The sequence below is a fragment of the Ahaetulla prasina genome, chromosome 7, assembly GCF_028640845.1.
Source record: "Ahaetulla prasina isolate Xishuangbanna chromosome 7, ASM2864084v1, whole genome shotgun sequence".
Classification (NCBI taxonomy): Eukaryota; Metazoa; Chordata; class Lepidosauria; order Squamata; family Colubridae; genus Ahaetulla; species Ahaetulla prasina.
The window spans coordinates 2,450,558-2,561,202 of NC_080545.1; the positions used below are offsets into that span (position 1 = coordinate 2,450,558).

The following is a 110,645-nucleotide window of genomic DNA, read 5'->3' on the forward strand; positions in this document are numbered from 1 at the left end:
GGACTAGAAGACCTCCAAGGTCCCTTCCAACTCTGTTTCGTTTCTGTTCTGTTGTTCTGTTCTGTTCTGTTCTATTCGGTTCCGTTCCGTTCCATTCCATTCTTTACTTTACTTTCTAATTCTCTTCTCTTCTCTTCTCTTCTCTTCTCTTCTCTTCTCTTCTACTCTACTCTACTCTACTCTACTCTACTCTACTCTACTCTACTCTACTCTACTCTACTCTACTCTTTCCCAATTTCATTTTATTCTGTTCTGTTCTGTTCTGTTCTATTCTATTCTATCCTATCCTATCCTATCCTATCCTATCCTATCCTATCCTATTCTATTCTATTCTATTCTATTCTATTCTATTCTATTCTATTCTATTCTACTCTACTCTACTCTACTCTATTCTATTCTATTCTACTCTACTCTTTCCTAATTTCATTCTATTCTGTTCTGTTCTGTTCTGTTCTGTTTTGTTTTGTTTTGTTTTGTTTTGTTTTGTTCTGTTCTGTTCTATTCTATTCTATTCTATTCTATTCTATTCTATTCTATTCTATTCTACTCTACTCTACTCTACTCTACTCTACTCTACTCTACTCTTTCCTAATTTCATTCTATTCTATTCTGTTCTGTTCTGTTTTGTTCTATTCTATTTTATTCTATTCCATTCCATTCCATTCCATTCCACTCTACCCTACTCTATTCTGCATTCTATTCTATTCTATTCTGTTCTGTTCTATTCTATTCTATTCTATTCTATTCTATTCTATTCTATTCTATTCTATTCTATTCTATTCTATATTTTCTACTCTATTCTATCCTATCCTATTCTATTCTAAAAAAGGAATCAGCTTTCGTGAGCTGTGACTTTAAGTCCTTATCAGTGTGAGCAGAACATTGAGTCTCTCCCCCCCCCCCCGAGAAACCCCAGGGACATTTTGTCACAGCAGCCCAGAAAGAACAAAGGTCTGTTGAAACCACAAACTCCCCATTCCCTCCCTCTAATCGTCCCTCAGTCAGGAACACAGCGGCTCCTTGTTTCCCGTCCTATCTCCGAATTCCATCACTTGCCAACAGGGGACAGGGGATTGTTGAACCGTCAGTTTAACTCACCTGTGAACCGAAAAAAATTTCCTTTTTTTTCTCACCTTATTTCTTCTTGGGACACTTCTCCCTTGCTGTTCTGACCTAGGCTTCCCGAGAGCACGAAGCCGACTCCTCGTCCCGATAAAACCTCTTTTATTTAGGTTAAAGGGAAATTCCCCTCCAGCAAAGCCCCAGCACACAGTTTTTCAAGATGATTGCACAACTACAGACCTTTATCAGGCTCGGAGAACAGCCAGGCTGATATCTTCCAAACGCCAATCTGTAGCAGCAAATACTTGGCAAAAAGTCAGGAACAGATCTTCACCCTCATGAATTGAACTAATTGTCTCCTGCAAACTCCCCTCCCCTTTCGCTCCTCTTTATTCCCTATGGGAGGAGTCATTCACTGTCCACCTGTGGCTTTACTCCTGAGTTGACCCTTGTTCCTTAGCTGTTTCCTTCTCCTGGCAGCTCTGCACAGGTGCACACTGGGATCCAGCTGTTCTTCTGCCTCACTGATGTCCGACTCCATAGGCACCTGACAACTGTCAGATGGCCCTGGCCCAGTGGTGTGTTGCCCCCGGTTCGGACTAGTTCTTGAGAACCGGTAGTAAAACCGAGAGGAGGCTCTGCCCACTGACCCTGACGTCATCAGGAAACTTCTGCACAGGCGCGGAAGCAAGCGTATGCGCACGATCCCGCTGCAAACTGGTAGTAAAGATAAGTAGAAGCCACTCCTGCCCCTGGCTCCATCTCTGCCTCTGACGCAGAGCTCTCGTCAGAGCCTTCTCCAGATTCCAGGACTGGCCCGTGTTCCTCCCCAACCTCCTCACTGTCCGAATCTGTTGCCAGATCTGATGGCCGCTGGCGGGCCACAACACTTGCTTTGGGGGGGCCATCTGGAATGGGAGGACGGTTATCCTCAACCGACGAGCACAATGGAACCCCACATTTCTCTTCTTCAGCGAGAGGTTTGTTAAGTGAGCTTTGACCCTCATTTTACCAACTTTCTTACCACGGCTCTTAAGTTTTTGTTTTTTTGTTTTATTTGCATTTATACCCCGCCCTTCTCCGAAGACTCAGGGCGGCTTACATTGTGTTAGCAATAGTCTTCATCCTATTTGTATATTACATACAAAGTCAACTTTTATTGCCCCCCCAACAATCTGGGTCCTCATTTTACCTACCTTATAAAGGATGGAAGGCTGAGTCAACCTTGGGCCTGGTGGGACTCGAACCTGCAATAATTGCAAGCAGCTGTGTTAATAACAGACTGCATTAGCAGTCTGAGCCACAGAAGTGACTTACCGCAGACGTTAAGACGGGCACACGGTCGTTAAGTGAACCTGGCTTCCCATTCTGACTCTGCTCATGAGAAGGTCGCCAAAGGGGATTGCATGACCCCCCCCCCCAGGGACCCCGAGACAGCCATCAATCACCAAATGTCTGAATTTTGATCGCATAACCATGGGGATGTTGCAAAGGTCATAACTGTGACAAACGGTCATAAATCGCTTTTTCAGTCCTGTTGTAACTTTGCACGGTCACTAAGTGAACTGTTGTAAGTCGAGGACGGCCTATTGCAGTCCCCCCCCCCCCAAAAGTCAAAATGGCAGCAGTCCCTATTCAAATGGAGCCCTGTTTCTTTTATCACGTTGACTTTTTTGACCATCCTGGGAGAGAGGTCTGGAAAAGAATACAGCACAGACATTAAAGCAGCTGTTCTGGATATCTTATGTGCTGGACACAACAGAAATGAAGAGTGACATTTATTCATTTTTTTTCATCCAATTGGACAATGGGTTTTCTCCAAGCCCTTGGAAATGCCAATCTGCTAAATAGGACAGTGATAAATTGGTCAGCAAAGGAAGAGACGATTGAAGGTGGACCAGAAAACCAGCCAGGCTGCCAAACTCAAGATAAATGTTGTTTTAATTATGCAGACCTTTTTTTAAAAAAAACAAAAACCTGAATAGCTTGGAAGACATGATACATTTTAGAACTGTAATCGGATTCGGTTGATCTCAAATGGCCTGGCTAGGAGTCACCCATCTTTAATTTCTTTTATCCATTGTTTTCTCACCCTTAAAAACAAATATGTTAAGGAAGAAAAGTTTGGGAGAAATAAGCCGTGGGACTCTTTTATGAATCTGTGCTTGGAAACACCGTGCACGGGAGAGAAAACATTGTGTTACCGCGTCCAGTTTTTGACTGTGAGAAGAAGACCTTGCTCCATCACTGGAGCTTTCAAGAAGAGATCGAATAGCCAAGGTAGGGGTCTCCTGCCGGAACAATGGGTTGGACTAGAATAGGGGTCTCCAACCTTGGTTCCTTTAAGACTTGTGGACTTCAACTCCCAGAGTCCCTCAGCCAGCAAAGCTTAAAGGTCTTAAAGGGACCAAGGTTGGAGACCCCTGGACTAGAAGACCTCCAAGGCCTCTTCCAATTCTGTAATTCTGTTTATTCTATTATCTGGCTTAATCTCGTCTATTTGTGGCTTGTAGGCCTACCCGTTTTCAAAGTTACTTCTGCATTTCCACTGGGAAATCTACCTATCTCCTTACTTTTTGGGCTCGGGTGTACAGCTGGAGGGGGAAATTTGGAAGAGGGGATGAGAACATAGCTGGGTTTTCAAGGATGGGTAAGCCGACGGGTGTCCCAAACAAGAAAAAACGACCCCGCATTAGTTATAATAATAAGATCTCCAGTGCAGAAAGTCCTGAGATGGTTTATCTGCTGTTCTTTGAGCAGCTCTGAATGAAGAGGGCATTTTCCCGGAACAAATATTGGCTTCTTTTGGACCTGAACGTGTCATCAAGCCATTTGGCACCATCCATCTAAGGAGGCTTCGACAGGTTTTGTGCAGAGAGGTCTTGTCCCTTGGTCACACCTGCTGCAAAAGCATCTCTACTCCTTCTCTGTGACCCCCACCCCCTTCCAATTCTTCAGGAACTCACACCAAACAACCCAGAATATTTGCACAACACACAGAGTGTGTGTTGACACTTAGTACCTTCCTTCTGAGTCCTGCCCAGCGTGGTCAGGAGTCGCCAACGGCGGTGCCAACTTTTTCCAGCCGCCTGGTTTAAAGGCAAGGTCTCCCGTTTCTGTGCTCAGTCTCGCTCCCAAAGTCGAGGCGACCTTCCCTTATCGTGCGGCTGAGAAACGGCGAAATATGAACTGGAGGCACATGTTGTTTCTCTCCGGCTTCACGGCCGTTTTGCTTCTGATTGGTACGTATGGCCGGCGGACCTAAGAAAAAGGCCTTGAGATTTATTCAGACGTAGGCGACTGCCTGTCTTTTTGCAAAAACCTTATAGAATTTGGATTCCATCGGACTGCAACCACTGAGAATAAATAAATAAATAAATAAAAATAAATAATGTGTGTGTGTGTATGTATGTATATGTGTGTGGATAGATAGATAGATAGATAGATAGATAGATAGATAGATAGATAGATAGATAGATAGATAGATAGATAGATAGATAGATAGATAGACAGACAGACAAACAAACAGACAGTGTTAAATTTATATTTACTGACAAAGAAATAAAGGGAGACTAGTATAGATCTATGTCTACCCAAATATGGGAGGGAGCATAACTGCTTCCCTTTCGCCTTTCAGCCCCAATCCAGGAGCCCTCACAGGCAGTGGCTTACCCGACAAACTATTGCTTCGATAAGAAAAAAACCCACTTAATCTTTCCCCTGGTACAGCTGACAAAGCCAGGAGGACAACCTGTGGCTTAGAGGTTAATACAGCTGCCTGATATGCAAGCAAACCCAGGTTCGAATCCCAGAAGGGTATGGCTAGCTGATGAGAACTAAATAGCTTGAAATAGATCTCTGCTAGCCTCCCTTTATTTCTTTGTCAGTAAATATAAATTTAATCCAAAATAGTTTGTCGTGAAACTGACTGCCTGTGAGGGCTCCTGGAAGAGAGAGAGAGATGATAGATAGAGAGAAGGAGAGAGAGAGAGAAAGAGAAACAGAGAGAGAGGAAAGACAGAGAGAAAGAGTTAGTTAATTAGACAGACATAGATAGACAGATGATATAGATAAACAGATGCTAAATGTTAGATGCTAGAAATAGATAGAGAAAGAGAGCGAGAGAAAGAGAAAGAAAGAGTTAGTTAATTAGACAGACAGACAGATAGATGATTTAGATAAACAAATGCTAGATGCTAGAGATAGATAGATAGATAGATAGATAGATAATTTATTTAATTGTATTTTTCCTTATAACATTAAGACTCCAGAGGGCTTAGGGATATTCCATTTCTGGTTGATTATATTCCAGTGGACAAAATTTGAAATCCGCTGAGTGTCTCCTATTCTGCCTGAACAAACCCATCAAATGCTCCAACCACAGTACACAACAAAGAAGCAAAGCAAGCCCTTTCTTCTTTCCATCAGAAGAGATTAGTCAACCGTTTGTCTGTCGTGGTCCAGAATCTCCTGCCTGAGCAGGGGGTTGGAGTAGAAAACCTCCGAGGCCCCTTTCGACTCTCTTATTCTGTTCATTCTGTTAATATTTGCGATCCGTTTTCCTGAGGGACGCCCTTTCTTTTAAACTCTTCTGTAAAGTTCAAGATCCAGGGCTCCTTCGATCGGATAATGCTGCGGAAGATAGAATGGAATGGAATAGAATAACAGAGTTGGAAGGGTCCTTAGAGGTCTTCTAGTCCAACCGCCTGCTTAAGCAGGAAACCCTACACCACTTCAGACAAATGGTTATCCAACCTCTTCTCAAAATCTTCCAGTGTTGGAGAATTCACCACTTCTGGAGACAAGTTGTTCCACTGGTTAATTGTTCTCACTGTCAGGAAATTTCTCCTTAGTTCTAGGTTGCTTCTCTCCCTGATGAGCCTATATTTTAGGAAAGCCTGGAAGAGGCCCTGATTTTAAACATGGACCTGGGAAGGACCTTTCAAGATCCTACTTCTTTTCACAGCAACAAACAGTTTACGCTCCGTTCTTTTTTATTTACCTAGTTCTAGATGGCAGGCGTAGCATCGTGAAGGCCACCAGGGGAGGCTCCAGCGAAGAAAGTAAGTGAAGAGAAATTCTCTTTTGGAGGGGAGGAAAGGAAAAGAGAAAAAGTTAGGAGCCAAAAACAAAGAAACAAAGAAGAAAAGAGGAAGGACGTTAACCTTCTTTAGCATTAGGTCCAGCTCTACTTTCCTACCAGTGGTCAGATTCACGTCTTCCTCTAGTTCCAGATCTGAAGAAAAAGCTCTTTGTGCAGAGATTGGATGCTTCAAACTTTTTAAAGACGCACAGGAAAAGATTTGCAAGCTCCAGCTCTGAGGAATTTGACGGTGAGACGGTCTGCGGGATCTTAATGGAAAAATGGCCGGATTCAGTTTTTTAAAAAAAGAGATAGATAGATAGATAGATAGATAGATAGATAGATAGATAGATAGATAGATAGATAGATAGATAGAGATAGATAGATAGATGATAGATAGATATAGATAGAAGATAGATAGATAGAGATAGATGATAGATAGATAGATAGATAGATAGATAGATAGATAGATAGAAATAGATAGATAGATGATAGATGATAGATAGATAGATAGATAGAGATAGATGATAGATAGATAGATAGATAGATAGATAGATAGATAGATAGATAGATAGATACATAGATAGATAGATAGATAGATAGATAGATAGATAGATAGATAGATAGATAGATAGAGATAGATGATAGATAGGGTAGATAGATAGATGTAGATAGAGATAGATGATAGAGATAGATAGATAGATAGATAGATAGATAGATAGATAGATAGATGATAGATGATAGATAGATATAGATAGATAGATGATAGATAGATAGATGATAGATAGATACTGTAGATAGATGATAGATGAGAGATGATAGATAGATAGATAGAGATAGATCAGGGGTGAAATGCTATCTGTTCAGACCAGTTCACTTGAACCGGTAGTAACAGTAGCTACCAGTTTGCCTGAACTGGTAGTTAAAAAATGTTACCTGTTTGGATGAACCGGTATTTCCGATGATCAACTGCGCCGATCAGCTGTGAAAAGAAATCCTGCTTTCTAGCGAATCTAAATCATGTGGCACAGCTCTTCCTCCCCCCCTCACTGTTCTACTTTCCTTGGAAAAGGTTTCTTAAGCCTCCTCCTTAAGTGCTGCGCAGTAGCACTTGTGGTGTTCATGCGCGTTCAGTGCCCATTTGGTGTGCACTGCGCATGCACAGACAGCGAACCAGTAGCAGACGTTGGAGCATTTCATCACTGAGATAAATAGATGATAGATGATAGATAGATAGATAGATATGTAGTTCGATCGATCGATCTCTGATGCATTATTAAATTGTATTATCGATTTTGAAAAATTGTTTTTTTTAAATTTGCATTTATATCCCGCCCTTCTCCGAAGACTCAGGGCGGCTTACACTATGTTAGCAATAGTCTTCATCCTATTTGTATATTTATATACAAAGTCAACTTCTATTGGCCCCAACAATCTGGGTACTCATTTTACCTACCTTATAAAGGATGGAAGGCTGAGTCAACCTTGGGCCTGGTGGGGCTTGAACCTGCAGTAATTGCAAGCAGCTGCTGTTAATAACAGGCTGCATTAGTTTGTTGAGCCACAGAGGTTCTTTGTTGTTCAGTGATCTTGAGGGATTCCAGAGTTTAATCGACTTTTCTTTTGACTAAGTTGAATATTAGGGAAACCTTGGATCCAGGGGTGACAGTTACAAGTGTGTAAACTGAGCTACGGGTACGCCTCAACTTGCAACAGTTTGCTTAGTGAAATTTCGAGTTACAACGGCCCTGAAAAAAGCGAATTAGGGACATTTGTTTTACACGGACCACTGCACCATCTCCAAGGTCACATGTTTAAAACAGATGCTCGGCAACTGACTCGTATTTGCGACGGTTGCAGTGCAGGGGTGAAATGTAAAATTTGTTACTACTGGTTCTGTGGGCGTGGCTTGGTGGAGGGGTAATATAACTGGGTGGGCGTGGCCAACTTTTTTTTTACTTTTAAAAGCATTTTTTCTACAAACTCTTCGGCTGAAGAAGTTGTAAAAAAAATGCTTTTAAAAGGCTCTGATGATCCCAGCTGAATTGCCTGATCGTCAGTGGCTTTTCTTTTCTTTTAAAAGCACTTTTTCCCCTTTAAAATAAAAGAAAAGCCTCTGACGATCAGGCAACGTCACGAGCTTAAAACTCACTTATTCATCTGCGCTGGACTGGGTTAGTTTTAAATTTATGGGTTTTTAATGGGTTTTTATCCTAAATTTTTTAATCTTGGCCAATTTAATAAGTTTTTTAATTGTATTTTAATTGTATTTATACTGTATCATTGTGTATTTTTACCTGGCTGTGAACCGCCCTGAGTCCTTCGGGAGAAGGGCGGTATAAAAAATTTAAATAATATTAATAATATTAATAATAATAATATTAATAATAATAATAATAATAATAATAATAATAATAATAATAATAATAATAATAATAATAATAATAATAATAATAACACGATCAGCCTTTTAAAAGCATTTTTTCTACCTTCTACTTTCGGCCGAAGAGGTTGTAGAAAAAATGCTTTTAAAGGGTTCTGACTATCACAGCTGAGCCGCACGATCATCAGAGGCTTTTTTTTTTTTACTTTTAAAAGCATTTTTTCTGCCAAAGAAAAAATGCTTTTAAAAGTAAAAAAACCAAACCTCTGATGATCGCGTGGCTCAGGTGGGGCGGTGGGGAGGGGGGGGCAGGGATTTTTGCTACCGGTTCTCTGAACCACCCGCCGCCATTGCTACCGGATTGGGCAATCCGGTCTGAACCGGGAGCATTTCACCCCTGTTGCAGTGTCCCAGGTTCGGGTGAACCCCCTTTGGCGGTCTTCTGACAAAGTCAATGGGAAGCCGGATTCGTTTAACGACAATATTGCTCACTGAACAACTACATGGATTCACTTAACAACGGTGGGAAGGAGTGGCGGTGGGCCCTGAGCCCCTGATCTTCTATGATCCTTCTCACCCTTTTTCATTCCAAGCTCAGGGGTCCCAAATGCTTCAGTTTCTGTTTTGGGGGCAGCAGCTCCAAGCCCTTAAAACAGGGTTTTTCTCAAGCTTTGAACCCAAAGTTCAAACCTGGGTCATTTATTTTTTGCTTACTAAATTAGCTGCAGTTCTCTGGACACAAAGTGAGCCCGTTCACTCACCAGCCTTACCTTTGGAGGGTTGGGAGATTGAAAGATGAAAGAAATTACTGCAGATCAAATAATTCTCCTTCCTTCCTTCCTTCATTTCCTTCCATCCTTCGTTCCTCCATCCCTCTCTCATTTCCTCCTTCCTTCCTTCCTTCCCTCTCCTTCCTTTCTCCCTTGCTCACTAATTCCCTCAATTTTCCTTCCTTCTTTTCCTCCGCTCCTTCCTCCCTCATTCCCTCCTTCCTTCCTTCCTTTCCTCCGTTCCTCCCTCCCTCATTTCCTCCCTTCCTTCCCTCTCCTTCCTTTCTTCCTTGCTCACTAATTCCCTCCTTCCTTCCTTCCTCCTTCCCTCATTTCCTCCTTCCTTCCTTCCTTCCCTCTGTTCCTCCTCCCTCATTCCCTCATTCCTTCCTTTCCTCCGTTCCTCCCTCCCTCATTTCCTTCCTTCCTTCCTTCCCTCTCCTTCCTTTCTTCCTTGCTCACTAATTCCCTCCATTTCCTTCCTTCCTTCCTCCTTCCCTCCTTCCTTCCTTCCTTTCCTCCGTTCCTCCCTCCCTCATTTCCTTCCTTCCTTCCTTCCCTCTCCTTCCTTTCTTCCTTGCTCACTAATTCCCTCCATTTCCTTCCTTCCTTCCTCCTTCCCTCATTTCCTCCTTCCTTCCTTCCTTCACTCTGTTCCTCCTCCCTCATTTCCTCCCTTCCTTCCTTCCCCATTTCCTTTCCTCTCTGTTTTCTTCCTTCTCTCTCTCCTTTCATACACACACATACACATTTTCCTTCCTTCCTTCCTTCCTTCCTTCCTTCCTTCCTTCCTTCCTTCCTTTCCTCTCCTTTCTCCTGAAGGTTCCTTACACTGAGGTGTTCCCTCTACCTTGATGAACGTATCTTTTCTTTTATGTACACTGAGAGCATCTGCACCAAGACAAATTCCTTGTGTGTCCAATCACACTTGGCCAATAAAATTCTATTCTATTCTATTCTATTCTATTCTATTCTATTCTATTCTATTCTATTCTATTCTATTCTATTCTATTCTATTCTATTTTCCTGGGAAGTCGCTGTTAGGGTTGCCTCAGCTAATATGTACAATTTTGAGGCATCAGTTCCTTTGGGCCCCGTGGCCCCGTGGGGGAAGCGATCCTGGGTTCTGGGTTCAGGAAAACCAAGAGAGACGCAGTGCGTAGCTATGAAGCGCAAACGGTTAATGGAGGAAGAAACGAGAGGCGCCTCCTGACTCCCCCCCACTAACCTTAAGCCCCTTTCCCAACAGACAGGACCCGCTCCGAGAAACTGGGACCCGAATACGAAAACACCACTGAGGAAGACCACGATGGTAAGGACAGACAGACGCAGAACACATCTGGAGCAGTTTCCAGTCTTACCTCTAGAACTGCAAGATTTTGAGAAGCACCATTCAGTGACTGGCCGTCCTTGAATTAACGGTTATTAAAACGATCAGAAGTTGTGATGGCGCTGAAAAAAAAAAGGGTCTTACGAGTGGTCCTCGTTTTATGACGGTCAACAGCATCCCCACAATCATATGAACCAAATTTGGACACGCGTGTACTTAACAATGGTTGCAGGGGTCACGTGATCATCGTTTGTTGACCTCCCCAGGTGGTTTCCAACAAGCAAAGTCAAGGGGGGAAAGTGGGATTCACTTAATGACTGCATGATTCGCTTTACGACCGTGGCAAAAAAAAATCCTAAAATTGGGTGCATTTAACAACCATATCTCTTGGCAACCAATTTTGGTCGTGAGTCGAGCCCTATCTGTAAAGGAGACCCATTACATTGTTTTTCATCTTCTAATCCATTTTCTGGTGTTTCCACATACAGTTTTCAGGGACTACACTGGCTGGGGATGATGGGAGAGTATCAGGTGATGAGGCGTTTAACTTAAATATCTGACAAATGCAGGCAGTCCCCGACTTACGACCACAAATTGAGCCCAACCTTTCTGTTGCTAAGTGAGACATTTATTAAGTGAATTCTGCTCCATTGTATGACCTTTCTTGCCACGGTTATTAAGCATATCACCTGCCGGCTGTTAAGCTAGTCACACGGATATTAAGTGAACCTGGCTTTTCCATCGACTTTGCTTGTCAGAAGGTCGCCATCCAAGCGGATCACGTGATTCCAGTATACGGCAATCGTCGTAAATATGAATCAGAGGTCCAGCATTTGAACTGGGATCACATCACCCTGAGGGAAGCTGCAATGGATGGCCGTTCAGTGTTGAAAAACGGTCGTAGGTCACATTTTTCAGTGCCGATGGAATTCCGGTCACTAACTAAACGAAATCAAGGATTGCAGAAGTCTAAATTTTAATCTGGGGTGTGTGTGTGTGTGTGTGTGTGTGTGATCGGAGGATGGGAACGAAAGACTTCTGTGCGATTGAAGGGATGACGAGAAAGAAATCTCTCCTTCTTTCGTTCTTTTTTTGCCTGCAAATTTGAAAAGTCTCCATTTCAGGCGAGAGGGTTTTCTTTCCAAATTTCTGTACGGTCCTTAAAACGTGAGCCTGCACACAAGAGACACAACAAGCACCTTCTTGTCTGCAGGTTGACAATTGTCTGCCTGTGAAAAGAACACAACTCAGCCTTGAATTTCATCCACAAACTTGGAAGGTTTTACAGACTTATACAGTTTCCCCCCCACCCGCAAGCCATCACTTGGCTAAACAACTCATTCCCACCACACTGTCCAACTATTTAATCAGGCTGTATTACTATTCTTCTCCTCATCCTCCCTATTACCTCTCTCCTTTCTACTTATGACTATAACCTTGTTGCTAGTATCCTGAGGATTGATATTGTTTTATTTAGTTTCTTAGTATGATTTGATTGCTTATATAGGATCCTATGACTATCACTCAGTGCTGCATCTTAGAATTCTTCATGAATGTATTTTTTATGTACACTGAGAGCTTCTAAACCGAAGACAAATCCCTTGTGTCCAATCATGTAGGGCCAATAAAGAATTTTTCCTTCCTTCCTTCCTTCTTTCTTTCTTTCTTTTTCTCTTCCCTTCTCTTCCTCCTCCTTTTCTTCTTCCTCTCCTCCTCCTCCTCTTCTACTCTTCTTCTTCTGCTCCTCCTCCTCCTCCTCTTCTTCCTCTCCTCTCCTCCTCCTCCTCTTCTTCCTCCTCCTCTTCTTCTTCTGCTCCTCCTCCTCCTCTTCTTCCTCTCCTCCTCTGCCTCTTCTTCCTCTCCTACTCCTCCTCTTCTCCTCTTCCTCCTCCTCCTCTCCTCCTCTTCTTCCTCTCCTCCTCTTCTTCCTCCTCCTCTTCTTCCTCCTCCTCTCTTCCTCTCCTCCTCTGCCTCTTCTTCCTCTCCTACTCCTCCTCTTCTCCTCTTCCTCTCCTCCTCTTCTCCTCCTCTTCCTCTTCTCCTCCTCTTCTTCCTCTTCTCCTCTTCATCCTCTTCTCCTCCTCCTCCTCCTCTTCTTCTTCCTCTCCTACTCCTTCTCTTCTCCTCTTCTCCCTCTTCTTCTTCTCCTCTCCTCCTCCTCTTCCTCTTCTTCTTCTTCTAGAAAGGAAAGAGAGTGGATATCTTGAGGCACCTATTAAATACGGGCTAATTAGCATGATACCACTTTTAATTTAGCCCTGCTGAAGTGGAGTCATCGCTCCAAAATAAGATTAAATTCAACAATCGTTTTGTTTTTATTCCTCGCGTTTCCCCCTAAATCAGCTTGTTTTATTTCTCCTGGATCCATTGAGTTCTTGATAAGACAAAATTCAACAAGTGTTTGCATAAGAACCTGCAGTTGTTCAGTGAGTCACCCGGCCATTAAGTGAATCTGGCTTCCCCATGGACTTGGCTCGTCAAAAGGTCACGAAAGTGAATCACGTGACCCCCCAGGGATGCTACGACCGCCATAAATGCGAGTCCGTGGCCAAAACAGCTCTAAGTGTTGTTGTAACTTTGAACACTCCAGCAAACTGTCATAAGTCAAGGACTAGTTGTACATCACAACATTATCAGGATCCTCTCAGGACACGGGTAGGAATTCCAAAAAGCAACAATGACTGGATAATTTCCTATTTCTTTTCTTTCTTTCTTTCTTTTAACTTTTTGCTATCCATTCTTTCGGTGCTTGAAAATAATGGAGCTTTACTGATAAAATCTGCTTGGCTTCCTCACTAGGAAAACAGGTTCTTCTTAAAATTCTTTTAAGCTGGTATCACAATGGATTCTTTGCAAAAAAAACAACAACCAACAACACACAAAAATTCCGACAGGGAGAACAATTAACCAGTGGAACGACTTGCCTCCAAAAATTATGGGTGGTCCAACACTGAAGGTTTTCAAGAAGAGACCGGACAGCCATTTGTCTGAAATGACCTAGGGCAGGGGTCTCCAACCTTGGCAACTTGAAGACTTGTGGACTTCAACTCCCAGAATTCCTCAGCCAGCTTTGCTGGCTGAGGTATTCTGGGAGTTGAAGTCCACAAGTCTTCAAGTTACCAAGGTTGGAGACCCCTGGTCTAGGGTTTCCTGCTTGAGCAGGGTGGGGGTTGGTCTAGAAGACCTCCGAGGTCCCTTCCAACTCGATTCTGAGACTTTGGAAAGACAAAGTTCCCAGCTTAAAACGAGATCATCCAAACAGGCCCTTCCAAACTTGGTGGTGGTGCGGGAGGGAAATGCAAATTCAAAGTAATTCAATTAAAACACATATTCTAATTGCAACCTATTCGTCACTGTTTACATAGCAGAAGAGGTAGAAACAGATAGGTGGGTTGTCAGATGGATATTCGTACCGATATTTACCGTTGAACGCTTAATTCGTTTTTTTCCCCCCCATTCTACAGAACGGCACGAGAATAATGAAAGACGTGGGCCCAGGTATGACTTTGAGGATTATTATTATTCTTAGCATGCGGTGGAAGAATTGCCGGCAGAGAGGAACCCAAATCTGTTGAATCGACCAACTAGAATTATTTGCCATTCTGTCGTGTGCCTACGTCAATCATGCGTTTCCTATTATCCGTGATTTGGCTTATAACTGCCTCTTGCTTTCTAACACAAATATGTAGAAAATCCTGAACATGGATCAAGTCTTACCTTCAGGCAGGACCACACCTCTTTAAGAGAGAGAGAGTGTGTGTGTCTGATTGTGTGTACCTATATGCTCACTTTGTGCATGCGCCTGCTTTCCACACATGCGCCCGGCTTTGCTCGCGCACGCACCTCCTGCGCATACACCTGGCCTCAAAAATGTGCCTAAATGAGGGTCGCATAGAACAGGGGTGGGTCCCACGATTTCTGCTACCAGTTCAGGCGAATACCACTCTGATTAAGACTGTATAATTCAGTTGCCAAAAAATGCTCCCATTGGAAGGCTCACAAACGTTCCATCCATCTACAGCTCTTGAAAGCAGCTGCATCTTTGCCCAGGATGTGGAAGTGCCCTCTGTCCTTACTGGGTAAAAAAGTGGCTGCTTTAAAGAGTTACAAGATGCAGCTATCGTCATGTTCCCGTGTGGTTCAAAAAGTACCTTTTCCAAATTGTTTCTAAAGGTCTGCAGACTGCCGATAATGCATGTTTCCATTCACAGAAAACTCGTTAAGTACGATGCCCAAATAATCATTAGTTTTTGCTAGGGATGCTTGTATAGCCATCATTTTCTGATCTCTCTCTCAAATGAATCTTAAGGATATAGCTAAAAGTTATTGTTTATTAGCCTGTAACGATTTCTCTGTTTATGAAATGTATTTTAGCTTCTGGCATTCTCTTTCTAACAGTTGTTAATATTGGAAAATATCAACATTTTGAAAAAGCCTAACGCTGGTGTGGTTTTGCAGCTGACATTGTGTGGCCAAAGTTAGATGAATGTTTTGAAAAAATAAAATGGTAGTTTAAAACAACTCTAGATTCAAGTTGTCTGGGTTATTTGCTTTACGTAATGAAAAGGACCACTGACGCGGTGGCTCAGTGGCTAAGATGTGGAGTTTGTTGATCGAAAGGTCGGCAGTTCGAATCCCTAATGCCGCTTAACGGGGTGAACTCCCATGACTTGTCCCAGCTTCTGCCAACCTAGCAGTTCGAAAACAGGTAAAAAAATGCAAGTAGAAAAATAGGGACCACCCTATGTGCCTTTGGCACTGAGTCATGCTGGCCACATGACCACGGAGACGTCTTCGGACAGCGTTGCTTTGAAATGGAGATGAGCACCGCCCCCTAGAGTCGGGAACGACTAGCACATATGTGCAAGAGGAACCTTGACCTTTAATGAAAAGGAAATGAGGATGAAGGCTCCAAAACTTTTCCTTTCCTCCCTTCCCTTCCTTTTCTTTTCCCTTCCTTATTTCCTTCCTTTCCTTTCCCTCTCCTCTTTCATTCCTTCCTAGATAGGACTCACAACATGCTCTTTCTGTTGGATCTTCTGGGGTGAGCAGGTGTGATTTGGGGTGTGGCAGTCCCTGAGTATCCCCGCCCCACGCCTCAAAGGAAGGTTACTGCAAAATCCCCATTCCCTCCCCATTCCAGGGGAAGGATACCGTAAAATCTCCATTTTAACAGATGTTAAGTTACTGGATTAAAACAGAATTTAAAAAGTGAAGCTCGTACAACACAGGCTCTCTAGGTTTTATTAAAATCACAAGCGTCTTCTTTCAAACACTTGGGTACATATATCAAGGTTGCTAAGGTAAAATCCAACAGTCACACAGGTGTGCTGTTAATAATCCAACATTAAAGCAAGGAGGATTTTAAAAACATCCGATTTCAAGGGATGATGAAACCTTAACCTTCAGACCAGGAGTGCTCAACCTTGAAAAGTCCTATGGACTTCAATTACCAGAATTCCCTCAGCCAGCCATGAATTCTGGGAAGTTAAAAATCTACAAGTCTTAAAATTGCCAAGGTTGCACACCTCTGCTTTAGGCAAAGACCTAGCTGGAGAAGAATTTCTTCAGATACAACCGAACCTCAGAAAACAAGAGTTCAATATTTTTTCAGCCTTATCCTAAAACTGCCAAAATCTCAAGAGAAAGTTCCAAAGAAACAGACTTCATGGTTCCGTTTTAAATATGCCATGAACGAAATACGCATTTCTTCCCGAATCCAATGAAGGGCGAGGATTAGCCACATTCCTTCCAAACTTCAAAGAAACAGAAAAAAGTTATTCGGCTCGGACTGTCGCTCACAGAAGGAAGCTGGCTGTGTGAAAACGCTTCCGCTGGAAGGGAGCTCTGAAGTTCTCCAGATGGGAAATTCAATAGCCAAAGGCAGGATCCATCCGCCATTATTTCATGCTGTTGAGAAACTGGGCGTGTTCTTCTCCTCTTGGCAGAAGAGTTTCTGCCCCAATTTTGGGGCCTTTTTTCTCCTAGGAAAGGAAATGTCCCGTTAGCTGTCATTACTGCCTGTCAAAATAAGCTTCAATCCATTAGCCCAGAGGTCAGCAATCACCCCTCTGCTGTGGCTCCGTCACTCAAAATATGCGTCACAACCTCCTCAGGGTGCCGTCCGCCAAGCAATGCCGGCTGGCGGCCCCCAGGGGAAGGGCCTTCTCTGTTGGAGCACCTACGCTCTGGAACGACCTTCCCCCCGGTTTGCGCCAAATATCTGACCTTCGGACCTTTCGCCGGGAATTAAAAACTCACTTATTTATTCAAGCGGGACTGGACTGACTGATTTTTTAAATCCCAAATTTTAAAGTTTTAATCCTTTGTAATTTTATATGGGGTATTTTAGGTTAGGTCAATCTGACGGTTTTAATTCGGCCACTATTGAATAGGTATTTTAAATTGATATTTTAACTTTGTATACTTGCTGTTTTTATTTTTGGCTGTACACCGCCCTGAGTCCTTCGGGAGAAGGGCGGTATAAAAATTTAAATAAATAAATAAATAAATAAACATGTGACACCCGCCGGCATGTAATTTATTGAGCTTTTCAACCCCCTGTAGGCCAACCATGGATAAATCCAAGAAAAGTTTCAGAAGAAAACAGAACATTTAATTCAACTATAGATGCTAGTTTTGTGGCCGCTCAAGAAATAATTAGGCACGGGAAAGGTTTTGTGGCTCCCGGTCTTTTCTTTTCTGTGGGAAACGGGTCCAAATGGCTCTTTGAGTGTTTAAGGTTGCCGACCCCTGCATTAGCCCATCATTAACTGTAGATACAGTGATGGTGTCACACAGGTCTTCTCAGGAGAAGCTAGCTCCTGACAACAATCCCACCCAAATGCAATTCCAATTCCAAATATTTTTCATAACATCTCCCTGAAGTTTCTTCCTTGGAATTTCCAGGCCATAAACTTCAGACTTTTAATGTCTGGATTTTCCTGAGAACATAAAATAATTTTCAAAGCTAAGGCTTCTTATACAAGAGGATATTTGTGGCCCAGGGATGAACTGTGGGGGTCTTTGATGCTCTCTGAACTTGATGGTTTTCTTGCAGGTGTTTTATTACCAAACTAGGTAACATCATCAGTGCTAGAAGGGAGGGAGGAGGAGGAAAAGGATGATGACAACGACTGTGGGGTCCCTGGTGCTCCCTGAGCTTGGTGGTTTCCTTGCAGACATTTCATGACCCAACTAGCTAATATCATCAATATTAGAAGGGAGAGGGGTGTGTGGAGAGGAGGAGGAGGACCATAGAGGCCTTGGTGCTCTCTGAGCTTGGTTGTTTTCTTGCAGATGTTTCATGACCCAACTAGGGAACATCATCAGTGCTAGAAAGGACCAAACCCCACCCGTTCTAGCACTGACAATACCACCGAGTTTGGTAATGAAACGTCTGCAAGAAAACCACCAAGCTCAGAGAGGTTACTAAGGACCCCATATACGACTTCCTTTCTAATCCAATTTTTGGTAGCAAACCTTTGGCCGAGTCTTACCTTCAGCATTCCGTCACGTTCCCATTTAAAGAGGCCACAATTACTGAAACAGGAAGAAGGCAGAAAAAAAAAGAAAAAGAAAATCATGATTCATTTCGTGCCATCATCATCATCATCATCATCATCATCATAATAATAATAATAGGACAAAGCCAAGATCGTTCATAGAAAATCTGGTGCTAAAAATGATGCCTTGGTTTGGTTTTTTTCCTATCAAGCTTTAGTTTAAGAGACTGGACAAGGGGCACCTCAATCTTCCATCAAGGATAACCTCTACCTTGATGGAAAATATTCCACCAAGAATAAGCTATTTTTCAGGGCTTGCAAACAAAAGTGTTCTGACCTAGGCTTCCTTAATTAGCATGAAACCAAACCTCATTTACTTAAATGACTCTGCATTTCTTTCATTCACAGTCAACAAGGCTTTGGCGAACAGTCTTTCAGAGGAATGTTTATCAACACCCACCCGTATCTCACTTGGAATGCTGCCAGAGAATCAATTTTCCAAACGCAGGGCAAGGCCAAACTTGGCACAGAGCCTGTTAAGAGTCACGAACAGAACTTCCCAATCTGGAATCGACTGAATGAACTAATTTCTTCCTGCAAAAGCCCACGTCCCGTTCGCTCCTCTTTTAGGTCCTGTGGGAGGGGCCAATTATCTCCAAGGTGTGGCCTTACTCCTGAGTCGACCCTGCTTTCTTAATTGTTCCTGTCTTCTGGCAGCTCTGCGCATGCGGACACTAGGAACAGGCTCCAGCTGTTCCTCTGCCTCGCTGCTATCTAGCTCCCTCTCTGCCTCCGACGCAGAGCCCTCGTCCGAGCTTTCCCCAGCCCCCAGGACTGGCTCAAGTTCCTCCCCAACCTCCTCACTGTCCGACCATGTTGCCAGCTCTGCTGGCTGCCGGCAGGCCACAACAAAAAGGAAGACACACACACCCCTCCACTTCACATACCTGCAGTGTTTTTTGGGGAGCTTGTCCAGGGAAATGGCTCTGTTCCCACAAGCACACTTGAAAAATCTTTTCACCCCGTTGTGCCAGTGGTAAGCGTGACCTTCCGCCACGCACGAATCCAGCAGTTTGAAGTAGGTGTAGTTGCACTTCACGGGTGAAAAAGAGAAAAAAGAAGAGACGCAGTTTGAGAAAAAAAGCAATAGAAGTGTGTGACAACTGTGGCGAGATTATTGTATGCAGTAAGATGGAAGAATAACGAAATGCCTAGAATAGAGGATTGGATTAGAAAAATGTATGGGGTTTGCAGAAACAGCCAAGCTAACCAGTTTGGCCAAGGAAAAAATAATGAACTCTTCTAAAAGACTGGAACAATTATATAGGGACTGTTTGTTGAAAAGGACGGATGATTTATGAGTCTGGGAATTAAAAAGGGTCAAAGAAGAAGAGGGAAGAATAAAAGGATAATTACTCAATAGAAGAAAGGTGGAAGTCATAATCCTTCCTCCGTTCCTCTTTTTTCCCTTCCTCCTTTCTTCTTTTTCTTTCTCTCTCTTTCTCTCCTTCCTTCCTTTCTCCTTTTCTCTTTCTTTCTTTCTCTCTCTCTCCCTCCTTCCTTCCCCACTTGGCTTACCGTTTTACACGTTGCCACCCGACATTTCACTTCTCGGATGCTCCTCATCTTCTCTTCCATTTGTTCTTTTTTCACCAAGGGCTCGAAGTACCGTTCCTGCATCTCAGCCTCAAACTGTGATATGGGAATGAGAAAGAGAGATTGAACTGGAGATTATGGCATAGGGCCGGGCTATTTACGGGACCGTCTGCTGCCACCGATTGCCTCCCACCGACCCGTGCGCTCTCACAGAGAGGGACTCCTCAGGGTGCCGTCAGCTAGGCAGTGCAGTTTGGCGACACCCAGGGGAAGGGCCTTCTCTGTGGGGGCTCCCACCCTCTGGAACGAACTACCCCCCGGACTTCGTCAGCTTTCGGACCTCCGAACCTTTCGTCGCGAGCTTAAAACTCATCTATTCATCTGCGCAGGACTGGACTAGATTTTAGATTTTAAATTTAAATTGGTTTTAATGGGTTTTATTATGTATACTGTTATTTTTAATTATTTGGCTATTTGGAATAAGTTTTTTAATGGATGTTTTGTTGTGTATTTATATGTATTTTTATCTGCCTGTAAACCGCCCTGAGTCCCTAGGGAGATAGGGCGGTATATAAATACGAAAAATAAATAATAAATAAATAAATAAATAAAGTTTTCATCTTGCCACGTAAAATAACTGGCGTAAATAACATGAGTTATGCTGAAGACAAATTTCCTTCCTTCCTTCCTCTCAGAATGTTTACAGTGTGACTGCTAGTTTGAGACAACCCAGGAGCAAAATACAGTACACAGAAGTTTTGTCTTTCAAACAGTGATTTATCTACAAGTTATATATAGTATATATACATACATGTGCTAAGCAAAGCCAGGCAATCAACCAATCTTCAATTATAACATGAAGCATACATGTTTAGAGAAAATACATGGAGGATTACAATGGAGAAAGGAAAGAGAGACGCCCTCACATGGTCACCCCTATATAGACAGCCTCTTAAAGTGATAACCCTGCTGACTCATTCTCATTGCATTATCTCGGTTTACAGCCTTACAGCAGCTGGTCAGCTATTAAATCATCATTACCTTAATGCTTCCTTCCTTCCCCATTTCACTGTTTAGGGTACAAAAATTAAAACTACCCCACCACATCTGAACTATATCCCCTTAGTTAAAACAGGAAACTCCCCAAACAAAATGCCGGCATCAGACTTCACCTAACATCCTAGCTCAAATGACTTGGGGGGAATAGTTATTTTTATTATTTTTTACAAACAAGGGGTTGCTAAAGAACCTGAATAAGGAGGTATACTTAGAAACCATAAGTAACGATTAGTAAAACCTTCATCTAAGCGTTTAAGATGCACGTAGCAGAAAAACAAAGTTTTTCTTTGTTTTACAGACTTGCGAAGGTTTTAAATTTGAGGATTGCTTGCAGGTCTGCACAGATGTAAAAAATCATTAGAAAGTTACTTTTGCTTCAGCATTATGGCATTGTTGAGGCAGTTGCTAAACGAGGACCTGTATTTAAACCCTGGAATACAATCCCTGTCTCAGAACCAGGTCATAAACACACAAACCTGTGTGCAAATTTCCTTGAGATATGCCAAGTTTGGATAGAAAGTCCTGTCTGCCAAAACTGGGAAAATGTTTGGCTTTACATACTTTAGTGGTTTTTTTTCACCCATTATAGGTAGGACTCTCACTTCCTACTTTATCTGCAACCCAGGGCTTCAGGATAGCTTTAACCAGCACCTCAAGTTCTACTGTAAAATTCATTCAAATTGGATCATCAGGGTTTTTGTGTTTTTTTAAAAAAAAAGAGTTAGAGTTGTACCCTTCCAAATTGCACAATTCAGTCCATCCTCGCTTAGCAACATTTCACAGTTACGGCAGTGACGAAAAAAACCCCCAAACTTTTACGATCCAATCTTCCAAATTTAAAAGGGCTTTGATGACCGTTTACGGCTTTCGCAAGTAAAAGAAAAAGTAAAACTTAAAACACATCTATTCATCTGCGCAGGACTGGATTAGATTTTAAATTTATATTGGTTTTAATGGGTTTTATTATTTATATTGTTCTTTTAAAAATTTGGCTATGTAGAATAAGTTTTTTAATTGATATTTTATCTTGTATTTATATGTACCTTTTTATTTGCCTGTGAACCGCCCTGAGTCCCTAGGGAGATAGGGCGGTATACAAATGTGATAAATAAATAAATAAATAAATAAATAAATAAATAAATAAGTCTGTTAAGCACAAAAGGCAAAAAGACGCCAAGACCGTAAGCGCAGCCACGGTTTGGCTTCGTCAATTCCTTGACCGATTCTTGGCCGCCCTCCAAACGGTTTTACGTAGGATAGGCTCACCTCCTTAAGGACGCCGTTGTGTTTGGAGCGAGCGTTTCGGATCTCCTGAAACTCCTCCGATTCCAGGTATTCAAGCTGCTGGCGCCGTTTCTTTTCCACGGGCTCTAAGGCTCCCCCCTCTGCGGAAATACACACACACACAAACACACAAAAATTCAGACTTCTGCAGTGTAGCTTTTCACACTTACGACCGCTGCAGTGATCACAGCCACGCGATCAGAATTCAGATGCTTGTCAACTGACTCACATTTATGACGGTCATGCTGTCCTGTGTGTGTGTGTCAGTTGACAAGTGTCTGAATTCTGATCGCGTGGCTGTGATCAGAATGTGATCCCCTTTTGCGACCTTCTGACAAGCAAAGACAACGGGGACGCCAGATTCACTTAACAACCGTGTGACTCACTTTAACAACTGCAACGATTCACTTAACGTCCGCGGCGAGAAAGGTCACAAAAATGGAGCAAGATTCACTTAACCATCATCAGATTGAGAGTTTTCCGCACCTTCTGAATCAGCGATATTTTGCTCCACTCTTTCAAAAATGCCCGGAACGTCAAAATCTGATCGTTTCCGTTTGACGCTGTTGGGATCTACTTTGGAAAGGATCTGGCCTTTGGCGCGCAGTTTCTTTATCGCTGCCATCTGAAAGAAAGCATTAGAAACGCAGTCAACCATTTCAATTAAATCTCGTATGAAAAGCCAGCACGACAGCAGGAAGTTACATCCCGAACACTGATGGAACAAGGGCATCATTTCTAAAAAATTACACATGTCCAACACTCATAGATTTTTTCCCCCCACAAGTTAAATCTGCGAGATCATAGCGATTTAAATCAGGGGTCCCCAACCTTGGCAACTTTAAGCCTGGTGGATTTCAACTCCCAGTATTCTGGGAGTTGAAGTCCACCAGACTTAAAGTTCCCAGGGTTGGAGACCCCTGATTTAAATTACCCAAAGTGTGCCACATATCTTACGTTTTCTCCCTCTGAACAAAAGAAAAAAGAAAAACGAGAAAAAAGGTTTTTATACCATTTAGCATCCAATTCTCCATCCGTGTTTCCAGTAGAAATTTAAGGGGGGATTCTAGAAGGAACCCCCATTAATACGTAATCCGTCATGCAAAATGAATTTTGCAGAAAGTTTATCAAAATGGCTAAAAAAATGTTAGCAGGTGGCGCTGGGAATCAAGATTTTAAAAGGCCTAACCTACAAACCAATTCATCCTTCACTGCAATAATTAAAATTAAGGAAAGAATAGAAGTATTGATTTTTTTTAGATTATTTAAGATTTTAAGAGAGTTGAAATATTATTTTATGTACACCGAGAGCGTATGCACCAAACACAAATCCCTTGTGTGTCCAATCACACTTGGACAATAAAGAATTCTATTCTATTCTTTTCTATTCTATTCATTTAAATTAAAAAAAGATTGTTATATATATTCCATTTCTCCTTCTCTACTTGAAATAAATTGGAGGTCACTTTTGTCATATATTTGATGGATTATTTGGCCGCTGTTGGCAGCTGTCATTCTTCTCCTCCATTTTCCCTTTCTGGTAGCTTGTACTTTAATGTTTGTTTTCGAAACGAAATAAAGACATTTATATATACATAAGGTAAAGGTAAAGGTTCCCCTCGCACATATGTGCTAGTCGTTCCCGACTTTAGGGGGCAGTGCTGATCTCCGTTTCAAAGCCAAAGAGCCAGCGCTGTCCGAAGATGTCTCCGTGGTCATGTGGCCGGCATGACTCAACGCCAAAGGCGCACGAAATGCTGTATATACATACCTCTTATATATACATACATATATAAAAAGAAACTGTTTTATTTTATATCCTGCCTTTTTGCACGTAATGGATTTCGAGTCGGGGGTCTCGGTTACCTTTTTGGCTTCTGCCAAGCGGCTCAGTTTGGGGGCCGGAGGGGGGCAATCATCAAAGAACAGAACTTCGTCCCCTTCAGAGAGACCTGAACCAAGTCTAGGGGTCTGGGGGCTGGACAGTTGTGCAGCTTTAGGGAACTCAGATGCTGGTGTTGGGGACTGCAGCACAGCCTGACCCACAGAAGGGGCTGAGGCCTTTTTAACAGCAGGGTCCTGAAGAAATCTGCAACGAAGAGGTGAAAATAAAAATTATAGTCTTGGGTGAAGGAGATAACCACCAAGGAGCATCTGCTCCAATGTCTGTTTTTAGCATTACTCGGGAAGTGATAGCGGTTGGTTTGTTGATGATAGTTCCCAAATCCTGGATCAGATCCTTAGTCGTCGTCCCCCCTCCCCCAATGCCATCACTCTGCCAAACAACTCATTCCCACAACACTCTCAAACTACCTAGTAAGGTTGTGTTTCTATTCTCCTTCCCATCTTTCCTATCTCCTTATTTTCTTATGGCTAGAACTTTGTTGCTTGTACTTTACGATTTATATCAGGGGTCTCCAACCTTGGTCCCTTTAAGACTTGTGGACTTCAACTCTGGGAGTTGAAGTCCACAAGTCTTAAAGGGACCAAGGTTGGAGACCCGATTTATATTGTTTTATTTAGTATCCCAGTACGATTTATGCTGATTGCTTATTTAGCATCCTAGGACTAACACTAAGCATTGTATCTTATGATTTATGACGAATGTATTTTTATGATGACAACAAACATGATTGATCACTTGTTGCTTGTATGTACAGAGAGCTTATGCACGGGAGACAAATTCCTTGTGTGTCTAATCACACTTGGCCAAATAAAGTATTATTCTGTTGTTCTATTCTATTCCTATATTCTAATCTATTCTGTTCTATATTCTATCCTGTTCTATTCTATTCTTACTCTATTCTTCATTCCAATAATTATTCTATTCTATTCTACTGTGTTTTCCCGAAAATAAGACCCTGACTTATATTTTTTTAAACCCTGAAATAAGCGTTTGGCCTTATTGCCATGCGCTCAAAAGCCCGATTGGGCTTATTATCAGGGGATGTCTTATTTTGGGGAAAACTTTTGGGGGATTTTCTGCTTCAATTAATTTCTTATTTTCTGAGTCTTTTTTGTTTTGCTTTTTTGCAAATTATTTTAACAAAACGAAAATACAACACCCAGCCAGCATTTTTCTTTCAACATCAACCTAGTTTTCTATGCAGGGGTCCTCAACTCATGACTGGCTGCTTAACAACCATTCAAAGTTATGACAGACTATAGGGAGGCTATTTACCGTTCGGATTCAGAGATCCGACCGTTGCCTCCTCTGGGGTCACATGACCAAACTTGGGTCACTCAGCAACCAGGGTTGCACCGATGCCTGTTTGCCAGTCACATGGCTACATTTTACGTTGGTTTTGCTCAAAACCAGCACTTATATACTATTGGTTAATGCTTAACGACCATGGCGTTCACTTAACAACCGCTAAAAAAACATATTGTAAAATCAGGATTGTAAAATTTCATGTGTGACCCATTTTATGATCTTCGTGGCTTACGACCAGGACAAGTGGGCTCCATTATGGTCGTAAGATGAGAACTACCTGTACATTAAAAAAAAAAATTAAGACAACAAGTTTGATAGAAGTTTCTGGTAAGCTTCCCTTATATGTAATTTTCTAAGCAACTACACATAATAAATCCTTCTGGTTTTGCATGGACGAGAATGGCTGATGCAACCAGCCTTTGTTAACAAAATCCATATTGCATTTTTTCCCCTGCTTAGGTAAGGCAGCCTTGAAACCTATCAACCCAAAGAAAATGGATCAATATCCAAGATCTGCCTGTTTGTCAGGAAGTTCATCGGATGACGACATAATTAGGAAGATTTGGGATTGCGTTGAAATGAACAGGTTAACTTTAAAAATTAAAGATAAAGAAGGCTCGAAATATTATAGCACATGCAATAAATTTTATGAATGCAGAGAGACAAGGAGTAGAAATGAGAGGGAAGTTTATGAAGGTTAATAATTGTTAGTGTGGACAACAAAGATGTATAAAACCAACTTAACATTGCATATATTAACTGCGGCATGATTAGCATTTGCTCAAAAATGGAAGCGTAAAGAAATACCCTCAGAAGAAGTAATAAGCAAAATTTACAACTATGCAGAGATGGACAGACTTCTGAAGTAACTGAAAGACAAAAGGGAATCAAGGTACTAGGAGGTCTGGAGTAAATTCTACGACTGGCTTGATAGGAGGAAGAATGCCAAAAATAAGAGATAATGAATGTCTGGAAATGTATATATCAACGTATGTTGTACTTGTGAGGGTATAATAGGTTTATTAAATATGTATATAGTTGTAGGGGTAGTAGTAATATAGTATATACTTGCTATATAAGGAATTAGGAGATATGTAAATTTGTATATAGTCTGAGGAATATATGATTTAGTAACTAGAATTTGATGTAAATGTTAGAAACCAGAGATGCAGAGCAATGTCCATTGTTTTTGTTTGTTTTTAAAACCAATAAAATTAAAAAGATATATAAAACTATGGATATATGGAAACATTTGTAAAAAAGCCGATGTAAGTAGAAATTTAGTTGAATTTTTCTTTTATTTTCTCCCTTTTTTAAGTTGTATTACTGTAATTACTCTTAACATAGTACAGTTAGAGTTATTAGCTTGTATGTTAAGATTCGCCGTTGATTTCTCTCTGGCTCTGCCTTATTTGCACTGTTATCCTCTGTCTTTTCAATAAAAGAAAAGAAAAAAAGAAAAAGGAAGTTCAGCTCAAGTGGTGGCAAAAATGGGAGAACTAAAAATCCATTTAGAAATGAATTAGAAATGAAAAAAACCAGCAGATCTTTCCTCAAAAAAGGCTGCATAAAACGTGTGAATCGATGGAGCGCTGAGCCTGATGAAATTACTTCGATCTCAACCAGCCGGAAAAGAAACAAAACATTTTTAAATTTACGTCAGAATCGTTGATGCGGCCCCTGTGAAAACAATGGCTGAGGGCTTGTTCAGTAAAGCTCAGTAGCTGTGTATATATAAAGTCTGTGAAAAGAACATTCCGGTACGTTCTGGAATATTGTGTTCTTTTTCTGGAATGTGCCACAACTTCTCGTTCTGGAAAAAACACAATGGCCCTGGAATGCTGCGGCAGACCATTCAGAAACAAAATGTTTTATTATCACCTCAGGGAGAATGGCATATATTGTCCAAATGTGATTTTTTTTTTTAAAGCTCCATTGGACATAGCTATTATCTCCCAAAAAAACCCATTAGAGTGGCTCAGTGGGTAAGACGCTGAGCTTGTCGATCGAAAGGTCGGCAGTTCAGCGGTTCGAATCCCTAGTGCTGTGTAATGGGTGAGCTCCCGTTATTTGTCCCAGCTTCTGCCAACCTAGCATTTCGAAAGCAGGTAAAAAGTGCAAGTAGAAAAATAGGGACCACTTTTGGTGGGAAGGAAACAGCGTTCCGTGCGCCTTTGGCGTTGAGTCATGCAGGTCACATAACCACAGAGACGTCTTCGGACAGCACTGGCTCTTCGGCTTTGAAACGGAGATGAGCACCGCCCCCTAGAGTCGGGAACGACTAGCACATATGTGCGTGGGGAACCTTTACCTTTAATATTTCATAAAGTAGTTCAAAATTGCTCAAACTTCTCCAGTTTGATATCTTTCCGTGGCTATCCACCACTGCGGTTGTTAAGGGAATCATTCAGTCATTAAGTGAATATGGTTCCCCTATTTTTAAAGGCTGGAAAGGTCACGAATGGGGATCATGTGACCTAGCAACCATCATAAATCCACGCCAGTTGCTTGAATTCTGATCACGCGATCATGGGGATGCTGCCATGGTTGTAAATTCACATTTCTCAGTGCTGTTGCAACGTTGAACAGTCGCCACTAAACGAATGGTTGTAAGTCAAGGACTACCTGGATAGTCTAAAAAAACAAATAGGACCATCAAGCCATGTCTTCCTACAGAACAAAACGGAAAGGTGGTGTTACCTTCTCTGAATTTCATCAGATCTTCGCTTTCGGGCCGCCAACATTTGCTGTTTCTGTAGCTTCAGCAGAGCTGAAGGAGAGATGGAGTGGATAGCCGAGGTTGGCTTCCCTGTAGATCCTGAGAGAGAAAGAAAGAAAGAAAGAAAGAAAGAAAGAAAGAAAGAAAGAAAGAAAGAAAGAAAGAAAGAAAAGAAGGAAAGAAGGAAGGAAGGAAGGAAGAAGAAAGAAAATGAGAGAGAAAAGAAAGAGAGAGAATTAAGAGTGGAAAGAGAAGAAAGAAAGAAAGAAGAGAGAGAAAGAAAAAGAGAGAGAAAAGAAAGAGAGAGAATTAAGAGCGAAAGAGAGGAAAGAGAAGAAAGAAGAGAGAAAAAGAAAGAGAGAAAAGAGAGAAAAGAGAGAAGAAAGAAAAAAAGAAGAGAGAAAAAACTGAAGATGCGACATCTGAAAGCTGCTTTTTCAAAAGTCAACTGGTCTTTGACTTTCCTTGAAGACGTTTTGTTTCTCATCCAAGAAGATTTAGAGGAGAGGAGGGGAAATGGGGGGGGGCGGTGTGGAGGAGGAGAAGAAAGCAGAAAGCAAAAAGAACGAAAAATACAAGAAATACAAAGAGGAGGAGAAGAAGGAGAAGGAGCCGCTTCTTCTTGGATGAGAACTGTAATGTCTCCAAAGAAAACCAAGAAAGAACGGTGTCCTTTTTAAAAAAAGCCCCTTTGAGACAACCCTGACCTGGATGACTGAGAATCTCCATCAACGTGACAGCTCTTCTCAACCCACAAACTAGCATCCACCCCATATTCTTTCCCAACGTACCTGATGCCCGGCTTCCGTTGAAGTGTTTATTGAGGTTCCGGGCTCCAGCTGAGGGCAGCGCCAAGAGCTCCTTGAATTCTTCTGAACAAGGTGGCTTTGCCAGGCCTGAAACAGAACCACAGATGAGATGGAGGGAGCTCTTCAACTTCAGTTTCGGCTCGTCCTCGACTTACAAACACCGTTCAAAGTCACGAGGGCACTGTAAAATGCGACTGAGGCCCTTTTCCAAAATTTTAAGGCTGTGGCAGCAACCCTTGTGGTCACCTGGTCCAAATTTGGACCTTTGGCAACTGGCATGTACTGTTGTGACTTGCCCGCTCTCACCGCAGCCGAGGCCTTCTTATCTGCTTCCGAACGCTGAGGAATGTCCTAGTATGCCTCCCGGCCCCAGCCCTGGCTCCATGCCCAGACAGGCTGAGGAGGAGGAAGCACCTCCCGGACCCAGCCCTGGCTCCATGCCCAGGCAAACGGAGCAACTAGACCCCTCCCCCTCCCCCACAGCATGTGAGCCTGAGGGAGGTCAATTACCAACAGCTGCCGACTGGAGTGACCCTCGCTTCAGAAGACTGGATAGGCGGAGGCAACAGAAGGAAGGGAGGGGCAGGCCTGGATAAGTGCTGAGTCATGGAGCCACACCCCATGGCCTATATAAAGGACCTGCTTTCTGGCATTCTCTGAGTCAGGCAAAGTCGAACATATCTTGCTGAAGTCACTTTCTGGTCTCCTGCCTGCCCTGAGGACTTTGCTAGGACTTTGGCAGAGCTGCAGAGGCACGCCTGATTCGGATTTCCCTGACCCGGCCGTCAGCGGAGGAGTAGGACACGACATGTACTTTATGACAGTTGCAGTGTCCCTGGGTCACGTGATCTTCCTCTTTTTTTAAAAAATAATAATTTTGTATTGATTTTTTAATTCCCCCCCCTATACACACACATAGTTTATGAACAAGAGTACTGGCCAACTCATCTTATACAATTTAGCATATTCAAATGCATTTTACTTAGTTACAAGTTTTGCCAGAATATTCTTTTTTTCATATTTTTATCCATAGCCTAATATTTCCTTGCTCATTTCCATAAGTCACATCTTCTTTCGCCCTCAAGTTCTAATTTCCCCATTTTAATTAATATTCGTTCTTTTTTATTCTTTTTTGACTCGTTTCAGTTTTTATCCTAATATATTCAAATATGTTCGGGGTTGTCTTTCTTCCATTTCACCTTCTCCTTCTCACTCCTATTCCTCCCTTCTTTTATCCTCCCTACTTTCTTCTCTCCTCTCCTGCTCCTTCTCTACTTCCCCTTCCTTTCTCCCCCTCCTCCCTACTTCCTCCATATCTGACCTTCTCTCCTATTCTTATTTCCCCTACCTTTCCTCCTCTCCTCTTCCCTTTCTTCTTTCTCTCTCCCTCCTTCTCCCTTTCCATCTCTCTCCATCCTCTTATCTCTAGGTCACGTGATCCTCTTTTGTGATCTTCGGATGAGCAAAATCTCTGGGGATGCCAGATTTGCTTAACAACCCTGGCAAGGAAGGTCGTAAAACGGGGCAAAGCTCCGTTAACAACTGTCTTGCTTAACAACGGAAATTTTGGCCTCAACTGTGGTCGTATAAATCAAGGACTACCTCTTTGGGAAAGAACCGGTCTGAAAGAGCCAGGCCTATCCAACACGGCTCGCTTCAGAGGACGGAAGGAGAAGTTACCCAATTTTTCTTTGGTTTCCTGCAGAATCGCATCCACGCCCCTCACAACCAGATTTGTCAAAGTCGTTTGGACTTTCTTTTTGGGAACGGCAGCTGCGGCCCTGAAGGGGAGACACAAGAACACAACTCAAGGGCTGGAAATCAATCCCACACGTGTCTGTTTAAAAACATTATAATTTAATTCTGATTTTATGGAGGGAAAAGTTCTAGGTTGGGTCTTTGATTAGTTTCCACTCTGTTGTGGTCCGCCAGCAGCCTGCGGAGCTGGCAACTGAGTCGGACAGCGATGAGACTGAGGAAGAGTGTGGGCCAGTCCTGGAGGCTGGGGAAGGCCCGGATGAGGGCTCTGCGTTGGAGGCTGAGGTGGGGCCAGGGCCATCGGGGAGTGAGGTATGGACTCGAGCCTCTGGAGGCTGACAGTAGTGAGGCAGAGGAACAGGAGGAGCCTGTTCCTAATGCACGCGTGAGAAGATCTGCCAGAAGGCAATAGTAGCTCAAGCAAAGAGGACGACTGCAATAGCAGCTCAAGCAAAGAGGACGAAGAGGAGTAAGGCCAAGAGATTATTGGTCCCTCCCATAAGGCTTAAAAGACCAGCAATGGCATTTGGGCTCTTTGCCGGAAAACAATGTTGATAGTTTCGTCTTCTTGCATTTATTTCTTATCGGCATCTTTTGCTTTTGAACTTTTGCCAAGAAAGGCCTTTGGCAGTTTGCCTAATTAGACCAAGGTTGGTGATAAGACTGAAGAATTGTGTTGGAAAGAATTTGCTTTGATTTAGTTTGGATGACGCTGAGAATGAGGTAATTCTCAGCTGTTCTAATAAAGTTTTTATACTGACTGAGTTTACTACTATCTACTTGGGCCTGGGTAACAACACACCCAGCTAATCTAATCTTTATGGCAGCCTCTTAAATATTGTAACCCTGCTATCATGTTATCCTTTGTCCTTTTCATGTCTAATTTAATGAAAAGAAGGACTAGGGTGACAGGATAGCAGTCCTCCAATATTTGAGGGGCTGCCCCAAAGAAGAGGGGAGTCAAGCTCTTCTCCAAAGCACCTGAAGACAGGAGAAGTAGTAATGGATGGAAACTAATCAAGGAGAGAAGCAACCTGGAACTAAGGAGGAATTTCCTGATTAATGAGAACATTAATCAACCGAATTACTTCTCTCCAGAAGTTGTGGGTGCTCCATCACTCGAGTTCTTTAAGAAGGGAGTGGACAGCCATTTGTCTCAAATGGTACAGGTCTCCTGCCTGAGCAAGGGGTTGGACTAGAAGACCTCCAAGGTCCCTTCCAATGCTGTAATTCTGTATTCTGACATGATAGCTGTCTGTCAGTATTTGAGGGGCTGCCTCAAAGAAGAGGGAGTCAAGCTATTCTCCAAAGCACCTGAGGGCAGGACAAGAAGCAATGGGTGGAAACTAATCAAAGAAGCAACCTAGAACTAAGAATAAACTTCCTGACAATGAGAACAATTAACCAGTGGAACAGCTTGACACCAGAAGTTGTGAATGCTCCAACACGAAGTTTTTAAAATGTTGGATGACCATTTGTCTGAAGTGGTGTAGGGTTTCCTGCCTAAGCAGAGGGTTGGACTAGAAGACCTCCAAAGTCCCTCCCAACTCTGTTATTCTATTCTATTCTGATAGCAGCCTTCCAATATCTCAGGGGCTGCCCCCAAAGAAGAGGGAGTCAAGCTATTCTCCAAAGCCCTTGAAGGCAGGACAAGAAGCAACGGATGGAAACTAACCAAGGAGAGAAGCAACCTGGGATTAAGGAGACATTTCCTGACAATGAGAACAATTAACCAGTGGAATGGAAGTTGCCTTCAGAAGTTAGGGGTGTTCCCATCACTGGAGGCTTTTAAGAAGAGATTTGACAGCCACCTATCTGAAATGGTATGGGATCTCCAGCCTGAGCAGGGGGTTGGACTAGAAGACCTCCAAGGTCCCTTCCAACTCTGTTAATCTAATTAAACCAAACTCCGGGGCCCAGATCACCCTTAAAAAGCGCAGAGAAGCATTTTCATACACGGAGGCAGCGTAAGCCGCCGAGGAAACCCCTCCATAGTAGAAACCGTCTTGGCACAGCTTCTCTTTCAAGCCGAGGTTCCGCTTGGCTGTCCGTTTCGGTGCCCGGGTGGTGGAGAAAGCGGACTGCAGGTCTGCCCTCTTCGAGCTCCGCTTTCGATACTCGGATTGTATGTGATACTGACAATACTCACACTCGCTCTAAAAACCGGAGACACAAATGAGTCCGTGAAACTGAGACGCTGATCAAAAATAATATATATTTTTTTAAAAAAATATAAATTAATAATGTAAATAATAAATAGATAAACTCCATTTGCACCTAGCAGGGATTCCCCTTAGAGGTCGAACACGTCTTTTAAAGTGGGCAGAGGAAATGTATTTATTTAGTATTAATTTATACCCCGTTTTTACAGACAGTTCTCAACTTACAGCCGTTTGTTCAGTGACCGTTTGAATTTCTGATGATGTTGAAAACAGGGACTTATGACCGCTTTTCACACTCACAACTGCATCCCTGCAGTCACGTGACCAAAATTCAGATGTTTGGCCACCGACTCATATTTACGACGGTCGCAGTGTCTCCCGGGGTCATGTGATCCCCTTTTGCGATCTTCTGACAAGCAAAGCCAATGGGGGAGCCAGATTCGCTTAACAAGCAGCTGACTAACTTTTCAGTTGCAGCGGTTCACTTAGCAACCGTGGGAAGAAAGCTCGTAAAATGGGGCAGAAGTCACTTAACAACCGTCTCGCTGAGCAACAGAAAGCTTGGGCTCAATGTGTGGTCGTAAGTCGAGGAATCCCTCTGTTATTTTTAAGAATAAAATTTGTAGTGGAGGGAGAGTTCTTGGCCAACCATTGTGGTTATCATTTGCCTTTAAATGTTTCCATGATCCTGGTATACTCATATGCAAATACGAACAAGATATGAAAAAGATGCTAAATTATATGAATTACGGGACCGCCTGCTGCTACCAAATACCTCTCACCGACCCGTGCGCTCTCACAGAGAGGGACTCCTCAGGGTGCCGTCAGCTAGGCAGTGCCGTCTGGCGACGCCCAGGGGAAGGGCCTTCTCTGTGGGGGCTCCCACCCTCTGGAACGAACTCCCCCCAGGACTTCGTCAACTTCTGGACCTCCGAACCTTCCACCGCGAGCTTAAAACACATCTATTCATCTGCGCAGGACTGGACTAGATTTTAAATTTATATTGGTTTTAATGGGTTTTATTATTTATATTGTTCTTTTTAATAAATTTGGCTATGTAGAATAAGTTTTTTAAATTGTTATTTTATTCTGTATTTATATGTACCTTTTTATCTGCCTGTGAACCGCCCTGAGTCCCTAGGGAGATAGGGCGGTATATAAATGTGATAAATAAATTAAAAAAAAAAAATGATTATTATTTTGAAATGACAGAACTGGATAGGATACTTACAGGAACAGATGATAAAATAATTAAAAAAAAATATACAATTACTTAGTATTGATCTAGAAGAACAAGTAAAAGAAACAATGATAGCTTGGGCAAAAATTTTTGGATATTCAGTTGAGTTAGATAAATGGCAACAATTATGGGAAAGGATTTACAAATTAACAGTGACCACAGCATATAAAGAAAATCAATATGCAGTAAAATGTTTTACAGATGGCACATGCCACCTGAAAAACTGGCAAAAATGTTTAAAGATAAATGAGCTAAATGCTGGAAATGTCATCAGATACCAGGATCGTATTATCATATGTGGTGGACATGTCCAAAAGCAAAAAACTATTGGATTAAAATTAAAATATGGTTAGAAGAAATGATACAACATATAGATTTAAAACCTGAACTGTTCCTAGTGGGTATCCTACCAGAGCAATTTAGTAAAGAAAATATATACATTTGATTAAACACATAATAACTGCAGCGAGGATAGTATTTGCACAAAGATGGAAAGCAGAGAAAATCCCGACAGAGGGAGAAGTAATTAAGAAAATATTGGATTGTGCAGAACTGAAGAGATTGACTTTGACAAAGAGAGAGAGAGAGAGAGGAATCTGAATATTTTAAGATACGGGAACAATTTTACCATTGGTTAGAGAAGAAATATATAGGGAGAGCAATGTTGTAATGAAACACAGGAAGAAGAAAGAGGTGAGAGAAGATTGATAAATGTGTTAATAGAAAAGTAAGAAATGGGGGAGAAATGTTACAATAAATGAAATGATGACATTATGAAATGATTAACATTGGAGAACAAGACACAAAAGATTCACTCAGATGAAGCACTGAACGATTATGTGTTGTATGTTTGTTTGTTTATAAAAAAAAGTTTTCATAATCCCGCCCCCCCCAACTGTAATTTGCAGGTAATATCTACCTGTACAAAAACCTGAGAGCCCAAATACCCTTTTTACCTGATTAACTATCTGAGTGCAGGGTTCTCCATTTTTCTTCCTCGCTTTGCAAGTTCCCAAGTCCATGGCTTCCCCCAAAATCAGGATCTTTTGAGGATGATCGACAGACAGAGACACCTGAGAAGAAAGAGGGAGGCAGCTTTCGGCTTTCAGGAAGCTGAACGGATTTACATCCAATATCGTTACAGATTAAGGGCCCTTATCAAGCAAATATTTTCTCAGCAGTTTTAATCGCATTTTCATGGCGGGAGGAAGGCAAATATTGTGGCTTAGTTCCTTGGGAAAAGCAGCTTTGATTTTCTTACACAAAAGGCCTTGTAGCTGCCCAACGAGGAAGATTTAATTCCACGAAAATGATTCTGGACTGACTGATGTTCAAACAGCTGCTGAGATGTTTCTCCTACTCTTTTTGTTGGATCTGAGCTGGGTTGGTCACTGGGACCAGAGGTTTGTCTTCTGAGCTTTGGGACTCGCGCTGAAGCTCATCTTCAGGGAACTTCTCTCTAGCAGAGCGCAACTAACAAGGACACATTCAATTTTGCAGCTAACTAAGATTGTTGGATGGGCAGAGACAAAAACAGCCGGGGAAATGATTGAAGCCTGGGAAAAAGGCCCCTCATCAGTCAACAGGGGTGCTGATTTACCACCAGCTTATCAAGTACTTAGAAGGTGAGAGCTTGGCAACATGAAGAGACAACAGCCAACAATTTAATAGTCGGCCATCAACACCCCAATCGACAACAAAAAAGCACCATATAAATACCACACACAGAGCAGCAAACACTCCGCTGGAGAGAAGTTCCTTGAAGATGGGCTCCAGAAGTCCAAAAGACAAAACCTCTGGTCCTGGTGACCGACCCAGATTGGACACGTAGATTTCCCTTCATTCAACTTTGTTTTTGTTCTGCAGACAACTCCAAACACTCAAGTTGTGTCCGGATCACAATCTGTTCTGGGCATGGCAGAGTTTGTGAGTGGAAGGGCCCTCTCAAGGAGGTCCTCTCCTGGGAGACACCCCAATTGCTCCTCGACACTGTTCAGAGAACTTTCTTCTGGCTTTCAAACCAGGGGACCTTCAAGGATGATAGCTAACAGGAGAGAGTTTTCTCCTATTTCACTTCAGGACTGGTTCCCGAGTGAAGAACCCCTCAGAAACGTAGGAGAAGCTCACAGATTTCTCCTTTTCTTCTCCCACCAAGAAAATCCATCCCCACCTTACACTACAGAAAATGGTTATGAGGTGTTTGTTGAGGCAAAGATCTAGAGGCCTTCCGGCCCAACCTTTATCCGTACCTCCTCTGATCCTTCCTTGGGTTTCATCGGGTTAGCGTTGAGGAGGCCTACAACCATGCCTTGATCTGTCTTCCAGTGCTCTTTGTGAACGTCGCCAAACAGGAAGAGGGAGATGGACCTGCTGAAGTCACGCAGGTCGTTCAGGTGCCAAATGCTGAACGTTTTACCCTGAAAGAGAAGCAAGAGGAAAAAAAAGCGCCTTCTTGCATTAATTTGCAATAATCGGTTTACGTGGTTAATTGGTGGCACAGTTAGAATGCAGTAATTGCAGGCTGACTCTGCCCACTGCCAACATTTCGATCTTGACTGGCGCAAGGTTGACTCAGCCTTCCATCTCTCTGAGGTCGGTAAAACGAGGACCCCGTTTGTCGGTGGGCAAAATGCCGACTCTGTAAACCGCTTAGAGAGGGCAGTAAAGCATTGTGAAGCGGTACATAAGTGCTATTGCAATATCTTCCTTCCTCTCTCTCTCTCCCCTTTCCTTCGTTCTTTCTCCCTTTCCTCTTTTTTCTTCCTCTGAGCTGTGGTGGCGCAGTGGTGAGAATGCAGGATTGCAGGCTAAACTCTGCCCACTGCCAGCAGTTCGATCCTGACCAACTCAAGGTTGAGCCTTCTTTCTTCCTTCCTTCCTTCCTTCCATCCATCCATGGTGGTGCAGTGGTTAGAATGCAGGATTGCAGGCTAACTCTGCCCACTGCCAGCAGTTTGATCCTGGCCAACACAAAGTTGACCCTTCCTTCCTTCCATCCATCTATCCATCCATGGTGGTGCAGTGGTTACAATGCAGGATTGCAGGCTAACTCGATCCTGAGTGGCTCAAGGTTGACTCAGCCTTCCGTCTTTCTGAGGTTGGTAAAAGGAGGATCCCGATTGTTGGGGGGGGGGGGGGGGAAAGGCTGACTTTTAAATCACTTAGAGAGGGCCGTAAAAACACCATGAAGCGGTTTATAAGTCGAAGTGTTATTGCTATTGCTAAATTATTATTGTTAGATATTTGGTTAATTGCTAAGCTTTGGACCATTCACCTCCTACATATGGATATAAGACTGTGCATGTCCTCGACTTACAACAGTTCATTTAGTGACCGTTCAGAGTTACAACGGCACTGAAAAAAAGAGAACGATGACCATTTTCCAGACTTACGACCGTTGCATCATCCCTATGCTCACGTGATTTTACATTCGGATGCTTGACAACCGGTTCATATTTATGACGATTGCAGTATCCTGTGTGTGTGTGAGTGAGAGAGAGAGAGAGAGAGAGACGTGATCCCCCTTCTGATAAGCAAAGTCAATGGGGAAGCCCGATTCACTTATCAACGGTGTTGCTAACTTAACCACTGCAGGGTGCCAAAGAAGACAAAGGTTTGTGATAAGGCCGAAGGACTTTGTTTTGGACTTAATTTGGATGAAGCTGAGAATGAAGTAGTTCTCAGCTGTTCTAATAAAATATGTTTGTTTAGGACTGATTGTGTCTGGTAATAACTAACCCTAACCCTAACCCCTCCCTGTCAAAGACCTTGGAGTTTTCATATCAAATGACCTAAATGCCAAAGCCCACTGAAACTACATAGCAAAAAAAGCTCTAAGAGTTGTAAACCTAATCTTATGTAGCTTCTTTTCCAAAAACTCTACACTACTAACCAGAGCATACAAAACATTTGCCAGACCTATTCTTGAATACAGCTCATCTGTCTGGAACCCATACCACATCTCTGACATTAATACTATCGAACGTGTCCAGAAATATTTTACTAGAAGAGTTCTTCACTCCTCCGAAAACAACAAAATACCTTATACCACCAGGCTTGAAATCCTGGGATTAGAAAACTTAGAACTCCGCCGACTCCGACATGATCTGTGTTTAACACACAGAATCATCTATTGTAATGTCCTTCCTGTAAAATACTACTTCAGCTTCAATCGCAACAATACAAGAGCAAACAATAGATTCAAACTTAATGTCAACCGCTTCAAACTTGATTGCAGAAAATATGACTTTTGTAACAGAGTTGTTAACTCTTGGAACTCATTACCTGACTCTATAGTCTCTACTCAAAACCCCAAAATCTTCAACCAAAAACTGTCTACTATTGACCTCACCCCATTCCTAAGAGGACTATAAGGGGCGTGCATAAGAGCACAAAAGTGCCTACCGTTCCTGTCCTATTGTTCCCTTCATTATAGTATTATATGCATACTTTTACTTATACTTTTACTTATATATACTTTTTCTCTCATGATGGGTTATTTGTTTATGTTGATGATTGTATATACTGTTGTGACAAAATGAAATAAAACAAAACAAAACAAAACTACTTGGGCCTAGGTCACAACATCTTCCCCCTCGGAGCTCTAAGGTTGCCTGGATGCTGACCCTGGTTCCCACGCCGCCTCTTCCTCTTCTTCCTCCTCCTCCTCCTCCTCCTCCTTCTCCGATTTGTCTGCGGGAGGGGCCAGCAGCCGACAGGCCACAACACAATACAGCAAGTGAGAAATTCATAGGAATGTATGGCTTGGTTCTCTGGCCATCCAGGGATGGAGACGGTCAGCAGAAGGCCGAAGAGACCCGAGCAAACATTCAAGCACTTACATTGTTGGTGCTTTGAGGAGTCATTTTCTTTATTATGACGCCAAAGGTGACCCAATCCACCTCTTCAAGATTTGACGATCGGAGTTTGTCTTGTACTTGAGACAGCCTAATCAGCTTCCGCCCGGTCATTTTCCTCTCCATCTCGGCCGAAGAGACGCGAGGTTTTCTGCAAATAAATCAGAAATCTCCATCAGAGGAGGGACGCCTTAACCGTCCGTCGTTCGTCACAACCAGGAGGCTGAGCGACCAGAAAAGGAAGGGGTTTCTAACATTCACGTTGGCGCAGTGGTTAGAGTGCAGTACTGCAGGCTACTTCTGCGGACTGCCGGCTGCCCGCAATTTGGCAATTCAAATCTCACCAGGCTCAAGGTTGACTCAGCCTTCTTAGTTATCCAAGACTGGTTCATTCTGTCTTGAGCTAGAGAATTTTGGAAGACATGAGGTTGGTGCAAACTAATTGTGTGAAAGGCTGGTCAGAACCTTTTGTGAGATCTTTTTTTTTGTGGGGCGTGCTTAAGAGTCCTATTGTTTCCTTTCGTTATATCCAGTTAATATAGTTATTACATACTTATATATATATATATATGCTTATATATTACATAGTTATTTTCATGCTTATATATACTGTTGTGACAAAATAAATAAATAAATAAAATAAAATCTTTTTAGTCACAGGGAAAAACAACCCCATTATATGTACTCAAGATCACTTAGAATGCAATATTGCAGGCTATCTCTGCCCACTGCCAGCAGTTCGATCCTAACCAGCTCCAGGTTGACTCAACCTTCCATCCTTCCGAGGTGGGTAAAATGAGGACCCAGATTGTTGGGGGCAAGAGGCTGACTCTATAAACCGCTTAGAGAGGGCTGTAAAGCACTGTGAAGTGGTATATAATAAGTCTAAGTGCTATTGCTATTTATCAAAAATACTCAGCCTAAAAAGTCTTGAGTAACAAATTTGGCTTGAGAACTCCTTAAAATAAAGAATTATTTTTTTTAAAAGCCCAGACAAAGTCCTTAAGATTGAAAACATCATGGCTTGAAAAGTCTTAGCGAGGTTTTCAGGTGCTTCTCATGAGTAGTTAGTCCTTGATTTACAACCATTTGTTTTTGTGACAGTTCCAAGTTTCAATGGGACTAAAAACACTGAGTTATGATCGTTTTTCATATTTAACAACGGTTGCAGCATCCCCTTAATAATCCAATAATCAAAATTCAGAGGCTTGGTAACTGACTCATATTTATGACGGTGGTGGGGTCACAAAATCCCCCTTTTGTGACTTTTGACAAGCAAAATCAGCGGGGAATCCAGATTCACTTAACAACCGGGTTACTAACTTAACAACGGCAATGATTCACTTAACGGCAATGGCAAGGAAGGGCATAAAATGGGGCGGAATTCACCTAATAACTACCTCGCTTAGCAACAGATATTTTGGGCTCAATTGTGGCTGTAAGTCGAGGACTACCTGTCATACAGCCAGAATAAAACTATGCCCTTGATGTCGATGACAGAACTGTTCTTAGCAAGAAATGTATATAATTACCCTTGTGATCCACATACCATTTAAAAATAATAATTATGAAGTTATTTCAGATAAGTTTGCTCACCTTAATTTCAAACCAGAGTAGATTTCCACGGACACATTTTGATTTTTGACCTCGGAATTTTTTATTATTGGGATTTTCTTACTGGAATCCGCAGCAGGTCTGTTTCCAACCACAGATTTGAGTGGCTGAGAGAAAAGACCAGACGTAGCTTGTGAAGTGCGGTTCTTATTCACTAAGGAGCAGAAGACAAAAAATACCCCATTATTTATTTTATTTATTTTATTTTGTCACAACAATATATGTAGGTATCATACAAAAAGATTATATAGTAAATAAACACATACATGGGTAAATATAAGGAGGTATAAGCATCTATATATATATATATGAAGAAGAAAAGAAAAACAATAGGACAGGAACGGTAGGCACGTTTGTGTGCTTATGCACGCCCCTTATGGTCCTCTTAGGAATGTGGTGAGGTCAATAGTAGAAAGTTTTTGGATAAAACTTTTAGGATTATGGGAAGAGACCACAGAGTCGGGTAAAGTATTCCAAGCACTGATGATTCTGTTACAGAAGTCATATTTTCTGCAATCTAGATTAAAGCGGTTGACATTAAGTTTAAATCTATTGGTTGCTCTTGTATTATTGCAGTTAAAGCTGAAGTAGTCTTTAACAGGAAGGACATTACAATAGATGATTCTGTGAGTTAAACTTAGGTCTTGTCGAAGGCGACGGAGTTCCAAGTTTTCTAAGCCTAGGATTTCAAGTCTGGTGGGATAGGGTATTTTATTGTTTTCAGAGGAATGGAGAACTCTTCTTGTAAAATATTTCTGGACACGTTCAATTGTATTGATGTTAGAGATGTGGTGAGGGTTCCAAACAGGCAAGCTGTATTCTAGAATTGGTCTAGCAAATGTTTTATATGCTCTGGTTAGTAGTGTGGTGTTTTTGGAAAAGAAGCTACGCAAAATTATCCCAGAAGAAAACTAAAAAAACAACATGGAGGAAAAAGACTTAAAAATGGAAGCTTTTTTTCTCAAACTTCTCTGTTCAACAATAAGTGGCTAATTATTCCCAGGGGAATAAAATTGCAAATCAGCTATCATCAATTCTGCCTGCAGGTGTTGTTGTAGTAGGTTTTTTTTAAAGAAAATGTTTAAAAAAACAACAACAGAAGGTGCTGACAGCCCCAAAACACAGATAAATATTTTTCCCCACATGAATAAATCATTCTGATTTACTTTGTTCTTTTCAGCAACAGAGAACATGCTAAAAAAAAACCTGTGTTCTTCTCCAAGGTCTCATTTATGATGACACCTTACATTCCAGATGCAGAATATAATCTGCACAAGCCTATTTTGCATTTTACTATATCAACTCCCAAGCCGTGAAGGCACTGCCTTAAAAACACGTCTTCACCATTTCAAAGATATGAAAGAAGCAGATTTTATAAGAGTAACAGAGTTGGAAGGGACCTTGGAGGTCTTCCAGTCCAACCCGCTGCTCAAGCAGGAGACCCTACATCCTCCCACACAAATGGCTGTCCAGTCTCTTCTTGAAAGCCTCCAGAGATGGAGAAGGAAGGAAGGAAGGAAGGAAGGAAGGAAGGAAGGAAGGAAGGATAACAGAGTTGGAAGGGACCTTGGAGGTCTTCCAGTCCAACCCGTTGCTCAAGCAGGAGACCCTACATCCTCCCACACAAATGGCTGTCCAGTCTCTTCTTAAAAGCCTCCAGAGATGAAGCACCAACAACTTCTGGAGGCAAACTGTTCCACTGGTTAATTGTCCTGTCAGGAAATTTCTTAGTTCTAAGTTGCTTCTCTCCTTGATTAGTTTCCATTCATTGTTTCTTGTCCTGCCTTCAGGTGCTTTGGAGAATAGCTTGACTCCCTCTTCTTTGGGGCAGCCCCTCAAATATTGGAACAGTGCTATCACGACACCCCGAGTCCTTCTTTTGACCATACTAGACATACCCAGTTCCTGCAATCGTTCTTTTACAACACTCTGCCAGAAATCAAGCAGAAGGAATAGCTTAATATACCTGCAATCATAGATTTTGATTTCTGGAACTGGCTTTTCGGCAGTGCTAAAGCAGGACCGTTCAGCTGGGCTGAAAAAGACGGGCAAGGTTTTTGAACCTTGGAAGGACTCCGTTCCCTTATGACACCAGCGGTTGATTTCCCTGATCAAAGAAATCAAAAGAATGTATTAAAGTGTTATGCTTTCAACTAGAAGGTATCACAAACAGCCTCAATGCATTTACGGTGGTGCTTTGGTATTCATCGTTAATTGGTTCCGGAAGGCAGGATGAGTACGAAAAACGACGAGAACCAAACTAATTTTTCCACGAGGAATAACGTTGTGCGTCACAAGCCAGCTGACACTAACACAGCGGTTCTCAACCTGTGGGTCGGGACCTCGTTGGGGGGTCAAATGACGATTTGCCAGGGGGCCGCCTAAGACCATCGGAAATACGGGAAGTATACTTGCGAGTCGAAGAATCGCGCTCCAATGGTTGACTCCACAAGCCAGCTGCAGGCTCTTCAAATCGCTAGCCGAATTCGGCTTCAGGCGCGATGAATTAAAAAAGAGAGAACTCTTTGCTCTGATGTCTCCCTCTCAAGCCAGCTGCAATCACTCCCAATCGCTAGCCTAATCTGGCTTCAGGCGCGATAAACTTAATAGGGGAGGAGTCTCCGCTTTAATGCCTCGGTCCTCAAGGCAATCGCAAGCAGTTCAGATCGCTAGCCAAGACGGCTTCAGGCGCCATAAATTCAAAACGAAAATAATTTTACGGTTGGGGTCGCCACATCGTGGGGAATTGTATTAAAGGGGTCGCAGCACTATAAAGGTTGAGAACCACTGCGCTAACAAGTTCTAGTTTGTGCGGTGAGTGCTAAACAAATGATGAGTACCAGGACCACATTTTCGTATCAAAATGCAGCGAGTATCAAACTGGATGATTTTCAAAGCAGTTGAGTACCAAGGTACAACTGCACAGGAAGTCCTCAACTTACAACATTTTGCTTAGTGACCGTTCAACGTTACAACGGCACTGAAAAAAGTGACTCAGGACAATTTTTTCACACTTATGGCCGTTGCAATATCCTGGGTGATCTCCTTTTGCGACCTTCTGACCAGCAAAGTCGATGGGGAAGTCAGATTCACTTAACAACCTTATGTCGCTAACTTATCAACTGCTTAGCAATGGTGGCAAGAAAGGTCGTAAAATGGGGCAAGACTCACTTAAGGACTATCTCACTTAGCAACAGAAATTTTGGGCTCAATTGTGGCCGTAAGTCGAGGAGTACCGGCATAGGACAAAAGGCTTGGGTAAATATTTACGCTTAGTGTATCTCTTCCTTTGATACTTTAAGCTCAATCATATTTCAGATTTTGATGTCAAGGTTATCAGAGCTGATATTCAGCCGGTTTGTACTGATTTGGGCGAACCGGTAGCGGCGACTGCCCAGCCCCGGTGGAATGCCGTCCTATTTAGCCACGTTTTTGAGGCCAGGCACATGCGCAGAAGGCACGCATGCGAGCAAAAGGCCGGGCGCTTGCATGGAAGGCATGCGTGTGGCACGAGTGCGCACGGGGTGAAGCAGCAGTAAGAATATGTGAAACCCACCGCTGAAGATTATGCCTTTGTTTTGCTTTAATATGACACAAGATCCCGTCTCTGGCAAAGACTAGAAACAGATTTAGAAAATGAAAAGTTCAAGTGTAATTATCCAGTCTTGGAAATTGCACCATAAATCCAAACAAATTAATTTAAATGGTTGATGAGTCAATGAGTAGTATACTTAAGCACCTTTCTCTCTCTGATATATTATATAACTCCTTTGATGCTAGATTTGAATCAAGAACATTTATTAATCTGTGCCGAGTGTGACTATTGTAGAAATGACTTCTCCTCATTTCCTCATTATGATCCGAATCAGAATCACAACATTGTTTACACAAATGTATCGCTATTCTTTCTGATTATTACTTCTGACTGTATATACTTCTGCATATTACTTCTAACCAGTGGTGGGATTCAGCTGGTTCGCACCTATTTGGGAGAACCGGTTGTTAACTTTCTAAGCAATTTGGGAACCGGTTGTTGGAAGAAATCTTATTTTGTTTATTTTCTCCACTTTATAGGGCTAATCCTGTAAGGAATTGAAACATTCTGGTGTTGTTTCTAGCCTAATCTTTATTGCCCTGCTTACAGAAACTGCTTCTCTGGTTAACCCTTATTACATTGTAACAGCTAAGGTGAATTGCCCATCGACGTGAGTGATGTTGAGTTGGCCACGCCCACATGGCCACATGACCACCGAGCCACACCTACCCAGCTGGTCATTAGGGCAGAGAACTAGTTGTTAAATTATTTGAATCTCACCACTGCTTCTGACTGCCCGGAATCAGTTATGGGACCCCTCCAAATTTTAAAACCTTTCTTGCGGTAGTTAAGCAAACATGATGGGTGTAAAGAGAACATTGTGGCTGTTAGGCAAATCTATTGTCTGCTATGGACGTTTTTTTTGTTGTTTTTTTTGCCAGAAACCTGAAGTAAACATCAGTTTCTGGTGAGACCATGGGATGCTCCAAGTAACTGTAAGTACGGGCCAGTCATCAGCACTCAAAATATATTGAATATGAAAATTACATACAACGTCAAAATATCGCTAGCATTTTAACCATTCTATTGAACGCCGGCGTTCGTATAACCTTAGCAAATTGCTCAGGGTTACAATGAACGTCCATGGGATAAAATGCAAATTTGTATGTTGGAGAGAAGAATTGTCCAAAAAAGGGGGAAAAACACAATTACCAGATGTTTTCTTGCAGGGATCGGAATCAGCGGGTTTTGCTATCGCCGTCCTTCCCAACTGCTCCTGCAATTTTTTCATCTGCTCTTGCAGTTTTCTCAACTCATCTGTGAGGCGAAAAGAAGACAGACAAATATCATTGGAAGCCCAAGGTTAGGTAAATTAAAAATTAGGGAAACCCCACCCCATAAACCAATAATTAATGTGCCAGGATACATCTGAACCGTTTTGAATCTGCAGTTTTGACTCCATTTCTTTAAACCGTTATATTTTGACCCAGCTCCCCAAACACAACAAACCCCCTATAGTTAAATCAATGATTCCTTTATTAGAAGCGCCAGCAGCCCCAGCAAAAAGTTCCTCTCTTACCGCAAGCTAACAAGTCCTGCCGGCCGGTAGAGGAATAGTTCTGTCACACCTATTCATCTCCGACCCCTGCCTTTGATCCCCAGAGCTAGGGTGGGGCTTTGCTAGCAGCGCTGGCTCTTCTGTCCCAAGGACCGGCCCATAGATTTCCACTGCTCTCCTCTCCTTTGCCTTCTGCGCATCCGCGTATCAGGCACTGAACCCAGATTTTCCTCCTCTTCCTCATCAGCCACCTCCAGACCTGGGGGCTGTTGACGCTCCATCTCAGGGCTGACAGGTGACCCTCTGTCTCTCTCTGTGCCAACTCCATTCCCTCTTCCTCCTCGGAGCTCTCAGGTTGCCTTTATGCTGACCCTGACTCCCACGCCTCCTCCTCCTCCTCCTCCTTTGAACGGCCGGCAGCCAACAGGCCACAACGTGTTAAAGATTTTTGAGACAAAACCCCCAGGTTAGATAACTTTTAACCATCAGAAATGCAAGAATTATCAAGAGACCTTGAAGATCTTCCTTGGAAGGTTCTTTCACTGGATCAGGAGCTACAGGAAGGGCCGTCTTCTGAACGTTTTCTTCTTTCTTCTCTTCCTCCAACAGGTCAGTCACATCCCCAAACAGCTCAGCCACGTTTTCCTGGCTAGCTGTGGACCCCTCCTCTTCCTCTTCCACCTCCTCGGTGTAAGACTCGTCGTCTTCTGCCTCAAAGAGCAAATCATACTCATCCTGATGGTCAGCTGCTCTTTCCTTCTCTACCGAATCTTCTTCTGCTTCATTCTCCTCTAAGAGGGAAGCTAACAGGTCTAAGTCATCGTCCCCTGGAAGGAAATGGATAACGGCCCAGTTAGCAATGATCCAAGGGAGCAGCCTTTACAAACGCTTCCGCCTCCAGCTGTTTAGACCAAGCGAAACGTAAATATAATTCGACATTTAATTATATCCCTGAGAGACGAGTTTCCCATTTTCCCCTCTTGTTCAAAATCAATGCCAATTTGCTCTTTAAATATTAACGGAGGGATGCCAGCTCAATTTAAAGCTGTCCTGGAACAGATTTAACAGAGTTGGAAGGGACCTTGGAGGTCTTCTAGTCCTATCCGCTGCTTAGGCAGGAAACCCTATGCCAGCTAAATCATGTACTCTTCTATATGGATAAATGATGAGCCATTTCAGCTACAGTCGATAACTAAGCCCATGATCCTGCAGAATCCTGCACAGTGCTAAATGGGATATGATAAATTAAAAAAAAAAAAGAATTCAGTACTCACCGTCCATTCTTTCAGCAAGACCAGGAAAGACTTAAGAAAATAATTCTTGTTTTCTGGGAACATAAAAGCAACAGGAAAAACTAATAAATATAGGACTACCATACAAGTAAAGGGTGAGGAAGAAGAACATAAAAATTTATTTGAAGCTGCTAAGAGAAACCATGTATAAAACTGAGTGTTTTGAAGTAGAAAAGGCGCTGGAGGAGAATTTTAGGTCCAAACAGCTGGGGGTTAAGCTTAGCCAAACCTTTATTTTAAACTGCAATATATAAATAACTCAAGGAATTGAAAATTGCCATTGAGGATTTTTTTTTGTTTTTTGATAAGTCGGGGAGAATTTCAGGTGAGGTCAAATGGGAACAGACAATTAGCAAGGCATAATTGATAATTAACAAAACATAACAGATAATTAAATGTATTTATATTTATGCTTTTATACCATGTAAGATGCCCAGTAGTCATTTTGGATAGTGAGATGTCTGACATATAAATTTAACAAACAAATAAATACAGTCTGGATGTGTAACTAAAGCCAGAGAGAAAGAGAAAATGCAGAGGTGGCAAAAGGTGGGAGGGGAGACTTCAACTCCCAGAATTCCCCAGCCAGCACAGCTGGCTGGGGAATTCTGGGAGTTGAATTCCCCCTCCATCTTTAAAGTTAAGGTTGAGAATCATTGCAATAAGCCAAAATAACACTTTGATCCACTCTATGGGCGCAAAACTCTACCCTTGCTTTTAAACCAACACCAATAACGAGATTTTAAATTTAAAATTTAAAATTAGCCATTTTTTTCCCTTTCCTTGCGCAACTCCCATTCCTGGGATTTAAACTCTTTTTTTTTTTTTTAAATTGTACTCTTTTCCCAAGTTTGTTGAGGGGCAAAGGCTGAGCACAACTTCCCCATTGCAAGGGAAGTTGCAAAAAGCACACTTTTGCACATTGCAACTCGACTTTCCGGATCAGCTGCTTGGAATTTGAGTGCAAAATCCTTGCAATGTAATTGCTTTTCCGCCCTCTTTTGCACCGGGGACCCCTCCAAACCTCTCTTTGCCCGACGCATGGGCTGCAAGTCCCTTTTTGCAGCCTGTTTCCTCGCTGTTTTGGCGAAGCTGCGACTTTCTTACCTGGATTGCAAACTTTTTCCCTTCCGCCCAAGAAGAAACAGCGCAGAAAACCCGCCAAAAGTTTCAATTCCGACCCGCCCCCGAGGCGTCTGCACGCAATTCCGGGCATTAAACCAGGGATTTCTTTGTTAGTATCTCTATGTTACTCCATTGGAAAGGCTAGAAAGCGCGAGGCCGAAGCGGTTCCGGCGTTCATGACTGCGCGTGCGCGACAGGATGTGATTGGTGCGCTCTGCGGCCCAGCGGGCCAAAAGAGATAAGAAAATTAAGAGTCGCTCCTGTGATCCGCATGCGCAGTTGCTAGAAGCGAGAATGTAGGGATTTTTAAAACGTGGTTTATCACCCAAGTGCAACTAGCAGGGCAGAGGCTTAGTTTAGACACGTGAAGACGTGGAGCTTGCACGTCTTCACGTGTCACCATCACCAATCTCTTTCCACTTATGACTGTATGACTGTAATTTTTTTGGTGGCAATCCTTATGATTTATATTGATATACTGACCATCAATTGTGTTGTAAATGTTGTACCTTGATGAACGTATCTTTTCTTTTATGTATACTGAGAGCATCTGCACCAAGACAAATTCCTTGTGTGTCCAATCACACTTGGCCAATAAAATTCTATTCTATTCTATTCTATTCTTTGCGTCGCCTAACCTGATTTCCTCCCCACCCTTGCCTAATAGCTTAATGCATTGTGCAAGCAACCCACTGGATTTACAGTTCACCCCAGGGTTAACTGGGTTAATGTATGACCCAGGTTAAGCATGTTGTGTGAATGTAGCCAATGCATCCTTCTTCAATAAAGATTTCTTCAAATTTCTGGGTTCTATCATATCGCAAGATCTCAAATGGACAGCTAACATCAAAAACATCATTAAAAAAGGACAACAAAGAATTTTCTTTCTGCGCCAACTCAGGAAGCTCAAACTGCCCAAGGAGCTGCTGATCCAATTCTACAGAGGAATTATTGAGTCTGTCATTTGCACCTCTATAACTGTCTGGTTCGGTTCTGCAACCCAACAAGAAAAACACAGACTTCAGAGGATAATTAGAACTGCAGAAAAAATAATTGCTACCAACTTGCCTTCCATTGAGGACCTGTATACTGCACGAATCAAGAAGAGGGCCGTGAAAATATTTGCAGATCCCTCGCATCCTGGACATAAACTGTTTCAACTCCTACCCTCAAAACGACGCTATAGAGCACTGCACACCAGAACAACTAGACACAAGAACAGTTTTTTCCCGAAGGCCATCACTCTGCTAAACAAATAATTCCCTCAACACTGTCAGACTATTTACTGAATCTGCACTACTATTAATCGTTTCATAGTTCCCATCACCCATCTCTTTCCACTTATGACTGTATGACTATAACTTGTTGCTGGCAATCCTTATGATTTATATTGATATATTGATCATCAATTGTGTTGTAAATGTTGTACCTTGATGAACGTATCTTTTCTTTTATGTACACTGAGAGCATATGCACCAAGACAAATTCCTTGTGTGTCCAATCACACTTGGCCAATAAAAAATTCTATTCTATTCTATTTAAAATGCAGTTACGGTATTAGTGTAGTGTACGCATATGTACTTTTGTGCAAAAGCCACGATTCTTAAAATTTAGGAAAACTGTGATATAGGCTGTTAAGTCTGTGCTGTATTAGGAAACAGGTTCTTGCTGAAAAAGCAATTCTGCATATCTCCAGGCTTGAGTGAAGACAGGATAAAGACACCAGAGCTATATATTGGCTTTTAATATTTTAAGATTTTATTACAATGTTTGTAAACCGCCAAAAATCACCTTGAAGTGAGATGGGCAGCAAACAAATCTAACACATTTCTTTGCAATTAAGAACCATACCAAGGTATCAATAAAGAAGAATATTTGTAGGTCAGGGTTGAACTGACGGGTCCTTAGTGCTCTCTGAGCTTGCTTGTTTTCTTATGTTATCATTACCCTAACTAGGTAACATCATCAGTGCTAGTAATGTGTTCTGTCTGCAGTCCTTACGAGCACTGATGATCTTCCCTAGTTGGGTCATGAAACGTCTGCAAGAAAACAAGCATGCTCAGAGAGTACCAAGGACCCCTCAAACCAAGATAATGTAGTGATGAAGGTTCTGAACAGATCAGGATCTAAATATGGAAGCTCACTGGATATATTTGGGGCAGTTCCCTTCTCACAGCCCAACCTGCCTCACAAGGTTGTTGTTGCAAAAAAAAAGTTTTGTTGTTTTGCATTTCTGGAGGGAAAGTCCCTCATTCCTTGTAATGTGGCTACAAATTTCCTTGGCAAAGTATGGGCTTCATTTTATTTTTCCTTGTTGATAGCTTTTTTTCCTGTATGAGTATGAATCTGATGGAGACAACCCGTTAATCCACATTTCTATTATCCAAATATTGTAAACTGTTTAAATCCATGTGGCACACAGCAATTGCAATGGAGTTCTGTAATCTCTAGGAGCGTCTTGACTGCTTGCTAAGTAGAGAGGACAGAAACAGGTAAAAACCAAACCATTTACATTTAGGAATCCTTTGCTCATTAAGATGATGAATTTTTCCCTGGTACCAAGTTGTGTAGGACTGATAAGGATAAAAATAAACACTTTCATTTAGATTCAAGTTTAGTCGAATCTTGAACTATGTTACTATGACTATGGGAAAATAATTATAGGCACGATGTTGTCTTTTATAATTGGTTTGCCAAGATGTCTGTTTTTATGGTTGGTTCATAGTGATGTACGCTGTTCAAAATTATGTAAAAAAAGGCAATTTCTCCAAAGCCAGGGTGTGCCCATTTTGTAAGCTGCTTCCGGACAAGCTTTCATTTGCAAATAAAAGTTTTAATCCTTTCCACCTATCTCGTATGGTTATTGGGCCCGCATAACGGATAAACTAAGAGGAGCTTTTTGGGAAACCAGATCGGATTAAGAAATCGCTGAAGTGTTTAAAAGATCTTGTCCAGTTACACCCAAAGAAAACTCTTGAAAACACTATTTTAAAAAGATATTCAGATCCTCTAGCATCTTCAGTAAACTTTAAAGCAAAATATTTCAGAACATGGCTTTATTGTTTTCTTTCATGAATACAATTCATATATCACTTGTGCCATTAAGTCTTTTTTTTTCAAGTATAACATCCAGACGATTCTTTAAACAGAAATTTCAAATATAAGGACCAAGGAAGTATTTATTGGGCAGTTAATTAATTTAAACTTCATTTAGTTTAAACAAGGCCGCTCACTCACTGTAAAAACTAAGGTGAATGAGTGTGACCGACACACATATTGTCCTTCAATGGTTTCCTAGCTTTCTTGTAAACTTTGTATTAGTAAGGTACTTACGGAACAATAAGAGGTACAAAATTAAGCTTTAAAATAAACATTTAAAGTATGTTATTTAATTACACCACTAGTGACTCCTGCACTGTTTCATCAGTTAAGTAATTCGTGATCTGTTTTGATCCACGCTGAAATAATCACAATTTAAGCAGGAATTGAATGAATCAAAAGAACAAGCAAAAATCAGCATTCCTATTATTGCTCTCGCTCTCTTTTATCATTTACAGATATGCCATGAATAGCAGCAGACTGTTTTAGAGGAGAATCACATACATCTGTGTGAATGTTTTCTCAATTGGCAATCAACACACTTTTATTTTACCTGTTGGTCAATGTCAATGTATTTCATCATGTGATTCACCTCTGTCTTTCAGTACCACACGGAGGGCCACACAAAAATTTTGAGGGTGAAAAGTTTAAATCCTCCGAAGTCCTCTTCTCATTTCATTCAGAATCACTTGAGTTTTAGTGGATGCGATCCGACTATAAAATGAATCGTTCCAGTCAAAACAGCTACAGAAAGGGTTCTACTTCAAAATCTTTCTTAAACCCTTTTAAAATATGCGATTAAATGTAAATATGCAGCTTTTGAAGCTGCCTTTGTAAGACTTCCAGTCTGCAGTCTTCCTACTGAACAAGCTGTGTTAAATGACCTCCACATTGTCATCTTTTGAAATTATGCAGCTGACATGTTTAGCTTCAGCTAGCTGGAAACTGATTGTACGGATGTACGTTATAGTTTTTGTAAGGTCAGTTTTGAATGCCTAACTACATCCTAAGCCGTTAAGGTCTCAAATGTTTTCTAAACCAAGGTGCATATTGACATATAGATTTTCCTTTTTTTACAAAGTGCAGGTGTCTGAGCATTTGTGAGAACATTGTTTAGATGATACAGTCCATAACATGAATTTGAAGCGTATCTATATCCGGAAGAATTATACCACATTTTGGACAAGAATGTATAGGAATATCTCTTGGCTGCTGTTGCTGATTCTGGTCTTCAGCTCCTGCAGGTACAGTTTTGTTTTGAAAAAAGAAATAAACATGAACATAAACATAAACATATACACATACATACATACATACATACATACATACATACATACATACATATATATATATACATATATATATATATGAATTATACTTTGAATAATAGATGCATTATACATACATATAGTCCTCGACTTACAACCACAATGGAGCCCCAAGTTTCTGTTATTAAGTGAGACACTTGTTAAGTGAATTTTGTCCCATGTTACGACTTTCTCTCGACACATTTGTTAAGCGAATCACAGCAGTGGTTAAGTTAGCCAAACGGTTGTTAAGTGAATCGGGCTTTCCCATTGACTTGGCTCGTCACAAAAAGGAACGACGTGATCATGGCAACCGTCATAGAGGTAAGTCAGTTGCCAAGCATCCGAATGTAAATCACGTAGGGATATTGCAATGGTCATTAAGTGTGAAAAATGGTTCTCAATCACTTTTTTCTGTGCCGTTTTAATTTTGAATGGTCACTAAATGAACTGTTGTATGTCGAGGACTAGCTGTATATAATTCAATTCAATTTTCCTTTTATTTTCCCCCCCCGGGTTCTATCATCCCGTTTCAGCACCAAGCTCAGACAGCACCAAGGACGCCACAGTCCTTCTCCTATCCACAAACCCAACTCCCTTCTAGCTCTGATGATGTTCCCTAGTTGGGTCCTGAAACGTCTGCACGAAAGCCACCAAGCTCAGAGGCCTCAAAGGACCCAACAGCTCAGCCCTGAGCTACGAACATCCACTTCTATTGGTAAAACTATTTCTGCTCTCAAAACGGAAAGTTCTCATCAACCCACTCTGGATTTGTGATCTAAAGAAAGACTCCATTTTGTCCAAATTTTGTCCTACCTTCCTGAGCGGACTCACCTTGATCTGATGGCAGCCTGGTTCCGTGCCGGGTTTGCATTTCTGCCAAGGAGCACCTGAGGGGGCAAGGGGAGTACATCTTAAGGGCCAATTCTCCATTTCCATGAGAGGAATTTTTCATTTTTTTTAATTTATTAAAAATATCTGAGGGCACCACAATGGATAGACTAACGACAATTTTAGAACAAGAACTCGAATTGATTAAATAGCAACCAATACTACAATGCCATGCTCCGATAGACAGACAGACAGACAGACAGACAGACAGACAGACAGACAGACAGACAGACAGACAGACAGACATATAGATTTAAAATTCTGGATGGATGGATAGAGGATAGATAGATAGATAAGATAGATAGATAGATAGACAGACAGACAGACAGATCATGATGATCTATGATCTATCAACCAAACCAACTGTTGTGATCCAGGCCCAAGTAGCTAGTAGGAAACTCAGTCAGAGTAAAAACAAACAAACTTTATTAGAACGGCTAAGAATTACTTCATTCTCAGCGTAGTTCAACTAAATTAAAGCAAATTCCTCCCAACACAAATTCCTCAGTCCTATCACCAACCTTGGTCCAATTAGGCAAGCTGCCAAAGGCCTTTCTTGGCAAAAGTTCAGAAGACACCGATACGAAACAAATGCAACAAGACAAAGCTATCAACATTGTTTTCCAGCAAAGAGCTCAAACACCGTTGCTGGTCCTTTAAGACTTATGGGAGGGGCCAATCATCTCCTGGCCCTACTCCTTAGTTGTCCTCTTTGCTTGAGCTGATCTTGCCTTCTGGCAGCTCTTCTCATGTGTGCATTAGGACCAGGCTCCTCCTATTCCTCTGCCTCACTACTGTCAGCCTCTGGAGGCTCCGGAGTCCGCACATCACTCCCAGATGGCCCTGGCCTTATCTCTGCCTCCGACGCAGAGCCCTCATCCAGGCCTTCCCCAGCCTCCACGACTGGCCCATGTTCTTCTTCAGCCTCATCGCTGTCTGTTGCCAGCTCCGCAGGCTGCTGGCGGACCACAACACCAACATAAACCAAGTTCACTGGATATTGTGGCTGATGCTTGGGGCAACTTTTAAGGCAGGGATCTCCAAACTAGGCCAATTTTAAGACTGGTCCTACCTCAGTAGGACCTACTGAGTTCAACTCATGGCTGGTTGAAGAATTCTAGGAATTGAAGTCGTTCAATTCCTAGAATTCTTCAACCAGCCATGAGTTGAACTTAGAGGTGGTATTCAGTCGGTTCAGACCGGTTCGTCCGAACTGTTAGTGGAAATCGTGGGTGGGCCCATCCACCTACCCATCTCGGCTCTATGCCATCCTACTGAGGTAGGTTTTTAAGGCCGGGCGCATGTGTGGAAATCATGTGCGCCAGCAAAGCGGATGCGTGAACAGATGCATGTGCACACATTTGCAAACCAGTAGAGAAAGGAAGTGAGTACCACCCTGGTTGAAGTCCGTAAGTCTTAGCTGCCAAGTTTGGAGACCCCAGTATTAAGGTTTGATGGAAGGTCCTTGGAACCTCAAGAGAAATGTCCTTCCATGACAGAGAACGTGTTCTTGGATCCTGTTAGATGACACCGTTTCACAGAAGGGATACCTGCCCTTCTAGAAAGACTTGGAGATAAGCAGTCATAGATGTAACCCAACCCTCTTCCAGGAAGGACTTTATGGGAGGCCACCAGCCTTTTGAGTTGAACCCAGAAGTCAACTGGGAGAAAACATGCCATACAAAGCAGTGGTATTAACGAAGGTATCATGCGGTGGACCCAACATTGCTCATGTCACTGCCTTCTGGACCTACTGAAGTTTTCAAACTCTCCTCAAGGGCAGGCCCTTGTTGAGTGTGTTACAGTAGTTCAATTAAATGAACAAGGTGACAAGAACCTTGATGGAGAATGGTTTTGTTTGAGTCTTTCTTTGCTACACATGGGGAGGGGAAAGTCCTTCATTGGTTGCTCACCTGCCAAGATCTCCACGTTCTTGATTTTCAGCCACGAAGTACGCCAACTGTGTGGCTAGTTGTTCTTTTTCCTCATGGATCTTCTCTCTTGCCGCTCTTTCTGCGTGGAAATCGGAGCAGTAGACCTCCACCTGCTCAGGAAAACGATGGTCTCACTTCAAACAGTCCCAACATTTTCATCCTGAAGTCTAATCCTCGCCCCTTGCTCACCCTTAAGAACCCTGGTGGTGCAGTGGTTAGAGTGCAGTATTGCAGGCTAACTCTGCCCGATGCCAGCAGTTCGATCCTGACCGGCTCGAGGTTGACTCAGCCTTCCGAGGTGGGTAAAATGAGGATCCAGATTGTTGGGGGCCATAGGCTGACTCTGTCAACCACTTAGAGAGGGCTGTAAAATCACTGTGAAGCGGTATAAAAGTCTAAGTGCTATTGCTATTCCTTCCTTCCTTCCTTCCTTCCTTCCTTCCTTCCTTCCTTCCTTCCTTCCTTCCTTCCTTCCTTCCTTCCTTCTTCTTCCTTCCTACTTTCCTTTCTTATTTCCTTTTTCAACCTTCCTGGTGGCACAGTGGCTAGAATGTAGTATTGCAAGGTAACTCTGCTCACTGCCAGGGAGTTCGATCCCAACTGGCTCAGGGTTGACTCAGTCTTCCATTCTTCCGAGGTGGGTAAAATGAGGACCCAGATTGTTGGGGGCAAGAGGCTGACTCTGTAAACCGCTTAGAGAGGGCTATAAAAACACTGTGAAGCGGTATATAAGTCTAAGTGCTATTGCTATCTAACCAGGCTGGCAGCTTCTGGATGACTTGGTTTGGGCTGGGAAGTTAAGGGCAGATTGGATGGGAGACCACCACAAAATTTAGCCTTGACTGGGAAATTGAAAAACATCCCAGAATGAGGTATTGCAAACCACTTCCATGCCCCCGCCCCCAAAAAAGAAAAAAAGATAGGTGGACGTATCCATAAAGTCATCAGGAGTTGAGATTAAGGAAGATCTCACCTACTTTTTCAGGTGACAGGACCTGACTGGACTTCACAACTAAGCAGAGCCGGTCCCGATCAGGATGGAGGACCACCAGGGAATCTCAAGCTACAGACCAGACCCGGGAAGTTACACCCTGTTCAACTATACCTGAGCTCGCAGGACAGCCACCGTCTCAAGCTCTTCTTCTTGCTTCACAAGCGTTTGCTTCATTTTGTCGATCTGCAACTGTTTGGCAGCCAGCGCCTTTTCGGCAAGATCCAGTTTGTGAGTTAATTCGTCTAATGTCGCCTGGTTGGCCCTTTGCCCCTGCAGGAAGATGAATCAGGAGGTCACCGGTTGGAATTCTTGCCCCTGCAGTAGGATGTCACCTGCTGGATTCCAGGGGCCCACTCACCAAGTCGATTTTGGGGGGAAAAATGGCTAAGCAGAATTGGACCCGGTTCCTGCTTGGATGGGAGACAGGAAATGTAGTGTAGGCTGGGAAGTTGAAAAAAATCCCATATGGAAGGAGGAGGAGGAGGAGATAGAAAAAAGAGCAGGTGGAGAAAGAGAAGATAGGAGAAGGAGACAAAAGGAGGAGGACATAGAAGAAGGTGGAGATAGGAGGAGGAGGTAGAAAACAGGGAAGGAGAAGGAAGAGGAGATAAGAGGAGGAGGATGGGAAGGAAGAGATAGAATGAGGAGGGGAGGTGGAGGAGGAAGATGGAGGAGATAGAAAAAGAATAGAAGATAGAAGACGGAGAAGGAAGAGAAGACAGAAGGCAGAGGAGAAGGAGACAGAAGGAGGAGGCGATAGAAGGACGTGGAGATAGGAGGAGGAGGAGGTAGAAAAAAGGAAGGAGGAGATAAGAGGAGTAGGAGCAGGAGAAATTGGAGGAGGAGGAAGGAGAAGGAGGAGAAGGATGGAGGAGATGAAAAAAGAGCAGGAGGAGATAGAAGATGGAGGAGAAGGAAGAGAAGAAAGAAGAAGGACACACAAGAAGGACACAGAAGAAGGTGGAGATAAGAGGAGGAGGTAGAAAACAGGGAAGGAGAAGGAAGAGGAGATAAGGAGGAGGAGGAGGATGGGAAGGAAGAGATAGAATGAGGAGGGGAGGTGGAGGAGGAAGATGGAGGAGATAGAAAAAGAATAGGAGGAGGAAGAAGAGGAGGAGGAGAAGGAAGAAAAGACAGAAGGAAGAGGATAAGGAGACAGAAGGAGGAGGCGATAGAAGAATGTGGAGATAGAAGGAGGAGGAGGAGGTAGAGAAAAGAAAGGAGATAAGAGGAGCAGGAGGAGGAGAAGAAGAAAGATGGAGGAGATGAACGAAGAGCAGGAGAAGATAGAAGATGGAGGAGGAGAAGGAAGAGAAGAAAGGAGGAGGAGACAGAAGGAGAAAAAAAGAAGAGATAGTAGTAGTAGGTGAAGGAGAAGGAAGAGATAGAAGGAGGAGGAGATAGAAAGAAGAGGAGGAGAAGGCAGAGGAGATAGGAGGAAGGAAGGAAGAGGAGGAAACCCAGCGTAGGTTTAAGGAGAAACCATCCACGATGGCTTCCCATCCTTAGCCCAACCCCGCTGTTCTCAGTGGGGCTCAATATTCACAGCCGTTTCACAGCCGCCCCAAGATTAGCGCTTTCTAATCTCTGTCCGGGTCGCAAGCGGGGGGAGCCCAGGATGTTCTCCAACAAGGCCCCTCCATCCCTTTTTTCCTACGGTCCTCCTGGCCGAGAGCGAAACTCACCTCTTTGGTTCTTAATTCTTCAACCGTTTGCAAAGCCTCGGTCAGGTCCTTGACCAGCTTGCCATAGGCATCCTGGAGGTTATGAAATTTGGCTCTGGTGGAGGATGAGGAAGACAAAATATAAGCGCCAACAGAGGGTCTCTTCCCCCTTTCCCAGAAAGCCAAAATAAATCTCAGAGGAACCAAAGAACCGATATCACTAAACCAGGGGTCTCCAACCTTGGTAACTTTAAGCCTGGAGGACTTCAACTCCCAGAATACCCCAGCCAGGGGTCTCCAACCTTGGTAACTTTAAGCCTGGAGGACTTCAACTCCCAGAATACCCCAGCCAGGGGTCTTCAACCTTGGTAACTTTAAGCCTGGAGGACTTCAACTCCCAGAATACCCCAGCCAGGGGTCTCCAACCTTGGTAACTTTAAGCCTGGAGGACTTCAACTCCCAGAATACCCCAGCCAGGGGTCTTCAACCTTGGTAACTTTAAGCCTGGAGCACTTCAACTCCCAGAATACCCCAGCCAGGGGTCTCCAACTTTGGTAACTTTAAGCCTGGAGCACTTCAACTCCCAGAATACCCCAGCCAGGGGTCTCCAACCTTGGTAACTTTAAGCCTGGAGGACTTCAACTCCCAGAATACCCCAGCCAGGGGTCTCCAACCTTGGTAACTTTAAGCCTGGAGCACTTCAACTCCCAGAATACCCCAGCCAGGGGTCTCCAACCTTGGTAACTTTAAGCCTGGAGGACTTCAACTCCCAGAATACCCCAGCCAGGGGTCTTCAACCTTGGTAACTTTAAGCCTGGAGGACTTCAACTCCCAGAATACCCCAGCCAGGGGTCTTCAACCTTGGTAACTTTAAGCCTGGAGCACTTCAACTCCCAGAATACCCCAGCCAGGGGTCTCCAACTTTGGTAACTTTAAGCCTGGAGCACTTCAACTCCCAGAATACCCCAGCCAGGGGTCTCCAACCTTGGTAACTTTAAGCCTGGAGCACTTCAACTCCCAGAATACCCCAGCCAGGGGTCTCCAACCTTGGTAACTTTCAGCCTGGAGGACTTCAACTCCCAGAATACCCCAGCCAGGGGTCTCCAACCTTGGTAACTTTCAGCCTGGAGGACTTCAACTCCCAGAATACCCCAGCCAGGGGTCTCCAACCTTGGTAACTTTCAGCCTGGAGGACTTCAACTCCCAGAATACCCCAGCCAGGGGTCTCCAACCTTGGTAACTTTAAGCCTGGAGGACTTCAACTCCCAGAATACCCCAGCCAGGGGTCTCCAACCTTGGTAACTTTAAGCCTGGAGGACTTCAACTCCCAGAATACCCCAGCCAGGGGTCTCCAACCTTGGTAACTTTAAGCCTGGAGCATTTCAACTCCCAGAATACCCCAGCCAGGGGTCTCCAACCTTGGTAACTTTAAGCCTGGAGGACTTCAACTCCCAGAATACCCCAGCCAGGGGTCTCCAACCTTGGTAACTTTCAGCCTGGAGGACTTCAACTCCCAGAATACCCCAGCCAGGGGTCTCCAACCTTGGTAACTTTAAGCCTGGAGCATTTCAACTCCCAGAATACCCCAGCCAGGGGTCTCCAACCTTGGTAACTTTAAGCCTGGAGCACTTCAACTCCCAGAATACCCCAGCCAGGGGTCTCCAACCTTGGTAATTTTAAGCCTGGAGCACTTCAACTCCCAGAATACCCCAGCCAGGGGTCTCCAACCTTGGTAACTTTAAGCCTGGAGCACTTCAACTCCCAGAATACCCCAGCCAGCAAAGCTGGCTGGGGAATTCTGGGAGTTGAAGTCCACCAGGCTTAAAGTTGCCAAGGTTGGAGACCCCTGCTCTAAATCACCCCAGACTTGAGATGGGTTTAGCCCATCCTGGGGAAGAGAATGAATATAGATTCGGAACATAACTACAAAGACAGAATATGGGAAGAAGCCACCGGAGGGCAACAAAAGAGATTTTTATTGTAAAATTCAGCCTGGTTAATGCCAAATCGAGGGACCGGGGTAGCTCAGTGGCTAAGACGCTGAGCTTGTTAGGTCGGCAGTTCAGCGGTTCGAATCCCTAGTGCTGCCGTGTAACGGGGTGAGCTCCCGTGATTTGTCCCAGCTTCTGCCAACCTAGCATTTTCGAAAGCAGGTAAAAAGATGCAAGTAGAAAAAATAGGGACCACCTTTGGTGGGAAGGGAACAGCGTTCCGTGCGCCTTTGGCGTTGAGTCATGCCGGCCACATGACCACGGAGACGTCTTGGGACAGCGTTGGCTCTTCGGCTTTGAAACAGAGATGAGCACCGCCCCCTAGAGTCGGGAACGACTAGCACATATGTGCGAGGGGAACCTTTTTACCTTTCAGGCCAAATCTGCAGTGCAGCTATAACCAGCTTTCCATCTGGAAACGCTGCTAGGCAATTTACCCAGGAGGTAAGGAAATAAGAAATCAAACATTTGCTGTGACTCTACCAAATATGCTTTTTTAAAAAACAACAACTCCAAAAGGCAACTGGACTTCCTTGGTATTTTTCCTTGAAATCTTTTTTGCTTTTCATCCAAGAAGCTTCTATAAATATAAATCCTTCCTTTTTCCACCATTCGGTCAAGAACTGAAGAAGCTTCTTGGAGGAGAAGCGAAATGTCTCCAAGGGAAAAACAAAAATCTAGTTGCCTTTTGCAAAAAAAACACTTTGGGGATAAGCACAACTGGATGACCTGAGAATATCTATCGACATCTGTTGTCCCTCTCACACGGCGTCTACGGAGATTCTTAATCATCCAGGTCACGGTTGCCCCAAAGGTCCTTTTTGCGAAAGGCAAGTGGACTTTTGTTTCTCCTTGAAGACGTTTTGCTTCTCCTCCAAGAAGCTTCTTCGCTTCTTGACCGAATGGGTGGAAAAAGGAAGGATTTATATTGATACAGGATGTATGACTGCAAGGAATATAAATCCTTCTTTTCTCCACCATTCAGTCAGAACCGAAGAAGCTTCTCGCATGAGAAGTGACATGTCCTTTGGGATGCGGAGACCCAGTCCCCTGCTCTCTGTTCCCAAGGCGACACTCACTTCTCATCGTTGGTTTTAGCCTGTTCCAGCTTAATTTCTGACTGCATGCTCTCCACCTGCAACTCCAGTTTCTTAATGGTGTACAACAATTGTTGCTTCTCATCCAAGTCTGCAACACTGGAAGGGAGTTCCTTTTCAAGACTCTGACACCTGGGGAACGGAGACATCGTAAGGGAAGAAAGAGGGTTAAAAATCTGAAGGAACCGGCAGCATCTTTTCAGACAGAACGCTGTGGTGGCGCAGTGGTCAGACTGCAGTACTGCAGACAAATTCTGCCAACTGCCAGCAGTTCGATCCTGATCGGCTCAAGGATGACTCAGCCTTCCTTCCTTCCTTCCTTCCTTCCTTCCTTCCTTCCTTCCTTCCTTCCTTCCTTCTTTCCTTCCCTCCATCCCTCCCTTCCTCCCTCCTATTCCTTTTCTCATTCTTCTTCTTGGTGGCACAGAGGTCAGAATGCAGTATTGCAGGCAAATTCTGCCAACTGCCAGCAGTTCGATCGTGACCGGCTCAAGAATGACTCAGCATTCCTTCCTCCTTCCTTCCTTCCTTCCTTCCTTCCTTCCTTCCTTCCTTCCTTCCTTCCTTCCCTCCCTCCCTCCCTCCCTCCCTCCCTCCCTCCTATTCCTTTTCTCATTCTTCTTCTTGGTGGCACAGAGGTCAGAATGCAGTATTGCAGGCAAATTCTGCCAACTGCCAGCAGTTCAATCCTGACCGGCTCAAGGATGACTCAGCATTCCAGCATTCCTTCCTTCCCTCCCTCCCTCTCTCCCTCCCTCATTTCTCTTTCTTATTGTCCTTCCTGGTGGCACAGTGGTCAGAATGCAGTATTGCAGGCAAATTCTGCCAACTGCCAGCAGTTCAATCCTGACCGGCTCAAGGATGACTCAGCATTCCTTCCTTCCTTCCTTCCTTCCTTCCTTCCTTCTTTCCTTCCTTCCCTCCCTCCCTCCTATTCCTTTTCTCATTCTTCTTCTTCTTGGTGGCACAGAGGTCAGAATGCAGTATTGCAGGCAAATTCTGCCAACTGCCAGCAGTTCGATCCTGACCGGCTCAAGGATGACTCAGCATTCCTTCCTTCCTTCCTTCCTTCCCTCCCTCCCTCCTATTCCTTTTCTCATTCTTCTTCCTGGTGGCACAGTGGTCAGAATGCAGTATTGCAGGATGACTATGCCGACTGCCAGCAGTTTGATTCTGATCGGCTCAAGGCTGGGTCAGCATTCCTTCCTTCCACCTTCTCTCTCTCCCTCCCTCCCTCCCTCATTCCCTTTCTCATGGTGCAGAGATCAGAATGCAGTATTGCAGGCAAATTCTGCCGACTGCCAGCAATTCGATCCTGACCGGCTCAAGGATGACTCAGCCTTCCTTCCTTCCTTCCTTCCTTCTTTCCTTCCTTCCCTCCCTCCCTCCTATTCCTTTTCTCATTCTTCTTCTTCTTGGTGGCAGAGAGGTCAGAATGCAGTATTGCAGGCAAATTCTGCCAACTGCCAGCAGTTCGATCCTGACCGGCTCAAGGATGACTCAGCATTCCTTCCTTCCTTCCTTCCCTCCCTCCCTCCCTCCCTCCTATTCCTTTTCTCATTCTTCTTCTTGGTGGCACAGTGGTCAGAATGCAGTATTGCAGGCAAATTCTGCCAACTGCCAGCAGTTCTATCCTGACCGGCTCAAGGATGACTCAGCATTCCTTCCTTCCTTCCTATTCCCTTTCTCATTCTTCTTCCTGGTGGCAAAGTGGTCAGAATGCAGTATTGCAGGCTGACTATGCCGACTGCCAGCAGTTTGATTCTGATCGGCTCAAGGCTGGGTCAGCATTCCTTCCTTCCTCCCTCCCTCCCTTTCTCATGGCGCAGTGATCAGAATGCAGTGTTGCAGGCTAAACTCTGTCGACTGCCAGGAGTTCGATCCTGACTGGCTCAAGGTTGACTCAGCTGTCCGTCCTTCCAAGGTCCGTAAAGCGAGGACCCAGATTGTTGGGGGCAAGACGCAAATAATGCTTCCACATTGTAAATCACCCAGAGAGGGCTGTAAAGCACTATGAGCCAGTTTATGGATAGTCCTCGACTTACAACAGGTCATTTAGTGACCCTTTAAAGTTACAACGGGACTGAAAAAAGTGAGTTATGACCATTTTTCACACTTACGACCGTTGCAGCATCCCCTGTGGTCATTTGATCAATATTTGGACGCTTGGCAACTGACTCAGCTATATGACGGTCGCAGTGTCCCAGGGCTCACGTGATTTTTGCGACCTTCTGCTGAGCACAGCCAATGGGGGAGCCAGATTCACTTAACAACCGGGTTACTAACTTAAGAACTGCAGCGATTCACTTAACAACGGTGCCAAGAAAGGTCGTAAAAGGGGGCAAAACTCACTTAACAGACGTCTCATTGAACAACAGAAATGTTGGGCTCCATTGTGGTCATAACTCGAGGACTATCTGTACCTGACTTTGAGGAGGTGCAACTGTCTTTAAGGATGGGCTGAGGTAACTCCGAATCACCATTAAACCAACCGTCGTAAGTCAAGGACTTCTTGTATGGCCAAGAAATACTACCTGGATTGTTCACGTTTTCTCCCGGAGTCGAGTTCGATTTAAAAAAAAAAAAAAAAAGGGATTTGACAGCATTCGATGCTTACTTTTCGTGCAGCTTTTTCTGAATTACTTCGGCTTCTTGTAACTTGGTGTGGGTCTCCTGGAGCTCTCTGAAGAGGGCAGAGACCTGCAGGTTCAGCACCTCCACTTCGCTGCCCACCTAAAAGAGCGGATTTGTCAACCGAAAAACCGAACGTGTCTTGCTGCAAACACGACGAGGCGCGAAAAGAATGTGGCTAACCGCACACACAGAAGTCAAACAGGTACCTGACTCTAAACGAATCGCCCACTCAGAATAATAAAAATAAAAACCCTCTGTTGTGACTCCAGCCCCCGAACCTGGCCCCATGCCCGAAAGTGACTCCGAGAGTGAGGGGGAAGGGCCGGTAAGGCTTACTTTGGGAGCACCGATTCCTTTGGCTCGGCTCCAGGATCCAGAACCAGACCAGTCGGAGGACGTAATGAGGCTGTCATCCCCTGATTCCTCCCTTCCCCAGGCTACGCCTTCAGACTCAGCTGATAATAATAATCAAGCTTGGATTGACCCGCACTTCAGAAGATTAGAGAGGCGGCGTCATCAAAAGGAAGGGTGGGGCAGGAGCCCCACCCCACAGGATATATAAGGAGCTTTGGGACTGCTCTCACTTCACAGGAAGCAAAAGTTTAGCTGAACCGTTTCAAAAAGAGCTGAAAGTCTTGCTACGTGAGTCATTTGTTTGAACTTTGGCAAGCAGCTGTGATTTCTCTGCCAGGACTGATAAGAGCCGTGAATCCACTGGCTGAAGGCCAGCTCGTGGGTCTGAAATGGGGAAGGAGACAGAACACCCTTGTTGTGCCCTTGAGGCACACTACAAGAATAGCACACACACACGCTGCTCCTACAAAACCAGCGTGTGCTGCCTGGCTGATTCTGCAAAACACACCATTGTTGGTCACTTGAAGGAGAGTTTTCTGTTTAAATTGTGGACAGCAAAGAAGGGGGTTATTTGCAACTAAGTTTAAAATGCACGCCATTTTTAAGTGGTGTGTGTAACACCATCAGTGCTAGAAGGGGTGTGTGTGTGTGTGGAGAGGAGGGGGAGAAGGGGAAGGAGAGAGGACCATGGGGATCCTTGGTGCTTTTTGAACTTGGTGGTTTCTTGCGGACATTTCAGGACCTAACTAGGTAACACCATCAGTGCTAGAAGGGAGAGGTGTGTGTGTGGAGAGGAGGAAGAGGAGGAAAAGGAGGAGGGGGGAGGAGGAGGACTGTGGGGTCCTTGATGTCTCTGAACTTGGTGGCTTCCTTGCAGACATTTCATGACCCAACTAGCTAATATCATCAATGCTAGAAGGGAAAGGGTTGTGTGGATAGGAGGAGGAGGAGGAGGAGGAGGAAAAAGAAAACCACCAAGTTCAGAAAGAGTACTAAGGACCCCATATATGACTTCCTTTCTAATCCAATTTTTGGTAGAAAACCTTTAGCAGGGGAGAGATAGAACAAGGGAGAGGGGGTGAAGATGAAGACCAAGGCCCACCCCCTCCTCATCCTAGGCGGTGCAAAGAGGAACGGAGAAGAGAGCAACGTGGGTTGCGTGGCTTACGAGGGAAGAAAGGGACCCGACCCTCTTTACAAGGCACAGGTGCTGCTGGAGTTTAAAAGGAAAGACAAATGGGAGGAACAAACGCTGACTTTTTCTGGTGTTTCTTTGAATCCTGTCATCCTCCCAACTGGATTGATTTATTGCCATGCTACTTTACTTGTGGAATTCCTTTATTTTGCTTGCCCTGCCGGATTAATTACCTGGTCTTGCCTTGTTGGATTTATAGATGGAAGTTTTCTGCTTAACACTGTTTGGGCCTGAAGTATTGCCAGCCAAAGACTATGACAGGTTGGTGGAAGAGTTCTCTCTCCAGGCCGGAGAATTGAAAGGGACATTTGGGGGCACAGTTGGTGATAATAAAGGGACTCATATATTGGTTCTCTGGCTATGTTGCCTTTATGTCACACCACAAGTCATCACATTTTCTTGGAGGAATTCATCTGCCTCAGAGTTTTGCTTGCTATGGGACGATTACTTGGAACCCTGACACCATGCGTCACAATGGAACACTTTGTGATGTACAAGGCCTAAGATTTACAGTTCTACAGAGGAATTATTGAGTCTGTCATTTGCACCTCTATAACTGTCTGGTTCGGTTCTGCAACCCAACAAGAAAGACACGGACTTCAGAGGATCATGAGAACTGCAGAAAAAATAATGGCTACCAACCTGCCTTCCATTGAGGACCTGTATACTGCACGAATCAAGAAGAGGGCCGTGAAAATATTTACAGATCCCTCACATCCAGGACATAAACTGTTTCAACTCCTACCCTCAAAACGACGCTATAGAGCCCTGCACACCAGAACAACTAGACACAAGGACAGTTTTTTCCCGAAGGCCATCACTCTGCTAAACAAATAATTCCATCAACACTGTCAGACTATTGACTAAATCTGCACTACTATTAATCTTCTCATCGTTCCCATCACCAATCTCTTTCCACTTATGACTGTATGACTGTAACTTTATTGCTGGCAATCCTTATGATTTATATTGATATATTGACCATCAATTGTGTTGTAAATGTTGTACCTTGATGAAGGTATCTTTTCTTTTATGTACACTGAGAGTATATGCACCAAGACAAATTCCTTGTGTGTCCAATCACACTTGGCCAATAAAAATTCTATTCTATTCTATTCTATTCTATTCTATTCTATTCTATTCTATTCTATTCTATTCTATTCTATTCTATTTGATGCAAAAGTGCAATCGGGTACAAGCGATGGAAGGAAGTTCATTTAAGTAACTTTTTGAGTTTCGGAGGAACGAAACAATAAAATCCCTACTGGGTTTCGGGTACTGACTGTGAATCAGTGAGTAGTTGGCAACGTTAGTGTTTTCTGAGTTTGGGTGATTTCTCGCACTTGTTTTACTGCCCATCTAGACAAGATCTTGACAAAGTACGTAAGGTAAGATTTGCAAGAAAACAGCCAAGCTCAAAGAGCACCGAGAATTCTTCATTGCTGCCACTGTCCTCCTCTTCCTCTCCTTCTCCTCTCTTCTAGCCCTGATGATGTTCCCTAGTTGGGTATTGAAATATCTGCAAGAAAATAACCAAGCTCAGAGGGCACCAAGGACCCTACAGTCCTCCTCCTTCTCCTCCTCCTCCTCTTCTTCCTCCTCCTCCTCCTCTTCACACACCCCTCCCTTCTAGCACTGATGATGTTCCCTAGTTGGGTATTGAAACATCTGCAAGAAAATCACCAAGCTCAGGGAGCACCAAGGACTCCGCAATTCAACCCTGAGCTATTTTCTTCTATTGGTAAATGAGTAGTACTTACACTTTCACTTCTCTCTTCTTTCTTGTCGGCTTCTTGTTCTGTTTGAGTGCCTTTGTCATTTGTTTTCTTTTTCAAACTCAACAGCCTGTGGAAAGCAAGGTTTCCGATGAAACATTGGTCTAGAATGTCTTATCAAAGCACATTTAGCTTGAATAATTTTTTGACAATTTGAAGGACGTGCAAATGGATGTACGTGCAAACAGATGTACAAGCTTATACTTTTGAACCTGTTTTGCTAGCTATTGCTACAACAGATTTGTCGGCATTTAAGGGGGGATAGTATTCATTTTATCCTTTGTTTTTTAAATTCACATCTTTTCAATGTTTGTATTTAGTTCTGTTTTTTATTTTTTATTCAGTTGTCGAGTATGTATTAGATAATATATCTAATATATCATATATATAAGCATGAATTGAATACATAAAATGAATACAATTAAAGGGACAGGGACGGTAGGCACGCTGGTGCACTTATGGATGCCCCTTACAGACCTCTCAGGAATGGGGTGAGGTCAACAGTAGACAGTCTTAGGTTAAAATTTTGGGGATTTTGGGATGAGACCACCGAGTCAGGTAGTGCATTCCAGGCATTAACCCCTCTGTAGCTGAAGTCATATTTTCTGCAATCGAGTTTGGTGCGGTCCAATTTAAGTTTGTATCTATTGTTTATTGTTTAATTTATTCTCGTTTTGTATTTTAACTTTTCCAATAAAATAAAAAAGATTTGAAAAAGGTTTGAAGGACGAGCTGTTTAACTCAAGCTGCATCTTGAATTGCTGAGAGCCATATCATAAACGTCTTATATATGGGTCATATAAGTGCCCAGGAACACGCTTAAAGGTTTTTTGGATGCTCAAGAGCCATACTAGTATGACCTGAGTGCTTTGGTAGGCCTTATCACCTTTTTACAAAGCCTTTAAAAAGGGGACTATCTGAGATAGGTGCCACCTTTTGTTACGTCCATGAAGCGGAAGATCTTCCAGCCACTGAAAATGGGTCAACTCTACGGCTTGGCTCTTATTCAACAGGAATTCAGCACTTCCAATGGAGACGTACAATGGGACAGCGGACCATTGGTGGACTTCCACCTACTTCCTCCAAGCTAACATGCTCCTTTGCGTTGCCTTCTTCCCAACTGTCCCACCACAGCTGGGTTGCTCTCCCTACTTCTGTTCCCATACAAGTAGGGTGAGATGAAGTGGAAGGCATCTCCATCTTTTTAGCGCTGGCTGGTTGGAGAACACCAAACCTTGTTTGGGGCAAGAAGGCCGAGATGGAGATACTACAGAGTTACACGCGGAAGCGAGAGAATTGATTACTGGGAAAGCACAGAGGTTGAAGCTGGCTAGCAAAGATGTCGGATACAACTAGAAGAAGAATACAAACTGTTGACACTTGTCCTTCAGCTCCTGCAACTTATTTTCCAGGGCTTCGCGCTTCTGAGTCTCGGTCCTGAGAGAATGTAGAAGCTGGCTGACGGTTAATTCTTCTTTTTCCAAGTATTTCCTGGCTTCGTCCACAGATTTATTCCGGCTTTAATAAGATAGAAAAGACACATTTGGGTGAAATGATGAACATTCCAGGGGGCCCCAAACTTGGCAGCTTTAAGACTTGAGGACTTCAACTCCCAGAATTCTCCAGCCAGCATAGCTGGCGGGAGAATTCTGGAAGTTGAAGTCCTCAAGTCTTAAAACTGCCAAGTTTGAAGATCTCTGCTCTAAAGCAAGAAAGGTTGAAATCCTGATTCAGTTATGGAACTCAACCAACAGCTGGCACCCAATAAGTGAATTCACGACTGAATTTGGATTTCAATCTAAGTCTACCCACCAGGTAGGCCACAACAGGAGATCAATTCCACCACAAAAGTAAGGCCACTTTTACTAAGAATAGTAATAGTAATAGTAGTAGTAGTAGTAGTAGTAGTAGTAGTAGTAGTAGTAATAATAATAATAATAATAATAATAATAATAATAATAATAATAATAATAATAATATAATCTTGCAAGTTGCTTGCACTATACCCCCCCACTTCTTATACTCATGTGAATTAGGGAAGGGCCTGTCTTCCAGATACAGATAGTCTCGACTTAGAACAGATCATTTAGTGACCGTCCAAAGTTACAACGGCACCCCCCCCCCCAAAAAAGCAACTCGCGACCGTTTTTCACACTTGCAACCACTGCAGTTCAACGATCAGAATTCCGACGCTCGGCAACGGACTCGTATTTATGACGGACACAGCGTTCTCCCCCTCCCCCGAGTCACGTGATCCCCTTTGGCAACCTTCTGAGGAGCAAAGTCAAGGGGGGGGGGAGAGCCAGATTCGCTTAACAACCGGCGATACTAACTTATCAACGGCCATGATTCGCTGAACAACGGTGGCGAGAAAAGTCGTAAAACTCACTCAACCAATGCCGCCCTGAGCAACCGAAATTTTGGGCTAGGGGATGGTCGTAAGTCCAGGACTACCTGTGGAGGTAGAATATTCTCCTTTTCAGCAGCTGTCGACCGACCTGGAAGAGGAGGGCAGGACAGAAACAGATGTTCGAAAAAACCGAAAAAAGCTACTTAAAAGCTACTCACACATACAGAGCCGCGTTCTCGTTTATTCTTCTCACGTCTACATTCTGATGGTCTTTCAAAGGCCCCTCCGCTTCTCCTTCCTGTAGAAAACAACCACCGGCTTTGTCACTTCGATCGGCTGGTTTTCTGTCTCCGAATAAACACACTTTATGAGTTGGTCCAAAGAAGGGGTGAATGGATACTCCCCCAAAGCCAGCGCTTGGGTCTCTTACAATTTTAAGCTCTCCTTTGCCCCTCCTCACCCACTTCCAAATCCGTTCCCGGAGATTAAGTAATGTTGTTAAGTTGCTACCTCTGAGGCTATGGGTAGTCCTCGCCTTATGGCCGAAGCGAAATTTATGTCACCAAGAAAGACATCTGTTAAGTGAGTCTTGCCCCATTTTACGACCCTTTCTTGCCACCGCTGTTAAGCGATCCCTGCAATTGTTAATTACACTATTATGTGTATTACACTATTACATTAATAATAACTGTGTTTCCCCCAAAATAAGACCAGGTCTTATATCGACTTTTGGCTCCAAAAGACGCATTAGGGCTTATTTTCCAGGCAGGGCTTATTTTCAGGGAAATACGGTACTCAATGTGTTTGTCTGTCTGGCAATCTTAACTGGGGCTTATTTTCAGGGTAGGGCTTATAATAAAAGCACCCTGAAAAATCATGGTAGGGCTTATTTTCCAGTTGGGCCTTATTTTTTTGGGAAATATGGTAATCAGTTATTAAATGCATCGAGGTTTCCCATTGACTTGGCCGATCAGAAGGACGCCACAGGGGATCACGTGATTCCAGGACACTGCAACGGTCCTAAGTACAAGACAGTTGCCAAGTGCCTGAATTTCGATCACGTGACCGCAGGGATGTGGCCAAGGTCGAAAAAACGGTTCCTAAGTCCCCTTTTTCAGTGCCATTGTAACTTTGGTCACTAAATGAACTGTTATTAGGTCAATGTCTCTCTGTATTTTATATAGAGAACATGGCTTATCATTGTTCTTCCTTGATTCATCATCATCTTCATCTAACGACCCCATAATCCCTTGCGGGGTGGAGTCTGGGCAACTGAATGGAGCTAGCAGAGTGTTTTAATGGCCGGATGCCCTTCCCTGTCGCCAGTGTGGAGTTTTGTTCGGCAGATAATATTCTCATTGTGCCCAGAGAGAGAAATATCTGCCTCTACCTAGGATCGAACTCACAGCCTCCTGATTGTGAGGCGAGAGAGCTCCACCTCTAGGCCACCGCACCACTCCTAGTGTTCTTCCTTGATTCTTCCTCCAAAAATAATTTAAAGTCAATTGTGGCCACTGGCTTCAAAGACAGTTAACAAACAAAGGCTTAGCAAATAACCTACCAAACATACATTACTCTTTTTTTTTTTTTTTTTACAAACCGTGATGTCTGAGTTCATAAGGAGGGGTGGGGTGGCCTAGAGGTGGAGCTCTCACCTCACAGTCAGGAGGCTGTGAGTTCGATTATAGATTGAGGCAGATATTTCTCTCTCTCTGGGCATAATGAGAATATATCTGCCGAACAAAACTCTGCACGGGCGACAGGGAAGGGCATCCGGCCAGTAAATACTCGGCTCCGTTCAGTTGTCCAGACTTTACCCTGCAGGGGATTATGGGATTGTTAAATGATGATGATGTCTGATTTCATAAAGCTCATTAAACAGGTTTTGGGTTTAAAGATCTGTACGTAAGATTGAGGAACCTCCCGCCAGTGACCGGATCCTTCTTGAAGAGGATCGGAAGCCGCTTACATGCATTCTGATCTCGACGAAGGAGTCTTCGGCTGTGGCCGCATTGAGCTTCAGCTGCAGCTCTGAGATGATGGCTACCAGATCCGCCTTTTCGGCCTGCAGTTTGGCCACCTGGGCCTTCAGTTGTTCCACTTCTTGGGTCACCTCCTTCCTCGGACCGAGATTTTCCTAGGAGAAGAAACCCAGCTGTGACTCGCCTTCCAGAGCGGCCGAGATGTTACGGGCCCAACGGCGAAAGGTTCCAACCATCCTACCGCCATATGGCAATAAATGACAGAAAGTCCTCGACTTACAATGCTTCATTTAGTGACCGTGCACTGAAAAAAGGGACTTAGGACCGTTTTTCATAGCTACGACCTTTGTAAAATTCCCGTGATCAAAATTCAGGCGCTTAGGCAACCGGTTCATACTTATGACGGTTGTAGCGTCCTCGGGGTCACGTGATTCCCCCATTTGGGACCTTCTGACAAACAGGGGGGGGGGGAAATCCAGATTCACTTAACCACCGGGTTGCTAGCTTATCTGCTCCAAGTGATTCACTTAACAACAGTGGCAAGAAGTCGTAAAATGGGGCAAAACTCACTTAAACAAATTTCTCACTCAGCGTAATCAGTTTCGGGCTACGTTCTGGTCGTAAGTCAAGGACTACCTGTAAACAGTTTTTTTTTTCTGGCTAGTTTTTCAATTTGGGAGCCTAACCCAAAACCCTCCCTCTTCCTTCTCGGCCCCCGACAAAGTCAAAATTCTTGTTTTTCACTTACGGTCCTGCTCTTTTCTTCTTTTTCTTCCAGGCTTTTGAGCTGATGGTGGAGACTTTCGTTCTCCAGACACTTGGCTGCCAAACACTGCCGGGCTTCCTTGAATTTCGATTCGTAAAATTCCCGCTCTTCTTTCAACTTCTCCTTCCAAGCAGACAGCTCCTCAAAACGATCCTTCATGGCTTGGTTCCGCTGCCTCATGGCTTCTGGTTGACCCCAAGAAATACCCAGTTAGGGGTCAGCACGACCAGTTCCCTAAAAACTACTGAACGTGGGTTCAAGGAAATACTTTGGGGGGGGGGAAGGCACTGATCAGTGGTGGGTTTCACATAATTTTACAACCGATTCGCCGCGCGTGTCTTCCGCACATGCGCCCGGCCTTGAAAACGTGACTAAATAGGACAGCATAGCGCCAGGCCACGTGAGCAGGCCCACTAATGGTTGCCACTACCAGTTCGCCCGAATCGGACCGAACCGGCTGAATACCAGCACTGGCACTGACCATCTACCAATACTGCAAGAAATACTTTGAGGAGGGCATTAACCATCTACTGACGTTCCAATCGACCAACTGGGTTGACCTTGTCAGAGAAGGAAGGCAAGCACGGATCTATGGAGATTCTCCATCCTCCAGGTCCTGGTTGTCCCAAAGGTGCTTTTTCAAGCGGCAACTGGACTTCCTTGTTTTTCTGGGAAGGCGTTTCACTTCTTCTCCAAGAAGCTTCTTGAAAAAAAGCACCTTTGGGAAAAGCATGGATCCTAGAAGGTTAGATCAGCATGAGTCTGTCACTCAAATCTTTCAGAAATCATTCCTTAAGTTCTGTGTGGCTCCTCAACTAAAGTTGTCAAGAAGAAGAATGTTTTTGAAGTTGGACTCTGATATATCTGGTGTTCCAATATTTGAAGGGCTGCCACAAAGAAGAACGGGTCCACCTGTTCTCCAAAGCACCTGAGGGCAGGACAAGAAGCGATGGATGGAAACTAACCAAGGACAGAAGCAACCTGGAATTAAAGAGAAATTTCCTAACAGTGAGGAAAATTAACCAGTGGAACAGCTTGAGCAGGGGGTTGGGCTAGAAGGCCTCCAAGGTACTTTTCAAAGTATAGTATAGTATAGTATAGTATAGTATAGTATAGTATAGTATAGTATAGTATAGTATTAGTATTAGTATAGTATGCTATGCTATAATTCATATAATATAATATAATATAATATAATATAATATAATATAATATAATATAATATAATATAATATAATATAATATAATATAATAATATAATTCCCTCAACACTGTCAAACTATTTACCAAATCTGCACTACTATCAATCTTCTCATAGTTCCCATCACCCATCTCTTTCCACTTATGACTGTATGACTGTAACTTTGTTGCTGGCAATCCTTATGATTTATATTGATATATTGACCATCAATTGTGTTGTAAATGTTATACCTTGATGAACGTATCTTTTCTTTTATGTACACTGAGAGCATATGCACCAAGACAAATTCCTTGTGTGTCCAATCACACTTGGCCAATAAAAAATTCTATTGTATTCTATTCTAAAATTCTATGCTATGCTATGCTATGCTATGCTATGCTATGCTATGCTATGCTATGCTATTCTCTCTACTCTACTCTCAAGTCATTCCACTGATTAATTGTTCTAATTGTCAGGAAATTTCTAAGTTGCTTCTCTCCTTGATGAGTTTCCACCCATTGCTTCTTGTCCTGCCTTCAGGTGCTTTGGAAAACAGCTTGACTTCTTCTTCTTTGGGGCAGCCCCTCAAATATTGGACCCCTGCTATCGTGTCACCCCTGATCCTTCTTTTCATTAAAATACAGAAAGTGGAAAACAATTAATTGGAACTTAATCACTTGCCTATATCTCCAAAGATCAGAGGAGCTAGACTCATGTAAGTCCAGGGCACCTTAAGCGCAAGTGGTTCTTACTACAGGGTGAAGACACCCAGAGGCAGTCTCCTCTGAGGAACATAGAGGTCTGAGAAGGATCTGCTGGCCATAATTTGACGTTGAACCTTCACCTTTAAGTTCATTGTTCTCCGTGATAAGTTCTTTCATCTGCTGAACCATCTCTTCCACGCTCGAGCTGCTGAGGGTGGGTGGTACCAGGTTGGGGTGTCCATTCTCCACTTCGGTCTTCTCCGACTGCCCATTTTCGAGAGGGAGGTTTAAAGGCTTCTTGGACATGGCTCCTGTAGCTTCAAGTTTTTAAAAAATAAATAAATAAAAAGGAATGGCGAGAAAGAAAAGGAAAAAAAAATAAAAACAATGCAAGACCCTGATCTACAACAGTGTTTTTCAAACTTGGTGGGTTTTAAAATGTGTGGACTACTACTCCCAGAATTCTCCACTGGGGGAAATTTACACGTCTTAAAATTGCCAAGTTTGAAAAACTCATCTAGACTAGCGGTCTCCAACCTTGGTCCCTTTAAGACTTGTGGATTGCAACTCCCAGAGTTCCTCAGCCAGCTTTGCTGGCTGAGGGGCTCTGGGAGTTGAAGTCCACAAGTCTTAAAGGGACCAAGGTTGGAGACCCCGATCTAGACTACCCAACTGTAACCTTACTACACATTTTTTTAAAAAAATGCTTTTTGTATGCCGGCTAACTTAAGTTATGGAGTTTGCTATCCAAGTTCTAACTATGGTTTAATCCGCTAAGCTTATGAGGTCACCAAAATTATACAAGTGCCTCCCCTGGCTGATGTAAGTTATGCACAGCTATTTTGAAAACAGCAAATCATTAAAATCATATTCATGTAATTATATGACTATTAAAATATTATCAGAGATCTGTTTCAGACAAATTGGATAAACTATAAATAGCAATATGTTTTGTAACCAGAATCTTTGCAACCATATTGGTGTATAATTCTTTCTCTGAATTTTCCTCTGATTTTGGTCTGGTATTATAAGCCTGACAGAATGAAAAAGGGATTTTTTAGTACGATTAAATAACTCATTAATGACTTCTGCTAATAAATCTATAAGGGTTTTACATTCAATGGGGATTTTAGGAACTTTCCTTAATTTTATAGGTCTGTTATTTTCTTGTTATTAGCTATAGTTATGCCAAATTGTTTTTATGTGTTATACTTGAGAATTTCCTTCCCCAAAAACCTATTATTCAGCTTGCAGTTCAATCTGATTGATATACAGTACTTGAGAATAAAAATAAAAACCTGGTGACTAATAGTCTCTGAATACAATGACAATATATGAATCTTTTTGGCCTGAATTCCAGAGATAAGGTTCAGATGTTTTGACTGCTTCAGTCAACAGTTTTCACACCCAATTGACAATATTTTTCTTCTGTGCATTTAAACAAGTACTTACAGTGTTCATAATATAATTGCCCCAATTTTCCCTTAGCTTTACATCCTAAGATTCCTCCATATGATTTCTGACATAAAACAGCGGTAGATATTTAAATATTTTTTCCCCAAATGTATAAAACTAAAATTGATAGGTTTCTTAGCTGTAGCAAACATATATCTTACAAGAGTCCCAAAGAGTTAAAAGTTTAATGGAGTTTGCATTTAAAAGGTTTTTTGTTGTCGTTGTTAATGTATTTATCAAATGTATTGGCCACAGGGTACATATAAATATCTTTTTAATGAAGCATTCCAAAATCATCTAAAATTAGTGTGATTGGTTTTAAAGCTCCAGACAGAATACTGGAACGTGTCTTTATTATTCTTTTTTTTTTCAGCCTAACATCAAACATCTATCAGATATATATAGAATATATGCTTTGAATATATTCTGATTTTATAAATATGATTTTTTTTTAAAAAGGGGGTTTCTGTTCAAGTGGAAGTTCTTAACAACATTAAACTCTTCTGCAATCATTAGTTGCAATTCAAATTAAAAAGCTTAGAAAAAACACCTATTGCAGGATTGTTCTTTGTGGAAACTCAGAAATAAATTGGGATGATATTAGAATTAGCTGAATTAACAATCAAAATCATTAAATGCTCTTCGTGATCAAAATGTGTTATAATTTATGGATCCCAACAAGAAACTAAGTACTGTCTTATTCATTGTCACTATAACTAGTCATTATCAAAGCACTTATATTCCAGTTCATTATAGTAAGCCTATTAAGCAAAATAATGCCTCTAAGCCTTTTACAGTTTCTATTAATATACAGTACACTTTGTAATTTCCTAAAAAAAATATTTTCATTTGGTGAAACATGACTCCTGGAGCAAAATTAAAACAGGCCGTAGTGTCTTTAGCTCAACATTTCCCCTCTCATTCTAAAGGGCCGTAATATTCTTCCAAATTTCAAAATTTATTTTCAAAAACCTGAAGTCACAACTTTTCTTCAAGATAAAAATCTCGAACCGCATGAGCTTTCTATGCTATTTTCAACAAGTAAGCCAATCCAGAAAGGGCAGCCACTTAACTAAGAATATGGATCCATTTTTTTTAAAAAAAAATTGTAACAAAAGCTCAAATGTGTAACCAAATTAGTAATAAACACCCTCAACTATTTTACTAACTACAAACAAAAGGAAAATAACATTTAAAGTAACTATGGATGGAAACTCAAGATGCTTTCTTCCTATTTTTTGAGAAATAAGAAATCTTGCAGTCATTATTAAAACAAATTTCTCAGTAGACCAAAATGTTGGGTATTTTTTCTCTCTCCCAGCATTTCAGATTTTGGCAAAGCTTTTGTGCAAAATAACCCTTTTGGCCAGGACCGACTACCCTTTTAAAGTCTTCACCTTCCTCTAAAAACAGGTGTTTTTTTTAAAAACTTGGCAGTTTGAAGAGGTGTGGATTTCAAACCCCAGAAGTCCTCGGCCAGCGTGCTGGGGGATTCTGGGTACTGAAGTCCACACACACCTTATCCAGCTTTCCTCAAGAATTCTGGGAGTTTTAAGTCCACGCCCTCTTAAAAGTTTTCCACGTTTGAAAACCGCTGCTTTGCGCTGGCTGGTGAACCACAAGAAACTACTGAGATTATAAAAAGACTTGTAGAGTTACTATAGCTACTTATAGAGCTACTTATAGGCAAGTGGGTGATTTTTCCCATGATTTGGTGTGCTCCAGCTTTGAGTGTTCATGCACGCAAATTGGTGATGCCAGGATGTGATGGGGTGTGTGTGTGGGGGGGGGGACGGGGACAACAATTTTCCGCAAAGCAATAAGAGTCTCTTTTCCCTGCTTGGGTAAAACCTGTTCCCATTTCAGGAAGGACCCTAAAGCCATGTTCCAAATCTTGCCTCCAGAAGTTGACTGGAGATTTTTAAGAAGAGACTGGACAAAATGGCAGAGGGTCTGTTGCTTGAGCAGCGGGTTGGGCTAGAAGACCTCCGAGGTCCCTTCCAACTCTTCGTTATTCTATTTAAGTAGATATTGATCTCTTTGGCAGCAGGGCCTGGAAAGGCCTCTCGCCCGTAACTGAATCTCGGTAGTCCCTGATTTACAACCGCAACCGGGCCCAACATTTCTGTTGTTAAGTGAGCTTTGTTTCGTTTTATGACTTTTCTGGCCACCCTCGTTAAGCGAATCACCGCAGGTGATAAGTTAGCAACCCGGTGATGAAGTGGAATCTGTCTTCCTTCACTGACTTGGCTCGTCAGGTTGCAAAACGGGACAGACCGCGTGACCAACGGAACACAGCAAAGGTCACAAATACGAAACCCGTTGCATCCAAATTTTGAACGCGTGACGGATGGGGGCGCTGCAAAGTGTTGTAAGTGTGAAACGAAACGGTCCCAAGTGACCTTTTTCAGCGTGAACGGTCACTAAACGAACCGTTGTTAAGTCCAGAATTTACCTGCCTCGCCTTAACTTTGGAGAAATCCCAGCTCTTCCCCTATGTATCTCGCAGGCCAGTTGATGCCGCAAAGCAAGCCTGTTGCAAGTCGAGGACCTCCCCCCCCCCATGCAAAGAAGAGAGGGCGTGGGGGGGGCGTTGCAAAGGCGCCATCCTGGCCAGGGCTGAGCGCAGATCTCCGGGGTGGCGCAGCCCCTTGCTTGGATCGGGCCAGGCGCCTTCCCGACCTTTCCTTACCTTTGCAAAAGCGGCTGCAAGGCACAGGGCGCAGAAGGAAGCGCCGCTTAGCGGCCCGTTCAGCCGGGCAGGCGCTCCGGGGCGGCGGCGGCTCCAAGCGGGGTCTCCCCGGGCCCGGGCGGGCAGCGGCTGTTGGGTGCCAAGGCGGCCCCGGTGGTGCGTAAAAGCGCAAAGGAGGGCGCGCTGGAACGGCCGGCCTGGGAATCCCCTCCGCGCTCAGTGCGCTGGCTCCGGTCAGCTGACGCCAGGAAGAGCCTCCGCCCCGGCTTTTCCGGGGGCAAGAAGCGAGGACGCGCCTTGGGAAGCCGCCGCTCCTCCTCCTTTCCCTGGTCTTTTTCCCCCGGGTCTTTTCTCCCTTTCTGTCTTTCTTTTTCCCTCTTCCTCTTTCCCTCTTTCCTTTCCCTTCTTCCCCTTTCTGTCTTTCATTTCCCCTCTTCCTCTTGTCTTTTCTCCTTTTCCCTTTCTCCTTCTTCCTCCTTTCTTTCCCTTTCTCTCCTCCCTTTCTCTCTTTCCCTCTTTCCTTTCCCTTCTTCCCCTTTCTGTCTTTCATTTCCCCTCTTCCTCTTGTCTTTTCTCCTTTTCTCTTTCTCCTTCTTCCTCCTTTCTTTCCCTTTCTCTCCTCCCTTTCTCTCTTTCCCTCTTTTCTTTCCCGTTCTGTCTTTCTTTTCCCCTCTTCCTCTTTCCCTCTTTCCTTTTCCTTCTTCCCTTTCTGTCTTTCATTTCCCTCTTCCTCTTGTCTTTTCTCCTTTCTCTTTCTCCTTCTTCCTCCTTTCTTTCCCTTTCTCTCTCCCTTTCTCTCTTTCCTCTTTTCTTTCCCGTTCTGTCTTTCTTTCCCTCTTCCTCTTTCCCTCTTTCCTTCTTCCCTTTCTGTCTTTCATTTCCCTCTTCCTCTTGTCTTTTCTCCTTTTCCTTCCTCCTTCTTCCTCCTTTCTTTCCCTTTCTCTCCTCCCTTTCTCTCTTTCCCTTTCTGTCTTTCATTTCCCCTCGTCCTCTTTCCTTTGTCTTTTCTCCCTTTCCCTTTCTTCCTCCTTTCTTTCCCTTTCTGTCTTTCCCTTTCCGTCTTTCCCTTTCCCCTCTTTTTCTTTCCCTTATCTGTCTTTCTTCCCCTACCCCTTTCTCTCTTTTCCTCCTCTTTCCTTTCCCCCCCCTTTTTCTTTCCTTCTTCCCCTTTCCTTGTCTTTTCTCTTTCTCCTTTTCCTTTCCTCTTCCTCTTTCCTTTCCTTCTTCCCTTTCTGTCTTTCATTTCCCTCTTCCTCTTGTCTTTTCTCCTTTTCCTTCCTCCTTCTTCCTCCTTTCTTTCCTTTCTCCTCCCTTTCTCTCCTTTCTGTCTTTCATTTCCCTCGTCCTCTTTCCTTTGTCTTTTCTCTCTCTTCCTTTTCTTTTCTCCTTTTCCTTTCTGTCTTTCCCTTTCCGTCTTTCCCTTTCCCCTCTTTTTCTTTCCCTTATCTGTCTTTCTTCCCCTACCCCTTTCTCTCTTTCCCTCCTCTTTCCTTTCCCCCCTCTTTTCCTTTCCTTCTTCCCCTTTCCGTCTTTCCCTTTCCCCTCTTTTCCCCCTTCCCTTGTCTTTTCTCTCTCTTCCTTTTTCTTTCTCTCTTTCCCTTTCCTTCTTCCCCTTCCCCTTTCTTCCTCTTTCATCCCCTTTCTCTCTTCCCTTTCCCTCTTTTCTTTCCCTTGTCTTTCTTTCTTCCCTACCCTTTCTCTCTTCCTCTTTCCTTTTCCCCTTTCCATCTTTCCCTTCTTTTTCTCCTTCCCTTGTCTTTTCTCTCTCTTCCTTTTCCTTTCCCTCTTCCTTCTTCCCCTTTCTGTCTTTCATTTCCCCTCTTCCTCTTTCCCTTGTCTTTTCTAGCTTTCTCTCCTTTCTTACCCTCTTTCCATTTCTGTCTTTCCCTTTCCTCTCTTTTTATTTTTTATTTGCATTTATATCCCGCCCTTCTCCGAAGACTCAGGGCGGCTTACACTGTGCTAAGCAATAGTCTTCATCCTATTTGTATATTTATATACAAAGTCAACTTATTGCCCCCAACAATCTGGGTCCTCATTTTACCTACCTTATAAAGGATGGAAGGCTGAGTCAACCTTGGGCCTGGTGGGACTTGAACCTGCAATATTGCAAGCAGCTGCTGTTAATAACAGACTGCATTTCTCTTGTCTTTTCTCTCTTTTCCTTTCCTTCTTCCCCTTTCCGTCTTTCCCTTTCCCCTCTTTTTCCCTTTCCCTTCTCTTTTGTCTCTTTTCCGTTTCCTTTTTGTCTTTCCCTTTCTGTCTTTCATTTCCCCTCTTCCTCTTTCCTTTGTCTTTTCTGTCTTTCTCTTCATTTCCCCTCTTCCCCTCCTCTTTTCTCCAGAACAGAAGGATAGAACCAGTTAGAAGTGAAGCTATTTAATTGAGTTACTTCTGAATGTTTAGAGTGGAGATTGAGGTCTCTTCTTTCTTTCTTTAGTCCATTTGTGCTCCGCCTTTCCACCAATAGGCAACTGGGAAAGTTGCAAATAGAATAGAATAATAGGATGGGAAGGGACCTTGGAGGTCGTCTAGTCCAACCCCTTATCCAAGCATCCTACCATTCCAGACAAATAGTTGTCCAGTCTCTTCTTTAAAACCGTCCAGTGTTGGAGCGCCCACAATGTCTGGAGGCAACTTCCATTCCACTGGTTAATTGTTCTCACCGTTAGGAAATTCCTCTTTGGTTGTCCGTTGCTTCTCTCCTTAATTAGTTTCCATCATTGCATATCCAAACTATATTTGGGTAGCTAATTAACTCCCTGACTAAAGTCCATTCTAACTATTACATCATTTCCTTGTGACTGAACTGCTAGTTGCTGCTTGTAGCCTGTGATCTCCTCAAATAGAAACACAGGTTAAATAAATTAATGGGCTGTACAGATATTCTAAAGGGCCTCCCAGCCTCCTTTTGGCCTTTCCCCCAATCATTATGGGAATAATCACTTTTAAGACGGTCATATACATTGCCAAGGAGAACCGACTAAAATTGGTTGCAAGTCCCAGCTGAGTTCTTCCAAGCTTGGACAAATTCCTCTTCCAGATGTTCCACCTGTTGACTCCTTAGAAGCTGAAAATTGGAGAGGAAAGACCTTGGAGAAAAAAACAGCTAACTTAGAAAGGTTTTTTTGTAACAGATTAAGTATAATCTTTACTGATCAAAGGAACTAAGAAGGATTAATTTTTAGGGGAAAAAACCCTGCAGTCTGGGTTTGCTGTTTACTTTTGAACCGGCAACGAAGCATAAAGGTTTATTAACCATCATTAGGCTCAATCAAGCTTAACATTGCCTTTAAGAAAGGATGTGTTTGTTCTAAGCAAGGCATATTTTTACGGTGTTTGTTTTCTTTTTCATGCCACTTGTTGATTTTTTCCCTTTTTTTTTTTGTATTTTTCATCTGTGTTTACAATCGAAGTAAATTGATTTATTTTGGCCTGGGCGTGGCCAGCTCGGCGTCACTTGTGTTGGGGGTGCCTGTGGCAGCCTGAGGGCTCTGCCAGCGAAAACAGGCACTCAAGCTCCGTTTTTGGCCACGACGATGCCCTGCAACCCTCTGCCAGCGAAAATGGAGCTCGGGAGGGCCGCCTGTGGTCCTCACACGCTCCGTTTTCGGCTGTGTTGGCTTCCTGCAACCTTCCGCCATTGAAAATGGAGCTCAGGCCCTCCTGAGCCCCGTTTTCGCTGGTAGAGGCACCGCGGGCAGGTCCTTCGCTGTTTCCAGGGCAAATGTAAGCACCCCACAGGCCGGATCCGGCCCCCTGGGCCTTGAGTTTGAGACCCCTGTTATAGAGCATTGCACATCAGAACAATTAGACACAAGGACTGTTTTCCCCCCGCATGCCGTCACTGCAAACAACTCATTCCCACAACACTGTCAAACTATTTGCTAAGACTGTATTACTATTCTTCTTCTCATCCTCCCTATTCCCTATCTCCTTTTCTACGTATGACTGTAAGTTTGTTGCCGGTATCCTTGCAATTTATATTGTTTTATTCGGTTTCCTAGTACGATTTATGTTGATTGCTTATTTAGTATCCTAGGACTATCACTCGGTGTTGTATCTTAGGATTTAGGATGAATGTATTTTTTTATGAGGACTATGGTCATGATTGATCACTTATAGCTTTTATGTATGCTGAGAGCTTCTGCAGCGAAGACAAATTCCGTATGTGTCCGATCCCACTTGGCCAATAAAAGAATTCTATTTCTCTTCCATTTCTCTTTCTCCTTCAAAGGGCCTATCTTAGGAAACGGATGGTCCTTGCACACGGAAAGTGATTCCGTTTGTCCAATCGTTTCCAATTTGTAGCGTTGTGACTCTTGGGCTCAGCTAGGAAGTTGTCCTCCATTCTATTCAGGGGTGAAATCTAAATTTTTTTGCTACCGGTTCTGTGGTCGTGGCTTGGTGGCGGTGGGGTCATGTGACTGAGTGGGCGTGGCTATGTAACCATGTGACTGGCAGATCAAAAGACAGAAACTCACTAACAATGTCCTGCTGGAGCAAGGTTGGACTGGATGACCTCCGGGTCCCTTCCAGCCCTGGATTATCCTCTGAAGCTGCATCTAGTGCCAGGTTTGCATTCCTTCCTTCCTCTCCTTCCTTCCTTCCTTCCTTCCCTCCCTCCCTCCTTTCTTTCTCTCTCTCTCTCTCTCTCTCAAAAATGAAAACCCCCCCACCCCTGTTTTTTGGCTAGCACCCAGCTGAGCCGCGCGATCATCAGAGGCTTTTTTTTAACTTTTAAAAGCATTTTTTCAGCCAAAGAAAAAATGCTTTTAAAAGTAAAAAAAAACACCCCTCTGATGATAACGCGGCTCAGCTGGGCATGGATGAGGGGGGCGGCAGGGATTTTTGCTACCGGTTCTCCAAACTACCCGCCGCCATCGCTACTGGATTGAGCGATCCGGTCTGAACCGGGAGCATTTCGTCCCTGATTTTATTATGGAAGGCCATTTGTCTTCCCTCTGTTTTCCTCCTAATTTCCCCCCACCTTCTGAGTTTCCTTGCGTTTGGTCCAGCGCTGTGACCTCCGTTGAACATTGCAACCTCATTTCAGGCCTTCCAGGACTTCAAGCGCATTTCCCTCTCCTGTGCCTCTCTTCAGGACTCCGAACCAGCAGGAAGATGGATAGAGCTCAAATCCCTTGATTTGCAGCCAAGACAAATGCCTGAGTCTTGGCCAGATTTTGCTGATTTCAGTCATATTTCCAACAGCAGGTGACTTTAAAGCACTCTAAAGATCTGCCACTTTCAAAGTTAAGAAGATTAACTCCAGGAGGAGATTAGCTCTGAACGGTGGAGAGTCCCCACCCTCCACTTAGCAGAGTTATATCATAAATGTCACCCCTGTTGCACGAGGAAGGGATGTAACAAATGCACATTTTAAAAGGAGCGGTCCTTTTAAAGGGACTCATGCAACTGGTTGTTACGGAAGAAAGTCCAAAAGACTGTGTGGGTCCTTGGTGCTCTCTGATCTTGGCTGTTTTCTTGCAGGCATTTCATTACCCAACTAGGTAATGTCATCAGTGGCAAGAGGGAGTAGGATTTTATTATTATTATTATTATTTATTCGATTTTTATACCGCCCTTCTCCTGAAGGACTCAGGGCGGTGTACAGCCAAAGTAAAACAGACAATACAATATACAATTAAAATACAAATTAAAAAACTTATTTTTATGATTGGCCTAAAAAACTTTAAAATATATAAAACTAAAACCCCTTAAAATTAATAATAGAAAATTTAAAATCAATAAAATTTAAGCCAGCCCCGCGCGAATGAAAAGATGTGTCTTCAGTTCGCGGCGGAAGGTCCGAAGGTCAGGTATTTGGCGTAAACCCGGGGGAAGTTCGTTCCAGAGGGTGGGAGCCCCCACAGAGAAGGACCTTCCCCTGGGGGCCGCCAGCCGACATTGTTTGGCGGACGGCACCCTGAGAAGTCCCTCTCTGTGACGAGGATGTGCGAGGAGGAGGAGCAAGAGGGAAAGGAGGAGGACTGTGAGGTCCCAGCCGCCTCTGGTGGCTCAGCAGACTAAGTCTGTCTGTTATTAACAGCAGCTGCTTGCAATTACTGCAGGTTCAAGCCCCACCAGGCCCAAGGTTGATTCAGCCTTCCATCCTTTATAAGGTAGGTAAAATGAGGACCCAGATTGTTGGGGGCAATAAGTTGACTCTGTATATAAATATACAAATAGGATGAAGACTATTGCTAACATAGTGTAAGCTGCCCTGAGTCTTCGGAGAAGGGCGGGATATAAATGCAAATAAAATAAAATAAATAAAAAATAAATAAATCTGAACTTGGTGATTTTCTTGCAGGCGTTTCATGACCCAAGTAGGTAATATCTTCAGTGCTTGTCCCTAGTAAGTAGTCCCTACTAGCACTGATGATGTTACCTAGTTTGGGTCATGAAACGTCTGCAAGAAAACCACCCAGTTCAGAGAACACCAAGGACTTTAACATTCCAATGGCCAGGCTGCTGGGGATAATGGGAGTTGTAGTTCAAGTGATACACCCAGAGCAAACAGAACTCCATTGGTCAGGTCAGCTTCAGGGTTGACACCAACATGCTGGGAGAATGGCAGCTTTGGAAGACATGCTTACTATACAGTCTGGCCGTGGTTCCTGAAGTGATCCTGCGATTTTGTTTTCCAGTGATAAAATAACTTTGATTCTAGACTTTGATTCTATAACAAAGTCTAGAACTTTGATTCTATGCTTATTTAGTATCCTATGACTATCTCTGAGTGTTGTATCTTATAATTGATGATGGTTGTATTTTATGATTATGATCATGATTTACCATTTGTTGTTTGTACGTACACTGAGAACTTATGCACTGGAGACAAATTCCTTGTGTTCAAGCACGCTTGGCCAATAAAGATTCTTCTCTTCTCTTCTCTTCTCTTCTCTTCTCTTCTCTTCTCTTCTCTTCTCTTCTCTTCTCTTCTCTTCTCTCCTCTCCTCTCCTCTCCTCTCCTCTCCTCTCCCCTCCCCTCCCTTCCTCTTCCCTTCCCTTCCCTTCCCTTCCCTTCTGTTCTCTTCAATTCTAATTCCTATTCTATTCCTATTCCATTCCTATTCAATTCCATTCCATATTTTCTCTTCTCTTCTCTTCTCTTCTCTTCTCTTCTCTTCTCTTCTCTTCTCTTCTCTTCTCTCCTCTCCTCTCCTCTCCTCTCCTCTCCCCTCCCTCCCTCCTTCCTCTTCCCTTCCCTTCCTTCCCTTCCTTCTGTTCTCTTCAATTCTAATTCCTATTCTATTCCTATTCCATTCCTATTCAATTCCATTCCATATTTTCTCTTCTCTTCTTCTCTCTTCTCTTCTCTTCTCTTCTCTCTCTTCTCTTCTCTCTTCTCTCTCTCTCTCTCTCTCCTCCTCTCCCTCCCTCCCTCCCTTCAATTCTAATTCCTATTCTATTCCTATTCCATTCCTATTCAATTCCATTCCATATTTTCTCTCTTCTCTTCTCTTCTCTTCTCTTCTCTTCTCTCCTCTCCTCTCCTCTCCTCTCCTCTCCCCTCCCCTCCCCTCCCCTTCCCTTCCCTTCCCTTCAATTCTAATTCCTATTCTATTCCTATTCCATTCCTATTCAATTCCTAAGAGGACTGTAAGGGGCGTGCATAAGAGCACAAGCGTGCCTATCGTTCCTGTCCTATTGTTTCCTTTCATTATATCCAATTAATATAGTTATTGCATACTTATGCTTATATATATGCTTATATATCATATAGTTACTTTCATGCTTATGCTTATATATACTGTTGTGACTAAATAAATAAATAAATAAATAAATAAATTCCATATTTTCTCTTCTCTTCTCTTCTCTCCTCTCCTCTCCCCTCCCCTCCCCTCCCCTCCCTTCCCTTCCCCTCCCATCCCGTCCCCTCCCCTCCTATCCTATCCTATCCTATCCTATAAAATCTAAGAAGAACAGAGATCGTTTCATAACTTTGCAGACAGAATGTTTCAAGTTCCACGTTGGAGACTTTCAACTGAAAGTTGCAGTTGAGCCCAAGGGCTGCGAAAGGCCCCTCTTTGTGCCTTCAAAGGCGACTCTCCAAGAAAGTGGTGCTCGTGAAGGAGGAACAATTCAAAACAAAATGAAAATTAAATCAGCTTTACGGGCTCAATTGAATATCTAAATGTCATTTTTGTGTATTTCCAGCAGATGGCAGTAGCGCCTTCGTGGTGGTTGGCTGCCATGGAACTTGGATGGAAAATGGAGAAAGCTTATCCTGCACATTGTTATTGTGGCTGGTTGCGCCGTTATCCAGATGTTGAAATTGCATTTGGCATTTTGGTCCAGCTACCTGAGTCCTTCCCAAGGACCTGGGGTAGGCAGAAGTTCTTCTTTGATGGTGTTCTTCTTTGATGAACTGCTTTTTTGTTTTTGTTTTTGCATTTGATGAACTGCAGAACTGCAGAAAAAAACAATGGCTACCAACCTGCCTTCCATTGAGGACCTGTATACTGCACAAGTCATAAAGAGGGCTGTGAAAATATCTACAGATCCCTCACATCCAGGACATAAACTGTTTCAACTCCTACCCTCAAAACGACGCTATAGAGCACTGCACACCAGAACAACTAGGCACAAGAACAGTTTTTTCCCGAAGGCCATCACTCTGCTTAGCAAATAATTCCCTCAACACTGTCAAACTATTGACTAAATCTGTGCTGCTATTAATCTTCTCATCGTTCCCACCACCCATCTCCTTCCACTTATGACTGCATGATTGTAACTTTGTTACTTGTATCCTTACGATTTATATTGATATTGATTGTTTCCTGATTGCTTATTTGTATCCTATGACTATCATTAAGTGTTGTACTTTAGGATCCTTGATGAACCTATCTTTTCTTTTATGTACACTGAGAGCATATGCACCAAAGACAATAGAATAGAATAGAATAGAATAGAATAGAATAGAATAGAATAGAATAGAATAGAATAGAATAGAATAGAATAGAATAGAATAGAATTTTATTGGCCAAGTGTGATTGGACACACAAGGAATTTGTCTTGGTGCATATGCTCTCAGTGTACATAAAAGAAAAGATACCTTTATCAAGGTACAACATTTACAGCACAATTGATGGTCAATATATCAATATAAATCATAAGGATTGCCAGCAACAAGTTATAGTCATACAGTCATAAGTGGAAAGAGATTGGTGATGAGAACTATGAAACGATTAATAGTAGTGCAGATTCAGTAAATAGTCTGACAGTGTTGAGGGAATAGAATAGAATAGAATAGAATAGAATAGAATAGAATAGAATAGAATAGAATAGAATAGAATAGAATAGAATTTTTTATTGGCCAAGTGTGATGGGACAGACAAGGAATTTGTCTTGGTGCATTTGCTCTCAGTGTACATAAAAGAAAAGATACCTTCATCAAGGTGCAACATTTACCACACTTAATGATAGTCATAGGGTACAAATTTAACACTTAATGATACAACACAGTGATAGTCATAGGCTACAGATAAGCAATCAGGAAACAATATCAATATAAATCGTAAGGATACAAGCAACAAAGGTTACGGTCATATAGTCATGTGGGGGGGAAGAAAATTCCTTGTGTGTCCAATCACACTTAGCCAATTTAAAAAAAAATCTATTCTATTCTTAAAGATACCACCACAGGATAAAAGCCGTTTCAAGTAAAGCTACCTTTTGCAATTGACTGATGGCGAATGTGTCAATGCCAAAGGCGTTCAAGGGGTGCTCCAAATGTTTTGGGATTGCACCCAAGACGGGTGAAATCCAGCAGGTTCTAACAGGTTCTGGAGAACCAATAGCGGAAATTTTGAGTAGTTTGGAGAACCGGCAAATACCACCTCTGGCTGGCCCCAGAGTGGGGAGGGAATGGGGATTTTGCAGCATCCTTCCTCTGCCACGCCCACCAAGCCACGCCCACAGAACCAGTAGTAAAAATAAAAATGAATTTCACCACTGACCCAAGGCCCCTGGGACTATTGGTGCTACCTTCGCTTTCTTCTGCCACAGTCATTCTATTTATTTTTTATTGATTTTTTTTAATGGATGCTTTTAATTAAATACATTTCTCAATCTGTCCTAAACCAGATTGTAAACATTAAACTTCTAAATCTCCATGTGATTTTTGAAAAATATATACTTATGGGGTGAGTAGGCTGCCAGAATGATCAGAAAACTCCCTGGTCATGTTGTCTGGCTGTCTTCATTCTTTCACTGTTCATGTTTTGACCTCAGTACAAAAAAAAAAAATTGGTCAGAGAGGGACAGCTTTAGGACCATTTTTGGGGGGAGGGGAAGAGTTTTCTCCAGCTACTAATTTGATACCCTCCATAAATATGAAGTTAGGCAGAAGATAAGTGGAGTTACCAGAAACCTTGTAAAATAAATAAAAATATTTTACAAGAAGACTTCTCCGCTCCTCTGAAAACAACAAAATACCTTATACCACGAGACTTGAAATCCTGGGTTTAGAAAACTTAGAACTCCGCCGACTCCGACAAGACCTGTGTTTAACTCATAGAATCATCTATTGCAATGTCCTTCCTGTTGAAGACTACTTCAGCTTCAATCGCAATAATACAAGAGCAAAACAATAGATTTAAACTTAATGTTAACCGCTTCAATCTTGATTGCAGAAAAGATGACTTCTGCAACAGAGTTATTAACACTTGGAACTCATTACCAGACTCTATGGTCTCTACTCAAAATCCCAAAAGCTTTAACCAAAAACTGTCTACTATTGACCTCACCCCATTCCTAAGAGGACTATAAGGGGCGTGCATAAGAGCACAAAAGTACCTACCGTTCCTGTCCTATTGTTTCCTTTCATTATATCAAATTAATATAGTTTATTGCATACTTTTGCTCATATATATGCTTATATGATATGTAGTTATTTTATGTTGATACTTGTGTATATTGTTGTGACAAAATAAAACAAACAAACAAAAAAAACTTATGGTAGCTTTTGACTCCGGTTTGTCCTTTACAGCAGGGGTCTCCAACCTTGGCCAGTTTAAGCCCGGCGGACTTCAACTTCCAGAATGCCCCAGCCAGCTTTGCTGGCTGGGGCTTTCTGGGAGTTGAAGTCCGCCGGGCTTAAAGTGGCCAAGGTTGGAGACCCCTACTTTACAGCACTTGAAAGCAATGGATCCTTTCTGACTGTGCTAAACAACTCTACAATAGCACTTGAATACCACAATCATCTACAATAATTACTTTTTTTAAACGGATCACACAGCCGCAGTTCGAGAACTTTGGATCACTTAGATAGGTCAGCCTACAGAAACAGCAAAGCCTTTGCTTCCAGATGTGCTGGGTGACAGCTGTGATCGCCATCCAGCCAAAATGATCATTGACCAGAGGGGCTGAAGATGATGCAACTTGTAATGTAACATCTGGTGAACTCAGGTTGTTGTAAGTACGCAGTCCTGGAAGCCTTTGGGAGGGAGGGAGGGAAGGAGGAAGGAAGGGAGGAAAGAAAACGAGGGAAGAGGAGGGGAGGGAGGGAGGTGAAAGAGGGAAGGAAAGTGAGGGGAGGAGAGGAGGAAGAAAGGAAAAAAGGAAAAGGGAGGGAGGGAAGGAAGGAAGAAGAAAAGGTAATTGAAAGGAAGGAAAGAGAGAGAAGGAAGGCAAAAAAGGGAGGGGAGGGAGAAGGAAGGAAGGGAGGAGGAAGGGGAGGAAGGAAGGAAGGAAAAAGGGAAGAGGAGGGGAGGAAGGAAGGAAGAAGAAAGAAGGAGGGAGGAGGAGGAAGCAAGAAAGGAAATAAAAGAGGAAGAGGAGGGAGGAAGGAGGCAGGAGAAAGAGGGAAGGAGAGGAGGAGAGGAGGAAGCAAAGAAGGAAGGAAAGGAGAGGGAGGAGAGGAAGGAAAAAGGGAAGAGAGGAGGATGGGAGAATAAAGAAGGAAGGAAAGGGAGGGAAGGAAGGAGAGGAGGAAGCAAGGAAGGAAAAAGAAGGGAGGGGAGGAAGGAAAAAGGCAAGGTAATTGAAGAGAGGGGAGGAAGGAAAGAAGGAAGGAAAAAAGATGGGAGAGGAGGGGGAAGGAAGGAAGGAAAATGAGACAGGGAAGGGAAAAGAGAGAGAGAATTGGGCTCAGATTCATGTTATAAAGCAAAAGATTCATAAAACTAACCTAAAATTGAAACCTGAAGGTGTTTTTCCTCCCCCCCTCTTTTAGGATCACTAGATAAGGAGTTGGGGGAAAAAATCTGGAACTTTGTGTTCATTGTATCACTGTATGCTTGCAGCCAGAATTCTATCTGCACAGATATGGAAAAGGATGTCAAAGCCCCCCCACTCCCCACCGGAGAATGGATGGGGCCACTTTGATGAGAGAAAAGAAGATACCCAGTTTGGTTTCTGCTTGGAAACTTTTATTCTTGGTGGTATGGGGCGGGGGGGGGCAGAAATAGAAGCCTGATAACAATCCCGGGTGGGCCCACTATCAACCCTGTGCAAAGCAGAGGAAGTTCAATGAGTGCGCTGGCAAGAGAGGGCTCCCTGAAACGCATCCGGTGGGCTTTCCCGTCTCTGTTTTATTTTCATAAGGAAAAGCACTTTGATCTTCGGGAACGAGAGAGAGCCAGGTCGAGGGACATGAAAGCAAAGAGAAAGAGGGAGAGAAGACAAAAACAAAAACAAAAAAACCCCTGGTTATTTTATTCTGTCTTGTAAACATAAAATGGGCACAGTTCTGGCCAGTTCAGATAACTGGCATGATTAGGGACTGGAGGCTAAAATATATGATGAACGGTTGCAGGAACTGGTTCTGGAGAGAAGGACCAGGGGAGACAGGATAGCATCTTCCAATATTTGAGGGGCTGCCATAGTGAGGAGGGGGTCAAGCTATTTTCTAAACCACCCGAAGGCCAAGACAAGGAATAATGGATGGAAACTGATCAAGGAGAGATTCAACCTACAAATAAGGAGAAATTTTCTGACAATGAGGACAATCAATAAAATAGAATAGCATTTTTTTTAATTGGCCAGGTGTGATTGGACACAGAAGGAATTTCTCTTTGGTGCATACGCTCTCAGTGTACATAAAAGAAAAGATACGTTCATCAAGAATCATAAGGTACTTAATGATAGCCATAGGGTACAAATAAGCAATCAGGAAACAATATTGATATAAATTGTAAGGATACAAGCAACAAGTTACAGTCATGCAGTCATAAGTGGGAGGAGATGGGTGATGGGAACGATGAGAAGATTAATAGTAGTGCAGATTTAGTCAATAGTTTGACAGTGTTGTGGGAATTATTTATTTAGCAGAGTTATGGCCTTCGGGAAAAAACTGTTCTTGTATCTAGTTGTTCTGGTGTGCAGTGCTCCATAGTGCCATTTTGAGGGTAGGAGTTGAAACAGTTTACGTCCAGGATGTGAGGGATCTGTAAATATTTTTGACTCATGCAGTATACAGGTCCTCCATGTAAGGCAGGTTGGTAGCCATTGTTTTTTTCTGCAGTTCTAATTATCAACACCTCCTTCCGTTGTTTCTTTCTCTGTCTATCCATCATTTATCATCTCTCTTTCATCTATCATCTACATACCTACTACCTTCCTTCCTTCCTTTGTTTCTTTCTCTATCATCTATCATCTCTCTTTCTCATCTATCTTCTACATCCTTCCTTCCTTCCTTCCTTCCTTCCTTTCTCTATCTCTCTACCATCTCTCTTTCTCATCTATCATCTACATACTTATCATTCTCCCCTCCCTCCCTCCCTCCCTCCCTCCCTCCCTCCCTCCTTACTTACTTCTTCTTCATGTGGCCATTACACGCCATTGCTTTTCAAATTTCCTGGTTTGCATTTTCTTTTGGCTTTGTCCCCGTTCTGCTTTGTATGTTTCTTCCTACTCGCTGCGCCCAGAGCCCCTTCTCCTGCTCTCTGATCACAATAGCGATTGATTTGATCTGACATCTTGGCTTTCAGTTTGGCACGGGGTGCGAAGGCATCCGACGGATTGCTCCGAGCGTGTTGGCAGTGCCAAACACCTGGGGGATGAATCACATCCACCTGGCAAGGGAGAGGGGCTGGGAGAACTTTGCACAGGCAGACCTTTTTTTTGGTGTGTGTATGTGTGTATGTGTGTGTTAAAACTTCCAAGGTTGCCTCTAGGTTGCTATCTGTCACTTTATTGGCTTCAGTGCTTATTCAACAACCAGATTTGCAAATTGCTTACAAAAGCATCCGCAACGAACCACATACTCCTACTGCCAGTATCCTAGACCTAACCATCTGCCAATTTCCCGGGCACCGGCAATGCATCTCGAATGCCTACTTCAACGTTTTATTTATTTATTTATTTTGAAACCACCTTTATATTGCATTGGTCAGAACTGCAGGGCTCTAAAACGTAGGAAAAACAGCTGATCTTTAGAAGTCTTTTACCCTGCGAGGGTAAGCACGTTTTCTAAAGATCAGCTGTTTTCCAGATCGCTGCAGTTGGCCCTCGGCCAGTGGTGAAATGCAATTTATTTTACTACTGGTTCTGTGGGCGTGGCTTGGTGGGCGTGGCAGGGGAAGGATACTGCAAAATTTCCATTCCCACCTGACTCCTGGGGAAAGGATATTGCAAAATCTCCATTCCCACCTCACTCCTGGGGGAAGAATATTGCAAAATCTCCATTCCCACCCCACTCTGGGGCCAACCAGAGGTGGTATTTGCCGGTTCTCCGAAGTACTCAAAATTTCTGCTACTGGTTCTCCAGAACCTGCTGGATTTCACCCCTGCCCACGGCACTATATAATGATCCTGAATTGAGCTTGATTTAAATTAAGGCCTATCCAGGGTCCACCTGTTTTTTGAAAAAGCACCTTTTGAGAGAATTATTGAGGTTGTTTTTTTTCTCTGTTTTGTGCCAGTTTCCCTTGTTTTTCTCTCGATTAAAAACAGAGAGTTGCTTTTCTGAACAGCCAGTAAGTAATACCACCCCAAACAGACTAATTAAATACTTTTTCTTGCTTGATATTGATAAGAGGATTAGTATCATTATAAATGGAGAGAGAGAGAAAATAAAACTAGGCGTAAATCGTAATGCTAACAATACGAAATGGTCGAAGCAGCTTCTTGGATGAGAAGCGAACCGTCTTTCAAAGAAAAACCAGAAAGTCCAGTTGGCTCTTGAAAAAAGCACCTTTGGGAAATGTCTTCTCTCATGTTGCCTCTAGGTGGCAGCAAAGAGTTAGATTTTTTCTGAACCTCTTTGCCCCCCTCTAATGGTCAACCCGAGTTCGACAGTTCACTTTCAAAAAAAGTTTCTTTTTTTCAAGAGGCACCTGGACTTTCTGGTTTTTCTTTGAAGACGTTTCGCTTCTCATCCAAGAAGCTTCTTCAGTTCGGGGTGAATGGTGGAGGATGGAAGAACTAAAGAAGCTTCTTGGATGAGAAGCGAAACATCTTCAAAAAGAAAAACCCGAAAGTCCAGTTGCCTCTTGAAAAAAAACACCTTTGGGACAACCCTGACCTGGAGGACTGTGAATCTCCATAGATATTTTTCTCGGTATTTTCTATTTTCTTGGTATTGTTTGCAAAGTGAGTGGGATCCACGATGGAATGAAAACACTAGTGTACACTACACGGTTCCCCTTTTCAACCGGCTACGTAGCTCTGCTTGGCGGATTAGAGCGAAAAGTGGTAATTGCTCGTGAGCAGGAATGAATTCATGTCCCTGGAAGGCACATTGGCGCATGGGGAGCACGGCGGGTCATAAAAGGTATCTTAGCAGGTGACCAGCGACAATCTTCTAATGGTTTCGGTGGGGAGGGAAGGCATCCTGCCGGGTAGAAACCAGATTCCCCTGGGAGATGGAGGGGCGGCATTATGCTCAGATGTAAAAGCTTTTGACACAAAAGAATTTGGCTTAGTGTAGTAATTCTCCAGCCAAGGCCGGGCGAAGGAGCATTCACTTAAGAACATCTGTGATATTTTTAAGGGCAGAGAATGCCCAATGGCACCCCTGAGCTGGCGCCCTAATATTCTCCGCATTGGTCAAAGTTGCACGTGTCTTTGGATGAAACCAAATGGACGGAATTTGCATTTTGTCACAAAATGGGAGCTTTTGGAGAAAATATGGTGGGTTTTTTTTCCTCTTTGGATCTTAGCTTCAGAAAAACCCATGATTTAAGATTGTGTTCTCACAACGTTTGAAGGCAGGGTTGGCCACTTTACGATATATGGACTTCAACTCCCAGAATTCCCCAGGAACTGACTGGGGGATTCTGGGAGTTAAATTCCACATATCGAGAAATACTGTTCTAAGGGGTGATGAATTAATTAATTAAGTGACATTGCTTTCAAAGGTCCTCACTTCCCCCCCCAGGTACCATTCTTTCATTCCACTTGCACTGAAGTTTAAGGTCCTCCTGATTATCTTGAGGGACGCTGTGGGATATGGTGGCTCAGTGGCTAAGATGATGAGCTTGTCGATCAGAAAGGTCGGCAGTTCAGTGGTTCGAATCCCTAGCGCCGTATAATGGGGTGAGCTCCCGTGACTTGTCCCAGCTTCTGCCAATCTAGCAGTTCGTAAAAAATACAAGTAGAAAAAATAGGGACCACCTTTGGTGGGAAGGGAACAGCGTTCCGTGCGCCTTTGGTGTTGAGTCATGCCGGCCACATGACCACGGAGACGTCTTCGGACAGCGCTGGCTCTTCGGCTTTGAAACAGAGATGAGCACCGCCCCCTAGAGTCGGGAACGACTAGCACGTATGTGCGAGGGGAACCTTTACTTTTACCTTTAATTATCTTGACCTTCAGCATATAGAGTCTTGCAACTCAATACCCAAAGATAGGTTAGAGCATCTGGGTTTAATGGCAGAAATTATAGCGTTAAAAAGCATCGTGTTAAACAGGACATCGATGGACTCTGATCAGAAGCTACATCCGACGCTGGTAAGACCTGAAGATGCTTTTCAAAAAGCAATTGGACTTTCTTGTTTTTCCTTGAAAAAGTTTTGCTTGTCATCCAAGAGGCTTCTGAAGGACTGAAGAAAAACTTTTATTTATCTATCTATCTATCTATCTATCTATCTATCTATCTATCTATCTATCTATCTATCTATCTATCTATCTACCTACCTACCTACCTACCTACCTACCTACCTACCTACCTATCTATCTATCTATCTATCTATCTATCTATCTATCTATCTATCTATCTATCTATCTATCTATCTATCTATCTATCTATCTATCTATCTATCTATCTATCTATCTATCATATTTTTCCTGTGTTAGATGTCAGGGTTCCATTTTGTCACATCCATTTTAATTCAAACCCAGGAAACCAACCTGATAATATTACAGTGCATAGAATGTCATTATCTTGATGCTAGAAATTTCACAAAGTATCAATAGAAGAGAATATTTGTAGCTCAGGGTTGAACTGCCGTTTTCTCGCAGGCGTTTCAATCCCCAACTGATTAACTTATTCCTGGAACTGATAATGTTCCCTAGTTGGGTCATGAAACATCTGCAATAAAAACCATCAAGTTCAGAGAGTGCCCAGGAGCCCTTAAAATGAAGACAGTTTCATGTGAGAGGAACATGTTCCTAGAAGGTCAGTTGAAACTGAATCAACTGATATTTATTTCAATCCATTGCAATTCATTTGAAAATCCATTCCTTTTGTGAAATGAAAGAATTCTATTGGAAAGCACGCGTGCAGAGCTGTTTTTATTTTATCCATATTGTAATTATCCCACTGTAAAGTCTGTTAATCCTAAAAACTTTTGTGTTTATCATTTCCAACAGTAGTAAAATTCTTCTAAAAAGTTTATAACATTAGCTTGCCTTTAAAATATGCACGTAATAGCATTGTAATGTTATTGTTGCAAAATCAATCTGGCTTTAATTACTACTGAGATTTATCCTGATTTTGAATTATATTTGCATATTCATCTAACTAAATGGCTAATTTGCTTTCCCCAGCTGTCATGTGAAAGAGATCTGTCTCTTGACATTTCCCCCTTTTCTCTGCTATAAATAAGGAAATATAATCATAATAAAAAGAAAAATGAAGGTAGACCTATCCTGTCTTCAAGATCCATTATCTACCTACCTAAGGTTGGGTTGGACAGGAAGTCTGACTAGGTGGCTCAGTGGCTAAGACACTGAGCTTGTCGATCAGGAGGGTCGGCAGTTCGGCAGTTCGAATCCCTACAGGTCTCCTGTATGAGCAGGGGGTTGGAGTAGATGACCTCCAAATCCCTTCCAACTCTGTTACTGTTAAAGGTAACGTTTATTTCAAAACATTGCTGGGCTATCTATTCTCTAAAGAAATACCAACAGCTCAAGACCAATACTGAACATGTAAAAAACAATCTCGTACAATACTTGCGAGATTTCGGAATCCATCTCACCTCACACCCAAAGGAAGTTCCATAAGAATGATGGGTGATGTAGTCCATCACTTCTAGTGGTCACCTGGTTCGGAAGACTATAGTGTTTGTTTAGCAGAGTGATGGCGTTCGGGGAAAAAACTGTTCTTGGGTCTAGTTGTTCTGGTGTGTAGTGCTCTATAGCGTCATTTTGAGGGTAGGAGTAATAGACAAGTAATAGACCCATAGGAAGTAATAGACAAGTAGTAGACCCATAGCAAGCAAAAATTCTGAGGCAGGTAGATTCCTCAAAGAATAGCTTTACCGGATATATCATATTGGCACAGATCTGGTGAAAACCGACTCTGAATATTCCCGCGGTTTTCATTTAGTTAATAGTAAAAGCTTGTCACTTTCTCAAAACAGTCAGTCATATGGTCCAATCACGGCGCTGCCTGGTTGCCTAGGCAGTATCATTCCGCCTTCCTCTACCCGGGTGTAGGAATGTCCTTGGTTCCTAAGAGAAAGTATTTTGTTTTGGCTACAAGAGCCCAGCTATCTAAAAATACCCCCTCCCTATCCTTCAACTCCAGTGTGGCAACACTGAAGTGTCCAAGATGGCTTTGGCCAGTCAGCTTCAGGGTTGACAATGCGGAGGGATTGTGGTCTTTTAGCTTTTTGGTTGTCTCTTTTGAATGGTATGTAGATATCGTTTATCTGGGTGTGCCTGTCGATAGCTGATGGCTGGTGCTTCGATGGTGATAAGGGTCAGGACCAGTGTTAACTCACTGTTTCCAGTGCCTCTGTACTTTCAAAGGGCTGCTAAATGGATGTTATAAATCAAGGACTATCAGAACGGTTACAGGATTTGGGTATGGCTCGTCTAGAGGAAAGAAGGACTGGGGGAGACACGATAGCAATGTTGCAATATTTGAAGGGCTCCCACAGAGAGGAGTGGGTCAACCTATTCTCCAAAGCACCTGAAGGCAGGGCAAGAAACAATGGATGGAAGCTAATCAAAGAGAGAAGCAACCTAGAACTAAGGAGAAATTTCCTGACAGGGAGGACAATTAACCAGTGGAACAGCTTGCCACCAGAAGTTGTGAATGCTCCATTACTGGAGGTTTTCCAGAAGAGATTGGACAACCATTTGTCTGAAATCGTGTCGGGCCGTGATGGCGAACCTATGGCACATGTGCCACAGGTGGCATGTGGAGCCATATCTGTCGGCACACGAGCGTTGCCCCAGCTCAGCTCCAGCGTGCATGCGCGTGCCAGCCAGCTGATTTTCGGGCCTTCCGAACCCACCGGAAGTCAGGAAACAAGCTGCTTCCAGCCTCCGGAGGGCCTCCGGGGGGGTGGGGTGGGAGAGGAAGGCCGTTGTCGCCCTCCCCAGGCTCCTAGAAAGGCTCTGGAGCCCGGGGAGGGCAAAAAACAAGCCCACCGTGCCATCGTGTGCCAAAAGCGGGGGGAGCGCAGGGGCGCATGCATGGGGGGAGGCACATTAAATTATGGATGTGGGCACGCATGCGCATGACCCCCCCCCCCCGTGCTCCCCCCGCTTTTTTGGCACGCGACGGCAAAAAGGTTAGCCATCACTGGTGTAGGGTCTCCTGCTTGAGCAGGGGGTTGGACTAGAAGACCTCCAAGGTCCCTTCCGGCTCTATTCTGATTGATTATCTTCCCTTTTTTCGCTGACATCTTTCCAGAAGGTGGCAGTAGGAAGAAAGCCAGAAAACTCCAATCTATAAGGAAATAAACCGATGCTGGTTTACTGAGGCAGTCATCATTCTTAAGAGTCTCTTGGAAACTGTAGGAAGATTTGCCACTCACCTGAAGCCTTCTGGAATGAAGCAGAGTCTGAGATAATTACTGCAAGACCCTCCTTTGCTGACAATTTTCCATCGGTGTTGATATTCAAGGCATTATTTTTAGACGAGAAAACAGCTGCTAGTTCCTTGTTAACAATAGCAAAAGTTAATTGCTTTTAAAAAAAGCCTTATTCCTTACTTGCATTTTTGTTTAGGGAGCCTGGTATTAGCTTTTGGTGAAACCAAATTGGCTCCATCAATCCAGTTCAGGATACGATGGAAGGTGTGAGCAATTCCAAAATTGCTTCCAGGGTCCACACTTAAAAAGATAATTAATTCAACACATTTATTTGTTTCTTAGCCTCTCCTTAATAAAGGACGTTGAAGCAATATATCTGTTGCATTCAAAATTTTTCTTTTAATGTTTCTTCCTAAGCAATGCAGAGAACTATATTATGGTCTTTATATCTAAGGGATGCCCACAGAGGGGTCAAAAAAGGCAAGATGGCAGCCACACCCCCTTTCACATGCATTGAGATGCACAAAAGGGGAGGGGCTTTGATTGCGCAATCACCATTTTGATCCCCTTCGCAAATGGCTCGGATGCAATTCGCATAATATATATTTCTCAGTAAACTTAAAAATAAAATTCACAACATCCCAAAATGAAATTCAAATTAGAGGACCAGGTAGCATGTTTCTTTTTTTAAAAAAAATATTGTGGTTTAATATTTTTTAAAAAAAATCAGGGCTAACACATCTTTGCAAAGTTGATTTTATGAACAAATTACCCCCTTGCTTCTCCTTGCTAGGCCCTCATCTGATTCATATTTTATTCCTTGATCATCTCAATGTACCTTGGAAATAAATTCAATTCGGGAAGCAGGAAATGGTATTCCCCGTAGAGGAAAAACAATGGCGTTAGGAAATCTTCCCTAATTCTGCTGATAAGGTGATTTTGTTCATTGCATGTATAACCGGGACTGCTTGCAAAAGAAAAATCTGGAAAAATAACAGCCTCAAAGCCATAATCAAAGCACTGGGTTTGATCTACAGGTTATTGAAGGTTGAGGCTCAATGTTGTGGTCCACCAGCAGCCTGCGAAGCTGGAGTGGATTCGGACAGTGAGGAGGCTGGGGAGGAATATGGGCCAGTCCTGGAGTCAGAGGAAGGCCCGGACGAGGGCCCTGCGTCAAGAGGCAGAAATAGGGCCAGGGCCATCGGGGAGTGATGTGCGGACTCTGGAGCCTTCAGAGGCTGACAGTAGTGAGGCAGAGGAACAGGAGGAGCCTGTTCCTCGTGCATGCATGTGAAGAACTGCCGGAAGGCAAGAGCAGCTAAAGCAAAAAGGACGACTCAGGAGCAAGGCCAGGAGATGATTGGCCCCTCCCATAAGGCTTAAAAGAGGCTCTTGGGCTCTTTGTAGGAAAGCAAAGTTGCTACATTTGTTTCTAGTCGGCGTCTCTTGTTTCTGAACTTCATGGGGCTTTGCCAAGAAAAGCCTCTGGCAGGGTGCCAAAGAAGACAAAGGTTTGTGATAAGGCTGAAGGATTGTTTCTGAAGGATTTGTTTTGGAATTAATTTGGACCAAGCTGAGAATAAAGTAATTCTCAGCTGTTATAATAAACTACATTTGTTTAGGACCAATTGTCTCTGGTAATAACTACTTGGGCCTAGGTCACAACACTCAAAGGAAAACTGCTGAGCTGGGAAACAAACCTTCTTACGAGTAAAAGGCTACTTGGAGTAAATTTACTGACCATGGTGGAATTCAGGGGTGAGCTGCTGGGGGTTCGGGAGAACCTCTAGCTAAGATTCTGTGCAGTTTGGAAAAAACCCCAAACCCACTCCTGGCTGGCCCCACCCACCCCATCCCTCCCAGGAGTCTCCATGTGGCCTATTTTGGATACAGATAAGTGCAGGGCGCGCCTGGAGGCTCAGGGAGGGTGAAAAATGGGCCTACTGGAAGTTTGGGAAAGGCCTCCCCAAAGGGCCTCCGGAGCTTGGGGAGGCTGTTTTCGCCCTCCCAGAGGCTTGAGGAAAGCCTTTGGAGCCTGGGGAGGGCAAAAAGCCCCCCCCCCATGGTGCAGGAGATCAACTAGGCCACGCCCACCCAGCAACTGGGCAGAGAACCCGTTGCTAAAAATTTTGAAGCCCATCCGTGGCGGCATTCCCTCCAGATGGGGCCTGGAATGATCTTGTACCAGATATGAAGAATCAGGATATCACAGTTAAGTTCTAGTTAAGTGGATTTATTGCTTGTTTGTGCCTCCACACAAAATCTAGTCAACTAATGGTCAGCACGAAATGGGCACTTAATAAGAGTCAATGGAATTCAAGAGGAGTTGAGGCAATGTAATGACTCCAAACTGGTTCCTCTTTTGACTCCACCTCCAGGCTCTGCCTCCGATTCTCCTGCATCTTGGAAGTTCTGGGTTAAATGAGCCAGCCGTGTGCAGCAGCTGCCAAAAAAGCCAACACAGTTCTGGGCTGCATAAACAGAGGGATAGAATCAAGATCACGTGAAGTGTTGATACCACTTTATAATGCCTTGGTAAGGCCACACTTGGAATATTGCATCCAGTTTTGGTCGCCATGATGTAAAAAAGATGTTGAGACTCTAGAAAGAGTGCAGAGAAGAGCAACAAGGATGATTAAGGGACCAGAGGCTAAAACATATGAAGAACGGTTGCAGGAACTGGGTATGTCTAGTTTAATGAAAAGAAGAACCAGGGGAGACATGATAGCAATCTTCCAATATCTCAGGGGCTGCCACAGAGGTGGGAGTAGGGCTGTTCTCCAAAGCACCTGAGGGTAGAACAAGAAGCAATGGGTGGAAATTAATCAAGGAGAGAAACAATCTAGATCTAAGGAGAAAGTTCCTGACAGTAAGAACAATTAATCAGTGAAACAACTTGCCTGCAGAGGTTGTAAATGCTCCAACACTGGAAATTTTTAAGAAAATGTTGGATAGCCATTTGTCTGAAATGCTGTAGGGTTTCCTGCCTGGGCAGGGGGTTGGATTAGAAGACCTCCAAGAGTCCTTCCAACTCTGATATTATTATTATTATTATTATTATTATTAAAAAATTTCCAGGAAACAATGATGGAATCCCACCCAAACCACTTCTCTCTGTCCTTTGTTGCTATTCTGTATTTTTATGAACTTCTAGAATCCACACAAACATGAATTATGTTGGAGTGATTCACCTGGGCAGCAGGCAAACTATTATTCTTAACTTAAATAAATCTAATTTATTAGTCTGCTCATTTAAATGCAGCCGGTCATCAATTAAAAAACTGCCATAACAGGGGTGAAATGCTCCCAGTTCGGACCAGATAGTGTGATCCGGTAGCTATGGGGGTGGGTAGTTCGGAGAACCGGTAGCAAAAATCCCTGCCCCCCCCTCCACTGCCCATGCCTCGTTGTTCCTCTTCTCTGTCCCTGCAGCTCTCGGTGGTGATATAGCTGCAAACAGCCTTAAATGACTGCCGTGGCACTTCAAAGGGCCACACTACAGCTGATCAGCGCTGTAGGTGGCTGGTAGACCAGTGCCTCTATTTTTAAAGAAGATAGAGCGGTGCCTCCCAAAGAAAGGCAATTAGTAGACCGGTGCCTCTATTTTTAAAGAAGGTAGACCGGTGCCTCCCAAAAAAAGGCAATTAGTAGACCGGTGCCTCTATTTTTAAAGAAGGTAGACTGGTGCGCTCCCAAGTTTTGTATACTTTATTATTTTTATTATTTATTATTGTCGGCCATGCCCATTTAGTCACCTGACCACCAAGCCACACCCACCAATTAAGCCACACCCACAGAACCGGTAGGGAAAATTTTTAGATTTCACCCCTGCACCATAACCACTTGCAGCTAACTACAGGACAAGGGTCCTAGGTTTTTGAAGGACAGCTAAACCCTCCCCCAGACTAGCTTTTTATCAAAACTCTCTTTTTTCCAATGTCATTTCTGTTCTGACAGCCGCTGTCATTTCATGGGAGAAGATGGAAACCAATTTAGAGAATCCATCAATCTTTCTCCTTAACTCGGTGGACACTCTGGGAATGAAGTCACTGCTGTTTGGCGACAATCCAGGACAAGCCACAAAGGCCCCCGCTTGAGTTTTCTATCAACTCAAAGAAAGCTGAATTGGCCCCAATTAGGCAGAGTGGAAACGTACACACAGAAAGTCCTATTTCATCTTTTCTAATTGGGGAGAAAAAAAAGAATTCAACCGTGTTCTCTTTAAAAATAATTCCAGTGTGGACTGTTTCCAGGAGATTAAACACCGAGCTGGTCTTAAGCAGTGTTGATATATACAGGGGAGGGAAAAAACGCACAGAAGTTAGATGCTTTGGGGCACTGTTCCTCAACCTTGGTTGCCTGAAGACGGGTGGACTATAACTCCCAGAATTCCTCAGACATTCTTGTTTTTCAACCTTGGTTGCTTGAAGACGGGTGGACTACAACTCCCAGAATTCCTCAGCAGCCATGTTCCTCAACTTTGGTTGCTTGAAGACGGGTGGACTACAACTCCCAGAATTCCTCAGACATCCTTGTTTTTCAACCTTGGTTGCTTGAAGATGGGTGGACTACAACTCCCAGAATTCTTCAGCCAGCTGTGTTTCTCACTCTTGACCACTTGAAGATGAGTGGACTACAATTCCCAAAATTCCTTAGCCAACCATGTTCATTAGACTTGACCACTTGAAGTTGAGTGGACTACAACTCCCAGAATTCCTCAGCAGCCATGTTTCTCAACCTTGGCTGCTTGAGGATGAGTGGACTACAACTCCCATAATTCCTCAGTCAGCTGTGTTCCTCAACCTTGGTTGCTTGAAGACGAGTGGACTACAACTCTCAGAGTTCCTCAGCCATCCTTGTTTTTCAACCTTGGTTGCTTGAAGACAGATGGACTACAATTCCCAGAATTCTTCAGCCAGCTGTGTTTCTCACTCTTGACCACTTGAAGATGAGTGGACTACAACTCCCAAAATTCCTTAGCCAACCATGTTCATTAGACTTGACCACTTGAAGATGAATGGACTACAACTTCCAGAATTTCTTAGCTAGCCGTCTACCTCACCCTTGACCACTTGAAGTTGAGTGGACTACAACTCCCAGAATTCTTCAGCCAGCCTTGTTTCTCAACCTTAGTTACTTGAAGATGAGTGGACTACAACTCCCAGAATTCCTTAGCAGCCGTCTTCCTCACTCTCGACCCCTTGAAAATGAGTGGAGTACAATTCTCAGAATTCCTCAGCCAGCTCTGTTTCGCACCCTTGACTGTTTGAAGACGGGTGGACTTCAACTCCCAGAATTCCCCCGGTTGGAGAATTCTGGGAGTTGAAGTCCACCCCTCTTCAAGCAGCCAAAGTTGAGAAGCCTTCTTGGGATGGAACGACGCGCTTTCAATGACCTTAGTAACAAGCAAAGCTGGTGTGCCTCAAAGCCCACTGTGCAAATTCCTTGTGCAAGGGGGGGAAACTGATTGAGTTAATATGCCTTTTCAAAACAGACCAAGAGCTATGCAAAAAAAAAATTAATCAAAGGGCAGGGAACGCTACCAATGGCTTGACATCCTTGAAATGATCTGATATCTTCTGGAAGCTGGATGCGATTTTTCTCTGCTCTCCAACATCCCTATTTATGGTAAAGTCATCTTTGGGTTGAATTTAACCCAGGGTTGAAATCCAGCAGGTTCTGACAGGTTCTGGCAAACCAGTAGCAGAAATTTTGAGCAGTTTGGAGAACCGGCAAATACCCACCTCTGGCTGGCCCCAGAGTGGTGTGGGAATGGAAATTTTGCAGTATCCTTCCCCTGGAGTGGGGAGGGAATGGGGATTTTGCAGTATCCTTCCCCTGCCACGCCCACCAAGCCACACCCCCACCACGCCCACCAAGCCACACCCACAGAACCGGTAGGAAAGAAATTTAGATTTCCCCACTGCTTCAGGGGCTTTGGAGAATAGTTTGACTCCTCCTCTTCTTTGTGGCAGCTCCTGAGATATCGGAATGCTCGATAGGCAGAAAGCTCCCCCCACTCCCACCAAAGCCCCCCATCTTCCTTCTGCAATTTTAATTTCAGCAGAGTGATAAGCATAAAAGGAAACAGATGCCAATCCTGTAAGGGATTGCTTGTGAAACTCAAGTAAAGTTTCTTAGGAGGAGGAAAAAAAAACCCGATACCAAGACAGCTGGAACTGCTGCTGTTTCACGGTGTTTAATGGTTCCTGTCAAAACAGCCAAGAAGATAACCGGCTCCTGCAATAAATCATTGGATCCAACCCTGAATTTAACAATGTAGAATTTAACCCTTTGATATCTCCTAACTTGGCAACTGTTGTGGGGGGAGGAGGGGGAGGCAAAGTCCTTTTTTTAAAAATTCCTTTAAGAGGGGCAATGAATTCACAGGGGGAACGTTTTCATTTCATCGTGGGCCACGTTGGCAAAGCCACCCAAGAAAAGACCAAAAAAACAAAACTTTATTCCGGTCATGGACCAAGAAAAGAACAATCAATAAAATGAACAATACCGAAGTATCACCTTACAATGAGGACTTTTAGCAACCATTTGTGGTGTGAAGCTTACGGATGATGTAGCACGTTTATGAGAATGTTTGTAACTCAGGATTGAACGGTGGGGTCCTTGGTGGAGTTTGAGAGGGGAGCTTGAAGAGAGGAGGAGATGGAAGAAGAGGAGGAGGAGGAGGAGGGGCAGGAAGAGAAACGAAGGGTCCGTGGAACTCTCCGAGCTTGGTTGTTTTCTTGCAGATATTTCATGATCCAACTAGGTAGCAATATCAGTGCTGGATGGGAGAGGGATTTACGGAGAGGAGAGGAGGAGGAAGAAAAGGACTGTGGGGCCCTTGGTGCTCTCTGACCTTGGTGGTTTTCTTGCAGACGTTTCATGACCCAACTAGGTAACTATCACTGCTAAAAGGGAATGGAGATTGTGGAGTGGAGGAGGAGGAGGAGGAGGAGGAGGAGGAGAACTGTGGGTCCTTGGTGCTCTCTGAGCTTGGTGGTTTTCTTGAAGACCTTTCATGACCCAACTAGGGAACATCATCAGTGCTAGAAGGGAGAAGGAGGAGAGGGAGAAGGAGGAGGAGGAGGAGGAGGAGGAGGAGGAGGAGAACTGTGAGGGTCCTTGGTGCTCTCTGAGCTTGATTATTTTCTTGCAGGCATTTCATTACCCAATTAAGTAACTTCATCAGTGCTACTGATCAGTACTGATGAGTTTCCCTAGTTGGGTCATGGAACGTCTGCAAGAAAACCCCCAAGCTCAGAGACCCCCAAGGACCCCACAGTCTTTCTCCTCCTCTTCCCTTCCAGCACTGATGACGTTACCTAGTTGGGTATTGAAACGTCTGCAAGAAAGCAACCAAGTTCAGAGAGCACCAAGGACCCCACAGTCCTCCTCCTCTTCCTCCTTCTCCGCTCCACAAATCCTCTCCTCCCTTCCAGCGTGGATGATGTTCCCTAGTTGGGTCATGAAATGTCTGCGAGAAAACCCCCAAGCTCAGAGAGCACTAAGGACCCCACCATCAAGAATGTTTCAGGACCTTGGACAGATCTTGGGTTTCATTGTTTTATATATACCAGGGGTCTCCAACCTTGGCAACTTTAAGACTTGTGGACTTCAACTCCCAGAGTTCCTCAGCCAGCTTCTGGGAGTTGAAGTCCACAAGTCTTAAAGTTGCCAAGGTTGGAGACCCCTGGTATATACCACTGGGTTGACAAATCCTTCTAAGCTCTTCCCCCTTTCTGAAATATACAGGAGGCTAAAACAGCCTTTCGCTCTATCTCAAGGCTTTTCACTGGACTTTTTCCGTTGATGAATGACGAGAGCCAATTTGGCGCAGCGGTTAAAGGCATCAAGCCAGAAACCAGAAGACTGGGAGTTCTAGTCCCACCTTAGGCAGAAAGCTAGCTGACTGTTCTTGGGCCAGTCATTCTCTCTCAGCCCAAGGAAGGAGACAAGGGCAAAGTACTTCTTTAAAAAAACCCGCCAAGAAAACCACAAAGATTCCTCCAGACAATCTCTGAGAATTGTGCACGGCTGAAGAACAGAAAAGAAAAAGACGATGACCCTGTCGTGTCCCACTCCTCCTCTGACGGCCGGGTCGGGGAAATCTGTATCAAGCGTGGCCGCAAAGCCTCTGCAGCTTTACCAAAGTTCTGTCAGAGTTCTCAGGGCAGGCAGGAGTCCAAGATGTGACTTCAGCAATCCAAGTTAGACTTTGCCTGACTCAAAGAATGCCAGAAAGCAGATCCTTTATATAGGCCATGGGGTGTGGCTCCATGACTCAGCACTTATCCAGGCCTGCCCCTCCCTTCCTTTTGCTGACGTCGCCTCTCCATTCTCCGGAAGCGTGGATCCCTCCACCCTCCGGCTGCCGGCAATCCCAGCTCGTGACTGGCTTCATGTTCCTCATGTTCACATGCTGTGGGGGAGGGGTTTATCTGCTCGGTCTGTCCGGGCATGGTGCCAGGACTGGGGGCTGGAGGCATGCCAGGCCGTTCGTCTTCATTATCCATTTCTAGCTGAGATAACAGGAGATGAGAGGGGCCCGGCTGCAGAGAGGGGGGTGGGCGAGGCACAACAGACCCCATCAGCCTGTACTATTTGGTGCAAAACCACGCTGGCTGGGGAATTTGACGGCCGTCTCCAGGAGAGCTTTCCACCAGGTTCGCCTGGTGCGCCAGTTGCGCCCCTTTCTAGACCGGGATGCCTTGTGCACAGTCACTCACGCCCTTGTGACGTCTCGTCTGGACTACTGCAATGCTCTCTACATGGGGCTCCCTTGAGGCATCCGGAGGCTACAGTTAGTCCAAAATGCAGCTGCAGGTGATAGAGGAGCCCTCGTGGCTCCCGAGTGACACCTATCCTGCGTAGGCTGCACTGGCTACCTGTGGCCTTCCGGGTGCGCTTCAAGGTGTTGGTGAATGTCTTTAAAGCGCTCCATGGCATAGGGCCGGGTTACTTACGGGACCGCCTGCTGCTACCGAATACCTCTCACCGACCCGTGCACTCTCACAGAGAGGGACTCCTCAGGGTGCCATCGGCGTGACAGTGTCGTCTGGCGACACCCAGGGGAAGGGCCTGCTCTGTGGGGGCTCCCGCCCTCTGGAACGAACTCCCCCCAGGACTTCGTCAACTTCCGGACCTCCGAACCTTTCGCCGCGAGCTTAAAACCTATTTATTCATCTGCGCTGGACTGGGTTAGTGTTTTAAGTTTATGGGTTTTAATGGGTTTTAGTTTTAAATTTTAATTGTGGCCAATTTTAATAAGTTTTTTAACTGTATTTTAATTTGTATTTATAGTATTGTATTTTTACTTGGCTGTGAACCGCCCTGAGTCCTTCGGGAGAAGGGCGGTATACAAATTTAAATAATAAATAAATAAATAAATAAATAAATAAATAAATAAATAAATAAATAAATAAATAAATAAATAAATAAATAAATTCTGGGAGTTGAAATCCACATATCTTCCAATGACCAAGGTTGGAAATTACCAAGGGTGTAATTTAAGGCAATTGGTTGTCGTCTGCACTGATCCCTCGGCTTCAAATACAGTACAGGTATCCCTCAACTATTGCCTTATACACTGTAAGCCGCCCTGAGTCTTCGGAGAAGGGCGGGATATAAATGTAAATAAACAAAAAACAAACAAACAAACAAACCTTAAAACGGTTCATTTGGGGACCATTTGAAATTATGATGGCTCTGAAAAAAAATGACTTATGGCCATTTTTCACAATTATGGCCACTGCAGCCTCCCGGTGGTCACATGATCGAAATTCAGATGCTCCGCAACTGACTCGCATTTATGATGGCGGCAGCATCCCGGGGTCACATGATCCCCTTTTGCGACCTTCCGCCAAGCCAAGCCAAGGGGGGGAAGCTGGATTTGCTTGACGACCGTGTTACTAACTCAACAACTGCAATGATTCACTTAACAACGGTGGCAAGAAAGGTTGTAAATCGGGGCGGAGTTCACTGAACAGAAGTTTCTCACTTAGCAGCGGAAGTTTGGGGCTCGATTGTGGCCGTAAGCCGAAACTGCTGCCTGCAGCATCTTTCTTAAAGAAGAGATTGGACAACCATTTGTTTGAAATGGTCTAGGGCAGCGGTTCTCAACCTGTGGGTCGCGACCCCGTTGGGGGTCGAATGACGATTTGCCAGGGGTAGCCTAAGACCATCAGAAATATGGGAGTCGAAGAATTGTGCTCCAATGGTTGACTCCACAAGCCAGCTGCAGGCTCTTCAAATCGCTGGCCGAATTCGGCTTCAGGCGTGATGAATTAAAAAAGAGAGAAATCTTTGCTCTGATCTCTCCCTCTCAAGCCAGCTGCAATCACTCCCAATCGCTAGCCTAATCTGGCTTCAGGCGCAATCAACTTAATAGGGGAGGAGTCTCCGCTTTAATGCCTCCGTCCTCAAGGCAATCGCAAGCAATTCAGATCGCTAGCCAATACGGCTTCAGGCGCGATAAATTCAAAACGAAAATAATTTTACGGTTGGGGTCGCCACACTGTGGGGAATTGTATCAAAGGGGTCGCAGCACTATAAAGGTTGAGAACCACTGCTCTAGGGTCTCCTGTCTGAGCAGGGGGTTGGACTAGAAGACCTCCAAGGTCCCTTCCAACTCTGTTATCCTGTTTTGTCCTTCTGAGTTATTACTCCTGGCCTATCCTGTCCAATCGCGGGACAATTTTATGTTAGGATTGGATCACATCCCTTCAAAACCAAGGCCCAAAAAGTTTCGCAATGTTATTTATTCCAGGATATTTACTTCTTAATGTACGTCACCAAATTCTATTTCAAAAAAAAAACCCAGTTATGAAAGAGGATTGGATTTTTTCTCTTTTAAAGGAAAACAGAAATGCACCGCAGAAGGGCAAATCTCTTTAACCGAAATAGAAGATTAGATTGCTTTTTTTCCTTTTGCTTTTCCAAGGTGGGTTTTTGGGAAGTTAATCCTCCTGCATTGTTGCATGACTGCCCCATTTTCTTCTTCTCTCTCTGCATTTAACTCCTCGTTTAACTCTGCATTTAACTCCTCGTCTTCCTTTGTGAAAACACCGGCAGAAGCCGAGCAAAAAAGTCCGAAGGAGTCTGCTTGCACTTTTTCCAATTAATTTCATTCAAAAGCCCCGCTGGCTTTCCTGACCTGCAACTTTTGCCTTTGAATGCAAGGTGTTACTCGGTAACGGTTCTGCTAGACTCCTTCTGACTTTCTTAAAATATGTGTCTTCATTAGACTCTCGGATGTTGAAAGTCTCTTATACAGAACATGTGAAGAACGGTTGCAGGAACTGGGCATGTCTAGTTCAAAGAAAAGAAGGACCAGGGGAGACATGATAGCAGTCTTCCAATATCTCAGGGGCTGCCCCAAAGAAGAGGGAGTCAAGCTATTCTCCAAAGCACCTGAGGGCAGGACAAGAAGAGCATACAAAACATTTGCCAGACCTATTCTTGAATACAGCTCATCTGTCTGGAACCCATACCACATCTCTGACATTAATACAATCGAACGTGTCCAGAAATATTTTACTAGAAGAGTTCTTCGCTCCTCTGAAAACAACAAAATACCTTATATCACCAGGCTTGAAATCCTAGGATTAGAAAACTTACAACTCTGTCAACTTCGACACGACCTGTGTTTAACACACAAAATCATCTATTGCAATATCCTTCCTGTCAAAGACTACTTCAGCTTCAATCTCAATATTACAAGAGCAAAAAATAGATTCAAGCTTAATGTCAACCGCTTCAAACTTGATTGCAGAAAATATGACTTCTGCAACAGAGTTGTTAATGCTTGGAACTCATTACCTGACTCCATAGTCTCTACTCAAAATCCCAAAATCTTCAACCAAAAACTGTCTACTATTGACCTCACCCCATTCCTAAGAGGACTATAAGGGGCGTGCATAAGAGCACAAAAGTGCCTACCGTTCCTGTCCTATTGTTCCCTTCATTATATCAAATTAATATAGCTGATGCATATTTTTTTACATATATATATATATATATATATATATATATATATATATATATATATATATATATATATATATATATATATATATATATTCTTCAAGATATGTTGTTTTATTTATGACAATGTTTGCGTATGCTGTTGTGACAAAATGAAATAAAAAAAAACTTGCCTCCAGAAGTTGGGGGTGCTCCATCACTGGAGGTTTTACAGAAGAGATTGGATAACCATTTGTCTGGAATAGTATATAGGTTTTCCTGCCGGGGGTTAGACTAGAAGACCTCCAAGGTCCCTTCCAACTCTTCTCTTCTCTTCTCTTCTCTTCTCTTCTCTTCTCTTCTCTTCTCTTCTCTTCTCTTCTCTTCTCTTCTCTCCTCTCCCTTCCCCTCCCCTTCCCTTCCCTTCCCTTCCCTTTCATTCCATTCTTCCATTCTACTCTACTCTACTCAACTCTCCTCTCTACTGCATTCTCTATTCTCCTATC

The 110,645-nt window shown here is 43.4% G+C and overlaps 2 protein-coding genes across 4 annotated transcripts; both read right to left on the minus strand.

Moving 5' to 3' along the window:
- Positions 1-15,864: 15,864 nt before the first annotated feature.
- MCM10 (minichromosome maintenance 10 replication initiation factor) lies at positions 15,865-48,041 on the minus strand. The gene is made up of 20 exons (XM_058190454.1): positions 47,937-48,041; positions 46,812-46,864; positions 46,050-46,364; positions 45,192-45,296; positions 42,411-42,551; positions 40,427-40,598; positions 38,816-38,981; positions 36,224-36,391; positions 34,931-35,047; positions 32,529-32,728; positions 30,495-30,595; positions 28,797-28,901; positions 27,987-28,104; positions 23,939-24,161; positions 22,559-22,697; positions 22,055-22,173; positions 19,712-19,825; positions 19,081-19,226; positions 18,128-18,170; positions 15,865-16,612 (listed from the first exon to the last, which is right to left on the minus strand). The coding sequence occupies exons 2-20, from the start codon at positions 46,816-46,818 to the stop codon at positions 16,529-16,531; spliced, it is 2,583 nt and encodes an 860-aa protein (XP_058046437.1). The 5' UTR covers positions 46,819-46,864; positions 47,937-48,041; the 3' UTR covers positions 15,865-16,528.
- Positions 48,042-50,993: 2,952 nt separating this feature from the next.
- OPTN (optineurin) lies at positions 50,994-78,273 on the minus strand. Of its 3 annotated transcripts, none has more exons than XM_058190880.1 (14): positions 78,019-78,273; positions 74,012-74,182; positions 71,970-72,172; positions 71,209-71,376; positions 69,458-69,537; positions 68,261-68,407; positions 66,875-66,959; positions 63,549-63,664; positions 60,914-61,063; positions 57,865-57,958; positions 56,291-56,449; positions 55,165-55,295; positions 53,195-53,250; positions 50,994-52,291 (listed from the first exon to the last, which is right to left on the minus strand). In XM_058190880.1, the coding sequence occupies exons 2-14, from the start codon at positions 74,175-74,177 to the stop codon at positions 52,167-52,169; spliced, it is 1,680 nt and encodes a 559-aa protein (XP_058046863.1). In that variant the 5' UTR covers positions 74,178-74,182; positions 78,019-78,273; the 3' UTR covers positions 50,994-52,166. The 3 variants fall into 3 exon arrangements, with proteins under 3 accessions (XP_058046863.1, XP_058046862.1, XP_058046864.1); XM_058190879.1 differs by having other exon boundaries at positions 74,012-74,188; XM_058190881.1 differs by lacking the exon at positions 71,209-71,376 and having other exon boundaries at positions 74,012-74,188.
- Positions 78,274-110,645: the final 32,372 nt, after the last annotated feature.

Bases quoted from the DNA above. Each gene is read 5' to 3' on its own strand.
- OPTN (XM_058190880.1), bottom strand. From the start codon at position 74,177: ATGTCCAAGAAGCCTTTAAACCTCCCTCTCGAAAATGGGCAGTCGGAG. The intron at 61,064-63,548 runs GTAAGCATCGAA...TCCGTTCCCCAG, and splicing joins CAGAAAAAGCTGCACGAAAA to GTGTCAGAGTCTTGAAAAGG. The intron at 56,450-57,864 runs GTGAGTTTCGCT...ATCTTCCTGCAG, and splicing joins AAGAATTAAGAACCAAAGAG to GGGCAAAGGGCCAACCAGGC.
- MCM10 (XM_058190454.1), bottom strand. The intron at 28,902-30,494 runs GTAACTTCTCCT...GTTCTGTTTCAG, and splicing joins GGAAACCAAAGAAAAATTGG to GCCTGGCAAAGCCACCTTGT. The intron at 28,105-28,796 runs GTACGTTGGGAA...TTTCTCTCTCAG, and splicing joins CAACGGAAGCCGGGCATCAG to GATCTACAGGGAAGCCAACC.